General features: G+C 38.7%; 4 protein-coding genes across 5 annotated transcripts; 1 reads left to right on the top strand and 3 right to left on the bottom strand.

The window, feature by feature from the left end:
* Positions 1–34,916: 34,916 nt before the first annotated feature.
* Positions 34,917–88,254, top strand: IFNE (interferon epsilon). 2 transcript variants are annotated; one of them, XM_023588119.3, is made up of 3 exons: positions 34,917–35,659; positions 49,256–49,358; positions 63,128–66,436. In XM_023588119.3, exon 1 carries the CDS (start codon positions 35,039–35,041, stop codon positions 35,591–35,593), a length of 555 nt encoding a protein of 184 aa, XP_023443887.1. In that variant the 5' UTR covers positions 34,917–35,038; the 3' UTR covers positions 35,594–35,659; positions 49,256–49,358; positions 63,128–66,436. The 2 variants fall into 2 exon arrangements, with proteins under 2 accessions (XP_023443887.1, XP_023443889.1); XM_023588121.3 differs by lacking the exon at positions 63,128–66,436 and adding an exon at positions 82,815–88,254 and having other exon boundaries at positions 34,970–35,659.
* LOC101421493 (interferon omega-2-like) lies at positions 82,715–87,695 on the bottom strand. Its single transcript, XM_071216765.1, is given in 2 exon segments — positions 82,715–82,753; positions 82,755–87,695. Coding segments are annotated over 2 exon segments (558 nt in total). The 5' UTR covers positions 83,274–87,695.
* Positions 88,255–107,500: 19,246 nt separating the features above from the next.
* On the bottom strand, positions 107,501–108,037 carry LOC101431357 (interferon alpha-2). Its single transcript, XM_004456081.2, has one exon. It carries the CDS (start codon positions 108,035–108,037, stop codon positions 107,525–107,527), a length of 513 nt encoding a protein of 170 aa, XP_004456138.1. The 3' UTR covers positions 107,501–107,524.
* Positions 108,038–116,195: 8,158 nt separating this feature from the next.
* Positions 116,196–121,323, bottom strand: KLHL9 (kelch like family member 9). Its single transcript, XM_004456070.4, has one exon. It carries the CDS (start codon positions 120,720–120,722, stop codon positions 118,869–118,871), a length of 1,854 nt encoding a protein of 617 aa, XP_004456127.1. The 5' UTR covers positions 120,723–121,323; the 3' UTR covers positions 116,196–118,868.
* Positions 121,324–144,179: the final 22,856 nt, after the last annotated feature.

Here is a 144,179-nt window from a genome sequence, read left to right as displayed (position 1 = left end):
GGGAGAGAAATAAATAAAAAATCTTAAAAAAAAAGAGTGGTAATTTAGAAAAATAATTTAAAGTCACATTCCAAATCAGTCTCTAGGGAATCAAATATGGAACATGTAGATTTTAATGACTGTCTCTGGTAGGCAGTTAGCACATATTTGTTAAAATGGCTGACAGAATTTTCATTTTTTTAAGTACAAGTTTATGGTTATTTCAGCCATCGCTTTCTAGATTTGAAAGGAGTGATAAGTACTTAAAAGTAAAGTTGTGTTTTTTGTAGGTTTTAAAGAGTAATTTATGGTAGCACTGCCTTCCAAAAAATCCTCAAAGTTAAATATGTATTACTCTGTGGAACTTCATCCTTTGAAAACTACCAAAGGTACCCACATGGCCTTACGCAGTGCCCTTATTTTCTCCAGACCTCATCTGGCACCCTCATTTTTGTTTGAAGCCCAGGTAAAGCACACCTAGATTGCTTTCTCCTTATTTCACAGCTTAAAATTGCCTATCTGCCAATAGACCTATTGTTAGTCTATTGTTTTCTAATTTCTTTACCAGAAAAAACATCTGGTAGTCCGAGGGATTTCAATAGGACACCATGTATTATTGCTATGACAAAATTAATTACCTATTATGGACAAATCAGGTATGGACCACTTTATCTAAGAAACTAAGGTAAACCAGCACTAACGGTTTAAGATAAATTTATGAGGAAATGCTTGCATTTTAACATTAAGTATTTTGTTTATGAATTGGGAAATGCCTGCTATTATTTAATTTTAGCAGTGTATCATCTAGTTTCAAACTTCCGAAATCCTTTGTTCCATTGTGTTTGAGAACCAGTGGTCTTAATTATTTACCTCCTGATAACTTACGGAAAATGACAAATTCAGTCTAATATAAAGCCCTTATTTTTTTAAATAGAGAAGTTGTAGAGAAGTTGTGAGTTTACAGAATGCTCATACATAGCATATAGGATTCCCATATACCACTCAGCACCAACACCTTGTATTGGTGTGGTACATGTGTTACAATTGATGGTAGCACTGTTTTTTTAATATAATTGTACTACTTTTTTTTAGCAGTAGTTACCTTTGTTACAATTGATGAAAATTATTTAAATAGTTCTATCGTCAATTTTTTTACAATAGGTGTTTAATTTTTACACTTTCAGAAAATTTATAGAGTGCACATGGCTGTATTTGAATCCTGATAAATTATAAAATACACTGTACCTATTCCCCCTCTTTTAATGCCCTCTACTTCCTACCTCTCCCCACCCTATCACCATTCCCTCTCCTCCCTCCACCATACACATTAGTGTGATTTTCTTTTTTGTTTTGTTTTGTATTTTGAGGTACCTGGGTCAAGGATTGAACCTGGGACCTCGTATGTGGGAAGCCAGTGCTGAACCACTGAACCACATTGGCTCTCCTGAGTTGATTTATTCATTTGTTTGCTTGTTGTTTGTTTGTTTGTTTTTAGGAGGCACTGGGGACCGAACCCAGGACCTCCCATGTGGAAAGCAGGTGCTCAATCACTTAAGCCACATCTTCTCCTGGATTTTCTAATATGGCCAAATATGTTAGCTAAGAAGATAGACATGAATTAGAGATGGAAAAGTTCAGTTTTGCTAAAATCTAAAAATAAGCACTACAGTGTTTAGGTTCATACTTCCTTTAAAAAAGCAATCACTCACCTTACACTCCCTGGGAAGGTAATGTGAAAGTTCAAAAGATGTGGCCATGAATTATGATTCAAAATTACATGTTTTAAAGGTCCAGGTGATTAATATAAAGTGGTGGATATTCTTGGCCTCTGGAATTCTAACAAACTACCTCAAAGTCTTACACTATAATATTTTGTATCTCAGCACTCAATCCCAAATTACAGCTGACTGGCAACCATTTCATAGTGTGTATTTTCCCCTTTATATAATATCTTGTCTTCTTTAAAAATACTATTTTCTGCTTTGTACATAAAAATTATACATACTAAAGGTTTAAAAGAAAACCAATCCAAGGGACTCAGAAAAGAATATGACCAAACCATTTTGAAGCACCACCAGTCAAAGAAGTCAGTGCATTTCAGGGTGATTGTAATCTTGTTCTGGCCTTCAGGGTGGGTGAGAAGAGTAGGAAAAGCCTCAGTTTATATTACCAAGGCAAATGAATGACTTCATTATATGACTGACTGTATCAACTGGGTAGTCACAATGACAAAGAGAACATTTGTTTCTGAGTGTAAAGATTTTTTTTTTAAAACCTTTATTCCTTCCTAAAAGAGGAGAAATGTCACCTCACAGGATGCTAATCAAAGACATTGACATCTTTCCAGCTTGCTCCACCCATGCCCCAGTTGCTGCCTATTGTTGGGTGTGTGTTACCATTTCCACGCCATCTGCTCACATTTCAAGAGGGGCCACACAAGGCAGCAGTCTCCCAGTTTCACAACTTTAGAATGACCTCCTTCATCTTGTATTCACATGTGACTCAAGGCAGCCAAGACTGGATTTCAGGGCTTCCTGGGTTAGTCTGGGCAAAGTTTGCCACTGATAGATGGGGTCAAACTAGCATGCCCTCAGGAAGCTGGTCGTGAAGATAAATTGACCCAATGTTAATAAGTGTAGTTAAGCCCAGAAAAATAATTGAAATTGAATTTAAGTAAATCTGTTAATGCTCTTTCCTCTTCAAACTCCCGACCCAGTTTTCAGACTTTATAAAGAACTTTCCAGATCTAGTACTGCACATTTAATTAAGATTTTTTAAAAGCAGCAAAATCTTGTGCTAGGTTTTAGTTGATTTTATTCATTTATTTTTTAGTATACTTTATTTGAAACAACTCTTATCTTAGCCCACAAAAATATTTTTATGTGACATTCAGATGAACTGGGGTTCTTGCCTGGTACTCTATAGGTCATTCTGGATACTCTCCCATATCTCTGGTCTTTTGGGAGCACTTACACCAATCTGAACATTTCCTGTAACATATACCCATAGCCTCCACGCTAGTCATCCCTCCAGTCCTGGCTGCTGACTGTGCCAAAGGAAAGGTGTGACCAGGTACGCTGCTCGCAAACTCATTAATCTCTGCACCAGGTTAGGCACTAGTCTTCATATCTGATTTCTGGTAAGCAGTATTGATTTTAGGCAACTCTGTCATTTGGCAATTGTGTAAAGCCTTGAAAAATGTAGGCTGGATTAAGAAGGCAAAGGGCAAAGGTTTCAGCTCTTTAATATGTTATAGTCTTCTGGTTTATTTATTTTTTCTTTGCTCACACACCAAGGAACAAAGTCAACAAAGTTCTTTCTTAAAACTCAGAGATTAATGAATCCCAAATGTGACAAAACCCTGTGAGGTTACAGAGACTTCTCTGGTGTTTGTCTATTTTAGTCCCTCAAGAATTTGCCCCTCTATTTCTTCAAGAAATGAAGAAGTGACAGGTCTAAACTGAGGGAATTGTCTTCACATGCCCAGGGATATGAGGTCTTAGTTCAGTTCCCATATAAGGAGAAGTTCATACTATCAAGCAATAATGCAAAATTTTTAAAAATTAAGAAAAATATAAATAAAAGTTATTTATAATAAATTATATGTTTATGTAGTTCTATAATATACTGTTGTGGGAGAAATACATTCTTTTTACTTTTGCTCAATGGCTTTAAAGGTGGCTACACAGCTATGTACAGTGGGGGAAGCACAGAGAAATTGAAGAGATGAAGAATTTTCTTGTTTGTTTCTTTGTTTTTTTAATTATTAATACTGAAAGAATGAAAATGCTCTAATGATGATTGAAGTGATGAATGCACAACTATGTGATTATAGCTAATTCCATTGATTGTACACCTTGGAGGAATTGTATGCTTTATTAATATGTATCAGTAAAATTGATTTTTTTAAAAAAAGTGGCTAGGAACTTGGCACAATTGTCTTTTTGGCATCCAGGACCACTACCCACCTCCCCACCCCACCCCACACACATGCCACAGCTTTTCCTAAGCCTGGTTCAAGCCTTCCAATCAATGGTATTTATTTACTTTCTTGAGTCCAGGTAAGAATTTAAGGGTTCTCTTCTATCAGCTTTTGAATAAAGGTTTATGTGTCAGGCAGGGCAATAAATCTTTTCTTACTTGTTATCTTGGTTATTGCTATGAGTATAGCAAAAATTCTGTCCTTGTTTTACAGATGAAGCAGTGAACTCTGAGTTTCCAGATAAGTTATAAAGCTAGAATTTGAGCCTGTGTCTGTCTTGAGTCTAAAACATGCTCTTCCTTGTGTCATGTTCACATTTGTCCCTCCCCTCAGGGTCCCTCTGCTTGGATAATATTTCTGTTTTTGTTATTAGCTGTGGCTTTTTAGAGAGCAGTATAAAATGAGAAGCAACATGGGAAAATGGTGACAATACAAGCCTTAAAGTCACAAACAGATGGGTATCTTTATTGTGTTTGGCTGTTAGTCTCATCTAGTGATATTTTCACATTCTGTATTCATCAAATCTTTCATTTATCTTTGGTACTTTTTTTGGTTTTCATTTCTTTCCTCATTATGTTCCTGTTTGTTTTCCTCTATGTACTTGTATATGGAGTATATTTGTTTTTTTTTAAATAAATCAATTTTAATGATACATATTAATAAAGCATACAGTTCATCCAAAGTATACAATCAGTGGTATTTGGTATAATCACATAGTTGTGCATTCATCACATCAGTCATTATTAAAGCATTCTCATTATTTCAGTAATAATATTAAACAACAGACAAACAAGAAAATTCTTCACCTCTCAGTCTCTCTATGCTTCCCCTATTGTCCATAGCTACTATTTCTACTATTCTTCCACAATTTTTTTTTTCTAGTCAGTCTTATTGAGATATATTCATACCATACAATCTATCCAAAGTGTATAACAAATGACTTTTAGTATAATCACAATGTTGGGCATTAATCACCACAAAAAAATTTTAGAACAATTTCATTATTCCAGAAAGAAAAACTCCACACCCCTTAGCAGTCACTTTTCAACCCCTCTATCCTTCCCCAGCCTTATATAACCACTAATCTAACTTCATCTTTATAAGTTGATTTATATTTATACTTTACATAAATGGAATCATAAAATATGTAGTACTTTGTGTCTGGTTTCTTTCACTTATCATAATGGGTTTTTTTGGCTGATATTAACATCTTATATTATTAACATATATTAGTTCAATTTCAAAGAAAAATGGTCTTATATATGCAGTTTTACCCTTATTCATATTCCACATGTGGTTTTACTGTGCTATATAGTCCCATGTTACATTTTTTAGCTTTCCTTTTAGTAATATACATAACCTTAGACTTTCCCTTTGAACCACTGTCATACCCATGTAATACTACTGCTAGTTACTAACATTATGTATATTAGCTGTTTTAATATCTTTGTTGGCTAATTTTCTATTAACTCATTTTTTTCTGGTTATGTGCCACATTTTCCTATTTCCTCATATGTCTAGTAATTTTTATTGGATACCATACATTGTAATATGTTTTCGTGTGCTGACTTTTGTTGTATTTCTTTAGAGTGCTTAAATTTGTTCTGGCACGCAGTTATGTTAGTTGTACATTTTGTTTGATAATTTTCCCAGTCTTCTTATTAAGACCTAGAGTCATCTTTACTCTAGAACTAATTTGACCCCAAATTTAAAATGTAGCCTTTTTGGTGTCTTTATGCGTTATGTATTCAACAAGGTTTCTTCCATATGTCTGGTAGGAGTTTTAATGGTTCCCAGCCCTGAATGGACTCTCAAATTATTTGTCTTCCAGCTCCCTTTTAAATCACTCTTTTCTCTGGAGACTGTATTTTCTGGGCCTAGTGGGGCCTTACCCAACGTGGGTAAGTAAGTATTCGGCCAAAGACTCAAGAGGACCGACCCCTATGGGTAGCTCCCTCTTTTTCATACTCTGACCTGAAAATTTTATCTGCTTTGGTATCCCTAGACTTTGATCTCTATCTCTTCAACTCAGGGATTTTGTCCATGGAGATTTCTCCTCTAGAATTTGCCTCCAGGCAGAAAGCCTCATTCCCCACCCCACCCGCCCATCTTTCAGGGGTCACAATCTTGCACTGCTTATTATCCCAGGTCTGAAAATAGTTGTTTACTATGTTTTGTCTAATTTTTTAGTTTTTGACAATGAGAGGGTAATTCTTGACCCTGTGGCTCCCTCATAACCAAAACATGAAGTCCCTGTTGACTGTGTTTGGAAATATTATTTAGCTTCCATAATCACAATTGTTTTGTTCTATTTTGTTTTTTCATTGTTAAAGTGGGGATAATAAGACCTACATCTCAACAATATTATAAAGATTAGAAATAGCATTATGTATATTCTCTTAGTAATGTATACATTTGATATTATATGTCTGTGTCAGTTTCCTTATTTGTACAAAGGGAATAAAAATAGTGTTTACTTCATAGGGTAGTTGTACAGATTAAATGAATTAATATTTGTAATTCATTTAGTGCCTAGCACATACTAAGAGCTCTAAGTATTAAATAAACATATTTGGACTGGTGTGGGCGTGTTGTCTACTACCAGAAAGAAAACAATATTATCACTAGTCAATACTGAACATATCTCGGGTAGAGAACATGCAAACCACTTTTGAACTTTTCCCATTAAGATATTTTTCAGTCCACCGAGACTCCATCTTGAATAGCTGTCCAAGGTCCCTTCTCTCTCTTCTCCCCCCACCTCATATTCCATCTTTTTATTTTTTATTTATTTTTATTTATTTAATTCCCCTCCCTCCCTCGGTTGTCTGTTCTCTGTGTCTACTTGCTGCATCTTGTTTCTTTGTCCGCTTCTTTTGTCGTCAGCCGCATGGGAAGTGTGGGCGGTGCCATTCCTGGGCAGGCTGCACTTTCTTTCGCGCTGGGCGGCTCTCCTTACGGGGCGCACTCCTTGCACGTGGGGCTTCCCTACGTGGGGGACACCCCTGCATGGCAGGGCACTCCTTGCGCGCATCAGCACTGCGCATGGGCCAGCTCCACACGGGTCAAGGAGGCCCGGGGTTTGAACCGCGGACCTCCCATGTGGTAGACGGACGCCCTAACCACTGGCCCAAGTCCGTTTCCCTCATATTCCATCTTAACCTTTCTTCCATTCCTTGTGCAAGTTCCTGGTTCACACTTGGCCATGTGATGAAATAGTCTGAGGATCATAGTTGTCATACTTGCCTACATCTTTGAAGAATTTCAGTGTACCTTTACCAGGCATCTTAGAAAAGTTTAGGTCTTTTTATTTTGTCAGATTGGAGCATCTACAGGACAGGCCTTTGGATATCTTAGAAAATTTATAAAATAACTTTGATGAATTATTATGCTAATAGTGTATCTGTTGCCAAAGAATCGTGCCAAGGCTTGGGAGGGAAAGTAAAGAAGGAGGTGGTTGAGACCAAATGTATAAAGTTCTTTGAGAATTGTCTCTTACATGTATATATTCCATAAGTATTTTGATGTCACTATTTGAGTGGGTACACAAGTGGCATTGTTATCATTGTACAGAGTTTCTATAGATAGTCTTGATGGTAGCACAATATTGTGAACATAATTAATAGCACTGAATTATATATTTGATTTTGTTTAAAAGGGGTAATTTTAGTTTTTATATACATTACTAGAATAAAATTTATTTTAAAAAGTCTATAGATCTATACAATACAAACAGTGAATCCTAAGGTGAACAGTTAATAGCACAATTTTTAAAAATTGCATTCATCAATTGTAGTAAATGTACCACATTAATACAAAGGGTTAAAAATAGGGTATATATGGGAACCCTGTACTTTTATGCACTTTTTCTGTAAAACTGTAACTTCTCTAATAAAAAAAGAAGAGAAGGGAAAGCAGGAAGTCACCTGTGAAGTATGATCAGAGGTGTTTAGGAGGACTGCATTGTCCCTGAACTTGACTATTTAGATATAATTCAAATCCATGTTATAGATTTCCAGGTTCCAATATTTCTGCTTTCTTACTAATATCCTAGAACACCTTATTTCATTGTCATTCAGTTGAATCTCACCTGGCAAAGTAAATCCTAAATGATCTGTGGACCTTTTCTGCTTATGCTAAAAAAAGAAAAAAGGAAAAAAAAAGCGCAGATTGGTGTCATTATTAATTTACGGTCACCAATCTACCTAACAAGATCTTAAATATTGCTCCCCTATCCAATCAGTCAATGCTTCTTCCCATTCTTTTCTATCACAACCCTAAATCTTGTCCCTTCCCTTCTGACCTAATATACCTCTCCTATCTCTATTGAATAAGTTCATTTACTAAACCAGCATTTGTTGAGTATTTATTGAATACCTACTATATTCCGGACTAGAAATAAAGTGTGCTAGGCTATGTGGTTAAAATGTGAGCAAAACTTGGTTAGTGCCTGTCTCATAGTTGTGATTATCTTATAGTTAGGGATTATTTCATCTATCCTTTAGACAATCTAGACTCCTGCTTCACAAGGAAAATAGACATGATCAGAACAAAACTCTGGACTTCCTCTTCGAAACCTGCATTCTAACCTGCATAGAACCTCTTCTCTCCTCCTTCCTTCCTACTGAAGACCAAGCCTGCCATGAGTGCTGTTTCCATCTCTTCCTACCTCTCTACTGGCTTCTTCCTGTCCACATTTACATATGCTTATGTCTTTCTCTCCATAAACATGAAACAAAATCAAAAGCAAACAAAACCTTCCAAGATTTAACCTCCCCCTCCTGCTTCTACTTATTTTTCTCCATGTAGTGATCAAACTTCTGTTAGTGTTTTCTACATTGCTTTTTTTTTTTTTTACCATTTTCTAAATTTATTGAAGTATATCACTCATACATAAACATACATAAACAATAAGTGTATGGTAATACTTGTGAACTTACAAAACAAACATGTATAACATCATACAGGACTCTCATACCTCATCCCACCACCAATACCTTGTACTGTTGTTGAACATTTTTAACTAATGATTAAAGAGCATCCTCAATATATTACTACTGACTAAAGTATTTTCCGCCAACCCACCTATTATTATTATCTTTATATCATTTGTATATGAACATATATAAACAATACGTGTATAGCAAAAGTTCTGAACTTACAAAGCAACGTGCATAACATCATACAGGGGTCCAAAAACTTTGCATTGTCATGAGACATTTGTTACAAATTATGAAAGAATATTGTCAAAATCTAACTACTAATTATATTCCTTATCTTACATTTGGTATATTTTCCCCCCAACCCACCCTATTATTATTTTTAAAATATATTGTATGACAGAAGTTCTAAACTTACAAAACAATCATGAACATATGCAGAATTCCCAAAACACCCCGCTCTCACTGTGAAGGAACTTTGTTACAGATTATACGATAATATCATCCAATTGTTACCACATCCATAGTGTACATTTGGCACACATTTTACTGCCCCATTATCAACACAGTACATCTTTGGCATAGATGCAAGAATATTACATTATTGATGCAAGAATATTACATTATTACTCGTACCACAGTCCATAGGTCACTCCAGTTGTATTTTTCCCATGCTTCTCCACATTCCCACCACCCACAGTAGTGATGTACATTTGCTCTAGCTCACAAAGGACACTCTTGCATCCACACTATCAACCACAATTTCCATTCACCTTTTGGTTATTGTGCTATTTAGTTCCTAGATTATTCTCTAGCATTCTGTCATTTGGCATTTACATACCTAGACTACCATTTTCAGCCACATCCTCATTTATGAACTAGCTGTTACTCACTGTGTGCTGCCATTCACTCTACATTTCCACACTTTCACAGTAAAGCTAATTACAATACATTAAACATCAGTAGACCATCTCAGTCCTCCTCTTAGCTACTTTAAGAATCCACCACCTACCGTCAGGTCTTGAAGATACTTTCCTATATTTTCTTCTAGAGGCTTTATGGTTCTTGCTTTTATATTTAGGTTTTTGATCCATTTTTAGTTGATTTTTGGATAAGGTGTGAGATAGGGGTCTTCATTCCTTCTTTTGGCTATGGATTCTCTCAACACCATTTGTTGAATGGACTCTTTTGCCCAAGCTGTGTGGCTTTGACAGGCTATTCAAAAATCACTTGACCATACATGTGAGGGTCTGTTTCTGAGCCATCATATTGGTTCACTTGGTCTATGTGTCTGTCTATATGCCAGTACTATGCTGTTTTTACCACTGTAGCTAGGTAATATTATTTAAAGTCCGGAGATAAGAGTCCACCAACTTCAGTTTTACTTTTTAAAATGTTTCTGGCTATTCAGGTCTCCTTACCCTTCCAAAAAGATTTGATAATTGTGTTTTCAAATTATTTTTAAAATGCTGGTGAAATTTTTTTGGGATTGCATTGAATCTGTGTATCAATTTGAGTAGAATTAGCATCTTAATGATATTTAGTCTTCCAATCCATGAGCATGGAATGTTCTTCCAATTATTTAGGCCTTTTTTTTCCTTTTATTTCTTTTAATATTGAGTTGTAGTTTTCTGAATACAAGTGCTTTACATTGTTGGTTTATTCCTGAATATTTGAGTTTTGATGTCATATTTTATTTTTACCACTCTTGTGACACTTTTAGTTACTTTTATTGATATAATCTTCATTTCTATACTCTCTTCCAGGCCTCTCTCTCCTGTCTTTTCTTTTCAGGCTCTAGCACACCCTTTAGTATTTCCTGTATATCAGGTCTCTTGCTTAGAAATTCTCTGTTTCTGTTTATCTGTGGATATTCTAAACTCGCCCTCATTTTTGAAAAATAATCTTGCCAGATATATGATTCTTGGCTGGAAGTTTTTCTCTTATAGTATCTTAAATATATCATACCACTGTCTTCTTGCCTCCATGGTTTCTGTGAGAAATCAGCACTTAGTCTTATTGGGTATCACTTATATGTTATGCATTGCTTTTCTCTTGCTGTTCTCAGAATTCTCTCTTTGTCTTTGCATTCGACATTCTGATTAGTATGTATCTTGGAGTTGGTCTATTCAGATTTTTTCAGATGAGAGTACATTGTGCTTCTTGGACATGGATGTCTATGTCCTTCAGTAGGGTTGGGAAATTTTCTACTGTTATTTCTTCAAATATTCCTTCTGCTCCTTTTCCCTTCTCTTCTTCTGGGACACCCATGACATGTACATTTGCATACCTTTTGCTGTTATTTAGTTCCTTGAGAACTAAATTGAGACCTTGTTCAATTTTCTGAATTCTTTTCTTCATCTGTTCTTTTGTATGTTTGCTTTCAGAAGCCATTTCTTCAAGTTTACCAATCCTTTCTTCTGCTTCCTGAAATCTGCTATAATTATATGATTCCAATGTCTTTTTAATTTCATTTATTGTGCCTTTTATTCCCATAAGATCTGCTATTTCTCTATGTATGCTTTCAAATTCTTCTTTGTGCTCATACTATGTTTTCTTGATATCCTTATCTCTTTAGCCATCTTATTGAACTGATTAAGGAGAATTGTTTGAACATTCATGATTAGTTGTCTCAACTCCTTTATGTCATCAGGAGACTCATCTTCCTCCTTTAAATGGGTCATATCTTCCTGTTTCTTGCTGTAGATTGTAATTTTTGTCTTGGCATCTGGCTTACTAGAGTATTTATACTAGGTGTAGTTTTTCTCTTTAGTTTAGGGCTTCCTACCCTTTCTACCTTGCTGGTTGTGCACCACCAAGGATGTAGGTGGTGCTATAAGCTGTGGAGGCTCAAGCTGCCCTCATTGCCCCAGAAACCAATGAAGCTTCTTCCAACTTTCTCCTTTGCCAGGGGTAGAGGCAGAGTCACAGGTGTGTGAAATAATCTAAGATGTGCAGGTTTAGACTGTAATTGCCCAGAGAAATGGCTGAAGCTTCAAGTGCCTTTCTCCTCTGGTGCAGGGATGGAGCTGCAGATATGGGCAGCAATCTACACAGTGCGGGTCCAAGATGACCACAATTGCCCCAGTAGACTTCCAATTATATAGTATGTGCCAGCTAAATGTATCTGCAGTTACTTGGATAGGCTGGTACAGGGCCCACCAGCCTCCTCCCTGCCAGAGGTGGGACTGAAGCCTAACCTAAGGCTGCAGGCCAATCTGGGTGAAAGAAACAGTTCCCTACTGTTGCTGTGATTTTCAGTCAACCTGGCTTCCCCTCATGCTGGGGACAGAGTCAAAACGGTGGCTACCGGCCTCTTTCTGACTTGGACAGGTTCAAACTTTAGCTGTTCTTAGGGTTATACTTTAGCCAACCAAATTTACTAATCAGTAGCTGAAATTGGTGGCCAACTGTCTCTTCCTCTCCTGTTTTCGGGAAATGGAGCTTCCAGTTCCAGCCACAGAATAGCTCCTGGGTTGGCTTGTGCAGCCAGTAGGATGATGACTGGCTTCTGCGGTGTGGCTTCGCCTACATTGCTTTTTAAAATATTTCTTCTTAAAAGAATTGGAATCTGGCTTCCACCCATACTACTCTATTGAAAATGCTATTTATCAAAGCCACTAATGACTCCCATGTCATTACCTCCAATTTGTGTTTTCAAGCACTTGGCTTATCCACTCAGCAGTGTTTTACACTGTTGGATTGTCCTTTCTTCTTGAAAACTGGTTTTCCTCCACTGATCTAGACACTCTGTTTTCTCTTTCGTGATGTTCTCTCCTACTCATTCCTTAAATACTCATGTTCCTCAAAGGCTGATCATGGACCCTTTGTTCTTCTCACTCTTTATTTTGCCTGGATGATCTCTATTACCCTAGGAGTTTCAATCATCATCTGTAAGCTGATAGCTCTCAAATATATATCTCCAACCAGCATCATTTTCCTAAGCCTCTGGCCCATATATGTAATTACCTACCCAAGTCCCTTTGAGTGAAACTTAGGTACATAAAACTTGATATGTCCAGAATTAAATCCAATATCTTTGCCCTCTCCCCACTTACACACACACAAACACTCATTTTTTTTCTGCTATCCTCTCAAATAACGAAAATTGCAAACTGAAGAGTCAGTATCGATTCCAGTGAATCACCAAGTCATATCCACTCATATGTCTAAGTATCTTTTAATTTTATTTATGTCTTTTTAGCCACACAGCAAACATCCACTAACCACCATTTACCAGATAATTGCAACAAGCTCCTAAATGGTCTTCCAGTCTTCTTTTCCATAGTCCAATACAGTCGAGGCTAAAAATAAATAAATAAATAAATAAAGCTCAGGACAGAGTATGAGTCCATTTCTGTAAATAAAAATGTATTAAAGTGTATAACTGCTTTTTATTTAAATGTGAATATGCATTATGAACTTCTAGAAGCTTTAACAAGAAACCCTCAAAATGGGTAAGGGAGATTTAATTTTTCTCAATTTATGCCTTTATGCTTAGATTTTTAAACTGCATTCATAAGTTTTATTTTTCAGAAGTTAAATTTTAAAATTCATTAAAAAATCTGTAAAATGAACTCGATTGATTTCACTCACTATACTTTGGCTCCTTAAAGAGAGTAACTGTTTTGTTCACTTTTGATTCTACAGTTCCAAACATGGCACTTGTGAAAGTTGCTGTCCATAAATACTTACCCAATAAAACATGAACAGTGGGAAGAATTTGTCCGTATTTGTAGCATAAATAGGAACCATTGCCTATTCTATTTCTATTAGACTTCAAGAAATAAGCCTTAGGTTTGTTTTTTAATATTAATTTTTAGCAAGGTAGTATAAATTCACGTTAGCTATTAATTTGAATAACAGGATAAAACAGGCCTTAATAGAACCTTAATAAATCATAAGCGTTTCTTCTTTCCTGTATAAGGCTCTCAAGATGAGATACAATATACGTCACAAAATTATTTTGATTGATTTAGAGATGCAGCTTTAACAGTACTGGGGCAGGAAGAGTGAGGAAAGCAAGGTATGGAGTCAAGGCAGTTTTCATAAGAGGAGGAGATATAAGGGAAAACAGTTTACCAGGCTGGAAAGCATCCAGAACAAGAGCATACCCAAAAGCATGGAAGATTGACTTGTCCTGGGAACCTCATGCAATTCAGTAATACTGGAGTAAAGGATAAAAGTGGAAAGCAGTGGGATATGCAGCTAAAAAACTCATTTGTTCGTCAGGTTATCTATTACGCTGTGTGGGTTAGATGGCCTCTTCTTGCAACGTTCTGATACAATGGTGAAAGATCTAGATTTGAGGTTAGGAGATCTGTGTTCTAGATTCAGTTAATTTTGACCTTGGGTAATAAAGTTCACCTCTCAGGGACTCTGTTTCCTCATGTATGAAAGGTAAATGTAGGTTGAAGTGATTTCTAAGGCTTTTTTCTGGTTGATCTTCTATATGGAAAAAAAGCTGTATTTCACTGGCTTGGATTTTTATTGAACACCCATGAAGTGCCAGGCACTGAGCTCGATACTGGGGACCTAGGAGCAAGACTCAGTCCTTGTCCTCCAAGAAGCACCATGAAAGCACACTGAAGAGATATAGTTAAGGGTCACTATATTCCATAGAAACATTAAGTTTTATAGCCAGTGCCCAGCAAAAGCAAGTCATGCAGCAAGCTGATGATGCAACAAAAGAGAGACAAGGGGAGAGTCAAGGTGAAGTGCAGCAGAAACCAGGAACTGAGGTAGTGCGATTTGACAGGGAAAATCTCTCCCCATCAGAGGTCTCCAGGATCGAATCCTGGTGAATCCTAGAGGAGAGAAAATGAAAAGAGAAGACAACAAATACATCATGGTGGGAGGAGGGGAAGGGGGAGGAATAAAAAAATTTTCTTATACTTTGCTGTTTTCCCCTTCCAGTCCCCCCAATTTCATTAGACTCATTCTAGGGATCTTTATCTCTGGTTCACTGGCCAAGCCTAGAATATAATAAATAGTCCATAGACATTTGTTGAATGAAGTAATATCATGAGGATCAATACATGTGGGGTGAGTGCCTCTGGAGCATGCACCTACTTGGTCCTTTTTTCTTTGGATTAATTTTCTGACATTTACTAAAAAAGCCATTGGTGGGAAATAGGTTTCATCTTACTTCAACCTGCTGTTGATTAATGGATTGCTTAGTAGAAAAGAGTGCTATGATATATTAATACTATCTTGACTAATACAAATAATGTGACAATAATATCATTTTTGAGGATGTACCATGTTCCATGCACTGTGCTAAACAAATTAAATTAATTACCTCACTTCCGTCTCACAACTGCTTCGTTTTTACACTGATGTAACTGAGACACAGAGAAGTCAATAGCTTGCCCAAGACCAAATGGTAGCATTGGGATTTAAACCTAATCTGTCATACTTTAGAGCCCATCTTCTTACACCTCATGTTATACTCTTAATGATGGAAAGTGGGGACAATTTCAACTCTGTTTTTACATTCTTGATCAAAGTTAGACTATGAAGAGAGTAAAAGAGAACAGGACAGGTGATGATAATGTGCACAGAGAAGGGCACCCTGACCTATGAGACCTCAGTTAATACATCTCAAAAATGGGTTATATAATTATTTATACACACATGCACTTTTTTCCCCTCTGGAAATACTAACAAAAGTTGCAAATACAAGAGAAAGAACACCTTTTGTCTGAAATTTTCTGTATTTTCTTCAAACAGGGATGTTCTCCCACATAACAATACAATCATCAAAATCAAGACACAAACATGATTACAGTAATACAATATAATACTCAGCCTTCATATTTAGGTTCATCTACCAATATCCTTAATAGAAAATGGGGGAAGCGGACTTGGCCCAATGGATAGGGCATCCACCTACCACATGGGAGATCAGCAGTTCAAACCCCAGGCCTCCTTGACCCATGTAGAGCTTGCCCATGCCCAGTACTGATGCGCTCAAGGAGTGCCGTGCCACACGGGGGTGTCCCCCGCATAGGGGAGCCCCACATGCAAGGAGTGCACCCTGTAAGGAGAGCGGCCCAGTGTGAAAAGAAAGTGCAGCCTTCCCAGGACTGGTGCAGCACACGCGGAGAGCTGACACTACAAGATGATGCAAGAAAAAGAAACACAGATTCCCAGTGCCACTGATAAGGATGGAAGTGGTCACTGAAGAATGCACAGCAAATGGACACAGAGAGCAGACAACTGGGAGGAGGGAGGGAAGGAGAGAGAAATAGTAAAAAATAAATCTTAAAAAAAAAGAAAATGAATCCAGTGCAGAATTATGAAATGCATTTAGTTGTCATGTCCTTTTTTTGTCTTTATTTATTTATTTAATGTTACATTAAAAAAATATGAGGTCCCCATACCCCACACCCTCCTTCACCCCACTCCTCCCCCCATAATAACAACTTCCTGCATCATCATGAGACATTCATTGCACTTGGTGAATACATCTCTGCACTGCTGCACCTCATGGTCAATGGTCCACACCATAGCCCACACTCTCCCACAGTCCACCCAGTGGACCATGGGAGGACATACAATGTCCGGTAACAGTCCCTGCAACACCACCCAGGACAATTCTAACCCCTGAAAATGCCCCCACATAACATCTCTTCCTCCCACTCCCTACCCCCAGCAGCCACCATGGTCACTTTCTCCACACCAAGGCCACATTTTCTTTGATTACTAATCACAATAGATCATGAATAGAATATCAGTAAGTCCACTCTAATCCATACTATATTCTTCCATCCTGTGGACCTTAGAATGGTTGTGTCCACTCCACATCTATACCAAGAGGGGGCTTAGATTCCACATGGATGCTGGATGCAATCCTCCTGCTTTCAGTTGGCTCCCTGGTGTGGTGGTTGACCTTCTTCACCTCCATGTTAGCTGAGTGGGGTAAGTTCAATAAACCAGAGTGTAGGAGCTGAAGTCTCTTGAGGCTCAGGGCCTGGCTATCACATGGTCAGTCCAGAGATTCAGGTTCCCTGGGTACACACTAAACCCCAGCACCAACTACAGATCCAGTAAAAGTAACAGGAGAGGCTTGTGAACAAGGATCACATCTGAGTCCAGCTCCATCACACAGAAACACAAACTCCAAAGTAGGGCCAACTGACATGGCACTGAACTCCATCTGCCATGACCATAGAACCTGTGGGTCTCTATAGCCCTCAGAAGAACCAATACCCGGGGTTGTATCTACTTTATCTGTCTCTGGGCCTCTGCTGAGGTGTGCATAAGGGCGACCCCTCTGATAACCTCCCAGCTCTTTTTGGAGACTCATAGCCATATAAACTCATTTGTTCTTTCCATTTCCCCCTTTTATTCATGTCAAAAAGCATTTTTTACTCCTGGTATTATATGTAGACTGAGATATTCTGCTGATCTGAGTTGATCCTTTTATTCAAGGTCATTTTCTAGTTACATCATCGCTGGTAGTTGGTAGTAATCCCTCGGCACCAGGAAGCTCATCCCTGGGAGTTATGGGGGAGGCAACACATTTACATGCTGAGTTTGGCTTCAAGAATGGCCACATTTGAACAACATGGAGGCTCTCAGGAGGTAACTCTTAGGTACCCTGCAGCTCTAGGCCTTGTTTTATTTCAGGTGCACAGGCTCACAAGCATAGTCATTATTATCAAGGGCTCATTCTTTTTTGGTCTTTGCCATTGCACTTGGGGGATTGTTGCTGTTCCTTTAGGGACTGTGATAGAGCTCCCCTGGCTAGGAACTCAGCACTCCCTCAATTGTTGTTTTTAATTGTAACCACTATGAAAATATCCAAACATTTTTATGTACCCTGGATATATGCCCTGTAGAACTCCCTACCAACCATGTGTCCCCTGTCAATAACATCCCACACCAGTATTCCTTCCCTGCCATTGTTGAACCTCTCTGTGATCCAAAACTTCTTTAAAAGTGAAGCCCAATGTATTGCCAGGTTCCATTAATAGTAAAATGGAATGTAGTGATGAGTTTAAAGGTTAGATATAGACTACATATTAATTTAGAAAAATTAAGGTAAAAATAAATAGGATATCAAAAAATTTAAAAATGCAAAAGCTTTGTTTTTGGTGTTTTGCCTTCCATCAATGTAATAAGTATTGCCCTGTATGCAAATTGGTAAGGCAACTACTTCCATCTTTTCCTCAGTGTCTACGTCCTGTCTTTTTCTTTTCTTTTTTTCCTAATTATTAAGCTTATCTTCACAAAAGTTTTACATCATAGTAATTCATATATACAATATACAGTACTCCCACATATCCAACATAAAACCCTTTTCCCTTCCACAGCAATAATCTTTTTACATATTCATACTATATTTACTGAAACTCATGTACAGATATTGAGACAATAGCTTTCAAGCAAGGTAACATTTGGGTTTACATTGTGGTTTATATTTTAGACTATAAAATTTTCTAAATTTTTAGTTATCTTATGTTTTACATTATGATTTACATTTTAGCCTATCAGCCCCTATACATTTTTGGTGTAATTTAACATATCTTTTATCAATCCTTGAGTAATCTTGTGGAACACTTCTATTGCCCTCACAGTTACATTGATTCCATCTATTCAATACCTCTTTCCCCTCCCCTCAGGACCCACAGTGACAGTCAGTCTTCATTACTTGAAGGGCCATGTTCAGAGATACTTGCAACAGTGTTGAGGGCTTGACATGCTCAACTGCCCTAACGCATTGGGAGCCATTGGTGTATCACCAATAGAGGTACAATTCCCTCTATTTGAGAATATCAGTCCTCCCCAGCATGTGGGTATACCTTCACTCTCATTATATGGGTCTATATCCAATGATATAACCCACTATGACAAAATGAGCACTCACACACTCCCTAGAAGTCTGTCCTGCATCAGATTATCCCCTTTACGCTTCTTAAACAGGTAGCCTTCCTTTTTATATTTTTGAAAAAGTTTTCTCAGCATTATACTCTCAACCCCATACCTGACAAACTCCTTCGTTCATATGTTCCCCCACCATCACCCCAATTTCTTGGGCAATATTACCCATCCTCCCATCCCTAGCCCCCCTCAAGCATGCAAAGCCCCACCCAAAGGTAACCTTATGCCCCCATTTTATCCCTTCCTTGTACAAATGCTTACCTCCAGCTTATCATAGATTTCACCCATGTAGATGTCACCTTGCATCCTTCCTCTACCCCCCAATTTCCTTTAAACCTATCATCCAGTCTCTAGCTCTCTGAGGCGGCTTGGTTTACTTATTTCATATCATTGAGGTCATGTAGTATTTGTCCTTCAACGCCTTTGTTGCGTCACGCAACATAAGGTTCTCAAGATTCATCCATGTTATCACATGTGTTTGTAGTGTATTCGTTCTTAAAGCTGAGTAGTATTCCATGTATGTATATGCCACATTTTATTTATCCATTCATCTGTTGATGGGCATTTGGGTTGATTCCAACTTTTGGCAATAGTGAACAATGCTGCTATGAACATTGGTGTGCATATATCAGTTTGTGTCCTTGTTTTCAGTTCTACTGGGCATATACCCAGCAGTGGAATTGCTGGGTCATTTGGCAAATCTATAGCTAGTTTTTTGAGAAACCACCAAACTGTCCTCCAGAATGGCTGGATCCTTCTGCATTCCCACCAGCAGTGGATGAGTGTTCCCTTTCCTCCACATCCTCTCCAGCATTTGTAGTCTTCTGTTGTTTTTTTTTTAAAGATTTATTTATTGATTGATTTCTCTCCGCTTCCCCCCACCCCACCCCGGTTGTCTGTTTTCTGTGTCTATTTCCTGCGTCTTCTTTGTCTGCTTCTGTTGTCAGCAGCACAGGAATCTGTGTTTCTTTTTGCTGCGTCATCTTGTTATGTCATTTCTCCGTGTGAGCGGTGCCATTCTTAGGCAGGCTGCACTTTCTTTGGTGCTAGGCATCTCTCCTTATGGGGCACACTCCTTGTGCATGGGGCTCTCTATGCAGAGACACCCTGCGTGGCACGGCATTCCTTGCGCACATCAGCACTGGGCATGGCCCAGCTCCACACAGGTCAAGGAAGCCTGGGGTTTGAACCACGGACCTCCCATATGGTAGCCTGTCGCCCTAACCACTGGGCCAAGTCCACCGCCCCTCTTCTGTTTTTTTCATAGCTGCCAGTCTAACGAGAGTAAGTTGGTATCTCATTGTAGTTTTGATTTGCATTTCCCTAATAGCTAGAGATTTGGAGCATTTTTTCATGTGCTTTTTGGCCATTTGTATTTCTTCTTGGAGAAGTGTCTGTTTAAATCTTTTTCCCATTTTTTAAATGGGTTGTCTTTTTATTTTTTGAGTTATAGGAGTTCTTTATATATGCAGGTTATAAGTCTCCTATCAGATATATGGTTACCAAATATTTTCTCCCATGTTGTAGGCTCTCTTTTCACTTTCTTGACAAACTCCTTTGAGGTGCAGAAGGCTTCAATTTTGAGGAAGTCCCATATATCTATTCTTTTGCTGCTTGTGCTTTTGGTGTGAAGTTCATGAAGTCATTTCCTATTACAAGGTCCTGTAGAAGCTTCCGTACACCACTTTCCAAAGTCTTTATGGTCTTGGCTCTTATATTTAGGTCTTTGATCCATCTTGAGTTGATTTTTGTGTAAGGTGTGAGTTGGTAATCCTCTTTCATTCTTTTACATATGGATGTCCAGTTCTCCAGGCACCATTTGTTGACTAGGTCATTCTCTCTCAGTTGAGAGGGTTTGGTGGCTTTATTGAATATGACTATATATATGAGGATCTATTAGAACTCTCAATTCAGTTCCATTGGTCTGTGTGCCTCTCCTTGTGCCAATACCATGCTCTTTTCACTACTGTAGCTTTGTAGTATGTTTTGAAGTCAGGTAGTGTGATTCCTCCAATTTTGTTTTTCTTTTTCAATATGTCTTTGGCTATTCAAGGCCTCTTTCCTTTCCAAATAAATTTCATAGCTAGTTTTTCTAGTTCATTAAAGAATGGTGTGTTGATTTTTATTGCGACTGCATTGAATGTGTAGATCAGTTTTAGTAGGATAGACATCTTAATAATATTTAGCCTTCCTATCCATGAACAGAGAATATTCTTCCATTTATTTAGGTCTTCTTTGATTTCCTTGAACAGTGTTGTGTAGTTCTCTGTGTATAAGTTTTTTACATCTTTAGTTAAATTTATTCCTAGGTATTTGATTTTTTAATTTATTGTAAATGGTATTTGTTTCTTGATTTCCTCCTGAGCGTGCTCATTATTGGTGACAGAAATGCTACTTATGACCTGCGACTTTACTAAACTCATTTATGAGTTCTAGAAGCTTTGTTATAGACTTCTCAGGGTTTTCTATGTATAGGATCATGTCACCTGCAAATAACGAAATTTCGACTTCTTCCTTTCCAATTTGAATGCCTTTAATATCTGGTTCTTGCCTCAGTGCTTGAGCAAGTACTTCTAAGACAATGTTAAATAGAAGAGGTGATAGTGGGCATCCTTGTCTTGTTCCTGATCTTAGAGGGAAAGATTCTAGGATTTCACCATTGTAAACGATGTTGGCTGTGGGTTTTACATATGTACTCTTTATCATGTTCAGAAAATTTCCTTGTATTCCAATCTTTTGCAGTGTTTTTATCAAGAAAGGTTGCTTTATTTTGTCACATGCTTTTTCTGCATCTATAGATATAATCTTGTGATTTTTTTCCTTCAATCTGTTTATATGGTGTATTACATTGATTGATTTTCTTATGTTGAACTATCCTTGCATACCCAGAATGAATCCCACTTGGTCATGGTTATAATTTGTTTAGTATGTTGTTGAATACAGTTAGCAAGTATTTTGTTGAGGATTTTTGTGTCTAGGTTCATTAGAGAAATTGGTCTGTAATTTTCCTTTCTTGTGGTGTCTTTGTTTGGCTTTGGTACTAGGGTAATGTAGACATCATAGAATGAATTAGGTAATGTTCCTTCTGTTTCGATTTTTGGAAGAGCTTCAGCAAGATTGGCATTAGTTCTTTCCAGAATGTTTCGTAAAATTCACCTGTGAAGCCGTCTGGCCCGGGGCTCTTCTTAGTTGGGAGGTTTTTAATGATCGATTCTATCTCTTTACTTGTGATTGGTTTGTTGAGATCATCAGTTTCTTCTTTCGTCAGTATAGGCTGCTTATGTGTTTCTAGGAATTTGTCCATTTCCTCTGAATTGTCATTTTTGTTGGAATATAGTTTTTCAAAGTATCCTCTTATGATAGCCTTTTATTTCTGTGGGGTCAGTGGTGATATTTCCTTTCTCATTTCTTGTTTTGTGTATTTGCATCTTCTCTCTTTTTTTCTTTGTTAGTCTAGCTAAGGGTTTGTCAATTTTATTCATCTTCTCACAGAACCAGCTCTTGGTTTTGTTTATCTTTTCAAGTGCTTTCTTATTTTCTATTTCATTTAGTTCTGCTCTTATCTCTGTTATTTATTTATTTCTTCTTCCTGTGGGGTTACTTTGTTGTTTTTTTACTAATTCCTCCAAATGTGCAGTTAGTTCTTCAATTTTTGCTCTTTCTTCTTTTTTGATGTATGAATTTATGGCTTTTGCTGCATCCTATAAGTTTTGGTATGTTGTGTTATCATTTCATTAGTTTCAAGGTAGTTATTAATTTCTTTTGAGATTTCCTCTTTGACCCACTGTTTTTCTAAGAGTGTGCTGTTTAATTTCCACATCTTGGTGTGAAACCTGGGCCTCTGGCCCTTGCAGATTTCCAGCTTCACTCCACTGTGGTCAGAGATATTATTTAGTATGATTTCAATCTTTCTGAATTCATTGAGCCTTTCTTTGTGGCCTAGCATATGGTCTATCTTGGAGAATGATCCGTATGCACTTGCGAAAAATGTATATCCTGCTGTATTCGGGTGTAATGATCTGTATATGTCTGTTAGGCCCAGCTCCTCTAATATACTGTTCAAAGTTTTTGTTTCTTTATTGATTCTCTTTAGAGATGTTCTGTCCAAAGTTGATAGTGATGTATTAAAGTCCCCCACTATAATTGTAGAGGCATCTATTCTTTCACTTAGTTTTTCCAATGTTTGCCTCACGTATTTGGAGGTGCCCTTGTTAGGAGCATAAATATTTATGATTGTTCCTTCTTCTTGAAATATTATCCCTTTCACTAATATGTAGTATCCATCTTTGTCTCTCACAGTTGTTTTGCCTTTAAAGTCTGTTTTGTCTGATATTAATATAGCTACTCCTGCCTTTTTTTGGTTATTGTTTGCTTGTAAGATTGTTTTCCAGCCATTCACTTTCAACCTTCTTGAATCCCTGGGTCTAAGATGTGTTTCTTGTAGACAGCATATAGATGGCTTATATTCCTTATCCAATCTTCCAGTGTGACTCTTTTGATAGGTGAGTTTAATCCATTGACATTCAGTGTTATTACTTTCAAGAATTATTTATGTTAGCCATATTTTGTTTGTTTATTTCCTTCTCTTTTTGTCTTTTTTGTTGCTCTTACACTCTCCTCCAACTCTGCCTCTCCTGTTTTTTTCTTTCTTCCTGCAGAACTCCCTTTAGTATTTCTTGAAGGGCAGGGTTCTTGTTGGTATACTTTTTTAATTTCTGTTTATCTGTGACTATTTTGAACTCTCCATCATTTTTAAATGCTAATTTAGCTGGGTAATGTATTCTTGGTTGGAAATTTTTTTCTTTTAGTACCTTGACTATATCATACCACTGCCTTCTTGCCTCCATTGTTTCAGATGAGAGATCAGCACTTAATCTGATGGAGCCTCCCTTGTATGTGATGGTTCTCTTTTCTCTTGCTGCTTTTAGAATTTTCTCTTTGTCTTGAGCATTGGATAATTTGACAACTATATGTCTTGGGGTAGGCCCTGTTGGGATTTACGGTGTTTGGGGTGCATTGTGCTTCCTGGACATGTACATCCATCTCTCTCAGTAGATTTGGGAATTTTTCAGCCATTATTTCCTCCAACACTCCTTCTGTCCCCTTTCCCTTCTCTTCTCCTTCTGGGATGCCTATAATATGTATGTTTGTGTGTTTTGCATTGTCATTCAGGTCCCTAAGTCCCAGATTGATTTTGTCTGTCTTTTTATTGATGAGTTCTATTATCTGTTTGGTTTCCGATGTACCTTCTTCCATGCCACTAATTCTCTCCTCTGCCTCTTCTAATCTGCCGCTATTTGCTGAGTGTATTTTTTATTTCTTGAACTGTGGTGTTCATTACCATCATATCTGTTATCTTTTTGTGTATGTCTGCAATTTCTTCTGTATTCTTTTCAAGTGTTTTCTTCATATTGTTAATGTCTTCCTTTACTTCATTAGTTTGGTCTCTAATATATGTTTTGAGATCTTTAATTACTTGTCTGATGTTCTGCTCCTCTTCCTGGTTTTTAGTTTGTTCATTGGATTCGGCCTTGTTTTTCTGATTATTGGTTTGGTTTTTAGTTTTTTTGTTGCTGTCTGGTCATCATTTTATCTTGATGGGTTTAATCTGTTCCTTAGCTTCTTTGTCTAGTCTTGGGGATTAATTAGTTGTCGTTCATGTGTAAGTGTTATGTCTTCTCTTTGTCACTTTGTTCTTCTTACTCTATTTTCTTTTTGCTAGCTAAGTTCACTTGAAGGAAAATATTAGGGCCAGGGGAAGCAAAATGAGTAAGAAAAGAAAATGTATAAAGTAGTATTGGTAGTAAATGTTAACCAAGAAACAATGTGAGATCTAGGAGAATGGATATTAGACTCATGTAAGTCGTGTAGAGTTATAGCAGTAAGTAGAGTACCTGTAATGAGACAGTCAACTGAATATGGGGAGGAATATAGTATGAATTAAAAGGCCAGTGTTTTCATGAGAGAGAGAAAGAGAAAAGAAGGACAATAATATCAAAAGTGGATAAAAGACAGAAAACAGAACAAAGGTATTAGAAATAAAAAGTCAGACAATTTGGGGGCCAAAGAAAGGGAGGTGGAATGTAAGAGAAACAGTAGATGATGGAGGATAGAAAGATGTAGGGGAAAAGAAATAGTGTAGGTGGCCAAAATCAATACACACAGAAAAAAGGAAATGGAGGATGAGAAAACACAGCAAATGTGAAGTGCTCCCTGCAGCACCTATTATATAAAGAAAATAAAAAAGAAGGAAAAGGAAAAAAAAAGAGAAAATAAAAAGGGGGACAAAGAAAAGGGGGGAAACAAGGAAGAGAAAGAAAAAGAGAAAGAAACTAAATAAATGAAAAAGGACCTTGGGGGATAAAACGGGAGACACGACCAGGAGACAATGCAATAGTAGCAACCACAACCAAAAAAAAAAAAAAAAGAAACAACGTTTCAAGCTAGGAATCCTCTTTGCAGTTAAATAAAATGCTTAGGGATCTGACCTTCTTCCTTTCTCCCTTCCTCACTTCTCTCTCTCCCAGGGCAGCAGGAAAGCTTCGTGAGAAGTCTGGTAGGAGATTCAAGTGGGCCCTTGTTGAACCAACTCAACACAGAAGACTATGACTCTTTATTTCCAGTGTGAGAGCACCTACACCTCACCAGAAACCCCAAATATGCTATTGGAAGCTCGGATAACACGTCCTCCAGTCCCTCCCCCTTAGGTGTGCTAGGGGAGATCTAATTGATTTTCTTACTCCACCTTCTCCCAGACCAAATTTCCTATCCCAGGATGTTTAGGTAAATTGGGCTTCTTCAGCAGATTTGCCTTTCCTTTCTTCCCAGACTCTCCCCAGTTCAGCTGGTATACTCCTTCAAGCTCAAGGAGAAAAAAAAACAAAAACAAAAACCGTGTAGGGCTAGGGTAATCAAGGACCTCAGATGGACTTCAGGGCGCGGTGGATTCGGGAATGGGAAGTCCGTGATATTGCAGACTCAAGGTGTGTGAGTCTCTGGAGCATGAGCTACCAGGGTTTAGGGGATACAGACCTGGGAACCACGCATCCGGTTAACACAGGGTTTGGGAACACTGCAGCACAACAAAGATTTCAGGGATCGCTGCAGCCGGACCGCCAGCCCTAGGAGGAGGGGTTCTGCCCACAACTTCTGACCTCCATGTAAGAAACCGAAAATTCTACCTCTTGCAAGAGTTAGAATCTCTTCTGTCACTGTCTCACCAAATCAATGTCCAGACACCTCCTGCCCTGCAAGCACCCAAAACAGTAGAACTCTGACCTACTCAGCCGCTTCTTTGCAGGAGAGATTATGAGATGCACTCACTCAGACGCCTGCCCCCAATCCTCGTCATGTCCTTTTAATCTGGAACCATTCCTTGATTTTCCTTTGACTTTTATACCCTTAAGGATTACAGAGCAGTTGTTTTGCAGAATGTTCCTCAGTTTGGATTTGAGTGTTTTTTCCTCATGATTAGATTCAAGTTAAGAACAGTTGGCAGGAATAGCAGAAAAAGGATGCTGTGTTTTTCAAGTTGCATGCTATCAGGTGGTGTGTGATTTCAGTTTGCCCCATGACTGATGAAGTTCACATTGAGCCCTTGATTAAGCTTGTGGCTACCAGCCCTTTTCTCGTTTTTTAAAATTTAAAATGAGCAAGTCTTTAGGGCAATACCTTGAAACTGTCTGCGGGAATGCCCTCCTTAGCCACCTGAGGCTGTGCATCCCCATAGACACTCTGCACCTGTGCTGGGTTATCTCTGCACATGGACACTTTCCTCACCCTATTTGGGCTCTGGCCTACCACTAAGGACCACCATGGATCCCTGCTTATCCTGTTCTGCCCCACTGCTGGCTTTAGGACTGAAATTTTCAGGAAGAGAAAGGGAAGCAGAAGAGAATAGGTGTTATTTAAGATCACTTCCAAACCCAGCGTTTCATGATAGATTAATTTGGTTAAATATTTGCAAGTTTATGCTCAGAAAATGGGGTAGAAATGAGATCTCTAGGACAAATGTCTGTGCTTGAAATAATCACTAAGACCAGGCTCAAGTGTGGTACTGAGTAGCTTGGACTAGGGCTACATGTACCACACTGGGGAGTCTGGCCAGAAGCACAAGATCAGAAGGTGGGCAGAGAAGTCAGGGGATGCTTACCCACAGACCCCAGAAAAGGGAGGGTGATGATAATGCATGGCCAGAAGGCATGCCCATTGGAGGAGTCAGGGTAAAAACGGCAAGTACATAACAACTAACCAGTCAATGTCTTAGTGTAAGTTAGGGAGATTAGTGATCTTCCATATTTTGGAAATAATTCATTTCGTCTAAGTAATGTGCTGCTGACCCAGGAATGGATGTTATGCTGTTATGCTGCCATCCACTGGTTAAATTTTAAATCCTTGCTTATTAACTAAAATGATTGTATTTTGGTATATTTTCAACATGCAGAGGGCATCAGGATTTTAATTATAGCATTACACATCTTAGATTTTCAATAATGGCAAAATATTTATAAAAAAGTGAAAAAATAAGCCTCATTATTTATAGTAAATTTAAAATTCTCTGACAAAGCCCATTCTAGCTAATGATAGATACCACCATTTGTCATTCATTCCATTTTTTTAAAAGACTTTGTACTACTCAGTGATGCTTAAGACTTAGCTTTTTATTTTCATCTTCCTGATATTGTTCCATTGTTTTCCTCTAAAGTGATGGCAGCATGAAGTAAATGCCCTTAAATTTGACAAGAGGAAGCCTTGCTCTTTCAAGGGCCTCAAATATCATAAATTCCCTCCACCCCCACGCGCACACACACACATACACATTTGCATGCACAGCTTTTTTAAAGAACACTCAATACCCTTATCACTTAGGATCTAGTACCGCTCACACATGAACTGATAACTTTAAATATCTACTCACATTAGTAACTCCATTCAGGCTATGAGAAGATACTTCTCCACATATATCACTTTATATCCTCAAAACAAAAAGTGACTGTGCCTTAATGATATGAAGGAAACATTGCTTGGAATAAGAGGGGTTTGAGCTACAGAAGTACTTAGGGAAGAGCAAAGACAAATTTAACTGACTTATAAATCCTTTCTCAAGAATAACACAAATGCATTCTTCTACTAAGATAATGAAGTACCATTTCTCAATAATACCAGGTATCCAGTCTCTTGCTTTCTGTTGTGTGATGGTTTGAAGCTATATGGATCCCAGAGAAGTATGTTCTTAAAGTTAATCCATTGCTATGGGTGTGGACCTATTGTAAGTAAGATCTTTGGGTGAGTAAGATCTTAAGATATGGTCCACCTCATTCAGAGTAGGTCATAATCCTCTTAGAGGAGTCTTTTATAAGAATGAAATTCATGCAAAGAGAGAGAAAGCCACAGAAGCAAGAAGCTGGAAGCAAGGAAACCCAGAGGAGAAGGGAGAGACCACCATGTGCCTTGCCTTGCAACAGAGGAGTCCAGAATTACCATCAGCCTGTCTTTGGGGAGAAAGCAGTGCCTGATAATGCCTTTGATTGGTATATTTTTCTCAGCCTCAAAACTAAGTTTGTAAGTTAATAAACTCCCATTATTAAAAGCTGACCCATTTCACCGTATCTGCATGTCAGCAGCCTAACAATCCAGAACATTTTGCATAACAATTAGTGACTCAGGAGATAGTTACAAATTAAGACAATATTCCCAATAGTTGCACATGGAGGCTGAGAAATATTTTGCAACATTAAGCAATTTATTTTACACTTAAATTTATATTTATGTAGTTCTAGTCATAACATGATTAAAGTGTGATAAAAATTCTTTATATTGGTACACAGGTGGTCCTTGAAAGACAGAATTGTTTATCATTTTATTTATATGAACAAATTTTAATAATGTTCAATAATAAGTAATATTTCCAAATTAAAATTTTTTCATGTAATCTTTATTTAAATATTTTTGTTTAAAATTTCGTATTCACTAATTATATTAATAATATACATTTTCTCTTTCAAGTTTGGTAGATAATTTGGACTATTTTATTATTTCAAAACTAATTTTAAATTTTTAACATTTACATTTTTTGGTAAAAATATATTCAAAATGTCTATGCTTTGAATATAATTATATCTTATTTTTAATCTTTTAGATCGGGGTCAGCAAGCTTTTTTCTTGTAAAGGACCATATAGTAAATATTTAAGGCTTTGCAGACCATATAGAATCTATCACAACCAATCAAATCTGCGTGAAAGTGCCATAAATAATAATTAAATAAATGAGCATAGTTGTGCTCTAATAAACCTCCCTTTACAAAAATACTTTAGGGAAGGGGATGTGGCTCAAGTGATTGGGCTCCCATCTACCTTAGAGAAGGTCCAGGTTTCGATTCCCAGGGCCTCCTGGTGAAGGCAAACTGGCCCACATGGCGAGCTGGCCCATGTGGAGTGCTAGTCCATGCGGACCTGTGGAGCATGCTGGACTGCGCAGGAGTGCTGACATGCATGTAGTGCTTGGCCCACATGGAGAGCTGGCTCAGCAAGATGATGCAACAAAAAGAGACACAGAGCAGAGACAATAAGAGATGCTACGGACCAGGGAATGTGGCAGCGCAAGAGATTAAACACCTCTATCCCACTCTGGAAGGTCCCAGGATTGGTTCCCAGTGCTGCCAAAAGAGAAGAACAGCAGACACCAAAGAACACACAGCGAATAGACACAGAAATCAGTCAGCAAGCCCAAAAACAATGGGGAAGTGGTAGTAAATATATAAATCTTTTTAAAGAAAAAGAAAACATTTTAGCTCATTAATGTTGAGAACACTTTTACTTCCAGCCATAATGGACAACCAGACTTATCCTCCCACTTTAAACAATGAGAAAACTGAGCAAAATTAATTGAACAATAGTTTTCAGACATTGGACAAGAAGAGAGACAAATAAAGTGAGTCCTATAATTGTCCCAGTTTGTTGCTTTTAGATCTTTTGTTAGGATCAAGTCCAATTGCCCCAGTTTACTGTGTGGAGAGAGTTCCCAGGATTCAGCACAAGGAGGAGGAACCCAAACAGAAACCAATGGTCTCACTGAGTTGGTAAGTCAGAGTTTGGAGTTTAGGGAGGCTGCAGAAGGTAGTTATTGCAGAGCAATATTAGAGAAGAGAAAGTTGCACAGAAAGAGAGGGAGTTACAGAGATCTGGAGAAGGATCTTCTGGGCTATTTAGCTGATTAGTGATCTGAGTGTGCATGTAAAAGAATTACCCAAGATTGGGAAAAAAAACAACAAAAAGGGGCAGGCAGAACTTTCCTCAGGGCTGACACAGGGCTGGGAATATTTTATGTTTGCATTCACCAGAGTGAAAAGACCTCCTAATAAAGGGAGCATTGAGTCAAGTCTCCCAAGGTGTCTAACTATAAGATATTTATGTGAAACCCACTTTAATTACAAAGACATGGATAGATTTAAAGGATGCAAAAAGATATGCCATGCAAACATTAATGAAAAGAAAGCATACATGACTATAATGTCAGATAGTATCTTTATTGCCAGCGATAACAAGATACATTTCATAATAAAGGGGTCAGTTCATAAACAGGAATTAATAATCCTAATGTGGTGTACCTAATAAAAGATTTTCAAAATACATGAAGCAAAAAGTGATAGATTTGAAAGGGGAGATAGACAAATCTAAAAACATTGCTTGAGATTTCAGCACTCCTCTCTTGAAAATTGATAGAATAAATAGTAAATCTGAAAATGCATAGAGAATGGCAACAACTCTATTGACCAACTTGACCTAATTGACGTTTATGGAATGTCCAATCAGCAAAAGACAGAATTCACATTCTTTTTTACTTTACATAGAACATTCTTGAAGTTAAACCACATTCTGAGCCATAAAATAAGTCTCAATAAATTTAAAAGGTTTGAAATTAGGGAAGCGGATGTGACTCAAGTGATAAGGCCTCCGCCTACCATATGGGAGGAACTGTGTTCGATCCCTGGGGCTTCCTGGTGAAAAAGAAGAAGAGAAAGTGTGTCTGTGCAGCAAGCCAGTGCCCGCATGGCAAGCCAAGTGCTTGCATGGTGAGCCAAGTGCCCACACAGCAAATTGAGTGCCCACGTGGTGAGCCAAGGGCCCATGTGGGTGCCTGCGTGACAAGCCGAGTGCCTACATGGTGAACTGAGTGCCCACACAAGTGCCCGCATGGTGAGTCGAGTGCCCACACAGTGAGCTGAGTGCCCACATACATGCCCATGTGGTGAGCCAGTGCCGCTGTGGTGAGGCAGTGCCCATGTGGTGAGCCAAGTGCCTGCATGAGTGCCCACATGCCTAGCCAAGTGCCCATACAGCAAGCCTAGCTAGCCTGGGTGGTGAGCCAGTGCCCACGCAAGTGTCACGCAGCAAGATGATGACACAATAAAAGAGAGACAAAGAGGAGAGTCAAGTTGAAGCGCAGCAGAGACAAGGAACTGAGGTGGTGCAATTGACAGGGAACCTCTCTCCACATCATAGGTCCCCAGGATTGAATCCTGGTGAATCCTAGAGGAGAAAGATGAGAAGAAAATACGAAAAGAAATAGATACAGAAGATAACGCAGCAAATGGACACACAGTAAAAACAAAAGGGCGGTGGGGGGAGGGGGAAAAGTAAATGAATTTTTTAAAAAAGGATTAAAATTATACAAAACATATTCTTTTACCAAAGCAGATTTAAGTTAGAGATTTTTTTTTTAAGATTTATTTATTTATTTATTTAATTCCCCCCCCACCCTGGTTGTCTGTTTTCTGTGTCTATTTGCTGCGTCTTGTTTCTTTGTCCGCTTCTGTTGTCGTCAGCGGCACGGGAAGTGTGGGCGGCGCTATTCCTGGGCAGGCTGCACTTTCTTTGCCCTGGGCGGCTCTCCTCACGGGCGCACTCCTTGCGGGTGGGGCTCCCCTACGCGGGGGACACCCCTGCGTGGCAGGGCACTCCTTGCGCGCATCAGCACTGTGCATGGGCCAGCCCCACACGGGTCAAGGAGGCCCAGGGTTTGAACCGCGGACCTCCCATATGGTAGACGGACGCCCTAACCACTGGGCCAAAGTCCGTTTCCCCAAGTTAGAGATTTTAATAACAGAAAGCTATCTGGAAAATCCCCAAATATTTGGATATTAAACAACACACTTTCACAACATTATTGTCAATAGAATGAAAATTATGTGAAAGTCTTGATTGTAGGTCAGAGATCATTCTTATTCAATATAATCACTTCAGATATTCTGAATTTATTCTAATATTTCTGAAGCTTGAAATTAAGAATGTATAGATTTATCTTGAGACCAGGTTGAGATTCTGTTGTCCAGATTGATTAAGCAGAATATTATTGAAACAAGTGTACTCCTTTTGTATATTGTAAATTACCACATGTCTTTCTAGGCACTTGCCAATTACTCTCAATTTCTCTCTCTTAATATCTCTCTCTCAATATCTCTTTTCTCTCTCTCACACACAAACACAACCATCATCATCTCTATCCTCCTTCTTCCTCCTTTTTGTAAAATCCACATTTCTCAATTATGATATTTAAAACAGTATCCTTGCAGTGCCATGCAGGTCATAGGATATTTCAAAAATATTATTGGAGTTGCTGCCACTATAAAAATTATTCAGATATAAAGAGCCCATGCCATTCCAGAACCCCAGAGAAACTCATCCTCAAAAGAGTCACAAGTAGATAAACTTGTCCAAGTTTTAATTCACATCTTTCAATTATACCTGTAAAAATATTAAAAATATTTTACTCTATCTATGAATCCTCAGGAAGAATGTGGCTGATTTTGCTAGTCATTTGTTAAATGAAAGAGAGCTAATATATTTTAGTTTTTTACCACATTTTAGGCACACATTAGATTTTCATTTATAATATTTTTATCTGCTAACCCTCGAACATGGTTTATGAGTTAGATTTTAGAGATGAACAAACTGAGGAGAGAGATGAAGTAAGTAACTTGCTCAAAGCCACATAACCAGTAAGTGGTAGAGAGAAGATTTCACACCCAGTCTGTGTGACACCAGAATCCAGATTCTAAAATTTGGATTACAGAATACAACATATTTTCTTCTTTTCTCTGTCCCTTGGTTAAGCACTTGGCTTTTCCTCCAGCCAGCTACAGAGAAGAGTTTCCTTTAGTGACTAGGGCATTTGGCGAGTACTGGTTCCCTTACATAGTTTAAAAAAGTGAATTGAAGTATCCAGACATTTGTCTGCCAGCCATACTCTGTGGCCTCCGTAGAGGAATGCTGTGTGCAGGTAGATATTAAATAACTAGCAACTCTGATGAAATTTTTAGGAAATTTTTGAGCAATTTAAGTCTTATGATTTTTCAAATAGAATATGCTTTGCACATCAATATCTAGTGCAAACTACATGTAGTTTAGATGTTAAGTTTGTAGTCATGGACACAAGGTTTAACATGATAAATTCTATCACCTTTGAACAAGAATTGTCTGTCTTATCACTAGGTGTGAGGTTATCTTTTCTTCCCAACTCCCACTCCTTGACAATGCCTTACAGTGTGTTTACCTTGTTAGCTCAGGTAAGAGATTTCTGTAGTTTCTAAGTCTAATTGAAAGTGCAAATTATACAACACTCATAATATTAGAGACTTCTGATGAATGCAATTGAACTTAGCAAAGGAAGAGAACTCTCCAGTTAGCATGCCATTTCAGTTTATTTCAACTTACTAATACCAAACTAACAGACTGATGCCAACATAGAGCTCTGAGCTATATATGATGAAATTGTACATGTTTACAAAATGTCTGTTTTCAACACTTAGGATTTTACTAGCCAACTGCCTGAAGAGAAATGGTAAAAGATAAGATTCAAAATCTTGTATTACTTCTGGTCAAGCTTACTAATTCACTCCAAGTTAACAAATGTTTATTAAGCATCTACTATACTTACATAGACAATAAAAAGATGAGTGTTTATTCTACACCGTGAAGAGGCTTTTAATATTGGGTAGTTGTGAGACAGGTAAATAAATAGCCAAATATTTGGCAGAACATGAAAGGTGTCTTAAAGAAGGTACAAAGAATTGTAGGGATCCAGAGGAGAGGTTATATATAGGTCCTTGGGGGAGATTTGGACTGGAAGGGCAAGTAATCCTTGTTCAGACAGGTACTGGGGGGAGGGAGACAACAGATAAAGTATCATCAATAACACACACACACACATACACACTAGCTGTATTAAAGGAATAGTGAACCATTTACTTCATCTGGAGTTCAGATGCCCTTATACCAGCTTTAGAGCAACAGTGGAGATAAGAATGGGAAGGTGGATTTGGGGCCATATTCTGGAACACTTAGAATGTAGAACTGGTTATTTGTTATTCAAAAGGCATTATTGATGTAAAGATACTCAACATTGGTTTACCATAGTTATTGGTTATCCTCGAGAATGTGGACCAACTGCCCCTACTCTCTTCACTCTTCTACATATAATTTTATCATTTATAATTGTATAGCATTCATTATATGGATGCATCAATATTAATCAAACCATTCTCCTATTGTTGGACCTATAGGTTGTTTCTAATGTTTTACCATAGCAATAATGTTATAACAAATTTCTTTTGCTATTTTTTTCTGTTTCAAATTACAATAGGCAAGGATCCCTTATTTCACTCCTTGGATAATATATAACAATTTAAGTTTGTTGATACATATTTAAAAATTAATTTGCTCAACATTTATGCCAAACTACATTTCAACTTGCCCTTAAAGTTTTAAATTTGTAAACTTTTATGGATTGTATTCTTTGCCTCTTATTGGTACTGCTTAACCTCTGATAAATATTATTCCATAAGACACTTGTTTTTCAAAGCTTAATCTCAATAAAAAACACTTTAATATGCTTGACTAAATATTTAGAAAGCCCATTGTGTTGAGTGAGACTTTGTGTGTAATAAATAGAGTAATAGAAATCGTTTTGGATGACTGCTCTATAATTGTCTCAAGGGAAACATACAGTGAAACAAATTCATTTAGTTAGTTCCTCAAACAGCTAACACAATGAAAAGTGGACAAAATGTCCCATGATCAACATGAAAAGTTTAAAACAGAAAAGGTTAAAGTGTAAAGTTGGAGAAGCGACAGCATTAGAAAACAAAAACAACAAAAGAGAACACCTTTCAGAATAACCTACGAGTTCACCAAAGTTGGAGTTCTGTTTACAAAATCCGAACAAAGAGAAGTAGCGTATTGGACCTTTACCATGATTAATAAGCACTTCTTTGAAATTGTGTTGGTGCTGCTGGCCTCTTCCACCCTCTTCTCCCTGGAACTGAAATTGGTTCTCTTTCAGCAAAGACAAGTGAATAGAGAGAGTTTAAAACTCTTGAATAAATTGCACACTTCAATTCAGCAGTGTCTACCACACAGGAAAAACTTTCTGCTTCCCCAGGAGTCTATGAATCCTTACCAGTACCAGAAGGGACACGCAGTGGCCATTCTTCATGAGATGCTTCAGCAGATCTTCAACCTCTTCAGGGAAAAGTTGTCTTTAGCCATTTGGGAGGAAAGCCAGGTGGAGAAGTTCCTCATTGAGCTTCATCAACAGTTGGAACACCTAGAGGCACTCATAAGACAGGAACCAGAGCTGAAAAGTGACACCTTGGATAGTGAGACTTTCAGATTGCAGGTTAAAACATACTTTCGAAGGATCCGTGACTACCTGGAAAACCAAGAATACAGCAGCTGTGCCTGGACCATTGTCCACGTAGAAATCAACCGGTGCCTGTTTTTGTTTACAGACTCACAGGAAAGCTGAGCCAACAAGGAATGGACTCTTGAAGGAGGGAAAGCAAGAGCTGACTGCTGGCTCTTAAAGTATAGGGTAGGTGGAGGGGTGAGAGAGCTTCTCCAGACTCTATTGTTTCTTTTTGACGTAAGATAATAGTATTGCTTTTGTTATGTGTATGTATATTTATCTGTGTTTGAAGATTATGCATAGTGACCATAATTATTTTTGTTTTATAATGTCACTTTATGTTTTCTATTTTAAGTTGTATATGAGTTAAAATTGATTCATTAATATTTCATAATTGGTTCTTCAAAAGGGTATATTTTCATATGCTAGCCAGGTAGATATAGTGAAATATATCTCAAGTGTAAATACTACTTTCCTTAACATGGAGCACTCATTCCAGTGATTTTCCTCCTTGCCAGTTTTTGGTAGAAACAAAGAAAAATGCTAGCAATAATTTGCTTTCCAAAATATCATTACTTTAACTATTTTAGTCATAGGTGACGCGATAGAACTATGACCAAAGGACATGAACTGTTTTCAAGGGGAAAAAAAAATACCTGAAAAGGGAATCAACCTCACTTATAATAATAAAAATATAAATTAAAACTAAAAAAGATGCCATTTATAACCTATCAGATAGGTAAAAGCCATAAGTATAATTAAAAACAAAAAACAAAAAGAAAACATCAACCCTTGTCAAGGCTTTGAGGAGGGATGCTTTTATAATTTTCCAGAGCACTGAAAACTGATACAATCACTGTGGAGGTAATTTGATGATATCTCTCAAAATTACATATGCATGTAGCTTTGCTCCATCAGTTCTAGGTCTGAAATTGTATCCTATAGAAATACTTGCATGTGTATGAAATGACTTTTGTGCAGTGTTATTCTCGCAGCATTATTTATAATATCAAAAGATAGGAAACTACCAAATTTCTAATTAGAGTACAGTTAGTATATATTCAAAGAAACGCTATTCACTGAAGAAAGGAAGGAGAGCAGTCCTCTTCCTGTACTGAAAAAAAAAGTAAAAAGAGGCAAGATGCAGAACAGTGTGTATAAAATGCTATATTTGGGGGGAAATGTGAAAAAAATATATTTATGCTTGCTTGTATATTAATAAATAAGAAATATATAAGAACTGATTACAAAAAGTAATCTATATTTGGTGGGAGGGGTGACTGAGGGATGAGGACAGGGTTGGGAAAGATTTTACTGCATATTTTTATATGTTAATTTTTGAATCATGTATATGTTACAAATTGAAATAATAAATTAAATGTATTTAAACAGTCTCTGTTTTCAGAAATATTAGTAAGGGAGTCTTGCTGGTGAAAGGAGATGTTGGGTGGAAGTTATAAGAACCTCTGATAAATATTCCATAAGACACTTGGTGGGGATGACTGATGGGTCAAGGGTTGAAAGAAAAGTGTCTATGCCAGGAATGCAGGTCCCTGCTTCTGGAAGATGTTGGCAATACAGGTGTTTCAGCTCTTCCAGCCAGGAGCTCTCAGAAATCACCATGGGACAAAATGCTGACCAGCAGAATTGAAGTTCACTGAGTGACTTTCCCACATTTGCCCAGCGATGGCATAGGAGAGCCATTGCCCAAAGTCTGGTTCTAGTTCTATGACTTTATGTCATGTGCTGCTTCAATTCATCCTATACTTCAAGCTGAAAGTGATTTTTTTTAATGTAGAAGTTTGCTGAGGAATAAAATAAATTCCAGTTCAGTTTAATTAGTGTGTCAGCCAGTGCTTCCGGATTTGGTTTAAAAGGGAGGAGTAGAAGCAGCAAGTGAAGCAGGATCACCTGGGAGAGTGAAAGGGGACATGGTAGCAGAGGGCTGGCAGTCAAAAGGAAGTCGGCCAACACTCTGCAGAATTCACAAGGAGGTAGTAAAATGGAGGGAGAAGAAATATTTGCCACACTCAACCACGAATATGAGTCTGCTTTTCGTGGTCTGTATAATTTTTCGTTTGTTCTTCCTTAAATCAGGAACTGTTCAGAAACAAAACCTTTGTATAACACATTATTCAATTATCAAGTCAACCTAGCAAGATAGTTTCTATATTACCTCCTTTGCCAGGTGAGGAAAACAAGGTTTTAAATATGAAGTAACTTGTACAAAGAGACGCAGCAAGCCACAGAACTAGCAAATGCCAGAGTAGAGATTCCATCCTTAGTCTACATGCCTTGATAGCCTGAATGCCACAAACAAACAATAGCATGTAGCATCCCTGCAAAATAATAATCATAATGATAACGATTATAAAAGTAAGGTGGGTGGGAGGCAGGGAGGAGAATTTTGCTTCTGGTTTCCTTACTCAAATTCACAACATTCTCTGCCGTCCTGAATTAAGGAAAAGGCATTTTTCTCCTCTGGACATTTCTAAGAACTGAGAGGAATAGAATAGAGGAGCTGTCAAGTGAAAACATAGCAGGTAAACATCCATATTTAGAGGCTAAAACCAATTCTTCATATGCTAATATTTTCCCAAACATTTAGCTTCATTGAGTTGACGTTCTGCATGTGCCTAGCAAAAAGTAAATGTTGTTTAGTTTTAAATATATTTGCCTTTATAACTTTAAAACTGGAATTCTAAACTAGAATCAGTAAACCAAACCAAAAGAGAAATAGACTCTAATACTTGCTGCTTATGTGCTATAGGTCAACATTTGAAAAAAAAGTACATTATTATGCCAAGGATGGTCTTGTCAGTACATGGGGGATAAAATGAGACCTTCCACAAATCATTAAAAATGGAAGTAAAAAAGAAAATCTTCAGGAGAATTGAACCATAAAATAAACACTGACTTAATCAGAGCAAAACTATGCAAAATCTGTATCACTTTTTTTTTTTAAAAGATTTATTTATTTATTTAATTTCCCCCCCTCCCCTGGTTGTCTGTTCTTGGTGTCTATTTGCTGCGTCTTGTTTCTTTGTCCGCTTCTGTTGTCGTCAGCGGCGCGGGAAGTGTGGGCGGCGCCATTCCTGGGCAGGCTGCTCTTTCTTTTCACGCTGGGCGGCTTTCCTCACGGGCACACTCCTTGTGCGTGGGGCTCCCCCACGCGGGGGACACCTTTGCGTGGCACGGCACTCCTTGCGGGCATCAGCACTGCGCATGGCCAGCTCCACACGGGTCAAGGAGGCCCGGGGTTTGAACCGCGGACCTCCCATGTGGTAGACGGACGCCCTAACCACTGGGCCAAAGTCCGTTTCCCTGTATCACTTTTTTAAAAGAGTTACTTCCAGTCTAGCAAAATTTTATTATAACTAATTATCCATAGACACATGGAAAACAAGGCTCATAGATAAGCAGCATATGGCCACACACTATCCAAAGGAGAGAACTGTATAGCCAGTGGATTTCTAACACCCTGGCCCTTGTGACAGTCACATTTCTCATTGGATTCTGGTTGGACTTTAGTCCCTGGGAGTGGGATTGCTCTCTCTTTCTCTGAGGGACAGATGTTCTCTTCAAGCATGGACCAAGTCTGCAAGAGGAGGGACTAGTTCCCAGGCCGAGGTGAGGAAGCTTGTTCTTTCTACGCAAGCAGTGTTCCTCCCAGTCTGCCCACCCACTGTTACGCATTCCATCGAGAAAGTGTGGGTCTAAATTTATTTGGTGACTGTTTTTCAGCCTTAATCTCTTATTCCCTGCTATCTACACTGCAAAATCTGCTTTTCTCTTAAATTCAAACAATAGAAAATTCAGAGCTTCAGTATAACATAGCTATGAAGTTACTCCCCCAATATGGATAAGACAGCATGCATTTGAGGATTCACTACGAGATAATTCCTTTTTTCCACAATATTGATGTTGCCCAAGGCTTAGTCCCCAGCTTTCTTCTTATTTGATACATTTTCCACAGACAATCTTATACACCTATGACATCAACTCCCACAAATGCAAAGATGACACCAATATTTATGTAACTAGTACAAGCTTGCCACTTGAACCTGACAAAAGAAAAACTTTTCATGCAATTTAGGATCTCACAGCTTTATTGAGTGATTCATGAATTGGGCAGCATCCCATTCAGAAAGTAGAAGGGAGCTCCACTGAGGGTGTGGACTGCAGAACTTCGTATAGGGCGAATGCGGAAGTGAGTGAGGAAATGTTCCGATTGGCTGACATTAAGTTTCCGTTTTACTTAGGGAGTCTTACAAAATGGGGAACAGGTGGTTATGAATGAAGAAGTTAGTTGGCAGAGGAATGGGAAATTTAGCTGGTGATGATAAAGATCTGCCTCTATTTTAAATTTGGTCCTCTGGCATTTGCAGGAAATGGAAACTTGCTGAAGTTATTTTGCTTTGCTGTTGTGGGGTTTAGCCTGGGTGTCTTCATATTGAATTTTTAAATATATTTTTATTAGAGAAGTTGTGAACTTATAAAACAGTCATGCACATGTGTGGAATTCCCATACAACACCCCTTCACCAACACACTACATTATTATGGAACATTTCTCACAGATTATGAGCCACATTCACTTCCCTAGGTCTTTTTAAAATTTCTTTTAGCAATACATTTTAGTTTTCTGAATACAAGTGCTTTATGTCCTTGGTTAAGTTTATTCCTAAATATCTGATTCTTTCAGTTGGTATTATAAATGGGATTTTTCCCTGACTTCCTCCTCAGATTGTGCATTACTAATGTATAAAAACACTACTGATTTTTGCATATTAGTCTTGAATCCTGCCACTCTGCTGAAATCGTTTATTCATTCTAGCAGCTTTGGTGTAGATTATTGAGGACTTTCTAGGTATAAGATTACATCTGTGAATAGTGAAAGTTTTACCTCTTCTTTTCTGTTTTAGATGCCTTTTATTTCTTTTTCTTGCCTGATTGCTCTAGCTAGAACCTCTAGCAATATAATGAATAACAGAGATAGTGGGCATCCTTGTCTTGTTCCTGATCTCAACAGGAAAGTTTTCAGTCTTTCACCATGGAGGTATGATGTTAGCAGTGAGTTTTTCATATATGGCCTTTATCATGTTGAGAAAGTTCCCTTTGATTCCTATCTTTTATAGTATTTTTTATCAAGAAAGGATGCTGTATTTTGTCAAATGCCTCTTCTGTGTCAATTGATAAGATCATATGATTTTTATTCTTTGATTTATTGATGTAGTATATTACACTGATTGATTTTCTTGTGTCGAACCACCCTTGCATGCCTGGTATAAAAACCATTTGATCATGATGAATAATTCTTTTAACGAGTTGTTGGATTTAATTAGCAAGAATTTTGTTGAGGATTTTTGCATCCATAATAATTAGGGAAATGAGTCTGTAATTTTCTTTTTTCATAATATCTTTATCTGGCTGTGGTATTAGTGTAATATTGGCTTCATAGAATGAATTTGGTAGTATTCCTTCTTGTTCAATTTTTTTGAAGAATTTGAGTAAGATTGATATTATTTTTTTAAGATTTATTTATTTATTTATTTCTCTCCCCTCCGCCCCCCTCAGTTGTCTGCTCTCTGTGTCCATTCACTGTGCGTTCTTCTGTGACCGCTTCTATCCTTATCAGTGGCACCAGGAATCTGTGTTTCTTTTTGTTGCGTCGTGTTGTGTCAGCCTTCCATGTGTGTGGTGCCATTTGTGGGCAGGCTGCACTTTCTTGTGCTGGGTGGCTGTCCTTATGGGGCACACTCCTTGCATGTGGGGCTCCCCTACATGGGGGACACCCCTGTGTGGCATGGCACTCCTTACACGCATCAGCACTGCTTATGGGCCAGCTCCACACGGGTCAAGGAGACCCGGGGTTTGAACCACAGACCTCCCATGTGATAGGCAGAGGCTCTATCCATTGGGCCAAGTCCACTTCCCAAGACTGATATTAAATCTTTGAATGCTTGGTAGAACTCACCTGTGAAACCATTTGGTCCTGTGCTTTTCATTTTGGGTTGTTGTTTATTTTAATATTTTTACTTGTGGGGTCTTCTATTTCTTCTAGGATAAGTATATGTTGATCCTATGTTGCTAGGAATTTTTCCATGTCATCTACATTGTTTACTTTGTTGACATGCAGTTGTTCATAATATCCTCTTATGTTCACGGTTATTTCCATGGGGTAGGTAGTAATGTCCCCATTTTCATTTTCTATATTATTTATTTGCATCTGTCTTTTTCCTTTGTCAGTCTGGCTAAGATTTGTCAATTTTGTTAATCTTCTCCAAGAAACAGCTTTTGATTTTGTTAATTTTCTCTATTGTTTTTTGTTCTCAATCTCATTTATTTCTGCTCTGATCTTTCTTATTTCATGCCCTCTGCTTGATTTGGGAATAGTTTATTGTTCTTTTTCTAGTTCCTCCAGCTGGGTAGTTAGGTTATTGATTTTTGCTCTTTCTTCTTTTTTAATATAAGCATTGAGAGTTATAAATTCCCTCTTAGCATCACTTTCACAATATCCTGTTTTCAGTTATCTCAAGGTATTTATTCAGTTTTTACAGCAATTTCTTCTGTCCCACAGGTTATTTATGAGTGTGCTGTTTAATTTCCATATATTTATGAATTTTCCCTTTTTCTGCCTATTGTTGATTTCCAGCTTTATTCCACTATGATCAAAGAAAGTGTTTTGTATAATTTTGATCCTGTTGAATTGATTGAGATCTGATTTGTGATCCAACATATGGTCTATCCTGGAGAAAACCCATGAGCATTTGACAAAAAATGTATCCTGCTATTTGGGGGTACAATATTCTGTATATATCTATTAAGTTTAGTGCGTTTATCATATTATTCAAGCTGTTTCCTTATTTATCCTCTGCCCAGATGTTCTATCCAGTGCTGAGAGTGGTATTTTGAAGTCTCCAACTATTATTGTAGAGACATCTGTTTCACACTTCAGTTTTGCCAGTGTTTGCTTCATGTAATTTGGAACCTCCCGGTTAGGTGCATATACACTTATGATTGTTATTTCTTCCTGGTGAATTGCCCCTTTAATTAATATATACTGTCCTTGTCTCTTATAACAGTTTTGATTTTAAAGTCTATTTCATCTGATATAACAGCTACTCTGGCTTTTTTGTTTTGTTTTGTTTTGTTTTTGCTACTGCTTGCATAGAATATCTTTTTCTAGTCTTTCACTTTCTATCTATTGGTATCCCTGGGTCTAAGGTGAGTCCCTTGTAGACAGCATATAGATGGCTCATATTATCTTATTCATTCAGCCAGTCTGTCTTTTGGTTGGGGAGTTTAATGCATTAACATGCAATGTTATTATTGTAAAGACAGTTCTTACCTCACCAATTTTGACCTTTGGGTTTTATTTGTCATATTTTATTTTCACCATCTTTTTATGCCTTTGTTACTTTTACTTGATATAATCTTCATTTCTAGACTCTCTTCCAAGCCTCTCCTGTCTTTTCTTTTCAGGCTGTAGCACTCTCTTTGGTATTTCCTGCAAAGCCAATCTCTTGGTTAGAAACTCTCTCAGTACCTGCTTATATGTGGATATTCTAAATTCACCTTCATTTTTGAAAGATTGTCTTGCTAGATATAAGATATTTGGCTGGCAATTTTTCTCTTGCACTATCTTAAATATATCATACCACAGCCTTCTTGCCTCCATAGTTTCAGATGTGAATTTAGCACTTAATCTTATTGGGTATGCCTTGTATGTGATGCATCACTTTTCTCTTGCTGCTTTCAGAATTCTGTCTTTGTCTTTGGCATTTGATATTTTGATTAGTATTTTTCTCAAAGTAGGTTTATTCAGATGGAAGTATGTTGTGCTTCTTGGACATGGATGTCTATGTCCTTCAATAGGATTGGGAAATTTTCAACCATTATTTCTTCAAATATTCCTTTTGCCCCTTTTGTCTTCTCCTCTCCTTCTGGGACACCCATAACCCATATGTTTGTATATCTCTTGCCATCATTTAATTCCTTGAGACACTGTTCAATTTTTCCATTATTTTCTTTATTTGTTCTTTTTATATTTGCTTTCAGAGGCCATGTCTTCAGGCTCACTGACCCTTTCTTCTGTCTCCTCTTATCTACTGTTATATGCCTCCAGTATATATTTTTATTTCATTTATCATGTCTTTCATTCCCATAAGATCTGCTGTTTTTGCTTTCAAATTGTTCTTTTTGCTACCCAGTGTCTTCTTAATATCCTTAGTCTCTTTAGCCATCTCATTGAATTTTTTAAGGAGATTTGTTTGAACATCTATGATTAGTTGTTTTAACTCCTTTACATCATCTGGGGGCTTATCTTGTTCCTTTGACTGGGCCATATCTTCCTGTTTCTTGGCATGGGTTGTAATTTTTGTTGACGTCTTGGCACCTAGTGTATTAGTCAGTCAAAGGGGTACTGATGCAAAAGTAATTACATAAACCTCTTGTGCCACTAAGGCATTGAGTCCCCACCCTGGCAAAGGACAGAGCTGGGGGATTTTTATGTTGGAATTTTGATGTTGGATTTTGATGCTGAAGTCTTAAGCTGGAGTCCTGGGAAAAGAGACAGAGCCATTTGCCTGATAGTCTACAGCTGACCTTGTGGAGAGAGGCAAAGCCTAGAGAGCCTCATAGTCTACAGCTGACCTTGTGGAGAAAATAGATGAGCTGATCCCAGAGGAACCCAGGAAGCCTGAACCCTTGCAGACATTGGCAGACATCTTGCTCCAACACGTAAAAGTAGACTTTGGTAAGGGAAGTAACTTATGCTTTATGGCCTGGTATCTGTAAGCTCCTACCCCAGATAAATACCTTTATAAAAACCAACCAATTTCTGTTATTTTGCATCAGCACCCCTTTGGAATAGCTCCCAAGGTAACTTGCACTGCCAGTAAAGGATAAGCACTGGCCTCCATGGTGTGGAGTGCTCTACTCCTGAATCTTCACTGCAGATAGGCAGGCTCCTCCTTCCATTCTTTCAAGGATGTTGCAGATGCTCTCTGGTCTCCTAGCCCTGGGTATTACTAACTTCCCTGTAGGATAAGCTGACTCTTGGAGTTCCTTACTCTGCCACCATCTTGTCCCTGCTCTCCATATTGGATTTTATTTATCAAACCTGACACTCATATCAAATTGAATTTCCTCTCAACATCTCCTCTGGATGTTGTATAGATATCCCAGACTCAGTATATACAAAATTGAGTTCATCATCATCTAACCAAGAGCTAAATCTGATTTACCTCCTTTATTCTCTGTTTCTGTGATTGGTACCAAGATTCACCCAGTCACAAAAGCCAGAAACTTTTGTTCATTGCAGAGTTCTCTTGTCTTCATATTCCTTATTTTCTTTTGGATTTTACCTTCACTAATCACGAAGACATATTCTAATTTATAAATGATGTTCAAGAAATAGAAGCTCTATCAAAGCAATACTTGAAAAGAGAAGGAAATTTTGGGGAAATTATACATCCCCAAAAAACTCCACATAAACATACCCATGTCCCTGAATATAGCAAAATCAAGGAAAAAAAAAATGAATAATGAATGGGATTCACTCTACCAGATATGAAAACACAGAACTAAAGTTTCCTGGTAGGAGGGACCACATCTGCTAACTCAATGAATATCCCCCACACCTAGGATTGCAGGGAAGGAAGGCCAGGAACCAGCATGTTAATAGGTGTCTTGCTCAGATTTTCACCTCAGTGAAGTGCCACAGCATTCTGCCCTTCAATGCTGACATCTGACTGCCAATTTCATTCTTAGCCTCAGGGATGTATTGGATTCTGGATTCCATTACTGATACTGGGTTTACACTACAGAGGCCAGCAAGGGGTTCCAGCAAATATCGGTTGTGTACCGAAGACTGTGTCTGGTTTCCCATTCTCATCAGATGGCAGGGAGTAAGGGATTGCATTCAGGAATGCAGTAATCTGGCCTGAGGAATTTTGAAGATTTTGGGGAGGAAAAATACTTTACAAAATGGGGACTCCTGCTACTAGAGCTTGGTTGGGCTCAGAGTAAAGGTAAATTCCCTTTTACTCACAGGCTAGTGTCATCTGAATCATCCATGTTATGTCTACACGCACTGAGCTAAATAGATTATTAAGTCAAAAAGCAAGTTGCAAAATAAGAATAGTGCCATCATATTTTATACAAATAAAATGTTCATTAAAATGATTGAAAAGAGTGTAGGTCAGTGGTTGAGCACCTCCTTCACAGGTATGAGGTCCTGGATTCAATCCTCAGTACTATCTGGGTGATAGAATTTTGATTCTCTTATGGTTTGGGGTTAAATATTTCTACTGTGAATTTGGGTTCATTTTAGAACCAAAGGAAAAAACGTATAAAATTATTTTATTTTGAAATTAAAAACAACAACAAATATGGCCACCCCTTGCAGAGATTTGTCTCAGGATACTTTTACCTATTGTAAATGAAGTCCCCTCTCTCACCTGAATACCCTTGTATTCAGTTGTGATTTTGCGTCAAAATCCCCTGGAGGTCTTTTTAAAACACTTTTTGCATTCCCTCCCCCCTATCCGCCCTCCCCACCCCCACCCCAGTTGGTCAAGTTCCCAAGAGACACTGCTGATGTTGGTCTTGGAACTACACTTTGTTAACTACTACCATACTTCTTGATAGCCTTGGTAGACTTTAACATATGGTCTCACTGAGGTTACTGATCTCACACTTTCCTGTGATTCTGGAGAGAAGTGAGCATCCCACATAGGAAATAGTTGGTGAGGATAGATTTATTTTTCTTTTTTCTAATTTTTCAATTAGAGAAGTTGTAGGTTTACAGAAAAATCATGCATAAAATACAGGGTTCCCATAAACCACCCTATTATTAACCCTTGGATTAGTGTAGTACAGTAACAATTCATGAGAGAACATTTTTATGATTGTACCATTAACTATAATCCATCATTTACAATAGAGTTCATTGTGTTGTACAGTCCTATGCTTTTCCAAGGTTTATTCTAGTAACATATATACAACCTAAAATTTCCCCTTTTGATTTTTTTTAACACTACCTTTTCATATTAGCAGATTATATGATCATTTTCCGCCTTGAAGAAGTTCTATGTGTAGAGTTTAAAATCCCTCTTGCCATCCGTGACAATAACTGTCTTTTAAGAAAAATAGTCCACACCAAGTTTTTTTTTTTTCTATAAGGATTTCTGGTGCTCATGCCTTGGGGTTGAGCAGCTGATGGGACAATTTCTGTGCACACAAACCTCTGAAAGATAGAGGACTCCCAAGTGAAAGATGGCAAACTGATCCAGTAATGTCTACTTCTGAGAAGTAGAAATGTTTGGTAAATAATGAGATAATGGGGTCATTTTAGCTCAAAGGTATCATTAACTTTACTTAGCTCTTGCTCTGTTTGCTCATGGAATCTGCTGTCCTTCCCAGCCTTAGATATTGTGAAACCCAGAGGAATTCTAAAAATGAAGAGGCCTTCATGTGAAGTTGGCTGTGACACTGAGCTGGGTGAGGTAAAGAGGGTTTTACCTTCACTCAGTGCATGTTTAATATGTAATAATTCACTTAATGTTTTGGCCTGCTGTCTTTTGGGATATAAATCATTTTCCTTTCAAAGGCAAGGGTTTAGGGGATATAGTATTTGCAGATTTTGAGCAAAAGTGTAAAGAAAAGCTGACTTCCTCATAGTGAAACCAAAACTTCAGGAAGCATACTTTTCACCGGGGCCTATAGCTGTGTTCAAATTTTGGATTAATTGTTGGAATATAGGGATCCCAACAATGAGAATGGTAGTTCAGTGATGATAAGAGATCAGGGGTCTTCTTCACATTTGAGTACTCAGAATTAATTCCCACTCTCATAACACCCCCCAAAGACTTTCTAGGAATGTGACAGCCTGCACCAATATAGGGTACAAAGTAATTATTGCAAGAATTCTATGTTATCTCATAGAATCCTGATTTAGCCTCAGAAAAGGTGAGAACTAGGTACATTCTGGAAACATCAAAACATTCTCAATAATGTGACTTAGCACCTAATTCTAAGTTTCTGTGGTTTTTTTTAAGGTTTATTTAATTTATTTCTCCCCACCCCTCGTTTGCACTTACTATCTGCTCTCTGTGCCTGTTTGTTGTATGCTCTCTGTGTCTGCTTGTCTTCTTTTTAGAAGGCACCAGGAACTGAACTTGGGTCCTCCCATGTAGTAGGTGGACACTGAACTGCTTGAGCCGCATCTGCTTGCCTCAGCGTTTCTGGAGTCAAATTCTTAGGAGTGTTTTCTTATGGACTAATGCTGGTTTTGTCAGCCATGGGCAGAAGCAACATGGCTTGTAGGTCTTTTTGTAATGACTGGAGGGCTGTTCTTATAGTAGAGGGTGTTCTATTACATCCAAACTCTCTGTTTAAAAATGTGCTCCAATTATCCCATCTACGTCTCAGTGCTTCAATTGGGAACAACAAATATCATGCTCATAAATTGCATCTAATAAACATCATGGGGCCTCAGTTCTCAGAATGTTCTGTGTCCTAGGTATGTCCATAACAATCCTTTTGCAACTTACAGGGCAAGTGTACAATTGTGTTTGGTGAAACTCAAATATACAAGAAGGAAGAGGGAGAGAGAAAAAATAACTTTTTTGAAAAATGAAAAATTTAAAATATAAATAAACAGTCAATGTTGTACCCTCCATGGAAATGGAAACTGTAGAACTGATTTCTGTAGCTGATTATGAAGCAGTGACCAGCAGGATATTCTTCCTTCACTACCTATCACTTTCCTATCCATGCTTTCTCAGCTCCTCATTTGGCCATGGTTCTCCTCGCAATCTTATCCTTAAAAATGTTCCCAGCTGCTGAGAGTGCTGATGGCTGACCACCTTTGAGTGTCAGCCCTGTTTTGGAATTGCCCATGACTGCAGAGTCATTTATCCCAAGTATTTTCCCCCTCACGGTGGCTGCCTACATCAAATGACTGTTGATGTGGGGCGTAAAGGTTTGATCCCTTCGCTCCACTTCAGCAGGATCACCCCAGACTCAGAGCTTTCTCTGTGATTAGCTAAGGCCATTTTGGAACTGCACTGCAGCTCAACCCCCTCCTCTGCTCAAGGTTCCTGCCTTTTCTTCCCACAAGTGTTGATCCCTTGGCACTCCTCAGTAAACTTTTTGTCATGCTAATCTTTGTCTTAGATAAAAATACTATGCATGCTTTCTCATATATCTGAACCCCAGTAGCATGGCGTATAGAACTCCCTTTGGGGGCACAGAAAACCCAAGCTCACCTGTCATTTTTTTCGCCAGGTTCATACTTTCTTCCTAACATGTATTATGTATGTATTAATAACATAATGTATGTTACGTGTGATGTTAATATGTATTAATATCGCCTTTGGTACTTCATGACTCATTTCAAATTGTCCCTGTCACACAAAGTCCTTGTAGTCTGATTTGTCTGAACCTGTTTGCCTACTAGAGCACAACTTCTTTCCATTTCACCAACTACACTGTATTGTAATGGATTAACTTTTTTTTTCCAAGTAGAGTACTACCTACTTCATGGTAGGTACATGGTTTTTTATCTTTTTGCATGGCATGGTTATTGACACATAACAGGGACAATTTAGGTCTTGACTGAATAAAGAAATTTAAAATGCAGTGACAAAGGAAAGGAGGAATAAATCAGTACCATGTTGTCATGATCAATTAGGCATATAAAGAAAATCTCTGCCTAGAGATGAGGAAGTGTTACATGTATCTGCTAAGAGATTAAGTTCTTGTTTTTGTTTTCTAGGCTCTCCACCCCTCATGGATTGACCTTTGGATCATCTACTTCTGGAGTCAGACATGAAGTATCTATCTTTCTTTGATGAAAAGTTGGTTTATGCAATTGTATGGTAAGGACACAATAAAATAAAGACCTAGAATGTAGGACAGTAGTCCAGGTAGGGGTTTTTCTTCTAACTGATTCTTCTGGTCTATTTAGGCGTCCTTTCCTGACCTGGGATCATGTGCCTTGGGTCACAATCAGTCTGGTGATGGTTGGTCAATATAGAAACCACTGGAACTAATTTGAGTGGTTCCAATGGATCTATCTTGGGCCCAAATTTTTAAACACTTAATATTTCAGAAAAATGGGGAAGTAATATACAACAATGGTGTAAATGGCTCAATTTTATAGTTTTACAATGCACATCAGTCTTCCACTGTTCTATTCAAAAGACCATTTGTCTTGTTATTAACCAACATAGGACACCACTGGACTTCCTCTCTTCCAGTTAGTAGCGAGATTTGGTGGCAATTTTCCTTATGTCTTTGGATTGTATACTTGAAGCATAATGTGTAGGCAGAAAGCAACCAGCATATAGCAAGCCTTTAGAGTTAGAGCATCTGAAGATTTTTACATAGTCACATAGCAAATATATAGGGAAGGAACTATAACACAGAAACATTCCCAGGGATTTCCCTTCAATTTAAAAAGAAACTACTTTCTTTTCTTAATCAATTGTATTGATACATATTCATAAAACATACAGTCCATCCAAAGTGCACATCAGTGGTATTTGGTATATTTATAGAGTTGTTCATTCATCACTTCAATCAATATTAGGATGTTTTCCCTAATATTGATTGAATAATAATATATTATTCCAGTATAATAATAACAATAATAAGCAAAAAACAAAAAACTCTGCCCCTTAATGATCACCTCTCTATATCTCTATCCTTCCCCTGCCATACATAGCTGCTATTCTGTTTCCATCTCTTTAAATTATTTGCATTTATATTTTGTATAGATGGAGTCAAATAATATGAAGTATATTTTGTCTAGTATACTGCTTTTTTATGCTTAATGAAAGATTAATATATTATTAATATATTAATAATATGGTAAGTAATATATTACTTACCATAATTTGCTTTGATTGTATTTTTGCCAGATATTAACATCTTGTAACATTAACACATATTCGTTCTGTTACAAAGAAAAACATTTTTATATATGCAATATTACCTATATTCATATTTCACAGGCAGTTTCGTTATTCTATATAGTCCAATGTTTCATTTTTTTAGCTTTCCTTCTAATAATATATAGGACCTTCGCCATTCCTTTTCAACCAATATCATACCCAAATATTAGCACTGCTAGTTTACAAATGCTATGATGTGCCTTCATCATTTCTATTCATTTCCAAAGATTTATGAACAACTTTTTTACCAGTTCTGCACAGATTAATCCTCAGCTTTCCATTCTCTAACCTTTTATTTTCTGGTGACCTATATTCTAGTTTTTAAGTCCATGAGTTTACTCTATATATTTAATTCATAATAGTGCAATCAACAGGATTTGTTCTTTTGTGTCTGGCTTGCTTTACTCAATATAATGTCTTTTAGATTTCATCCATGTTGTCATATGTTTCACAACTTCATTTCTTCTTACAGATGAATAATATTCCTTTGTATGTGTATAACACAATTTGTTTATCCATCCGTTGGTTGATAGACACCTGTGTTGTTTCCTTCTTTTGGCAATTGTGAATAATGCCGCTTTGAACATCAGTGTGCAGATATCTGTTTACGTCACTGCTCTCAATTCTTCTGGGTATTTACCTAGTAGTAGTATTGCCAGGTCACATGACAAATCCATATTCACCTTCCTTAGGAACTGCCAAACAGTCCTTCACAGTGGCTGTAGCATTCTACATTCCCACCAATACTGAATAAGTGTTCCTATCTCTCCACTTCCTCTTCAACACTTGTTTTCTGTCTTTTTAATAGTGGCCATTCAAAGGTGTGAAATGACATTTCATTGTAGCTTTGATTTGCATTTCCCTAATTTCTCATAATGCTGAATATTTTTTCATGTGTTTTTTGCCACTTCTAATTTTCCTTTGGACAAATGTCTATGTCTTTTGCCCATTTTTTAATTGAATCATTTGTCATTTAATTGTTGAGTTGTAGATTCTCTTTATATATCATGGATATTAAACCTTTATTGGATATGCAATTTTCAAATATTTTCTCCTATTGAATCAGTTGCCTTTTCACCCTTTTGACTGAGTCCTTTAAGGTGCAGAAGTGTTTCATTTTGAGGAAGTCCCATTTATCTATTTTTCTTTCATTGTCCAAGCTTTGGGTGTAAGGTTTAAGAGACCCCCACCTACCACAAGATCTTGTAGATATTTCCCTACGTTATCTTCTAGAGATTTTATGTTCCTGGCTTTTATATTTACATCTTTAATCCATTTTGAATTGATTCTTATACAGGGAGGGAGATATGGGTCCTCTTTCATTCTTTTGGTTATAGATAAAAAGTTCTCCCAGCACTGTTTGTTGGAGACACTGTTTTTTCCCAGTAAAGTGGACTTCCTAGGCTTGTCAAAAAACAGTTTTCTGTAGAGGTGAGGATCTATTTCTGGATTCTTAATTCTGTTCCCTTGATTAATATGTCTCTCTTTATGCCAATACAATATGGTTTCAACCATGGTAGTTTTGTAATATGTTTCAAGGTCAGGCAGGGACAGTCCTCCTACTCACTCTTCTTTGTTAGGAGGTTTTTTTTCTATTCAGGTCCCCTTTCCCTTCCAAATGAATTTGGTAATTGCCTTTTCTATTTCTGTAAAGTTTGTGGTTAGGATTTTGATTGGTGTTGCACTGAATCAATAGATAAGTTTGGGTAGGATTGACATCTTTACGGTATTTAGTCTTTCTATCCATAAACACAGACTGCCTTTCCATTTGTTTAGATCTTCTTTTTAGCAGTGTTTTGTAGTTTTCTGGATACAGGTCCCTTACATCATTGGTTAAATTGATTCCTAGGTATTTGAGTCTTTTCATTTCTATTAAAAATGGATATTTTTTCCTGATTGCCTTCTCAGATTGTTCAATACTATTGTGTAGAAACATTACTGATTCTAACATGTTCATCTTGTATCCTGCCACTCTGATGAACTTTTTTTTAGCTTAAGTAACTTTGTTGTAGATATTTCTGAATTTTCTAAATTATAGGATCATGCCATCTGGGAATAGTGAGAGTTTTACTTCCTTTTTTCCTGTTTGGATTTCTTTTCTTCTTGTCTAATTGTTCTAACTAGAACATCTAGCACAATGTTGAATAACAGTGGCAACAATGACATCCATGTCTTGTTCTCAGTCTTAGAGGGAAAGTGTTCTACCTTTACCACTGGGTATCATGTTGGCTGTAGGCTTTTCATATATGCCCTTTATCATATTTAGGAACTTTCCTTCTACTCCTGTCTTTCAAAGTGTTTTATCAAGAAAAGATGCTGTATTTTGTTGAATGCCTTTTCTGTGTTGATCGAGATGATCATGTAGTTTTTCATTCAATTTGTTAATGTGGTACATCACATTAATTGATTTTCTTGTGTTGAACCACTGTTGCATACTGGGAATAAATTTCACTTGATCGTGGTGTATAATTCTTTTAATATGCTTTTTGCAAGTATTTTGTTGAGAATTTTTGTATCTATATTCATTAGAGAGATTTGTCAGTAATTTTCTTGTAGTATCTTAATCTGGCTTTGGTATTAGGGTGATTTTAGCTTCATAAAAAGTATGGGGCAATTTTCCCTCTTAAATTTTTTTGGAAGAGTTTAAACAGGATTAGTGTTAATTCGTTTTGAAATGATTGATAGAATTCACTTGTGAAGACATCTGGTCCTAAACTTTTCTTTGTTGGGAGATTTTTTTATGACTAATTCAATCTCTTTAAGTGTGATTGGTCTGTTGAATTACTGTATTTCTCATAGAGTCAGTGTAAGCTGTTTGTATGTTTCTAGCAATTTGTCTATTTCATCTAGGTTGTCTAATTTGTTGGCAGATAGTTTCTCGTAATATTTTCTTATTATCTTCTTTATTTCTGTGGGGTCAGTCATAACATTCTCCCTTTCATTTCTGATTATATTTGCATCTTCTCTCTTTTTTCCTTTTTTAGTCTAGCTAAGGGTTTGTCTATTTTACTGTTCTTCTCAAAGAACCAGCTTTTGATTTTGTTGATTTTCTCTATTCGTTTTTGTTGTTGTTGTTTGAAATTCATTTATTTCTGCTCTAATCTTTATTATTTCTTTCCTTCTGCTGCTTTGGGATTGGTTTGCTATTCTTTTTCTAGTTCCTCGAGATGTTCAGTCAGGTCTTTTATTTCAGTGGTTTTTCCTTTTTAGTGTAGGCATTTAGGGCTACCTCTCAGTAGTGTCTTCATTGTATCCTATAAGTTTTGATAAGTTGTGTTCTCATTTTCATTCATCTCGAGATATCTACTAATTTCTCTTAGAGTTTCTTCTTTGAATCACTGATTTTTTAGGCATGTGCTGTTTAGCCTCCACACATTTGTGCATTTTTCCTCTTCTCACCTGTTATTGATTTCCAGCTTCATTCCATTATAATCTGTGTATAATTTCAATCTTTTTATATTTATTGAGCCCTCCTTTGTGACCCAACATGTAGTCTATATGGAGAAAGATCCATGAGCACTTGAGAAGAATGTATAACACACTGATTTAGGATGCAACATTCTATGTATGTCTGTTAGGTCTAGTTCATTTATCATATTGGTTAAGTTCTCTGTTTCCTTGTTGATCTTCTGTCTCATTGTTCTACCTATTGATGTTTGTGGTATGTTGAAGTCTCCAGCTGTTGTTGTAGAGACATCTGTTTCTCCCTTAAGTTTTGCCAGAGTTTGCTTCATATATTTGGAGCACCCTGATAAGGTATATAGATGTTTATGACTATTACTCCTTCCTGGTGAATTGTCCATTTTATTAATATATTATGGCCTTCTCCATCTCTTATAACTTCTTTGCATTTAAAGTCTGTTTGGTCCAATATTAGTATAGCTACCCTTGCTTTCTTTTGGTTGCTATTTGTGTGAAATATCTTTTTCCATCCTTTCACTTTCAGCTGATTTGTATCCCTAGATCTATGGTGAGTTTCTTAGACAGTATATAGATGGCTCATGTTTTTTAATCCATTTTGTCAGCCTATATCTTTTGATTGGGGAGTTTAGTCCATTCATGTTCAATGATATTACTATAAATGCATTATTTACTTCCACCAGTTTATTCTTTGCTTTTCATATGTCATATCTTATTTTCATCTGTCACCTTTGGTTATTTTTTTCTGATAGTCTTCCCTTCTTCACTCTCCTCAAGCTTCTCTCTCCTGTCTTTTCCTTTCAAGCTGTCAGGCTTCTTTTTGTGTTTCCTGCAGAGCCAGATTTCTTTTTATGAACTCTCTTAGTTTATGTTTATTTGTGAATGTTTTAAACTCACTTTCATATTTGAAGGACAGTTTTACTGGATAAAGAATTCTCAACTGGCAATTTTTCTCTTTCAGAATCCTAATTATGTCATACCACTCTCTTCTGCCCTCCATGGTTTCTGATGAGAAATCTGCACTAAGTATTACTGGGCATCCTTTCTACCTGATAGTTTGCTTCTCCATTGCTGCTTTCAGAATTTTCTCTATATTTAGTATTTGACATTTTGAGTATTATGTGTCTTGGAATAGGTCTATTCAGATTTATTCTAATTGGACTAGACTGCATTTCTTAGACATGCAAATTCATTTTGTTCCTGAGAGTTGGGAAATTTTCAGCCCTTATTTCCTCAAATACTCTTTCTGCCCCCCTTCCTTTCTCTTCTTCTCCTTCTGGATCTGCCATGATACATATGTTGTTGCACTTTGTGTTACCATTCAACTCTCTGATCCCCTGCTCATTTTTTTCCTATTATTTTCTCCCTCTGTCTCTCTTTTCAGTTTCAGCTGTTCTGTCTTCTGTATCACTTATTCTTTCTTCTATGATTTAGAGTCTTCTCTTGTATGTCTCTAATGTGTTTTTAACCTCACCTATTATGTCTTTCATTCCCATAAGCTTTGTTATTTTTCTCTTCAGATTTTCAAATTCTATTTTGTGTGCACCCATTATCTTCTTGGTGTCCTTTATCTCTTTAGCTATAATTGTCTTTCAACTCATTGATTTGATTTAGGAGATTTGTATGAACCTCATTGATTTGCTGTCTCAAATCTTGTTTCTTATCTGGGCCTTTGTTTTGTTCCTTTGCTTGAGACATATCTTCCTTTTCCTTAGTATGGCTTGTAATTTTTTGCAATCAGATGTCTAGGCACCTGATTATGATGGTGAGTTTACTCTGATACTCACTTTCTATCTGTTGCTTAGGGATTTAGTGGTGGGAGGCTGTGTGTTACTGCTGTTTGATTCTTGTTTCAACCTGTTCTAGCTCTTTATAATTGTCCCTGTCTAGTTCCACAAATCCAGGCCATGAACCCAGTAATAGGTCCAGACCAGCTTCCAAAGACCTTGGGGGAGGGAGACTGTAAAGGCCCAAAAAAGCCTCTTTTATTTATTTATTTTCCTTGCATGCACTTCATTTGTCTGCCAGCAGATGGCTCTGGTCAGCAGACCCTTCAGCTCAAACCATGGTTGGAATGTGTTTGCTGTAACACTGACTGGGAAAATTGTGACAGAGGATCCTGCCTCAGGGCCATTCATAGTCTCTCAAATCAGATTTTCTCAGAAGTGGTTCTCTTTCCTTTGACAGCAGCCCCCTCCCTTTTCCCAGGTGGGGACTAATTCCATTCTTCTCTGCATCTTCAGCAACCAGTCCTTATGAGTAGGGAGAGTGTTTGATAGGGCTGGATCTCTTTAGTCCTCTGCTAGCTCCCAGGGCAAAGAATAGTGTGGCCCCACCTGACCTGGAAGAGGTCATGGGACACAGCAGACCAAAATTGTTGGCCAAAAGCTGAATCAGTTTTAGGCTGTGTCCCTCTCTTTCTCCTTTCCTGGGGAAAGGGACCCTTAAGCCCCCATTCTCTGTAGCCACTGACCAGGCAGAGGGCTCAATGCTGTCTGCTCTGAGGGTGGGGGGAAGGGTGCTGGCAGCTGAAGCTGCAGCTTTTACTCACAGAGTTTTCCCATAGTCTTTTTCTTTTTCCTTCTCTCTTGGTGGTTTCTAGCCTTCCCCTGGTGTTCTATGCCCTAGAACGTTTTTCTAGGCAGTTTCTGCTTGTTTTCTAGCAGTTTTTCTGGGAGAGAAGTAAGTCTTGCATCTCTCTAATCTTCCATTTCCTGGAAGTCAAGAAGCCACTTTCTTGATGAGGGGTATGAAAAACGTGTGTTCAGCCAGACTGTAGGCAATGAAGCTAGGTATGTGGACATGTTGGAAGGGTATAGCAATGTTTGTGTAGAACAAAGAGCAGGGTAACATTTGTCTTAGATAAGAGTGCTAAGTAAGAGTGCATTATTTTAGTGAAAATTATTCCAAGTTAAGTTTCAATATAAACTTTATACTAAGTAAGGTAGGCCTCCCTGGGGAAATTTAGGTATTCTAAATAACAGATATTTATTTGGATTCATGTCAGATAAACAAAGTGGCTGTCAATCTGGGTAAAAATATAAGGGATCAAAATGGAGTTACTTTTAGGGCATTGAGAATTGAATTCTGGTATGCTATTCTGGTATGTTAACAGATTAACACTTTTTTATGTGACAGTTACTAATTTATTCTCACTCCTTGTGAGGGAGGGATGAGAAGAGGAGAAAGAGGCTGGATAGAATTAGGAAGGAAATAAGCATGTTTCCAGAACAAGTGGTTTATTTACAGGAGAAATACCTTGAGGAGCCCATATTTTATTCAGTGGGAAAGAGACAACAGAAAATACACTCTCTGTGGGTAAGGTAGGGATTGGGGCTTGAAATAAAATAATTAAAATGTCCCCAAATGCCTCTGGATAAGCACATTTCTACTACACATTGAAATAAGAAGGGCAAAGGATTGGAGCTTATAATTTCAGGCTTTCTGCTGTAGTTCCCTGCAAGGAAATTATCTCAGAAGGTACTGGAGCAAGTATGCCATGCAGAAAAGGTGTTAGAGCTCCTCCTAGTGGGCTCATACTGTAAGTTCTAGGCACTATGTTTACTTGGTGCACTTGGGCCCAATATACGAGGGCTTGGAGACCAAAAAGTCACAGTCACGTGTGGCATGGCACACCATGGGAGTAGAGTACAATAATGGAGAGGAAAGAATTCTTCCCTAAAAAAAAAAAAACAGTAACAATAATAACAAAAATTCTAATTGACCACCTCTTTTTCAGAGGTTGAGCCTGAGAATAATCCTGGATACATACAGTATGGTTTATCAAAATTGACTTTCTGCCCCCAGGTAGGGGGTATTGTGGTTGGACCAGGTTGTGGGTACTACTCTTTCTTGGTCCTTTGAGTAGATTCTTTCTTAGGATGTCCTTTGTCATATGCAAATGAATCCCTGGTGAGCCATTTGAAAATCCTTAGCACAAGTCCAGGCAGGGAGGAATCCTAGGGCAGCACAGTTTAGGCTGATGCTAAGGATCTTCAGTACATAAAATAAGTGTATAATATAATACTTTATATGAATGTGTTTAGTCAGTTCATATGATAATATCAGGTCCTAGATATAAATCCAATACACTATAAAACCCATATCTAACTAAAGCATGTTTTTGAAGAAATAGAGATCCCCCTGACACACACACACCCTGGATCCCAACTGCTCCACCCTACTTGCTCCCAGGCTAGGCTCTGACTCAGGGTTGTAGTCTGGGCAATATGGAGATCTTCAAGCTTCTATGCTAAATGAGAGTTTTGCTTCTGTCATGCCCAGAGGACAGGAAAGTTTTTGGATTCCCTCAGGACCAGTGGAAGTTAGTCAGCACTAGAAAAGATCAGGCCACTGTTGTCCTCCAGGTGTGGCACCAACAGATCTTCACCTTTCAGCTCAGCAGAGGGGGCTTGCACTATTTGGGATGAGACCCTAATGGAGAAATTCCTAACTTGGCCTTTTGGAGGATGGAACAGTAGGAGATGTACTAGTAGTAAAGAAACAAGAGGAAAAGTGTGGAAAACGAAGGCACGGTGGCGCTGTTTCCATGGTTACGCTGTTAACACCGGAATGCAAAAAGTAAACAGGACCGAAGCTGTCTGGGGCTGGGAGAAATAGGAGAAAACACACTTTGTAGTCTGAGAGAGCACTATGACCTTGTACTCTGAGATAAGATTTTAGTCCTGCAGCTTGTGAGAATTTTTAGTGTGCAGCTGCATGCTATCGCTTGTGCTTACAGTAGCTTGAGTATATATAATGCTACTTGGAAATAATAAAGTTGTCTGATGAGCTTGAGGATTCAATGCTCTCAGAACCCCTGATCCCAATCTCTCTTTGTCTTTCATTCCCGATACCCTTCAGGCTGACACATTCCAACAGAGAAGTAAGGAACTAAAACGGACAGTTTAAGGGGGTCTTCCAAGGAGTAAGTGTTTACCTAAAAGCAAAACTATACAGCTACTGTGCATGGGAGGATATCAAGGTAGAAATCTGGGTGTGATTTCTCTCCATTAAAAACTTGCTAAAGTCTTAGGGAAACAAGGAAGGAGAGTCAGGGTCTCTCCCTGTGGGGGTGAATGTTGACATTCCCTGAGACCCAAAAAACAATATCGTTTGGCAGTTCCAGGCTTATCAAGGGGTCTTACAGTTGCTGAACAATTAGGAATAATCCTCAGGGGATCTGCTATCAAGGTTAGAGATCAAGGCACAGAAACTTGAGCCTAGGCCCTGACCTCTGGGAAGAAAGCAATCAGCATCCTACCCGCCAGGACAACTGCCAGAGTTACCTCGAGCACCTTGGGCAGTGTTTTTCAGTAACAACTGTGAGTTAGAATCATTGGAAGACCTATATCCAAAGTGCTGAAAGAAACAAATTGCCACCCAAGAATTCTGTATCTAGCAAAATCATCTTTCAAAGCTGATAAACAAAAGTTGAGGGACGTCATCACTACTATTCTGGCCCAACGAGAAATGCTAAAGGGAGAAAAGGCGAAAGGAAAGGACCTTAGACAGATCAAATAAAGATCTTCAATAAAAGAAATAAAGATCTTCAATAAAAGCAATGACATGGGTAAATATAAATGCCAGTAATATTGCATTTTTAGTTTGCAACCCCCACATTTTACTTTGTACAGGATCTAAAATGCATGTGGATAAAAAGTAATAATAGATCAATCATTTTAGACTTATAATGTATAAATATGTAGTTTATGACAATTGCATAAAGGTGGGGTATAGAGGTTTATAAGAACATGGTATGTGTATGCTTTTTTGAAATTAAGTTCTAGGGTTATTCTAGGGTTCTACCAAGCATACGAAGATCACAGGGGGAGCTCAATCCCCAGGGACCAGCTGTTTGCACTGAGGACAAGAGCCTGTACATGGTCATGAAGAGTGATTGGAAAGGACAAGATCACTTACTCAAAGAAACGACAGGCCCAGCTTGAAAACATTCCTGCAGATACTGTCTTTGTGTTCAAAGACAAGCCCCCAACACAAGCCTCCATCTTCTGTGGAGATGGCTCCAGTGTTCCTGTTGCTCCACATCCTCATCAGCATTTGATGTTGCCAGTGTTGTGGATTTTAGCCATTCTAACAGATGTATAGTGGTATCTCATTTTTATTTGAAATTCCCTAATGATATATGATGTTGAGCATCTTTTCATATGCTTATTTGACATCTGTTTTTCTTCTTTGGTGATATCTTTTACCATCTTTTAAATTGGGTTGTTTCTTAATATTGAGTTTTAAAAGTTCTTTGAATTTTTAAATACAAATCCTTTATTAGATATGTGATTTGCAAGTATTTTCTCCGAGTCTGTGGCTTTTCTTTTCATTCTCTCAACAGTCTCCACTGCAGAGCATAAGTTTTTATTTTAATGAAGTCCCGCTTATCATTTTTTTTCTTCCATAGATTATGCTTTTGGTGTTGTATCTAAAAAGTCATTGCCAAACCAAAGGTATCTAGTTTTTTCCTTGTTGTCTTCTACTAGTTGTACATTTTTGTGTTTTATATTTAGGACTGTGATCCATTTTGAGTGTTTTTGTGAGAGGTGTAAGGTCTGTGTCTGCATTCATTTTTTTGTATGTAGATGTCCAATTATTCCAGTACCATTTGTTGAAAAAACAATCCAATCTTTTCTCCATTGAATTGTCTTTGTTCCTTTGAAAGAGATCAGTTGACCCTATTTGATTGGGTCTACTTTTGGGCTCTTTATTCTGTTCCATTGATCCATGTCTGTTCTTTCAATAATCTTTCAAGCTATTTTTCTTTTATTGATTTCCAGATTAAATCCATGTTAATGTAGAAACATACTTTCTATAATTTTTATTTTAAACTTGTTAAGATGTGTTTTATGGCCTGGAATGTCTTAGTGAATGTTCCATGTGAGCTTGAGAAGAATATGGATTCTGCTGGCGTTGGAAAAAGAATTCTAAAAATGTCATTAGATCCATTTAATTCATGGTGCTGTTCAGTTTAACTATATTCTTCCTGCTGACTTTATCATTTACTGAAAGTGAAGTGTTGAAATCTCCAACTATAGTAATGGATTTTGTCTATTCATTCTTGCAGTTGTTTCAATTTTTTGCCTCACATTTTGATGTTCTGTTTTTAGGTGCATATATATTTAAGATTGTTAGGTCTTCTGAGAGAATTAACAATTTAAAATTATGTGATGCCCCTATTTATCCCTAATAATTTTCTATTTTGAAGTATTATTAATCTGAGATTAATAAAGCTACTCCATCTCTCTTTCAGTTAGTGATCAATAGCTTAGATATGTGACATTTTACATTTTGTCAAAAGCTAGAGAAATTTATGGAATGAAGAAAGAATCGTAAAGTATACAAATTTAAAAATAAAAACACATTTAAGAGGTCATGGACCCCAAGATGTAATACAGATTGTTATAAGAAAATCTTTCTCTCACTTTCTCTCTCTACATATATATGTCATATATGTATATCTATGACAACCTAATGAAGGGATGGAGGGAAAAGGTGCTGTAAGACTATAAGACTATAGACAAAGGGTACTGCCTAATATGACAAGGAAGAGTTACTGGTTTAGGGTTGAGGGGGCATTTGGGACAGGGCACACCTGGGGCAGTCTTCTAGAAAATGTGCAAATGATCATTTTGTCATAGTATGTTGTATCGGTGGGTGGAGAACTACATAACGAGAGGAAAGGAGTTGGACCCCCATCCTGGGGAGGCCTGATATGTTCTCAAACAGATGGGTGGGCCTAATATGGGAGGACAGACCAGTGTGTCATGCCCTCAGTGGTGTTGCAAGTAACTATGAGTCTTGTGCTTCAAGGAGTGAAGCCTGATGGTTGATGTGGGCCCTGACAAGAGGGAGAGGGAGGAATAGAGTAGATAGAAGAGGGGGTAGTTAGGGGGCAATGGAAGTGTTCTGCATTGTCTTGCAATGATGGATACAGGCCATGTTGAATTTCATCAAAAATTTATAAAAATGTATGGTCTAGGGCATAGACCATAATGTAAGCCATTGATCATGGTCAGTGGCTATGTTTCAATATTTGTATATCAGTTGTAACAAATGTACCATCCACATATAAAAAAGCTATTGAAACAGGAAGGGGAAACAGGGACGATGTTGGGTATATGGGACTTTCCGGTGTATGTGACTTTACTGTGACCTAAAACTTCTTTGAAGAAAAAAGAAAAAAGTAAGACCCTGGGGAAGAAATGGAAGAAAATGCCCCTGTACATACAGAACAACAGATATTACAGTGACGAAAGGCAAAACATCAAAAAAATTTTTTTTAGTATTTTTCATTATTTTTTCAATATCCTAATTTTTAAATTTTATTTTAGTTTTGGAGTTTCTAAATTATCATTTATTTTATTTCTTATGCTTAAATCTATCATTATTTCATTTTCCTATTAATTTTATTTGGTGATATTCTTGGCCTCATTTTTGAAGAAGTTTTGGATCACAGAAGTGTTAGAACTATGCAGGGGAGGATCATTGGTGTGGGATATCAGTGATGAGGGATACATGGGGGGAAGCTCACCTGGGCATACATCTAGGGTATATAAATGTGTTCAAATGTTCATGGGGCATTGAATTCCCATCTTGGAGAGCTCTGCCACATTCTCTAATGGAACAGCACCAATCCCGCAAGTGCAAGGCAATGATTAGTGAAGAAGGATGGTCCATTGGTGGGCCCTTGATATTGATGGCTATGCTTATGAGCCTTTGCTCTTGAAATTACAACTTAGTCTAGTGTTGTGGGGTGCCTAAGAGTTACCTTCTGAGAGCCTCCATGTTGCTCAAAAGTGGCCTCTCTCTAAGCCAAACTCAGCATATAAATGTATTACCTTCCCCCCAGCATGGGACATGACTCCCAGGGCTGAGCCAGGACTCCCTCGGGGCTGAGCCTCCCTGGCACTGAGGGATTACTACCAAGCACCAACTAGAAATGCAACTGGAAAAATACTTTGACTAAAATGGGGGAAAGATAAAGACAAATGATTTGATACGGCTAAGAGACTTCAAAGTGTGTCAGGAGGTCATCCTAGAGGCTAACAGTTAAGCACATTTCAGCAGGATCTCATAGACTGCCAAAGTAGATACTACCCAAATAGTGAGGCTCCTGAGGGCTCTGGAGACACCCAGGTCCTATAGTCATAGCAGTTATCCAGTGGACCCTTTGGAGTTTGTGCTCCCGAATATGACAGCATTGGACTCAGTTGTGACTTCTCTACACATGCCTCTTCTGCCCCTTCTATTTGAACCTATAGTTGGTGCTGGAGTTGGTAGGCGTACATCCAAGAGACCTGAATCTTTGGCCTGTCCATGTGCCAGCTGGACCCTGAGCCTCAGTGGAGTTGCAGCACCTACTTTCTGGTTCATTGGACTCACCTAGGACAACGAACAAGGAAGTAAGGATGGACAACCATCATACCAAGGAACCAAGAGAGTCTACAACTGCAAGCAAGAGAGTCTTATCCATCAGCTGTATGGGATCAAGGCCCCCTCTCAGTTAGAGGTGGAGTGGGCATCACCATCCCAGAATCCTCAGGACTGGGGAATAAAATATGGACTAGAGTAGATTTCCTGATATTCTATTATAGACTTATTGTGATTCCAACAATGGAAGAAATTATATCATTGGTATGGAGACAATGGCCACTGGAGGTGCTGAAAGAAGGGAGAGGGGAAAAAGAGGTATAACAGGGAGGCATTTTCAGGACTTGGAATTGTCCTAAATGACATTGCACCAACAGATACAGGCCATTATATATCTTGTTATAATTTACAAAATTGTGTGGGAGAGAATATAAACTACAATGTAAACTATAATCCATGCTTAGTGGCAATGCTTCAAAAGTGTTCATCAGTTGCACTGAATGTACCTCATTAATGAAGGATGTTGTTAATGTGGGGGAGGGTGGGAGGTGTGGGGAGTGGGGCATTTGGGAATCCCTTATATTTTTTAGCATAGCGTTTTCTGTAATCTAAGTATCTTTTAAAAAATTAAAAATATGTTTTAAAAAAAAAGGTACTGCCTATATTCTAATTGACCAAGTTGTTTCTGGTTGGCATAAGAATTAACAATTCTGATACTACTATGCATGTGTACTAGAGGGAACAATTAAGTAAATGGATGGTGGGTGGTGGGAGCCACTACAGCCAGGCAAGAGGAGGAGAATGATGCACATGGTAATGGATTTGAGTTGGATACTTCAGTATTATCCCATGCTAATCATAATATAGACATAGATGATAATATATAGAAATATTTCTAGATATCAGTGTAAACATGAGTTTGTATACATAAATGTATTTCTTTGCCCTGTCAGTTGAGAAAGTCTAAAAGAAACAACATTCCAGTAGCAACAAGCTACTTGGTTTCTAATACTAATACCATTCTTCAGTAAAGGAACCAGGGCTTTTGGAGATATGACTAATTCTAGGATTGGGGTAGGACATATACAATATGAGCCCAGAGAATCTTGTTGTGTCAGAAAGTGTGCGTGATGGGGTATGTCAAAGGGACACAGGAACCAACTGAAAGAGCTCCCAAGGACCAAATCTGAAAAGAAATTAACTCAAACTCTAAAATAAATATCTCATGAATCCATACTGATTTAAATACATTATTAAATAAATTAATAAACAGAGAAAAAACAAGTTTCCCGTGCAGAACAATTCTAACTAATCTATGTAGATATTATGCCACTCTTTAGATGTGATCCATGTATAGTGACTTCCTTCCAAAGACTACAGTATCAAAATAGCTCAAAAAATAAGGAAGAGGGTAATTTTACACTTTAGAAATATGACAGATACTGTCTAGATGATCATGTCTACATCAGCATTCATAAATCATATTGAAAGTACATACCCTTGTTGTGAAATGCCACTTTCTCTCTGTGGTCTTCTCAAAAATCCAAAACCCTATAATAGTCATGAGAACAACATCAGAACAAGTGAGGGACATTCTTCAAAACACTGGATTAGTATTCCTCAAAACTGTCAAGGTTATCAAAAACAAGGACTTTCAACAAACTATTACAGCCAAGAGGCAACTAAGGAGATATGTCAGCTAAAGGGAATGTGTATCCTGGGTGAGAACCTGAAACAGAAAAAGGGCCTTAGGTAAAAACTGAAAATATCTGTATAAAATAGAGATTATAGTTAATTGTCATTAATTGTGATAAATGTTTCCTACTAAATGCAAGATGGGAAACTGGATGCACATAATATAAAAACTCTATTATTTTTGTAATTTTTCTGTAAATCTAAAACTATTCTAAAATTAGTTGTCTGAGGAATATTTCAGTTTTTTATCAAAAAATACATCATTTAATAATTAAAAGGCAAATCACAATTTGGAAGAAAATACTTATTACACATATATCTAGCAAAGGATTTTTTCCATAATATATGAAGGCCACCTATGAATTAATTAAAAAGATAACCCATGAATAGTTAATAAAGACATGAAAATGTTCTTAACATCATTGGTCACTAGGGAAATGCAAATTAAAATCACAATTAAATACCACATGACACCAACCAGGATGCCTAAATTAAAGACTGTCTATACTAAGTATTAGCAAGGATTGGAGAAATAGGACCTCTTACACATTATTGGTGAGAATATAAAAAGTTATAACCTCTTTGGAAAATCATTTCTTATAAAGAACATACATATTGTACCTCAGAAATTCTACTTTTTTGGCATTTATCAGAAATGAAAACATGGCTAAAAAAAGATCTTATACAAGAATGTTCATGGCTCCCTTGTTCATAAAAGCTGGACAGTGTCAAAACCCAAGAGTTAATCAGTAAAAGAATGTAGAAATGCATTATATATTATTCACTCAATGGAATGCTATTTCTCAATAACAAATTAACTCCTGATACATGTAACAACAAAGATGACTCTCAAAAACATTTTAAGCTAAAAATATCAGATTCAAAAAGGTACAGTCCATTTATGTGAGGTTCCAGAAGAAATAAAACAAATTCAGTTTACCTGTGTTTACCTGTCCACACTGGGGACTGACTGGAAGAAGGAAAGAGGAAATTTCTGGGGTGATGCTTAATTTTAAAACTTGATTACAGTGATGATGATTATATGGTGACTCTATTAAAACTTATCAAATTGTATGTTTAAGACCTGTTCATTTCATTGTATGTAAACAATGTAACTACAAGTAAGCAAAAATTATCTTTGCTTCCTCACTTCTTCTCTCTGAGGGCAAGCACACAAATTAGTGTATAGATTTTTGAGTATGTATTACTTTAAATGAGTGAATAAAGGAATTGTGTCATATAATCTTCATTTTATGCCATAAAAATCAAGATACATTGGTTTTTATGACAAATGTACAAAAGAAAATTTTGTTTATAGTAAAACTTAACAAATGACAAGAGAACTAATTACCAAAATATTAACATGAATGTATTGCTACATTTAGCACACTGTGCAGATGAATGTGTTATTTTATTGACATTTTAAATATTATAAATATGACAATATGATTGGATTAAGAAACAATAAATGTGTAAGTAAATAAATGTGGCATACTTGTTACTAAGCAATTGTCCCTATAATCCTGAAAATATTTCACATAGTTGTCTTGTGATGTTTAAAAACTATCTGTCAAATTTAAGCCAATATATTTCATACCAAAAGCAGAGGAAGTGAACATTTCTTTTTGATGAAAGTCCTGACCTCTTTCCATACCTGCTTTTTTTTTTTTTTTTAATCAAGATGAACAAGCTGGCTCTGGATTTCCACTCTAACAATATCCTAGGCATATTTACTATATTCCTTCTTTTTCAGGTAAAGACAAATTCCTTAGCAGCACCGCTTCACTACCAGTAGGAAGTACTCACTTGCCTTAATTATTTTTCCTGATCTAAACAGGTCTCCAGGCCTTCCAGCTTATTCTGAACCTCAAGTCCAGCGAGGAGCTTCTCCAGAGGTCTCATTCAAAGCAACAGAGGAGGCAGACAGTCTCAGGAATTTTGCACCCTATCAGTGGGCCTGAAGTTGGAGTATATCTTCCCCAATGTAACAGAGTTAGACTCATTTATAATTTCCTTACACATGGCTCTTCTGCCCCTTTTATTTGAACCTGTAATTAGCACTATACTGTTTAAATATATGTCCCAGAGACCTCAGTCTTCGTCTGTTCATGTGCCAACTGGCCCTGGATCTCAGCAGAGTTGCAACACTTACTCTACAGTTCATCAGATGCACCCAGGATGACTAACAAAATGATGGTGATGGACAACCCCCATCCCAAAGGACAGGAATATCTACAACAGCAATCAAGAAGTTCCATCCATCCACCCCATGGGATCTAAGACCCCTCTCAATCGGAAACAGAGTGGGCATCAACATCCTCAAATCCTGCCTATCGAGGAATGAACAAACATGGGGGAAATGAAACTGTGGACTAAAATAGACTTATTATTACCCTAGCAGTGGAAGATTTTGTAATACTGATATAAAGGCAGTGGCCACCAGAATTTAAAGGGAGGAAGAGGGAAGAATAGGTGTAATATGGGGCATTTGGGGGATGCTGGGCTTGTTCTGAATGACACTGCAATGATGGATACAGGCCATTATACATTTTGTCAAAACCTGTAAAAATGTGCTGTGCAAATTGTAAATTATAATGGAAACTATTGACCATGGTTAGTAGCAATGCTTCAATATGTGTCCATCAATTGTAACAAAGGTACCACACTAATGAAAGATGTTAATAGGGAAAAGTAGGGGAGGGGAAAAGGGTGGGGTGTATGGGACTCTCCCTATATTTTTGAAGTATCACTTATGGAATCTAAACTTCTTCAACAATAAAAAAATTTTTAAAAAAACAATTAAAAAGAACAAACAAAGTAGCAGAAGAGCCCTTTGTGTTGAAGAGGTTGGAGATTTCCTTCAGCATCTCAAGGAGGCCAGCAGTGGCCTGAGTCTTCTGGAACTGGCTACAGTCCAGCTGTCCCCAGGGAAACCTGAAGTCATTACTGATCATAAGGAAAGGGATTGTCTCATTTGTCTCAGAAGCATGACGGTTCCCCTCATAATGCGACCTTGGCCCCGAGGTTCATCACAGCTCTGAAAGCCAATGGAGATGCCAAGGAGCATCAGCAGGGCCATCAGTATGGAGATGGAGAGGGCCTTGGAAAAATCCTGTGGGTGCTGCTGGCCTGGCTGAGGGGTGCGGTTGTGTTAGTCTTGGCCCCTGAGTTCTCCAAAGATCTTGAACCATGTGTGTTTTTTAAATTGGGAACACAGCAGCTTTGCTCTCAAGATGCCCTGGACCTTGGACATGTGGCCAGGATTGTAATCGACGTCGGCTTCTCTTTCCACTATTTTCTAACCAGATGTCAATAATGAATCTTTGGGTTCTTGCCAAGAAGGTAAGCACAAATTCTAGTTATTTTTGTAGGGATTCAAATCCCCTAGACTGACATTATTTTCATCCTTTTCGAAACCTCATCTCATCTCACAAGGAATGATCACATCTCTAGTAACCCCCTCTGGACTGGAGTAACAGTGTGACTTGATCAGTATGTACAAGGCTGAACTCTAATGCTCCCTGAATCACTCTCATTGTGCAAGGCATAGGTTATCTTAAAATAGCCATATAGGATATGATATTACATTATTGGGTGGTTGTAGGTGTTCCCAAAATAATCCCAGCTTTGCTCCTTGCCTAAGCACTAACCAAGTTCGCCAAATATAAGTGTGAATATTTAAGAATTGAGAGTTAAACTTGTCTCCTCCTGACCCAGGTATCAAATAGTTTGTGATCCTTCAGAAGGCACAAGTAAATAGTTATCTTTCCTATCTAAGGGGAGAAATTATCCATAGTATACATTTTTGCTTTAAATAACCAAATGAATTTTGTTTCCCAAGTGGTCTCTGCCTTATTCATTTTATTTCATGAAATTGTTGAACATTTATGAGAATATTTTCTATACTGTTTGTGAATATTTTTTCACCTTTTCCTCTCATATTTTTCTGGGTAAAGCAAAAAAGTTGATCTTGTTTATCCAAGATTGCTTTTTATATCATGAAAATGGAAAAGCAAAGAAAAGGTTACAATTTTCCTTTAGTAGTCATAACATCAGGTTTTTATTTCCTTTCTCAATTCAAAATTGTAAGATAGAAAATGTTGTCCATCCCTGTGTCTGCATGACTGGGAACAAAGGAAAACAAATGCAAGTCTGAATATGTTGAAAGTGAGAAAAAGCATCTGACTCCTCAGGCAACAATGTGACACAATATAATTTAGCTAAATTCAATGCAACCAAAATGAGGACTGAGGTCAATGGCAAAGGGGAATGATGAAGGGCACAAAGGATGAAGGAAGAAGTGGAAGTAAAGCAAGGGCTGCAGGCTGGCTGTTGCTGGCAAGGGGCCAGAGGAGAGTAGTTCTTGTCTAATGGCCTTCAGTCTGAAACACCAGCCACATGGTTATTCTTTCATTTTTTCCCCCACATGTAATCAGTTTAGGGATGAGCGTGGGGAATTTATCGACCAACTCACGAGACCCACTGAAAAGAAGAATATTAATTTATTAAATTCCTGATGTTATCTGACAGGATAATGGATATTCATTTTGGCGGATTCAGTCTGGTACCTCAGCTTGGACGTGTTCTTATTCTTGGTCGGCGTTCTGCTGCATGTGAACCCACTGTACGTAAGATGTCTTGAAGAGGATTCTTTAATTAAGGTGTGGCCCAACTAAATCAGGTTGGGTGTTAATCTGGGTTACTGGAATCCTTTATAACAGGAGTTCTTTACCTTTTTTGTTCCATGGATCCCTTTGCCAGTCAGGTAAAATGAGTACTGCTATAATAGGTTTATTGCATACATTCATAAGTGAAGGAAATGCTAGATTTAAGTTAGAGGTCAGAGAAAATAAAGTTGATTTTTTTTTTCAAACTCATGGACCCCCTTAAATCTTTCCACAGTCCCACTGGGGTCCGTGGACCCCTGGTTAAGAACCCTTCCTTTATAAGGGGAATGAAATTCAAACAGAGAGTAAAGCAGCAACAGGAAGAAGCTGGAAGTCAGCGATACCTGGAGGAGAAAGGAGAAGATATTGCCGCGAGCACTGGCATTTGACAAAAACCACGGAGCTAGGATGGCCAGCAGCCAGCCCAGAACATCACATCCTCAGGGAGAAAGCACCGCCTTGCTGACACCTTGAATTTGGACTCCTCCTAGCCTCAAAACCTTGACCCAATAAATGCACTTAGTTTAAGTCACCCCATTATGTGGTATTTATTATAACAGCCAGGATAGTAATACTTCAGTATTCTTCCCTGAGCACTTCAGACACTTGAATAATCTCATAGAATATGACATTCAGGATAAGAGAGCTGGATAATTTATGTGACAATGTTAACAAGGATGATATTACTGAGCATCTAATGGGGACTAGGTACTGTTCTAAGGGACTTAATACTTCTATGAGTCTACATTAATTTATAGAATAGGTACGTCTTGAGCACCTTTGTGTGTCAGTCCTTGATCTAGTCACTTTGGTAAATATCCATAAATAGAACAGAGAGAGAATCTCTCATCATCCCCACTGTGCAGAGGTCATCGGCTGTGAGCTCAAGCACAGGTGGCGCTGCAGCTCCGCTTCTCCAGCGTCTGCCCTGCGGGTGGGCCGTGCCGCCTCCGCAGCTGCTCTGCTCACGCCCTCGCCCTGGAGCGCTTCTGCCTTCGTCTTCTCTCCCCGCCGACCACCGGGGGACCGTGGCCCGCGGCCCCCGTGCAGCAGCGGCTCAGCGCTCCAGCCTGCAGCTCTGCCGCCGCCGCCGCCGCCGCGCGGTTCCCCAGGACTTTCTCACCTACAAGAGCTTAACTTCTCGACACTAAACAGGATATAGCCACAGAGACTGTCAAGGCAAAGTGGTAGAACAGAGCCACCTAGAAGAATGTTTTCCTGCTAAATAATATAACAATAGAACAAAGCGAGGAAAAAGTAAGGTTATGTATATAAATATAAAATGCCAGTATCATGGCAGAATGGGGAGATCAACAGCAAATCCTGAGGTATGGATGATTCCTTAAATTTCATATTATAGATTTCTGTTAATATTTTTTTAAATGTGAATTTACTTCATCCTTAAACTCCCTTTTGCTCCCAGGTGTTCTGCTTTTGTATGTAGCTAATGTACTTTTTCCTGAACATTACTAAATTAATAATTATACTCTATCTTTGGTTTGAAAAAGAAAAAAACACCCTCTGATCAAATATTGGTAATAAAAAGAATGTGGCAATGGAGAAAGTTCAGTAGTTATGTTAATAAATTGAATTATTTCAGAAGAGTTGAATTATCAGTAGTAATTAGATTTTTTATAAAGATTTATCTGCTATTAATATGAAAGGAAGGAAAATTTCACTTAAAAGTTCTAGAATTGCCTGGAACTCTAACAGACATGAATTTAGATTTTCATATTATACTAAAATAACTTCTAATGGAATATAGAATTGATTGTGAAAACAGATTAACCAGAGAGGCAACTGAATATGTGTAAAATCAAAAGAGCAAAGTGACTAGGTTAGAGGCTTGGTTCTCCAGCACATGGAGAAATATAGAAGGAACAGTCCAGTTCTTTGTACACAGTGTCCATCAAAAGAATATGGTTACAATTTGTTTAAAAATTTAACATGAACAATTGGAAATTATGAAACCATAAACAAGTGAAGTAAATGGTCAAAAAAAAGCTAGAATAAATAAGCAAATAGGGTAAAAGGAAACTTGATTGTAAAACTTATTTAAAAATCCCTGAAATTAATGAGCCAATGGGTTAATATTGAAGTTCACTACAAAATAATGTTAATGAGAACCATGATAAATTGCTATTTTATCCAAATAAAAAGGAATAATTTAAAATAAATCAAACATTTAGATTTTTTATATGGTTTCTGACAATTCTTTGAAAATGATTCTCAGCAAACACGTTACAAAAATATGAAAAAATATGCATGACATATTCACTGACAGTCCTCCAGGAATCACTTTATTTCATTTCTCCTTTCACAAACAAGATTCCCAAAATAATTTTATATACATAATGTATCTACTTCCTCTTCTTGTGTTTACTCTTCATCCCACTCCCATCTGGTTTCTGCCCCATTAATTCTACTAAACCAGGTCCTACTGGGGTCACCAGTGGCATCTTTTCAGATCCTCTGGATGGAGCAGTACACCCCAGCCCTGAAAGCATCACTCTGTCTTTAAGACTCGTCTGCTCTTCCTTCATCTCTCACCCCCGTTCTTCCCTGTTTGTCCTTCTCACTGCACCACCCGCTCCACCTCCATGACCTTGCAGACTGTCCTTCTCTTTCCAACCTTGCAGTGTTGAGGGTCTTCAGGATGACGTGTGAGTGACCACATCTATTCCAATGCCCTCACTACCAGATACACAGTAAAGACCCCTAAAGTAGTAGCTCTCCCCCAGCACGGTTTAAGATATAGATCCACATACCTAACAGCCAGTAAGACTTCTGCACTGACACCTCTCCCAGGGACCTTAGATAGGGCATCTACAAGGTTTTTTCTCTCCCAGAATCGTTCATTCCTAAAGTGAGAACATCATTTCCTTCACTTATCTTTGTGGTGTTTAATACCATTGCAATTAAGTAAACTTCAGTATGCCTTTAGGTTTCTTTCACTGTTAAGACTGAAAGTTACAACAAAGCAAGAACTGTGTTTTATTCTCCTTAGTTTTCTGATGACAATTACACCATCTGTCACTTGGATATGTAATTTAGACATATAACATGAATAGAATGAATGTGTTAATATTTCACCATCCTTTTATCAATGTACCGTACAACGGCATATGAATTTTGTTTGTAGAATGAACAAATTCAAGAAGTTTTAAAAATAACAATTTAATGAAAAAAAAATAAATTTAAATTTAATAAAAGGAAATGTGAACATGTATTGTAATTTTTAATACATTGGAAAGGTGAACATGTTATTATGTGAAAATGTAAATATCACAAGTATACTAAGTCAGAATGAATCAAAAATAAATAGATGATATTAAATAAATAAACAAATAAATAAATAACAATATACTGACATCAGGGCAGTAATCACTTAAGAGGCCAGGCCCCTTGCACTGAAGATTTTTATGCACTTACATAATTCTGAAAAAGTGTTTACTGTTTAGAGTTCAGTAAATTATATGACAGTCAGAAATAAGAGCTTTTTGAAAAACAAAAGGCAACCATGTATATAAAATGGCATATTAGTCAATGAGAATCATTTCAGAATGAGTCCAGACGTCCATCCTCACTTCTGTTCCTCAGGGTATGATTTTATTAGATTCAGCTGAGATGTCTTTGATTAAATTATGGTAAGATTAGGGCTTTGATTCAACCCCATCAGGAGGGTGTAACTCAGGGTTGAGTCCCCACCCCTTGGTGGGCTATATAAATAGACACTCACACAGAAATACAGAAGGCATGGAAAAAAGAGAGGTCCATAAACACAGATGAGAGAACTTGGTCATTTTGGTCCTGCCATGGGGCAGAAAGGAGAAGGCTGAAATAGCTAAAGCCCAGGGAGAGCTAAGCCATTTGCTTGAAAGTTTGCAGCTGAAGAAACCAGAGCCCTGAGCAGCTGAGAAGGCCCAGGAAGAAATGAGCCCTCCAGCCTACAGCTCAGATTGGAAGAAGCTGGACCAAGGAGCCTTAAGAAGAAGAAGGAAAGGGACCAGGAGAGGTCGCCCACCATCTCGCTTCAACATGTGGCAACAGAGTTTGGTGAGGAACTAACCTTGCGTTGGACTCTTTTGGGCCTTGCAACTCTAAGCTTCTTCCCTAAAAAATACCCTTTGTAAGACAACAGATTTCTGGTCCTTTGCATCAACCCCCCTTTGGCTGACTTATACACTCCCCAATCAAAAGATATATGCTGACAAAATGGGTAAAATGCTTACAATAGATTCACGTTACACCCAGGGATATAAACCAGCTGAAAGCAAAATGTTGGAAAAAGATACTCCATGCAAAGAGTAACCAAAAAAGAGTGGGTGTTCCTATACTAATATTAGACAAGAGAGAATTGAAATGCAAAATAATTATAAGTGATACAGAGGCCATTATATATTTATAAATTTATTAATATATATTAATAAAAGGGACAATCCACCAGGAAGAAATAACAGTCATAAATATCCACGGACCTAACCTATATAAGACAAACTCTGGCAAAACTGAAGGAGAAATAGGCATCTCTACACTAAAAGTTGGAGAGTACAACACACCACTCACATCATTAGAGAGAACAATTAGATAAAATAGGAAATAAAAGGGGTGAAGTTATGACTTAACCCACAGAAATGAAAAGGATCATAAGAAGATATTATGAGAAACTGTGTGCCAACAGACTAGGCAACCTAGATGAAATGGACAAATTCCTAGAAATGAACAAACAATCTACACTGATGCTACAAGAAATACAAGTAATAAATAAACAAATCACATTTAAAGAGACTGAATCCATCATTAAAATTCTCCCCAAAAAGAAAAGTTCAGGGCAAGATGGCTTCACAGGTGAATTCTACCAAGCATTTTGAGAAGAATTAGCACCAATACTGTTTAAATTCTTCCAAAAAACTGAAGAGGAGGGAAAATTACCCAACACATTTTATGAAGCCAACATCATCCTAATACCAAAGCCAGATAAAGATGCTACAAGAAAAGAAAATTACAGACCAATCTCTCTAATGAACTCAGATGCAAAAATTCCCAAAACAAAATACTTGCAAATTGAATCCAACAGCATATCAAAGACTTATGTATCATGATTAAGTTGGATTTATTACTGGTATTAAATATATATTATATAATACACCACGTTAACAAACTGAGGGGGAAAAAGTACAAGATCATCTAAATCAATGCAGAAAAGGCATTTAATCAAATCCAGCATCATTTATTGATAAAAACATTTCAAAAGATAGGAATAGAAGGAAGCTTCTCAATATGATAAAGGCATATATTAAAAACCCACAGTCGACATCGTGCTCAGTGGGGAAAAGTTGAAAGCTTTCCATGTAAGATCAGGAACCAGACAAGGATGCCCACTGCCACCATTGTTATTCAAAATTGTACTAGAAGTTCTAGCTAGAGCAATTAGACGAGGGAAAAAAAAAAAAAGGTGTCTGTATTAGTCAGTCAAAGGGGAGCTGATGCAAAATACCAGAAATTGGTTGGTTTTTATAAAGGGTATTTATTTCAGATAGGCTTGCAAATTCCACGCCATAAAGCATAAGTTACTTCCCTCACCAAAGTCTATTTTCACATGTTGGAGCTAGGTGGCTGCCGAAGTCTGTGAGGGTTCAGGCTTCCTGGATTCCTCCCTTCCAGGCTCTTGCTTCTCTCTGGATTCAAGGTTCCTCTCTTCCTAGGGCTTGTTCATCTCCAGGCTCAAGGTTTCTGTCTTCCAGGGGCTTGCTTCTCTTTTCTCTGTGTGCTTACTACTTGGGTCTCCAGCTTCTTTAGTTTCCAGCATCAAACTCCAACATCAAAACTCCAACATCAGAAACTCTCAAATCTGTCCTTTGCCATGCCTTTTATCTATGAGTCCACTCCCAACAAAGGATGGGAACTCAACGCCCTAATGATGTGGCCGAATCAAACCCCTAATAGTAACTTAATCATGCCCAGGTACAGACCAGATTACAAACATAATTCAATATCTATTTTTGGAATTCATAACCATATCAAACTGCTACATCATCCAAATAGGAAAAGAGAAAGTGAAACTCTCATTATTTGTGGATGACATGATCCAATTTTTAGAGTATTCTGAAATGTTTATGAAAAAGCTACCTGAGCTAATAAATGAGTTCAGCAAATTGGAAGGATACAAGATCAACACACAAAAATCAGTGATGTGGGAATCGGCTGTGGCTCAATCAGATGAGCTCCCATCTACCCTATGGGAGGCCCTCGGTTCACATCCCAAGGCCTCCTTGTGAAGGCAGGCTTGCCCGCAGGCTGCAGAGTGCTGCCCGGCCCACAGATGCCACAGAGCACCACCTGGCCCGCAGATGGCTGTGGACAGCCAACTCAGCAAGGTGATGCAACAAAAAGAAGGGAGACAAATGAGAACACAGAAGAACCTGCAGCAAATGGACACAAGAGAGCAGACAACAAGCAAGCCGCAAGGGGGGGAGGGAAATAAATAAATACAGACACAGAAGAATGTACAGTGAATGGACACAGAGAGCAAACAGCACACAAAATCCACAAGAGGGAGGGGATAGTAAATTTTAAAAATCAGTGATGTTTCTGTATATTACTATTGAACAATCTGAGGAAAAAATCAGGGAAAAAATTCATTTACAATAACAACAAAGACTCAAATACTTAAGTATTAATTTAACCAAATAAGCACAGGGCCTATGTGCAGAAAACTACGAAATGATGCTAAAAGGAATCAATGAAGACCTAAATGAATGGAAAGACATTCCGTGTTCATGGATTGGAAGACTAAATATCGTGAAGATGTCAATCTCACCCAAACTAATTTATAGATTCAATGCAACATCAATCAAAATTCCAACAGCCTACTTCACAGAAATAGAAAAGCAATTACCAAATTCATTTGGAAGGGAAAGTGCAACGGACTAGCCAGAAGCATTCCAAAAAGAAAAGCGACATGGGAGGATTTTTACTGTCTGACCTTGAAACATATCACAAAGCTACAGTGGTCAAAACAGCATGTTACTGTCAAAAAGACAGGCTCATTGATCAGTGGAATAGAATTGAGAATCCAGAAATAAACCCTCACTTTATGGACAACTAGTTTTTGGCAAACCTACCACTTCCATGTGGATGGGACAAAATATCTCTTCAACAACTAGTGCTGGGAGAATTGGATATCCATAAGCAAAAGAATGAAAGAGAACCCCTATCTCACTCCCTGAGCTGATACAAGTATCAACTCAAAATGGATCAAAGCACTAACTAAAAGCCAGGAGCATAAAACTACTAGAAAAAAATGTAGGGAAATATCTTAAAGACCTTGTGGTAGGTGAGAGTTTCTTAGATCTTCATCCAAAGCATGTACAACAAAAGAAAAAAATAGATAAATGGGACCTCCTCAGAATTAAATACTTTGCACCTCAAAGCGCTTTGTCAAAAGGGTGAAAAGGCAGATGACTCAATGGGAGAAAATATTTGGAAAATAAATTTAATATCCATGATATATAATTGGTAAAAAGGATGTGTGTTAATCTTTGGAAATGAATAGAAAAGGTGAAAATTCATCATAATGTTTGTAACTAGCAGTACTATTATGTAAGTATGAAAGTAGTTTAAAGGAAAAGTCTAAGGATATATACATTACTAAAAGGAAAGCTAAAAAAAATGTAACATGGAATTGTATAGATAAGTAAAACCACATGTGAAATATGAATATGGGTAAATTGGGATATATAAGACCTCTTAGAAGCTGAACAAATGTATGCTAATACTACAATATGTTAATATCAGATGAAAAAACCATTATGGTAACTGAAGGAAACCAGACATAAAGTACTACATATTGTATGATTCCATGTATATAAAATGTAAATATAAATCAATTTATAAAGATGAAATTAGATTTGTAGTTATGTAGAGTCAGGGAAGGAATGTTAAGGGGTATGGAGTTTTTCTGCACCCCTTGTTCTAAAATTTTTTTGTCATGATGAATTCAAAATATTGTGATTATAATAAAGCCATTGATTATAAACTTTGCATAGATTGTATGGTATATGAATATGTCTCAATAAAACTGCTTAATTAATAAATAAATAATTGTGCAAGAATAGCCAGAAATAGCAGCTAAGTACAGCAAGGGAAGCAAAGAGAGATTGAGAGGTGAAGAATTATTTTCTTGTTTGTCTGTCTATTTTTATTTTTATTATTGAAATACTGAAAATACTCTAACAATGATTGAAGTGATGAATTCACACCTATGTGATCATACCAAATACCATTGATTGTACACTTCGGAGCAATTGTTTGCTTTATTAATATGTATCAATACCATTGATTTATTTAAAAAAAAAACAAACAAATGGAAACTTACCTTAGACCCAGGGATACAAACAGGTTGCAAGTGAAAGGCTGGAAAATTATATTACAGGCAAACAGTAACCAAATAAAAAAGGGTGGTTGACAGGAGTAGCTATTCTAATATCAGACAAAATAGACTTTAAATGCAAAACAATTGTAAAAAACAAAGAAGGGCACTATATATTAATAAAATGGGTAGTCTACCAAGAAGAAAGAACAATCATAAATATTCTCATGACCAATCAGTCCCAAAGTACTGAACAAAATACTAGCAAAACTAAGAGGAAAATAGGCACTTCTGCAATATTAGTGGGGTCTTCAATACACTATTATCACCAATAGACAGAATATTTCAACAGAGGCTGAACAAAGAAACAGAGATCTTGAATAATACATTAGAGAAACTAGATGTAATGGCTTATAAGGAACATTATACACAAAAGCAGCAAGATACAAATTTTTCTCAAGTGCTCATGAACCATTCTCCAGGATAGACCACATACTAGGTTGTAGAACAAGTCTCAACAAATTTAGAAAGATTGAAATTATACAAAGCAATTAATCTGACCACAATGGAATGAAGCTAGAAATCAATAAAGGAGAAAGAACTGGAATAAGCATTATGGAATTTAAACAACACACTCTTAGACGATCAGTTGGTCAAGGAGGAAATTGCCAGAAAAATCAACTACCTCAAAGCTATATAAATGGGAACACAGCATTTCAAAACCTATGGGAGGCAGCTAAATCAGTGCCAGGAGGGAAATTTATAGCCCTAAATGCCTACATTAAAAAGAAGAAAGAACTAAAATCAAAGACCTAACTACACACCTGGAGGAACTCAAAAAAGAACAAAAAACGAATCCCAAAGCAAGCAGAAGGAAGGAAATAAAGATTAGTGCAGAATTGAATGAAACTGAGTATAAAAAATATTTGAATTTTCTATGTGGGCTAGAGAAGTTTTTGTTTCTCTGTCCAGACAAGAATTTTTAAAGGTCCTTAATCTTTGTCTCTCAGGAATAAAATGTTACCCAGCTTCATAAAAGGCTGGTCCTTTGTAGAGAACAAGCCAGCTGCAGGGAGAGAAAGAGTTCACATTGAGCACTCCACAGACCAGAGCTCCCCAGCGACCTAACCTAAGGCGTTACACAGACTTTCAGTACATGGGTGGCTTCTGCCAGTATGAGGGTAGGACCACAATTGTGGTTGGAGAAAAAGAGCCTCCAAGGAGTGCTTTAGATGCCGCTGTCAATAGTCCTATTTCTGGTTTCACAAATTCATTCTCCCAAAACAGACTGTGTATTTTTTTTTTCATTAGTAAGATACATGCATTGTCACCAAAAAAAATTTTCAGGACCTCTGTTTCTGGAAGTAATAAGGGACCTTCATGCTTCACAATAAACAGTTGCCAGATACAATATGACATTTAAGGCATCACTTATCTAACTATCCCTGAGAGCTAAATTAGTGATTCTTTAAAAGGAATGCCCAGAAGCTGAAGCCAGATGAGCCCACCAGTCTGAGCTTGGGGCAGTGAGAGTCAGAGATGCTCAGTCCACGGGTGAGAGGGGCTCTGCTTGGATCAGCAGGCAGGGCAGGGGCAGGGTGGTGGTGGGCAGAGGACAGATCACTATAGCAGTGGAAAACCAGTGAGCAAGGGGATCTGAGTCTGGAATTTCTGTTCAGACCCAAACCCTAAAAATCAGCTGCTCTCAAACTTTTGGGACTCAAGGCCCCTTTACATGTTTAAACAGTATTGAGGATCCCAAAGTACTTTGTTTATGTGGGTTGTATCATTGCTGTGTAATATATATTAAAACTGAGAAATCCTGAAATGTTCAAGTTCCTTTACTTTGCTCTTTTCTTTGCAATAAAGAGTAGAATCCACTTAGCAAGAAGCATTTGAGACCATTTTCATTGTCTGTTTCAACTCCTTGTTCACTACTCCACCCAGGGAGAGAGGTGTCCCATTTCCATTCTCTCTTGCAATCCCACTGTTCTCTCTGGAAATGTATTTATTTCTTTCCTAATTCCAACAAGCCCCTTTCTCCTGTACCCTCCCTGTCTTATAAGCAGTAAGAGTAGATTAGAATCTGTTATTTTATAAAACGTCCGTCACAATGTTCTTTCATAATCTGTAACAAATGTTCCACAACAGTGCAAGGTAAGGGGGGAGAGGTGATATATGAGTATTCCGCATGTTACACATGATTGTTTTATAAGCTCAAAACTTCTCTTATATATCTAAATCTGTATACATACACACATGCACACACATATATATATATATATATAATTTTTTTTAGGTACCATGGCCAGGAATTGAACCCAGGACCTCATATGTGAGAAGCCAGCACTCAACCGCTGAGCTCATCAGCTCTCCTGAGTTGGTTTTCTTCATTTGTTTGCTTGTTGTTTGTTTTCTCTTTTTAGGAGGTACTGGGAACCGAATCTGCACCTCCCATGTGGGAAGTAGTTCTCAACCACTTGAGTCACATCCATGCTCCAAAAATAATATATATATATTTTTGTTTTGTTTTGTCTTACATTTTGCAAATACTTTCTTTCCACATTTATCTTATTTATTGCTAGAAACAAATTCGATAGTTTCTTCAGTGTTCAGAAAGATATATAAATGAGCAGATATTGGTTAAATGTTATGACCATTTCTCTCTTTTTTTCTGTTTTTCATTTTTAAAGATACTTATATTATACAAATGTCACATGAAAAATATATAGGGTTTGTATTTGACACTCTCCCCACAGATACCCCATTTTCCCACATTAACATCCATCATTAGTGAGGTACATTCATTGAAATTGATTAACACGTTTGGAGCATTGCCACTAACCCTGGATTAAAGTTTACATTGTATTTACTAGAAGGGGGACTGGTGAATGTTACAACCTTGACTAAAACCCCCAGAAATCCTGATGATATTGAAACTAGCTTTGATTCAGTGAGGGGGCGGGGGGGCAACAGCAACCTTAAATTGCACAGATTTTACCGGTAATTCTCATAAGCATTATGTTAGAAATAAGGAAAAGACAAATGACTATACTACATGATTCTATTTTTATGAAGTCAAGAAGAAGAAAACTGATTTTTGGTGATAAAATTCAGAATAGTGGTTTCCTATGGTGGGGCGTGAGTATATTGGCTTGAAAGTGGCATGAGGAAATATCTGGTGTGCTGGAAATGTTCCATATCATGATCTGTGCATTCGTTATATAGGTGGATACTCTGTAAAATTCATCAATCAGTACCTTAATTCAGTGCACTTTAGGAACATTACAGCATTACTATATCTGTAAAAAGTAAAATAAAATAATTTTTAGAAAATCAAATATTTTGATTGTTCATATGCTTTGTACCATTTCATTTATTCTTTAAAAATTATTATCACAAAGCATACTCAAAAATATGAAAAAATAAGTGTAACATTTTCACCCACATGTTATGGGTAAATAGTCTCAAGAATCACTTTATTTCACTACTCCTTTCACAAACAAGATTCCCAAAATAATTTTCTATACAGTGTTCCTAATTCCTCTTCTTGTGTTGACTCTTCATCCGACTCCCATCTGGTTTCTGCCCCATTGATCCTACCAAGCCAGGTCCTACTGAGGTCACCAGTGACGTCTTTTCATATCCATGGGATAGATCAGTACACACCATCCCTGAAAGCCTCACTCTGTCTTTAAGACTCATCTCTCAACCCCATTCTCCACCCACTCCACCTCCTTGCCCTTGCAGACTATTCTCTTCCCAAACTCTCAATGTTGAGGGACTTCAGGATGAAGTGTAGGTCCCTCGTTGCTGTGCACGCTATTCATACGTGACCACATCTATGCCAATGTGCTCATTACCTGATATACGATAAAGAACCCTAAAGTAATAGCTCTCCTCTTGGAACTTGTTAACTCTAGATTCATATATGCAACCTCTGCACTTACCTGTTTCCTAACACTATAGAAACTACATCTGTGTTTTTTTTCTCCTTTGCAGCAGCTTCATTTGTACCTAGAACTTCTAGTGTGCAAACACCATTTTACTTTGCTTCCCTTTGTGGCTCTTAATATAATTGAAATTAAGTAAAGAGCAGCTGCCTTTTTTGTGGCTCTATCCTTTTGAAAAGGAACGTTCCGATTCAGCAATGATTGTGTTTGCTTTCTTCACCTTTATTCCTAGATGGCAATTAAATGATCTGTGACTTAGATACTCAATTTATATATAACATGAATTGAATGAAAAAATGAGTAAATAAATTTTACTTTCCAATTTTCAGTTTGATTTACAAAACCAGGATTTTGATTTTGATTGTAAAATAAACAACTTGAAGAAGTTTTATTTGATAAGAATTTATTTTTAAAAAGAATATAAAATATTAATGAAATGAAAGGAGCATATTTTAAACATCTTAACACAATGTAAATGTCTACATGTTATAGATGAAAAATATAAATATGATAAAATAAGAAAAGTAATTAACATAAATAAATTCACAAATAAATAAATAGATAACATTAAGGCATCCAGTTCTTAGTGAATAGTGCCCAGGATGCTGAATAGTTTTAATATATTCTTGATAACGCTACTGATACTGTGTTTCTTGTATTTGATTCTATAATGTCTGTGATTGAAGCACAAATAACTGCCTTTTGAAATGACAAAGGCATTTGTGGAAGTCTGAAATGTCATATTAGTCAACGAGAATCATTTCAGGATGAGCCCAGACCACCATCCTCATTTCATAATCTCTCTTGCAAGTTGGGTGATGAAGAGAAGGCATCTCCTGAGTTCCATTCTGACAACCTCCCAGGCACAGTCACTGTGTTTCTTCTCTTGCAGATAGAGACGGATTCCCTGGAAGTATCTCCTCATGGCCAACGCAGGGCCCTCCACTCCCAAGAGAGATTCTTCCTCTCCCATCTCCTGCAGCAAACAGGCCTCCAGGTCCTCCAGCTGTCGATGAAGAGTCGAGAGCAATTGGTCCACGAGGGTCGTGTTCCAGGCTGCAGTGGAGCCCTCTGGGTGGAAGAGGTTGAAGATCTGCTGGAACGTCTCATGGAGGACGAACTTGGCCTGGATCTTCTGGACCTGGCTGCCATTCACCATCTCCCGGGGGAATCTGAAGTCAGTCCTGTCCTTCAGGCAGGAAAAAGGGAAGATTCTCCCCATTTGTCCCAGAAGCACAGAGGTCTTTCTGCAAACGAGGACATGGCTCTGAGGCAGGTCACAGCTGAGAGATGGAACAGGGCCACAGCTGAACACCACCAGGGCCATCAGCAGAGAGAGCTGGAGGGCCATTGTGGAAACTGAGGATGCTGCTGGCCTTGCTGAGCTGGACGTCTGTGTGAGCCTTGGACCCTAGGAGCTCTGAAGATGCTCTTCCTAGGCATGGCTTTTAAAGAGGGAACTCAAAGGCTTTCATTTTCTCAATGTTTCTCCACACTTTTACTTCCATTTTTTGTTTTCATTTACATGTTCTTCACTTCTCCTGAGAAGATGTCATTAATCTATACACTTAATTTTCCAAAAGAAGTTTAGTTTTCCCAGTAAACTTCAAATGGTCCAATCTTAATGAATACTTATTGATCAAATGTGAAATGTCTTCTTCCTAAAGTCAGAGTATATCTATGCATTTAAATGCACAAACATACATTTTTAAACGTATACATATTGCTCTTTCCATAGTAGGAATTAATTTTTGGTCATCATCTTGGGTCCATTTTTATCCTGCTTAAGAAGTTAGTCTCCTTTGGCCCTAAGGGTTCTGTATTAGGGATTTACCAGGACATCTGTGGCAAATAAGCTCTTCAAAATCAAGGACTCAGTATTGCTCACTTTTTATTCACAGCATAGGCTGATGATTATTTGACAATAAGTTTCTCCTACACTTTTTCTACCTATAGAATACATCCTTGTAGTCCATGTGGTTATGTTTCACTGGGGCATTAATTTCAGGATTATAATAGTGCACTTTCTTTCCATCATTTTCTTACTGGATGTCGTCAGTGCCTCTCAGGCTATGCCAATACTCCTTGCAGGAATCCTAGTTTTACTCAGGTGCATATGGGTGTGGAGATGCTAATTCCAAGGCAATTTTATTTGGAGCCTTTTCTTAGCACCACCTCACTCACCAGCCATTTTCACATCCAGTAACACCCTCTTCTCTACATGACAGAGGGACCTCAACTGGAACTCTCCTGGACTCTGAGGACCTGCTCACCACATCCACATTACATGAGAACTCCTTTAATGGGGAGGGGTTAGCTTTTTGTTGCCAAAATAATCTACCCTCCAGGATCCTCACTTTGCTCAGAGTATGTGTGTGTGAAGGACCCTGATTTTCAGTGCTCACTCCTCTTCTGACCCATGTCCCGGCATCAAACATGTCACCTGCCTTCAGATACTGACAGTAAAATGTTTTCTTGTCTATGTAGGTGGAGGAGTTAACCAGTTGTAATCATTTTACCTTTAGTAGTTACAGATTTTTTTAAGATTATATTTCTATTTATTTCTCTCCCTTCCTCTCCCCACAGTTGTCTGTTATCTGTGTCCATTTTGCTGCGTGTTCTTTGTCTACTTCTGTTGTTGTCAGCGGCACCAGGAATCTGTGTTTATTTTGTTGCTTCATCTTGTTGTGTCAGCTCTCCGTGTGTGCAGCACCATTCCTGGGCAGGGTGAGCTGTGCTTCCCGCTGGGCGGCTCTCCTTATGGGGTTCACTCATTGTGTGTGGGGCTCCTCTACATGGGGGGCACCCCTGAGTGACACGGCACACCTTGCAAGCATCAGCACTGCACATGGGCCAGCCCCACACATGTCAAGGAGGCCCGGGGTTTGAACCGCCGACCTCCCATGTAGTAGGCAGATGCCCTATCCATTGGGTCAAGTCCACTTCCCAGATTTTTTTTTTTTTGCCATTCTTATTGACACTTCTGAACACTTGTTATGCTCAGAGTTCCTTAGCTGCTTACAGGGGATTATATGATAACATTGGCTGCCAGTAAAATCTTATATTCCAGAAGCTAGTGACCTTCTGTTGTTCAGCCAGGCAGCATGAATCTGTTGGACTTCTTGTTCCTCTGTCTCTGCCTCAGTCTGAGAAAGCAAGTCCAATAGGTCTAGGCTATTATGTAAAGATTAGAACTTTCTTTTACTCATTTGTCATTTTTCATATTTAATTTTTGTAATTTCTTTTTCATGTTGTGGTTTACTGGGCAAGGTTTGTGTGCTGCTCTTGAATTACTTTCTATTAATATTTCATCCTAAGGTTAATGCAATCAATGGAAAGTAAAAGAAAGGCAAAGAGCATACCATTTTCCTCTACACTATTCAAAACAGAGTTTTTTGTTTCTCATCTCAACTTTCCTAGAAAGCAAAACGTGATGTTATATATGGGAAAAAGAATACAAATGTAAGTCTGAACGTCATAAAAGTGAAAGAAGGGAAGTAACTTCTGCTGACAAAATGACACCGTATAAGCCAGCAAAATTCACCACAGCCTAATGAATTGAGGTTTTGGCAGAGTAGAGGAATGAAGGCCAATAATGAAGTAACCAAACACTGGAAAAGTACTGCTTCTGCCAGAGGGCCAAAGAGGAACAACTCTTGGGGCACTAACAGCCTTCAGCTTTGCAAGAGCAGCTGCTGATTCTTCTTTCATTTACTGCCTTTGTGATCTGCTCTTGGTGAGAAAGGAGTCGTCAAACCACTAACTCACTAGAGACAAAATGACAAACTGTAGTTGCTGTAGTTGCTAGAACACTGATCCTCTCTACAGTGTAATGGATACGAGTCCTTTTCTGAGTTCTCTTAATGATAAATAGAAGTAGTTTCACTTTGTGGACCAGCAGCCACTGTCTGAGAGGTTCCCAGAGGAAAATGGAAGTGATTTTTACTTTTAAATGAGGGCTGAACTTAGCTCTGTGAACTCTGATGGCATGTTTATTATCTATACAGTGAATTAAAGACTGATGAAGGGTAATGATTTTTAAAGGAAATGAAAACACTAGCATTGACCTTCCTTCTACCTTGTCCAGACCGCATTAATTTTGGGCACAATTAAGAGCCAGGAGTGAGTTGTTTTAGTATTATCAAATATTGCATCAAAATAGATGCTTTACCATCATGTTTGCCACTCTGTGTTCTGGGTTTCTTAGGGGCAAGCTTTAAAATGATGTCATTTTGGTTTTGCAAACATTCATCCAAGCCTGAAATTAAACCCGTGTCATGGCTCAGACACCAGCCTACCTATCTGTGCTCCCAACAGAAACAACCAGGCAGACACAGGGACACACGGGATTTCTAGCCTGGAACCCACAGGCATAGTCCATGCTTGGCAAAAGCCCTCGTTCTTGGACAGTTGCCAAGCCCCTCAGGGCTCTGGTCGTCTGTCTGGCAGGCTGGTTTGGTGCCCCCTAGTGTGGGGATTGCAGTACGGGGTTAGCTTGCAGGGAATCCACAATGCAGAGCTCACCTTGACCTTTTTTTCAACAGGTTTCTTGGGTGTTTCCTTTAATAAGGCGAGAAATGATTTATTTTCAATGTTTTTTGATTTTTAAAGTCTCCCTCATCCACCAGCTTCTTTATTAACAATCACAGGCTGTGCTATAATAGTCCTTCAACTACTCACGTTAATGGCCCATTGTTTGGTTTTGTTATTTTTATAGGTTTGCTGTCCCTTGTTTTTTGGACCCAAATCAAAACACCTTTTTCAGGAAGGGTTCCAAACTCTAACTTAGAATGTAACCTCTCAAAGTTGTATGCACCAGCATTGAGAAAGATAGAGAACTAATCCACCAGGGTGCTGTTTTCAACTAAATTTTCACAAAGGTTTTTGGTGGCATTAGAAACTGTGATTTTCCAACATGCACAGAATATTTGTTATGCTGCAAAGACTCTGCACCACTTGTTGCTAAGCATACTCAAATGCCTTTCTCTGGCCCCTCTGTTTAAGTTTTGTTTCATTTGTTTTGTTTTTAAAATGAGGCTGTATCATGACCAGAATTTGAGATAATTGGTGGGTTACATTGGCCACATGAATGATTCTCCCTGGGCCGTGATGACTTCTGGGTTCTAGGAAGTAAACAGAAGCTTGCTGCTCTCACTGGGATAGACTGTTGTGGGATCAGCATGACCAACGTGGGGACACTGATATTGTCCCTGACTCAGTAGGAGAACTCTGTGCTTTCAGCCTTCACCTCTGTCTTCTCTTCCTCTGACTCAGAATGATCTGAAGAAATAGTTGGCTCAGTGCTGCAGTTTTGTTTTGTTCCATTTCCTGAGGACCTGCAGCTTTTCCTGTCGTGTCAGTTCTATGGGATACTATGAGCTACTGTGCCTCAAGGATGGGGAGCCAAACTCCCACTCTTGAGCTGTGAACTGTATAGTGACTTCCTTCTAAATTGTACTCTATCGAAATGGGATTTTATTTATTTTTTAAGATTTTATTTTTTATTTATTTCTCTCCCCTTCCCTCCCCCCTCTGCCCCCTTTGTCTGCTTTCTGTGTCCATTTGCTGTGTGTTCTTCTGTGTCCACTTGTATTCTTGTCAGTGGCATCAGGAATCTGTGTCTTTTTTGTTGCATCATCTTGCTGCATCAGCTCTTGGTTTTTGCGACACCACTCCTGGGCAGGCTGCACTTTTTCCACACTGGGCAGCTCCCCTCACAGAGTGCACTCCTTGTGTGTGGGGCTCCCCTACACAGGGGATACCCCTGCGTGGCACGGCACTCCTTGCACACATCAGCACTGTGCGTGGGCCAGCTCATCACACAAGTCAGGAGGCCCTGGGTTTGAACCCTGGACCTCCCATGTGGTAGGCAGACGCTCTATCTGTTGAACCAAATCTGCTTCCCCAAAACGGGATTTTCTCAAAAGCTGGGGAGTTGTTACTTTATGCTTTAGAAACATGACAAACACTAGCCAATGATCATATCTATATCAACATTTATAAACTGTATTAATAATATGTCTCACTAATGTGTGAAATGCCACTGTATCTCTGTGGGCTTCTCAGAAACACAAAACTGTAGTAAGAGTCTGGTGTGAGAAAAACATCAGACAAATCCCAGCTGAGGAACTTTTCTCAAATAATCTGGTCAGTATTCTTCAAACCTATCAAGTTTACCAAAAACAAGGATTTTTGAGAAACTATTACATACAGATGCAAGTAAGGAGGCATGTTTGCTAAATGTAATGTGGTATTTTGGATGAGATCCAGGAACAGAAAAGGACATGAAGTAATTACTAAGAATATCTGAATAAAGCATAGGTTATAGTTAATTATGTATCAGTTTGGTTCATTTATTGTGACAAATGTCTCTAATGAAATGCAAGATTGAAAACTGGCTACACATTATATGAAAACTCTTGTATGTTTACAACGTTTCCATAAATCTAAAATGATTCTAAAATTAAATGCTTAAAAATTAAATTAAATGATTATTAAATGATTAAAACTTTTTCATCAAGAAAACACATCACTTAATAATTAAAGGCAAACCTCAATTTGGAAGAAAATTTTTACAATTCATATACCAGGCAAAGAACATTTTCATAAAATACATGAAGGGAAGCGGACATGGCTCAATTGATGGAGCATTCGCCTACCATATGGAGGGTCCAGGGTTTGATGCCCAGGGCCACCTGACCAGTGTGGTAAGCTGGCCCATTGCAGGGCTGCCACGCGCAAGAAGTGCCGTGCCACACAGGGGTGCCCCCATGTAGGGGTTCCTCACAAGCAAGGAGCAAGCCCCACAAGAAGAGCCACCCTGTGTGAAAAAAAGGGCAGTCCACCCAGGAGTGGCACAGCACACATGGAGAGCTGATGCAGCAAGATGATGCAACAACAAAAAAAGAGAAGCTGTTTCCCGGTGCTACCTGGCAATGCAAGCAGAATCAGAAGAGCACACAGGGAATGGACACAGACAGTAGACAATGGGGGAGAGGGCAGGTAGGGGAGAGAAATAAATAAAATAAATCTTTAAAAAATAAAAACATAAAATAACGTATATAAAGGGCACTTACACATTAATCTAAAAGACAAACAACACATGAACACTTACTGAAGGCATGAAAATATTCTTATCATTGGTCACTAGGGAAATGCAAATTAAAATCATAATTAAATCTCACATGACACCAACCAGAATGCCAAATTTAAGAGTGGCAAACCTAGGCAATACCAAGGGATGGAGAAATGGGACCTCTCACACAATACTAGTGGAAATATAAGAATATATAAACAGTTTAGAAAATTGTTCCTTATAAAGAACACATACAGGGAAGCAGATGTGGCTCAAATGATAGAGTGTCCACCTACCATATTGGAGGTCCAGGGTTCAAACCCAGGACCTCCTGGCCCGTGTGGTGAGCTGGCCCATGTGCAGTGCTGATGCACGCAAGGAGTGCCACACCACTCTGGGGTGTCCCCTGCGTAGGTGAGACCCACACGCAAGGAGTGTGCCCTGCAAGGAGAGCCGACCCATGCAAAAAAAGCACAGCCCACCCAGGAGTGGCACCACACACATGGAGAGCTGATGCAGCAAAATGACACAAGAAAATAAGACACGGAATCCTGGTGCCATCGAGAATGAAAGTGGACACAGAAGAACTCACAGCAAATGGACACAAGAGAGCAGACAATGGGGGTAGGGGAGTGGGGAAGGGGAGAAAAATAAATAAAAATAAATCTTTAAAAAGGAAGGGAGGGAGGGAGGGAGGGAGGGAGGGAGGGAGGAAGGAAGGAAGGAAGGAAGGAAGGAAGGAAGGAAGGAAGGAAGGAAGGAGGGAAGGAAGACATACACCTCAGAAATTTCACTTTTTGGCATTTACCTGTGAGAAAAGAAGACATATTCTAAAGAAGATCTTGTACAAGAATGTTCATGGCTTCCTTAATCATAAAAGCCATAAATTCCAAAATTCAAGAGTTCATCAATAAGAGGATGCAGAAATATGTTGTATATTATTCCCTCAATGGAATACTATTTAGCAACATGAATTCCTGATATATGTAACAACAAAGATGAATCTCAAAAGCATGTTGAACAAAAGAAGGCAGAATCAAAAAGGGTATATTTCTTTTTCATGAGGTTCCAGAAGAGATAAAGCAAATACTTGATGATGGAAATCAGAGAAGTGCTTGCCTGTCAACATTTGGGACTGACTGGAGAAGGGAAGCAAGGAAATTTGGGGGGAGTGATGCCGGTGTTTACACCTTGAATATGTTGATTATTAGGTTGCAAAAGTCACCAAACTGAGCATTTAAGACTGTTCATTTTTTTGTATACAAATTTTATCTAAATATATAAACTACAAGAAAGCAGGAATTATCTTTGCTACCTGACTTCTTTTTTCTGAGAGCGAGCACACAACCGGGGATATAGATTCTGGAATTTATATTACTTTAAAGTAAATGAATAAAAGGATTATGTCATCTAATTTTCATTTTATGCCATAAAAATCAGGACAGGTTGCTTTTTCATGTCAAATGTACAAAAGAAAATTTTGTTTCCAGTAAAATTTACCCCATACGAGAGAATTTCCAAAATATTAAGATGAATGTATTGCTTCATTTAACATACTCTGCAGGTGAATGTGTTATTTTATTGACATCTAAATACTATAGACATGACAATATGAATGCATTAGGAAACAATAAATGCATAAGTAAATAAGTGTAGCATGCTTATTGCAAAGCAATCATTCTTGTAATCTGGTAATTGTTTTCATAAGTAGTAATTTGTAATGCTTAAAAACTCATTTGATATTAAATGTCAAATTTCAGCCATATATTTCATACCAAATGCAGAGATACGTATTTAAAGAGAGTGAACATTTCTTTTTTGATGAAAGCCCTGGCCTCTTTCTGTACCTACTATTTTTTTTTTAACAAGATGGAGAAGCCATCTCGTGATTTCCACTCTGATGCCTTCCTAGGCACATTCACTGTACTCCTTTTCGGGTAGAGACGAATTCCTTAGCAGTACCTCTTCCCTACAGTGGGACATACTCACTGGTCTCAGGAATTACTTTTGATTGTTTTTCCTGATCTAAACAGGTCCCCAGCCCTTCCAGCCTATTGTGAACCAAGTCGAGTGAGGACTTTCTCCTGGAGTCTCATTCAAAACAGCAGAGGAGCCCTTTGTGTTGAAGAGGTTGGAGATTTGTTTCAGCATCTCAAGGAGGCCAGCAGTGGCCTGGGTCTTCTGGAAGTGGCTACTATCCAGTGCCCCTGAGCAAACCTGAAGACATTCCTGATCATAAGGAAAGGGATAGTGTCCACATTTGTCTCAGAAGCGTGACAGTTCCCCTCAAAATCTGACCTCGACTCTGAGGCAGTTCACAGCCCTGAAAGTCAATGGAGATGCCAAGGAGCAGCTGCAGGGCCATCAGAATGGAGATGGAGAGGGCCTTGGAAAAATCCTGTGGGTGCTGCTGGCCTGGCTGAGGGTGCAGTTGTGTTAGTCTTGGCCTCCGGGTTCTCCGAAGATCTTGTACCATGAGTGCTTTTAAAATTGGGAACACAGCGGCTTTGCTCTCAAGACCCCCTGCACCTTGGACATGTGCCCAGGACTGCAATCGACGTCGGCTTCTCTTTCCGCTCTTTTCTGACTGGGTGTCAATAATGAGCCTCTGGGTTATTGTCACTAATCTTAGCACAGATTCTAGTTACTCTTGGTGCAGTAAGTGTGGGGAGTTAAATTCCAAGGCCAACATTACTTTCACCTCATAAGTAATTACCACATCTCTTGGGACCCCCTCCAGACTGGAGTGACACTGTAACTTGATCATCATGTACAGAGCAATGTGTCCTGACTCGAGCTCTTCCTGACTCCCTCTCATTGTACAAGGCATAGTTAACCTTGCCACAGCCAGATAGGGTACGATATTACATTATTGGGTGGTTGGAAGTGTGCCTAAAATAATTCCCCAGCTCTCTGCTCCTTGCCTAAGCACTAACCAAGTTTGCTGAGTAAGAGTGTGAATAATTTTTAAGGTAAGATGTGACCTCCTCTCCTCCTGATCCAGGTATCAAATAGTTAGAGAGCCTTCAGATGGCACAAGTAAGTAGTCATCTTCCCTATCAATGGAGAGGAATTGTCCATGGCATACATTTTTTGCTTGAAATAGCTAAATGATTTCTGTTTTCCCAAATGTTCTTTGCATTATTCATTTTATTTCATTAAGTTGTTGAACATTTATGAGAATATTTTCTGTACTCTTTTGCGAACATTAATTCTTTTTACCTTTTCCTCTCCTATTTGTCTGGGCAAAGCAAAAAAGTTGATCTTCCTTATCGAAGATTGCTTTTTGTATCATGAAAAGGAAAGGCAAAGAAAATGTGACAATTTTCCCTTTCGTAATCATAGTATCAGGTTTTTAATTTCCTTTCTCAATTCAACATTGCACGATGTTCTATCAACATTGAAGACAGAAAATGTTGCCCATCCCTGTGTCTGCATGACTTGGAACAAAGGAAAACAAATGCAAGTCTGAATGCGTTGAAAGTGAGAGAAAGAATGTAACAATGTGTCACAATATAACTTAGTTAAATTCAATGCAACCAAAATGAGGACTGAGGTCAGTGGCAAAGGGAAATGATGAAGGATACAAAGGATGAAGGATGAAGTGGAAGCAAAGCACAGGTAGCAGGCTGGCTGTTGCTTGCAGGTGGCCAGAGGAGAGTAGTTCTTTTCCAATGGCCTTCAGTCTGAAACACCAGCCATGCGGTTATTCTTTCCTTTTTTTTTTTGTAGGTGTAATGACTTTGGGGACCAATTTGGGGAATCTACCAACCAACTCACAAAGGCTCACTGTAGAGGACACTAATTTATTAAATTCCTAATGTTATCTAACAGGATAATTGATATTCGTTTCAGTGAATTCAATTTGGTATTCCAGTTTGGACATTTTTTTATTCTTGGTCGGCATTCTTGTGCATGTGGACCCACTGTACACAGGATCTCTTCAATATGTTACTTTTCTTAAAATGTGACCCATCTGAATCAGGTTAGTCTTAGTCTGGATTACTGGAATCCTGAATAAGCAAAACAAAATTCAAACAGAGAATAAGCCATGCGCAGAACCTGGAAGTCAGCAGTATCAGGAGGAGAAAGGAGAAGACATTGCCAGGAGCACTGGCATTTGACAAAAGCCTCGGAGCTAGGATGGCCAGCAGCCAGCCCAGAACATCACATCCTCAGGGAGAAAGCACCGCCTTGCTGACACCTTGAATTTGGACTCCTCCTAGGCTCAAAACCTTGACCCAAAAATGCACTTAGTTTAAGTCAACCCATTATGTGGTATTTATTATAACAGCCAGGATAGTAATACATCGGTCATCTTCCCTGAGCACTTTAGACACTTGACTAATCTCATAGACTATGACACTCAGCATAAGAGCTGGATAATTAATGTGACAATGGTAACAACAAGGATGATATTACTGAGCATCTAATGGGGACCAGGTACTAGTCTAAGGGACTTAACACTTTGAGTCTACATTAATTTATAGAATAGGGACTTCTTGAGCACCTTTGTGTGTCAGTCCTTGATCTAGTCACTTTGGTAAATATCCATAAATAAAACATAGAGAGAATCTCTCATCATCCCCACTGTGCAGAGGTCATCGGCTGTGAGCTCAAGCACAGGTGGCGCTGCAGCTCCGCTTCTCCAGCGTCTGCCCTGCGGGTGGGCCGTGCGGCCCCCGCCGCTGCTGTGCTCACGCCCTCGCCCTGGAGCGCTTCTGCCTTCGTCTTCTCTCCTCGCCGACCACCGGGGGACCGTGGCCCGCGGCCCCCGTGCAGCAGCGGCTCAGCGCTCCAGCCTGCAGCTCTGCCGCCGCCGCCGCTCGGTTCCCCAGGACTTTCTCACCTACAAGAGCTTAACTTCTCGACACTAAACAGGATATAGCCACAGAGACTGTCAAGGCAAAGTTGTAGGACAGAGTCACCTAAGAGAATGTTTTCCTGCTAAATAATATAACAATAGAACAAAGGGAGGAGAATGTAAGATGATGTATACAAATATAAAACACCAGTATCATGGCAGAATGGGGAGATCAACAGCAAATCCTATATTATGAGGTGTGGATGATTCCTTATATTTCGTATTATGGATTTCTGTCAACATTTTTTAAAGTCTGAATTTTTTAATCCTAAACTCTCTTTTGCTCCCTGGTTTTCCGTTTTGTGTGTGTGGCTACTGTACTATTTTCAGAACATTACTTAATAATCGTCCTTTGCATTTGATTTTCCAAAAGAAAAGTCTCTCTGGAAATACAAATGGCCAAAAAGCACATGAAAAAATGTTCACTATCGATAGCTGTTAGGGAAATGCAAATCAAAACGACAATGAGATATCATCTCATACATCATGGAATGGCCATTATTAAAAATTTTTAAAAACACAGAAAACAGTGCTGGAGAGGATGTAGAGAAATAGGAACACTCCTTCACTGTTGGTGGGATTGTAAAATGGTGCAGCCTCTGTGGAAGATCGTTTGGCGTTTCCTAAGGGAGCTAAATATAGAACTGCTGTATTATCCAGCAATTCCTCCACTAGAAATATATCTAGAAGAACTGAAATCTGTGGCACGAACAGACATCTGCACACCGATGTTCATAGTGATGTTATTCACAATTGCCAAAAGATGGAAACTACAACCCAAGTGTCCATCAATAATGAATGGATAAACAAAATGTGGTATATACATACAATGGAATACAATGCTGCTGTAAGAAGAAATGAAATTGGGGCACATCATAACATGGACGAATCTTGAAGACATTGTGCTAAGTGAAGTAAGTCAGACACAAAAGGACCAATATTACAGGGTCTCACAGTATGAACTAAGTTTGAAGAATAAATGCATGGAGTTAAAACCTAGAGTATAGGTTATTAGGAGATGAGAGGAGAGCTGAGAAAGACTAGTAATGCTTAATGTATGTAGAAGTTGTCATTAACTTGACTGTAAAAGTATGGGAATGGATAGAGTTGATGGTAACTCTTTATAGTGAGTAACAGCTGGTTTATGAATGGGTTTGTGGCTGAAAAGTGCAGTCTAGGGATGTAAATGTCAATTGAAAGGAGGATAGAGAATAATCTAGGGACTGAATAGCACAGTGAATCCAGAGGTTGATGAGAATTATGGTTAATAGAGCAAATGCAAGAATGTCCTTTTGTGAACCAGAACAAATGTACATCACTATTACAGGTGGTGGGAATGTGAAGAAGCATGGAAAAATAAAATTAAGGGAACCTCTAGAGGAGTATAGTTAACAGCAATACTTAACATTCTTGCATCAATGCCAAAGATGTACATAAAAGGAGAGGTATGCAAAATATATCATAGGAACACTATGAACTATAGTTAGTGACAATAGTCTGATGATATTATCTCACAATCTGTAACAATTTTTCCACAATGGTGTGGTATGCCTGCGAAGGGTGAGTATGGAAATTCTACACAGGGCGAGTATGGAAATTCTACACATGTGCATGATCGTTTTGTAAGTTCACAACTTCTGTAATAGAAATATATCTTTTTAAAGAGCCTCTCTGATTTACTCATTCACTTTTATCTTGTTCATTCACTTTTATATATAGGAACTAATTCTTTCATATACATTATAATTTTCCATTTTGAGATCCAGAAAGGTTTATAATTTTCATGAAACCAATATTCTCTTTTTAAGGACAATTCTAAATTTAACAGTAAATATTTCATGCAACAATATTAAATAATAGAAAAGGAGTTCCTGACCTTAGCAAAGTAAACCAAAAGAATTAAGTGAGTTTTAAAATAGCAGTAATAAAAAGAATGTAGCAATGAGGAAAGTTTCAGAATTGTATTAATAAGTCAAATACTATCAAAAAGTTGTATTATCAGTAGCAATTAGAGTTATGGTAAAGATTTATCTGTTATTATTATGGGAGGAAAGAAAATTTCCCTTGGTGACAGACTTTGCCCAGTGGTTAGGGCATCCGTCTACCACATGGGAGGTCCGTGGTTCAAACTCCGGGCCTCCTTGACCCATGTGGAGTTGTCCCATGCGCAGTGCTAATGTGTACAAGGAGTGCCCTGCCACACAGGGGTGTCCCCTGTGTAGGGGAGCCCCACGCACAAGGAGTGCGCCCTGTAAGGAGAGCCACCCAGCGCCAAAAAAGGTGCAGCCTGTCCAGGAATTGCGCCACACACAAGGAGAGCTGACACAAAAAGATGACGCAACAAGAAGAAACACAGATTCCTGTGCTGCTGACAACAACAGAAGCGGACAAAGAAGACCACGCAGCAAATAGACACAGAGAACAGACAACCGGGGTGGGGGGTGGGGAGGGGAGAGAAATAAATAAATAAATCTTTAAAAAAAAAAAAGAAAATTTCCCTTAAAAGTTATAGAATTGAATGGAACTCTGACATGAATTTAGATTCTCAAATTTATAGACTGAAACAATTTCCAATGGAATATAGAATTGATTGTAAAAACACATTGACCAGAGAGGGAACTTAATACGTGCAAAAATCAAAGAGGAAAATGACTAGATAGAGGCTTGGTTCTCCAGAACATGGAGAAATATAGAAGGAATTGTCCAGCTCTTTGTACACAGTGTCCATCAAAAGAATATGGCTATGGAAGCAGACGTGGCTCAACTGATAGAGTGTCCACCTACCATATAGGAGGTCCAGGATTTGAGCTGGCCCACATGCAGTGCTGCTGCAGGCAAGGAGTACCATGCCATGTGGGTGTGCTCCCTGTGTAGGGATGCTCCACTCGCAAGGAGTCGCCCTGCAAGGAGAGCCTCCCTGCGCGAAAAATGCAGCCTGCCTAGGAGTGGCGCCACACACATGGAAAGCTGACACAGCAAGATGACACAACAAAAAAAGACACATATTCCTGGTGCTGCCCAACAAGAATGCAAGTGGGCACAGAAGAACACAGTGAATGGATCCAGAGAGCAGACAATGTGGGGGAGGGGAGAGAAATAAATAAAATAATCTCTAAAATAAAAAGAATATGACTATAATTTACAGAAAAATTTCACATGAACATTTAGAAATTATACAATCATAAATAATTTATTTAAATGACCAAAAAAAAAGCTAGAATGAACAAAGGAGTAGAGTAAAAGGGAAATTGACTATAAACTTGTTCAAAAAATAAATGAAATTAGCAATCAAATGGGTTAATATTGAAGTTCACTACAAAATAATATCTATGAGAACCATGATAAACTGAAATTTTATCCAAATAAAAAAATTAAAATAAATCAAATATTTAAATTGTTCTTACGTGTTCAGCAAATTCTTTGAAAACAATTCTCAGAAAACTTATTACGGAAATATGAAAAAAATGCATGACATTTTCACCCACATTTGCCTCCAGAAATCATTTTATTTCACTCCTCCTTTCACAAACAAGGTTCCCAAATAATTTTCTATATATAATGTATCTACTTCCTCTTCCTGTGTTTACTCTTCATCCTACTCCCATCTAGTTTCTGCTCCATTAATTCTACTAAACCAGGTCCTACTGAGGTCACCCGTGGCATATTTTCAGATCCACTGGACAGAGCAGTACACCCCACCCCTGAAAGCATCACTGTCTATAAGACTCATCTTCATTCATCTCTCACCAGCATTCTTCCCTATTTGTCTTTCTCACTGCACCACCCACTCCACCTCTGTGCCCTTGCAGACTGTCCTTCTCTTTCCAACCTTGCCGTGTTGAGGGTCTTCAGGGTGAAGTGCAGGTGACCACATCTATTCCAATGCCCTCATTACCAGATATATAGTAAAGACCCCTAAAGTAATAGCTCTCCTCTGGCATGGTTGTAAGATATAGACTCACATACCCAACAGCCTCTGAGACTTTTGCACTTACATGTCTCCCATGGACCTTAGGTGGGGCACCTACAAGCTTTTCTCTTTCCCAGCATCACTCATACCTTAAAGCTTCTAGTGTAAGAACATCATTCCTTTCCTTCTCTTTGTGGTGTTTAATACCATTGAAATTAAGTAAATGTCAGTACTGTCTTCAGGTTTCTTTCACTGCTAAGATAGAACGTTCCAACAATGCAGGAACTGTGTATCCTTTATTCACCTTTATTTCCTGATGACATACACAATCTGCTGCCTAGGTACTCAATTTTCATATATAATGTGAAAGGAATGAATGAATAAATGGATTTTACTATCCATTCATGAAGGTAATTTACCACACCAGGGTTTGAATTTTGTCTGTAGAATGAACAAATAGAAGAAATTAAAAATAACTATTGAATAAATAAAATGAACATGATTTTAATAAAATAAAAATGTGAACATGTTTTGCAAGATTTAATACAATATAAAAGTGAACGTGAAAAATGCAAATATTACAAGTGAACTAAGCCAGAATGAATCAATAAACATAAATAAATAATAAATAAATAATCAAACAATAAACTGACATCACACAATAATCATTTAGGGGCTGCTGCCACTCATACTGAAGATTTTTAACACACACTTGCTACATAATACTGAAAAATTGTTTGCTGCATGTAGTTCAACAAATTTTGTGACAAACAGAAATGAGACTTTTTGAAAAATGAATGCAAGTGTGAAATGGCATATGGTCAACTAGAATCATTTCAGGATGAGCCCACACCTGCATCCTCATTTCATAATCTTTCTTTCAAGTTGGGTGATGAAGAGAAGGCATCTCCTGAGTTCCATTCTGACAACCTCCCAGGCACAGTCACTGTGTTTCTTCTCTTGCAGATAGAGACGGATTCCCTGGAAGTATCTCCTCATGGCCAACACTGGGCCCTCGATTCCCAGGAGAGTTTCTTCCTCTCCCATCTCCTGCAGCAAACAGGCCTCCAGGTCCTCCAGCTGTTCATGAAGAGTGGAGAGAAGTTGGTCGAGGAGGGTCATGTTCCAAGCAGCAGAGGATCCCTCTGTGTGGTAGAGGTTGAAGATCTGCTGGAACATCTCGTGGAGGACAAACTTGGCCTGGCTCTTCTGGACTTGGCTACCGTCCACCATCTCCTGGGGAAATCTGAAATCAGCTCTGTCCTTCAGGCAGGAGAAAGGGGAGATTCTCCCCATTTGTCCCAGAAGCACGAAGGTCTTTCTGTCAACCAGGACTTGGCTCTGAGGCAGGTCACAGCTGAGAGATGGAACAGGGCCACAGCTGAACACCACCAGGGCCATCAGCAGAGAGAGCTGGAGGGCCATTGTGGAACTGAGGATGCTGCTGGCCTTGCTGAGCTGGAAGTCTGTATAAGACTTAGACCCTAGGATCTCTGAAGCTGTTCTGCCTAGGCATGGCTTTTAAAGAGGGAACTCAAAGGTTTTCATTTTCTCAACGTTTCTCTATACTTTTACTTCCATTTTTTATTTTCATTTACATATTCTCCATATCTCCTGAGAAAATGTCATCAATCTATACATTTTCCAAAGGAGGGTGAACTTTTTCAATAACTTCAAATGCTCCAATTACAATGGATGCTTTTTGACAAATGGAAAACATTATCCTAAAGTCAAAAGTATATGTATGCATGTATATATGTAAATATACACATGCATTTTTGTATATAAATATTGCTCTTCACTGTGTAAGAAACAAATTTTTATTTTGCCTCCTGAGCTCCTTTTCAGCCTCCTTTACATAGGAAGACAGGCTCCCTGGGACCTATGGGTTCTGTACTGGATTAGGGATTCATCAGTCTACCTGTGGCAAAATGAGGCAGATTCAAGGACTGGGTGCTGATCACTATTTTATTCACAACAGAGGCTGATGGCGATTGGTCAATTAGTTTCTCTGACATTTTCCTTCCTTCTAGAATACATCTATGTAGAGCCATGTGATTATGCATCACTGGACCACGAGTAAGGATTATAATATTAGTAGACAGTGCCCTTTCTTTCCATCATTTTCTTACTGGATGTCCAGAGTGCCCCTCATGCTGTGCCAATCCCTAGCAGAAATCCTTGTTCTTTTCAAGTGCATAAGGGTGTGAAGATGCTACTTCCAAGGCAATTTTATCTGCAGCCTTTCCCAGTGCCCCCTCACTCACCAGGCAGTTTTTATCACGTCTAGCAGCACCCTCTCCTCTATATGGCAGTATCCTCACCTCGAATTCTCCTGGACTCTCTCAGAGGGCCAGCTCAACGCATCCAGATGACAGCAGAACTCCTTTACTGGGGAGAGACTAACTTTTGTTGCCAAAATAATCAATCCTCCAGGATCCTTTCCTTGCTCCTACACCTACAGTGTTTGGGGAAGGAGCCTGATTTTCAGTGCTGGCTCCTCTCTGACCCACGTCTTTCCATCAAACATGTCACCTGCTTTCAGATACTGACAGCAAAAGGTTTTCTTGTCTATGTAGGTGCAGGAGTTATCCAATTGCAATAATTTTACCTTTAGCATCCAAATACTTTTTATTTTTCCAAACACTTTTAGTATTCAGCACTTTATTTGAACTAGTGCATACTTTTTATGCTCAAGGTGTCCTCGGTTGGCAAAGGAGAGTGACGAGTTTCTTCCCAGTTAAAGGTCATGGTCCAGAAGCTGAAGATAGTTGCTCATCTGGCCAGAGTGACACTGCTGGGCCTCTTTGTTCCTCCCTCCCTATTGACTCTGCGAAAGCAGGGCCATAGGACCCAGGCCATTACGTAAAACATAAATATCCTTTCTTTGCTCATTTGTGATCTTTCATTTGAAATTTTTAACTTCCTTTTCATGTTATGCTTTACTGGGCTTAGATTGTTTTGCCTTCCCGCATTACTTTCCATCATCCTGAGGTTAATGCAAACAATGGGAAGTAAAAGAAAGGCAAAGGGGCATAACATTTTTCCCTACAATGTTCAAGACATCAAATTTTTTGCTTCTCATTTCACCTTTACTAGAAAGCAAAACTTGACAGATGTTGGTGGGAAAAAAGAAAATAAATTAAGTCTGAATGTCATAAAAGTGAAAGAAAGAAAGTGACTCTTCTGCCGGCAAAATGGCAAAGGATAAGTTAGCAAAATTCAAAGCAACAAAATTGGAAACTAGCAGCTATTGCAGAGGGAATGAATGAATTCCAATATTGAAGTAAATAAGGACAGAAAATGGCTCCATCTGACCGAGTGTTAAAAAAGAACAACCGCTGGTGCAATGGACAGCCTTCAGCTTTGCAAGAGCAGCCACTGATTTTTCTGTCACTTAATACAAAGGGGCTCTGTTCTGGGGAGAGAAAGAAGGTGTCACACCAACAACTCTCCAGAGACTATATTATGACCCAGAAGTCCCGTTGCTGGAACACTAATCCCCTCTGGTGGGATAATGGATTTTAGTCCTTGCCTGAGTTGTCTTCCTTGTTAATATACCCACTCAGGCAATGAAAAGATTGTTTTGAGAAACCTCGAATAAAAAGAAAGGGAATTGGATGATCCCCAAAGAGTCTGCTCTTTATGTACATAATACAAATGATACTGATTTTTTAAACGATAACACTGAATTTTATTGCATGCTACCTATGCATTTTAGATCTTTAAAAATATTAATTCAACCCTTTCAACAACCCCATTGTGTTACACTCATTTATAAAACTGTTTGGAGAGAAAAATAAACGGAGAGATGAACTATGCCAAATGTATGCTTGGACCAAGGTCACACTTAGGAAGAGTTGAGACAATGGCTTGTCTAGAAAGGCCCATTAAGGAAAGTAAAGAGTAGAAATGGACATGGGATTTTGGAACAAAGCATTTAATCAGCCGAGCAGATAGATGACAAAGGATTCTGAGCACCACCCAAATGCCAAAGGGCTGCTGTCCACAGTTTTGTAGGCAAATGGGGTGTGGTATGAGTGAATTTAACTGACTAACTTTAAGTACTAAAGAGTAGTAGACAAAATACCTTTGAACAGTTATAGGGGAATAGATTTTTGTGCCATTTGAAAAGTCTAGAATTAATAATTTTTTCAGTGAAATATATTAAAATAACTTTATTACCCTACCAACTTCATATTTCTGGAATCCTATTAATTTTTCACACTTCAGTTTTCTTATGAGTTTAAGAATAAACAATTTCCACTCTAATCAATTGCCACTCAAATGATAGCCCAGGCACATGAGCTCTGACTGTTTCCTTCAGGTCTCATTCACTCCATTCCTATATTGGTTCATACAGCATTACAAATCTGTCTTTTTCACTATTTTGCTCTTTCACCTCTAAATTTCTAGATGTCTTGACCAAAGAACAGGAAGATTATCAGTTGGCAATTATTCTTTTAATTATCCAAGATAACTAATTAATCAAGAGAGTTAGTCATTATAACAATTGTAAAAATATCTATGTCTAATATGATCCTGATGTTATGTGTCTATTGTTCAGGTAATTCTCACTACAACTTTAGGAGGTAGAAGACTGGTGGAATGCAAAGAGTGACTTGAGACCCCTGCCCTGGAGTGTCAATTAATCAAAAACATTTAAATACTCCTCTTACAAAGCACAGAGCTGCTTTCTGTCAGGGTGTAGAAGGAAAGGGCAAATCCTTAGGCTACCATCTCACATGAACATGAAAAATCATTGGAATAGTATAGAATGACATATATTAATTTGTGAAATGTGATAGACCCAAACAAAGGAACTTGGATTTGAGCTGGGCCCAAGTGATGCGCAGTACTTGGACAGGAACTAAAGGGCACAGTGTGATGGTGAATTTCAGGAGTCAACTTGGCTACATTGGCCTAGTAGTTATTATGAGGGTAATTCACAGACAGTTTTAAATCACTAGTCACTTGGTTGCATCTATGGTTGTTTATATGTACAACCAATGAAGGAGTCTGCCTTTAGCAATGAGAGGAACCTCCTGTTCCAACCAGTTGGAGACCTTAAATGGAGAATTGAGCACTTCAGCAGTCAGAAAGAAACATTTCTATCTCTCCTTCAGAGAACCAGCTTCTCCTGGGGAATTCATCATCACCTTCATGGAGTTTCCAATTTGTGACCTGCCCTACTGAATTCTGGCTTGATAATCCTCAAGGTCATGTGAGCCAATTCCTTAAACCCAAATAGAACCTTGGTTGAAAGCTATGTTTCAATATCTGTACATCAGCTACAGCAAACATAATATGAACATGTAAAAAGATCATTGCTGGGGAAGGGACAAAGTGTTTGATGTTGGATATGTGGGAGTACCCTATATTGTATATGTGAATTACTATGATCTAAAATTTTTGTGAAGACAAACTTGATAATTTGAAAGAAAAAAAAAAGAAAGTATGTAGACACTGAGGAAGAAATGAAAGGAATTGCCTTGCCACTGTACATACAGGGCAACACCTATTGCAGTGATGAAAGGCAAAATGTCAAAAACAAAGCTGTTCATTTTTTCATTTTTTGACACCCCAATTTATTTTTGCTTTATTTAATTTTTCTAAATTAGTGTGTATTCTATATCTAACCTTTAAACCCATCACTATGTTCATTTTACTATTAATGGAACTTGGCAATATATTAGGCTTCATTTTTTAAGAAGTTTTGGATCACAGAGAGGTTCAACTATGTCAGGGGAGGAACACTGGTGTGGGGTGTTATTGATGGGGGGCATTGGTTGGGAGTGAGTTCTCCAGGGCATGTATACAGGGGACTTTAAAATGTTTGGATATTTTCATAGTAGTTACAGTTAAAAATGACAACTGAGGGGGTGCTGAGTTCCTAGCCACGGGAGCTCTATCACATTCCCTGATGGAACAGCAACAATTCCTCAAGTGCAATGGCAAAGAACAATAAAGAACGATGGTCCAACAATGAGCCCTTGATATTGGTGACTACACTTATGAGCCTGTGCACCTGAAATATGAACTAGGCCTAGAGCTGCAGGGTGCCTAAGAGTTACCTCCTGAGAGCCTCCATGTTGCTCAAATGTGGCCACTCTCTAAGCCAAACTCAGCATATAACTGCATTACCTTCCCCCCAGCATGGGACATGATTCCCCGGGATGAGCCCCCCTGGCACTGAGGGATTACTACCAAACACCAGCTGATGATGTAATTAGAAAACAACCTTGAATAAAAGGTTCAGCTCAGGCCAGCAGAATATCTCAGCCTACCTGTAATATAAGGTGTTAGAAACTGCTTTTTTGACCTTGAATAAAAGGGGGAGATGGAAAGGACAAATGAGCTTATATGGCTATGAGTCTCCAAAAAAGATTCAGGAGGTCATCAGAGGGGTTGCACTTATGCATGCCTCAGCTGGGTCCCAGAGACAGCCAAAGTAGATACAACCCCAGGTACTGATTCTCCTGAGGGCTACAGAGACCCACAGTTTCTATCGTCATAGCAAATGGCTCTGTAAGTTCAGTGCCATGTAAGTTGGCCCTACTTTGGAGTTTGTGTTCCTGAGTGTGATAGAGTTGGACTCAGATATGACTTTTCTACACATTCCTCTTCTGTCACTTTTACTGGACCTGTGGTTGGTGCTGGGGCTGGTATATGTTCAGGAGACATGAATCTCTGGACTGTCCATGTGACAGCCAGGCCCTGAGCCTCAGCAGACTTGCAACTCCTACCCACTGGTATATTGGACTTACCCCAGCCAGCTAACGGGGAGGTGAAGAAGGTCAACCACCACACCAGGGAGCCAAGAGTGCCTACAACTGCAAGCAGGAGAATTACATCCATCATCCATGTGAAATCTAAGCCCCCTCTCAGTATAGAGGTGGAGTGGACATAACCATCCCAGGGTCCACAGGATAGAGGAATAGAGTATGGACTAGAGTGGAATTATTGATATTCTACTATGGAACTATTGTGATTAGTAATGGAAGAAATTGCAGCATTGATGTGGAGAAGTGCCACGGTAGCTGCTGAGGGTAGGGAGAGGGAAGAAGCGATGTGATGTGGGGGCATTTTCAGGACTTTGAGTTGTCCTGGGCGGTACTGCAGCGACAGATGCTGGACATTGTACCTCCTGCCATGGCCCACTGGGTGGACTGAGGGAGAGTGTAAACTACAATGTAAACCATTATCCATATGGGGCAGCAGTGCTCAAAAATGTATTCATCAAATGCAATGAATGTCCAATGATGATGAAAGAGGTTGTTGATGTGGGAGGAGTGGGATGAGGGGGGTGGGGGTTATATGAGGACCGCTTATATTTTTTAATGTAACATTTTTTAAAAATAGAAAAAAAAATTATTACAAACATAAATCCTGTTCGTTCAGTTGCTCTGGAAAACCCCAACTCATAAAGTGGAAATGGGGGGGCGGGGATATATTTGTAAAGGAGGAAAGTAATATAGCAAATTATTTTTAACCTTCCATTACTTAGGTGGATCTTGACCAAGCACTGAGGAGACAATTATCTACCTTTAACCTGTGATTCTTTGGGGCCCTTCCCAATTGACTAATGACACATTGTTTCCTGTTATCTCCATTCCTTTCCATGGGATATTGAGTTTGCTGTCTGTTTGATAATCCAAAAGTTGGTGTTTAATAAGTATAGCCAAACTTGGGGTTGAAAATCAAGAGGCTGGATTCTGAGTCTTTAGCCAATGTTTTTGCATGTCAATGTGCTCACTTTTCTTTAGGTGGTAAACCTGACTATATTCTCTCTTCTAGCTAGCAAGGATATAGCCTTTGATGATTTTCTCTTTAAAATATTTCCCCAGGACTCTGTAAGTTTACTGTGAGCAGAGAAATTGCTTAATCTATACTTGACTTTAGGCATTTTGTCTAATCCCTACAATTTCAGGGCTCAATAAATATTCATAAGAAAATAATCATGATAATATAAAATAATACCAATTTTTTATTAAGTAGATGAAAACTAAGAAGACAATCAATCTAAAAATACTTTGTTGGGAAGCGGATTTGGCTCAAATGATAGAGTATCTGTCTACCATATGGGAGATCCAGGGTTCAACCCCAAGGCCTCCTGACCCATGTAGTGAGCTGGTCCACGTGCAGTGCTGATTCGTTTAAGGAGTGCCATGCCACACAGGGGTGTCCCCCACGTAGGGGAGCCCCAAACACAAGGAATGTGCCCTGCAAGGAGAGCTGCCCCACATGTAAAAAGTGCAGCCTGCCCAGGAGTAGTTCCACACACCACTGACACAACAAGATGACGCAACAGAAAGAGACACAGATTCCTGGTATGACTAACAAGAATGCAAGCAGACACAGAAGAACACTCAGCAAATGGACACAGAGAGCAGACAACATGGGGAAGGGGGGAAATAAAAAATAAATCTTTTAAAAATAAATAAATAAAATAAAGACACTTTGAATTGTTCATGACACTATAGGGGAAGTTACAATTGAAAATTTGTGGAGTATCAAAAAGAAGAAGCAGTAACAATTTGATCACAGGAATGTTTTCTTTAAAGTTGTATTTGCAATACATGGTTATGTATGGAAGACTCATTCTCTGCATTTATTTCTGTCTTCTCAGTGATGATAAAGTGGATCTACCTAATTATATTTCTCCTTGTCTCCCTCAAGTAATAAGGAAATAACTTGAACTTTACAATGTGTTTCAAGTCCTTGTCCTCATTTTCCAACCTGGCCTATGTCACTGGGAATCAATATGAATGCCTGTTTTGAAAGGTCGATGATGCTCTGAAACCTAACGAATGGTGTCTATGGCATCTTCCCTGGTTTAAATTATAGAATCAGACTTTGAGTCACATTTTTTTTGCATGTAAATTATGTGCAAGCGAGAATTTTGGTTGTTTTTATCCCCAGTAAACAAGATTAGTTCAGATAGTATAAACATGAACAGTGAGTGGTCTTATTCACTGTTCTTGTCTCCTCTTCCCACTAGTCACCTAAATAGACTCCCTTTCCCATCTTCTTTGCACTTAGATGTCTGACAAGAATAAAGCCATGTCAGTTAAATGAGTGTAGAGTTGATGTTCACCGTACAGGCCTGGCAACTGAACTTACCTCCATGTGATCCACCACACTTGTAGCCCTTTTCAGCTGATTAAAGGAGAACCAAGCAACACAGGTGCATTTGGAGCCACTGGTTGAAGATAGGTAGAAGACCCCAAAAATAGAAGGCACCTGGATCCCTGAATCAGTGTTAGTAGAAGAGCCAACCAGAAGAGCCGTCTGATCAAGACTTCGCACATGGTGAAAAAAAGGCAATTTTTATTATAATCAAAATACTGATAGTTTTCTGTTTACTTTACAATAGCTAGCATTAACTTAACTGGCAAATGTCTCTAACATAATATTATCCTGAAGAGTTTTTTGATGAAAAAAAATTAAATATCGAGCTGGGGAATAGAAAGTACTCCCCAAGAATTTAATCAGATAAATAAAAACTGTAAATTAAAAAAAAAAAATTGTTTAGGAAAAATAGATCATGATCTCTCTACACACTGTTTTTGTAAATTCATGATTACATATATTTTTAGAATAGTCCCATGATTTTTGATATCAGATATATCTCAGCTGGTGCATAAATATGAGTCAATACTGCTTCTTTGGGCTAGCAAAGGATAATAGAATAGACTAGAGAGTCACAAATATAAGTTTCTTCGTTCTTTGTGGATTCTTCTTTGAGGATTGTTAAATGAGAGGAAAGCACATTTCAGGTTCCCCTCTGACAACCTCCCAGGCACAGCTGCTGTATTTCTTTTCATTCAGATAGCCATCAGTTCCTTGTAAGTAATCGCGGACAAGAGTTCCCAAATCGGCACAAGGCAGATTTTCTACTTTCATCTGCTCCACTTGTTCCAGATTGTGATCTAGTCTAGAGAGTAATTCATCCAGGAGGCTATTATCCCAAGCAGCACGGGAGTTCTCTTTTTGGAAGAGGTTGAAGATCTGTTGGAACATTTCATAGCTGAAACAAGTGGCTTGTGTCTTTGGGATTTGGGTGACAGTCTCTGCTTTCCAAGGATATTTGAAGTCGACTCTGTCATTCAGACAAGAATGAGAGGGGATCCTATTCATCTGTCTCAACAGCGTAAATATTTCCTTGCTTTCTAGGCCTTGGCTCCGAGGCAAAGGGCAACCAAGAGAGCAGTCAAGGCTGGAGCAGAGCATCAGCCCTGCCAGTAGCAAATACATGTGGTCCATCGAGGATTGCAGTGCTTACCAGACGACCGGAAGGGGGCGCGCGGCCCCCTCCAAACAGTGAGCTCTAAGCTTCCTTTACTGTGACTACTGTGACTATGGCAGAGGTACCCAAGTCGCCTTTTTCGACCCGTTTTACAGAAACGCAGGCTTTGGCTTAGCCGTCCTGGTTTCCGTTTATCTGCAGGTCCCACCCGCTGACAGAGGCACCGCGGTGCTTCTCGTAGCAATTTGGTGCTGCTTAAAGAGTGCCCAGTGCTGGGCGATCTTTTCCGCAGCCTTGATTGCAGGAGTGAGCTTTGCCGCGGCTTGGCCTGAGACATTTTTCCTTGCCAGCGAGCACAGAACCTTTCATTTACTGAACTTTCCCCATGTTCTTGTGCTTTACTTCTTCGTATGGTACTTTACCAAGAGTTAGTTGAACAAAAGTACCCAATTTGACAGCTGAAAAAAATTTATTTTTCAGATTCAGAATTGTCTCTAGGGAGAATACCCAACACGAATGTAGAGAAAGGGGAAATTAGGATGCCGGAAAGCGACGTATTGGAACTTCGAGCTGAAGTGCGCAGGTAAGACTTCAGAGCAGCCGAGGCAAACGGGACAATGTCCGCCCTGAGCTCGTATTTTATTATATTTTAGTGGATAATTTTTCCTACAAGAGTAATGGAAAAAACTGAAAAGGTGGGGTATTAAAAGCCACAGCCTTATTTTAAATTTAAATATTTTATTTACACCTAAAAGCAGAATTTTGATGTACATTTACTTATCTGGCATTAATAAAAACAAACTCATCAATACTATTTTTTAAGTATTAAACTAGTTCTTTTGCTTTCTTGTTTTCCATTGAGAGAATTGCCAAATTTCCAGGTATGAGTAGCAATCTTAAAATGTTTTTATTATGTTTCTGGCTTCTGAAACTCCTATCCCAGGACCCCCACCTTGACTAGTAATTTTTTTTTTTAAATAAGCAGGTTTGTGTGCAAGGAGTGCAGGGCGTTTTGCAAGTCAGATCTTTTCATTTTCTTTGGTAAGAATTTTACAGAGAGTTCCAAATTTGCCAAACTTTAATTGGCATGGTGTCAAAGCACTTCCACCCAACCCCCCTTGTAAAACTGTCAGTGACTTGGAAGTCAAGGTCAGAACCGGCCCTTACTAAAATTCTGATTTTGTGGCCTTTTGATTCTTTAATGTTAAATTATGCTACATATTTGATTACTTAGACTTGGTACTTCCTTAAATTTTGTGCTTGAGAGTACTGACTCACCTCACCCAAATTCCAGGCTTGGGTTGGTTTTTGAATAATGGCATTGTGATTGATTGGTGGAAATCTGGGCTAGAAACCAGGGAACATCTTAATTTCCTATCAGTTCCTACCTCATACCCCAAACTCTTGGTTTTGGTTTTGGGGTAGAATGTGAGTGTGTGTGTGTGTGTGTGTGTGTGTGTGTGTGTGTGCGCGCGCGCGCGCGCGTGCACGCATATATTTTCCATTTCATTGTTTTGTACTCTTTTTTTTTTTAACAACTTCTGAAAAAAACTATCACTGAAGGTGAAGATGAGAGAAGGGATTATTTACCCCATTTATTTAGACTATTCACAGAACAGCCATTTTGTGTCAGACAACAGTGGTGATTCCCCAGAAAGGGCCTCAAGTGTGCTCTGAGATTGCTCTTTTCTATGCCAGCGCTGCTTTAACAATGTAAACCTGGGCTCCTGCAGACAATCCCTTTCCTAGAGTTCCCATTTAGGGAGTACCAGTGTGCCAGACCCTGAAAATTGTGGTCAGGGGAGCTACAACCAAAGCTTCTTTTGGCTTGTGTTGGTTGAACATAGCCTATACAGACTATTACTAATGTTATCATAATAATAAAGGCAGCCAGTAACTTGCAAACTTTATTTTATTTAATACTTACAATTTTCTATTTAAAGTTGTCCCAACTTTTGAGAAGAGGAAGTGAAAATTCTGATCTCACTGAACTTCACAGGAGCCACTTGTGTCAGAAGTGGAGCTTTCCAAAGGCTCCAGTCCCCTCTTCATTAGCACCAAGGGCTTCCTTTCAGCTGCACTGGACATGCTAGATTTACACAATCCTTTGTTTGTGTCTGTCTTGCTGCTGCCTGGATGGTAGTCACCATTCCTGTCTCATCCATCCCTGAATCCACATTGCCAAGCACAGTGACTCTAGCAGGCAGGCCATGCCATTTTGGGTGACAGGATGAAGAGACCTGTTTGCATTAACCCTTGCTGTTCCAGGTTTATGCCACTATTACTTGTAGACTATGTCAGAAAAAGTGAGCTGTGACTCCTGTAAAGAAATTTGGAAGAAATCAAACCTGGTGTGTAGCAATCCTGCAAGGGAAATGCAGGGAGTGAGGCAAGTTGTATTCCAGTACAATTTCAGAAGTATAAAAGTGCAGTACAGAATCCAAACTTTTAAAATGATTTGTAGAATTATAAGAGAGAGAGATTGATACTCAGGTTTTTTTTTTTTTGAACATTAGATCTCGTTTACATGACTGCATCCTCTTGATTATGACTTCTATCATTTTCTTGCTGTTTAATTTCAATTGTAGTTGCAAAAGAAGTGTTGAAAGTCACCATGTTTCTGATGGGCTTGTTTATATAGAGAAAGCACTTTTGATTTTCACTTCTTAATTTCTAGACTGGCAAAGTTCCAGGCCAGCAGCTGCATTCTTCCTTTCTAAATAGTCTGCTTCCTTGAAAACACCTCTTCACATCCAGTTTGGAGTTAAAGCTCAGAGAGTCTTTTTCACACTGATCTCCAACTGCAGATCAAATCCAACAAGGAATTTCAGCCCTTCGTGCTGAAGACGTTGAAGATCTGCTGGGTCATTTCATAGAAAACAGGTAGCTTACCCGACATTGTATGTCCTCCCATGGCCCACTGGGTGGAATGTGGGAGAGTGTGGCTATGATGTGGACCACTGACCATGAGGTGCAGTGGTGCTCAGAGATGTATTCACCAAGTGCAATGAATGTCTCATGATGATGGAGGAGATTGTTGTTATGGGGGGAGGAGTGGGGTGATGGTGGTGGGGGGTATATGGGGACCTCATATTTTTTGAATGTAATATTAAAAAAATAAAGACAAAAAATTAAAAAAACAAAACAGGTAGCCTTAGCCTTTAGGAACTGGCTGCCATCCAGCTGCTCCTGGGGGAATATGAAACATTCCTGTCCTCCAGACATGAAAGAAAGGAGAGCTTCCCCATCTGGCCCAGGAGAGCAAAGGGCTGCTTTTGAAGGCCCCAGCTCCAAGTCAAGTCACAGCCAAAGGAGTAGACTGAGCTGGAGAACATCATCATCAGTGTCCTCAGTGAGAAGGTTGGCAGGGCCACTGGTCAGCTTGGTGATGATGCAGGCTGTCTGGCTATGAAACTCTTTAACCAGGTTCTTTGAGAACCTTGCATGTGAGATTCTTAAATAGTGAGGCCAGGATTTCATTTCCTGTATTTATTCCAATTCTCCTTCCACTTTCTTTTGCTGCTCCTGCCCCAGTAAGAACTGAAAGGAACCACTGTAGAATGTTATTTCTTTGCCAGAAAACTGGCCTTGTGCCCATAAGAGATCAGCACCTAAGCCAGCAAACTTGGAACCCACCCCTCCATAGCGCCCCTACCCGCAAAGCTTCTTATTGTCATTGCTCACTTTAGGATCAAAGTTGCACAGAGCTGCTTCACATTGGCAGTCTTGTTCAAGTGCCTGTGTCCTATCTGAATTTGTTGATTGTGAGCATAATCAGTCATAGATGCTGTAGCAATTTGATATGGTTATGAATTCCAAAAATAAATATTTGGTTATGTTTGTAATCTGATCTGTACCTGGGCGTGATTAAGTTATGACTAGGGCTTTGATTGGGCCACGTCATTACGGCTTTTAAGTCCCCACCCTTTGGTGGATGGGGACTTACAGATAAAAGGCATGGCAAAGGACAGAGTTGAGGGATTTTGACATTGGAGTTTTGATATTGGAGTTTGATGCTGAAGCCTTAAGCTGGAGCCCTGGGAAGTAGGCTCACAGAGGAAACAGAAGCAATCCCCAGGAAGACAGGAACCCTGAGCCCAGGAAGATGCAAGCCCTAGGAAGAGAAGAACCCTGAACCCAGAGAGAAGCAAGACCCTGGAAGAGAGGAACCCAGGAAACTTAAATCCTCACAGACGTCGGCAGCCATTTTGCTCCAACATGTGAAAATAGACTTTGGTGAGGGACGTAAGTTATGCTTTATGGCCTGGTACCTATAAGCTCCTACCCCAAATAAATACCCTTTATAAAAACCAACCAATTTCTGGTATTTTGCATCAGCACCCCTTTGGCTGACTAATACAGATGCAATCAACTAATGACTGAAATCCAGGAAATACCCTCACAGTAACAATCAGGCCAGTGCTTGCTTGACAAAACAAATGTTCACCATAACATGGCCAAGTTGACACATGAATGTAACCGTCACATTTACTATTGTATTTTTTCTGCTCCTTGTGTTAGTTGACTCTGAGCATGGGGTATGTTAGAGTAAATAATCCAGTTTTACAAATGATCCCAAAATTGCATAGCTTAAAACAAACTTCTTTATTCTCATAGATTCCGTGGGTTAAACATGTGAACAGAGCCGTGTGGGCATGGCTTGTCTCTTCCACGGTGTTTGAGATTTCATCTGGGAAGACTGAATGGCTTGGGGTAATTTGGTATTTGGGGGCTGGAATAATCTGGATTTTCTTCCCTCAGATGTGCTGTGGCTGTAGCTGTCTGTCGGCTGGGACCTTACCTGGTGCTATGGGCTGGGGAACGTCCCCAAGGCCTCTTCGTGGGGTGCAGGAGTCTTCACAGCATGACAGCCCCATGGCGATTGCACTTCTCATTTCAGGGTTCAGCAAGCAAGGTGGAAGCTGCTCACCTTTTATGACCTAACCTCAGAGGTCACAGTGTGTTTTCTGCACTTCTGTTTGTTACAAGCAAGTCACTAGCAAGGAGAGAGTAACTAAATGATATTTCTTGATGGAGCACTGTCTTGGTAGGAAATACTGTTGCTGACATCTTTGGAAAATACTGCCTGCTACAACCCACTGTGTTCACAAAAGCATCATGTCCCTTTGACATGGAAAATACACTCACCACCCCCCAGACCTCCCAATGTGACACCTCCTTATGGCATTTAGCAAAGATCTAAATCCAGGGTTTTGCCATCTAAATCCAATCAAGGTGTGATTTGGGCTTCTCAGATGGAGGTCCTCTGGCTCTGTCACTGAGTACTGTTCTTCTCAGTGTGAACACCTGTAATCAATACCGACCAGTTATTTGTTCCTTTACTCCCAGTATACAATTCTAGAGACAGGCATTAAAAAAACAATAAACAGTATCCATCAACATGGGAGAACGCAGGAGACAGACACACAGTAAACACTGTTCCATTGCAATTATATTAATTTCAGCAGGTATTGTTCGTTTTCTGTCAACGATGGCTCATGAAGAAATGAAAAAATCAAATTCCGAGAGATCACCTTTGTACCAATCTCGGTTTCTTTGAGCCCCACGCTGGGCACCACTTGTTGCGACTCACGCAGCTGAACTGGTTCCTGAGGTGGGAGGAGTGTGAGGCTGAGAAATGAAAGATGCATAGAGACAAAGACAAGATTAGAGGGGGCCAGCTGGGCCAGGGCTCACTGATGGCAAAGCCAAGGCCCCGAGCCGGCACCACAAGCTTTATTTAAAGTGGTTAACTAGGTCATTGTTCTCAGAGCAGGGGCTATCATGCATGAAGTTCTCTGAGGAGGGTTTGCTTAGAATTTCTTCATATCAGGTCAGCTCCTTTCTGCTTACTAGCAGGTACAGACATGTTTGACCACACCCTAACCACTCTGCACACATTGATCCTCCCTAGCAACGTGGCTTGAGCCTAGCACATTACTTCGGGGACCCCTTCATTTTCAATTACTGCTCAGACCTGCTTTCTGTGAGTTATTTTCCTTGGTTGACTTTTCTGCTCTCTGTCCTCTTGGTTCTGTCTTCTGAGTCATCCTTCCTTGTCCACAAGAAGTGATCCATATTTTTAACTATATACATTTCTTAGCTTAATTCCTTTCTGAAAATATTTGTGGCTTCAAAGAGCTCTTTATTTTGTATGCTATCTGTTACTTCCAGTCTAAACTGATTCTATTACTTTAAACACTTTGTGGGTTTCCTGCATATCAGCTTCTAGGGAATGCCATTAGACAGTAGACATACCTACAAAACTCTTCAACTAAGCGCTTTTTTGAGCCCTGTTGTTCAATGGAGGTGTCTGAGAGGTACTCCCTTGGATCGTTGGAAGTCCTTTTTGTATTTTAAATCGTCTATGAGGCACCAAGTTAAATCTTTCTGAAGTCTTAACAAAGGATATTTATAGTCCCACACTCAGTTTTGTTTTTTGGGGGGTTTATTATTTTTCATAGCACCTGCCTCCCAATACCAGATTTCTGTCCCCACTACTATAGCTGTGAAACAAATTACTCCAAAGTTTATCACTCTAAATAAAAGTTTCCTTCTTCCTTCTTGAGTTAGGGCACAGCAGGCATGGTTTGTCTCTGCTTCACAGTCTCTAGGGTCTTAGCTGGGAATTCACCCCATTGGACAGCTGAAGGTGGCTTGACAACTGTAGGCAAATTCTCTTAGATGATTGATGCTGTCTGTCAGCTGAGTCTCACCTCCCTATGACCTGTCCTGTGGCCCAGTTTTTCTGACAGCTTGGTGGATTCAGGGTAGTTGCACCTTTTACATGGTGACCCAGGGCTCAGAATTGAGTGGCCCAGTGAGTGACCTGTATTATTAAAAAAAAATAAACTTGAGATATATATTCAAAGGGAAAAAACAGGAAATTGCTAGCTGAAAATAGAGTAGAATAAGGATTAATAATATAAAAGGAAATTTTATAAATTTTAATCAGAAAAAAAAAACCTATTTGAACAGAAGACAAACAGGTGAATGCCATCTTAGCATGTCAAGAATTAGCAGTGACAAAGTAATAGAACCAGGGATACAGAATACACCAGTATTTTGTGAAAAAACTAAAAAAAAAAGTAAACAACTCAAATGCCAAAATGTAAAAACGATGGACATATTTGCATTAAACTTAATTGTCCCCATAAAAATGCAATGAAAAAAACTTTTTGCAGCACCTAGGTTAAAGCAAAGAAAGAAGTATGAGTCATATGAAAAATACAGATGCTCAATAAACAAAATTTCAGTGTTACCATTAAAGAAATGTAAATCCAAACAGTAAGAAAACATTAATAGAACTGCATTCATTTCCTCTGAATTAGTCACTGACAACAGGTCTGCTGGAAATGCATACTAACATTCCTGAAAATATTTTTTCAAAAGCCTAAAACTCACATTTTTGACTCAGATTTTCTTTTTAGAATTTAGCACAGGGTAATAGACATGGACAAAATTATATATAAGCACATTAAATCTTGCTTTATTTAGAAGTGAAAATTTAGCAACATTTTAAATATCTACCCATGGGGAAGTAAAAAAAAAATGGCACATTCACAAAATTAAGTATTGTAGACACTCAAAAATTAAGATACAATACCATGCCAATTTTATTAGTAAAAACTATCATTTACTGAAAGCAGCTCTGTGCGTGTCTGACGCTAATCAGTTTGTAACATCTCTTTACAACAATTCTGATGTAAAATTAACTACCTCTCTCATTCCCATAGAAAAATTAGGAAACTGAAGCTTTAAGAGGTTCAGTAACTTACCCCAAGGTCTGTCAGCAGTTGAATAATTGGTTGAGCTGCAGACCAGAACTCAGAACAATCTGAATGGGTGATGAAACAATGGTTTTAATTCTCTTTATGTTATTTCTGTATTTTTGAAATGTTCCATAGGAGCATATTTTGTCCTTATAATCAGAACAAAATAATTTTAATTAAGAACCTATAAAAATTTGAACAGGATCAAATGTGTTTGCCTTGCAGGTAAACTACAGAAAAACTACTGTGATTGAGTGGGAAAAAAATTAAGTCTGGGTTTGTCTGGGAAAAAATGGGTGTTTTTCTTAATGCAACTGTATTTATAATTAGGAAAAAACAACAAATATTATTTCCTTATATATGTATTTTTTTAAACTGAAAAAAACACAATGATAGCAGTGTATTTTGAAGTTCAAGTTCTTTCTTTTAATTCAGCATTTTGCTTAGTGTCTTTAGCATATGTGAAAAGCATTTGACAAATATCTGTACATATGTAGGTGCATAATATACCCACTATCAACAGAATTTATTTTTGACATATGGAATCATTGATAATTTAATCTTATTTTGGTTACTTTTATTTTCCCATACTTTCTACAATAGGAAAAAAATTTCCATAATCCAAAAAGCTAACAAATGTTATTATTCACATGCTTTGAAGAAAAACTAAAACAAGAAATAAAATGCTAACAATGTTTTATGTGCTTGCAGTTTTTATCCCCTTATAAATATTTTTCTATATAACCTAAATTTTCTTTAAACAAACTATCAGCTTATGAAAATAAATCTCTTTCCCAAAACCATTTTAAAGCCACAAAATTTCCATATGTAAAAGAATGAATTCCAGACTAAATTAATAGTATTAGCATAGCATCAGCCAGATATTTGTATGATTGTTTAAGAGAGCTGTCAACTGCAGAAGACTGGAAAGTTAAGAGGATGAGAAGGTAGGCGTGTGAGGTTGCAGGGAGGGTATGCAGGTGGAGCTTAGCTGACTAAACAATACTTAATTACAAAGTGACAGTGCCAAATATAATAGAAGGCAAATCAGCTATGGAAAGAGAAAAGCTATTTATACAGAAGAGAAGACAAGCAGGGAAATATTACTTTGGCATGTCAGAAATGAGGAAATAAAAAGTCATTTATCAGTATATAAAACTTAAAGGAACTATGTCATAGAAAATTAATTCTCGAAAGGCCAAAATGCAAAAAGATGGACAAATTTGATCTAAAAATTAACAGCTAATAAAACTGTTAACAGGCTGGAAAAAAAATGCAAACAAATGCCAGTTAAATTATATTTATTATATAAAGAGATCCAATAACTTGTATGAAAAACAAAGCAATTCCAATAAGTAATCACATAGACAAAGGACATGAAGTTGTTCAAAGAGGAAACAACCACACAAGTTAAACAAATGTTCATTAACAGTCAGGGAAACGACTGGGGTGCCATTTCTTGAGCAATTTCTACTTTTTCTATTTTCTAAATGTACTGAAATGTGCTATTTTTAGTCATAAAAAGCTGAGTCATAAAAAAAATCCATAGAGTATGAAAATTTCTGCCAATGCAGAAATAAAAAGCATTAAAATAAATCAAACTTGTATGGGCAGTAAGGGTCAGATTCCTAGAAGCCAATTCCTCTGCCTTGGTTCCTGAGTTTTATTATGGGATGGTCAACAAAAAGAAAGTTGTTCCTGATTTACACTCTGACAATCATCCAGGTAGAGAGATATATCTATACATACATACATTCAATATGCAAATATATGTATGTATGTTATATATTTTTTTCCTTCAGGTAGACAATTATTCCAGGCAAGTACTGCTTCAGAATCACATACTACAGAGGACTCCTATGATTTCAATCTGCTGATACGGTCCCTTAAGATCTCCCCATAGGGTTCCCAAGCAGTAAAGAAGCCCTAAGTATTGAAGAGGCTGAAAATCTGCTCTCATACCACATTCAAGACAGCAGTGTCCTAGGCTTTCTGTAGCTGGCTTCTTAGGAAATCTGAAGTTGGTCCTGCCAGTTAGACACAGCTGAACTTTTTTTTTTTTAAATTGTATGCAGAAGAAAGTGCAGTCTCCTGCTTGCTCATACCATAGCCTTGAAAAAGACCATACAGAGCTCAGGATGCACATGGACTGGAGGAGCACCAGGGCAATCATCCCAAATCACAAAACAGTTATGCTAAACTAGCTAGATTGGGAAGCTGAACTTCAAATTCTATACCTTTGTTCAGCAAACTGCTTTCTTTGCTTTTTACATTTCCTAAGTTTTACTGAACAAAAAGGTGAGGAATAGTGAAGTCTAAATTTACTGAGCAAAAGCAATTCTCTGAAACTTGAACTTTGTTAATTAACTTGTATCAAAGCAACTCTACAGAAAACAATATATACAAGTTACTTCAACAGCAAAGTAGAAAAAGTAATGTTAGTTTCGTCTAAAGTAACAATTTAGTCAAATGACAAATTTGGTTCTCAATTTAATATTTTATAGCCCTTATTTACCTTCTCTCTTTTTAGGGCTATACTGTTTTTTTAGTTTTTTCTTGTTTTGCTTTTTTCAATTTATTGTTTCTCCTGTCTGCCTAAGAAACTTCATAATCTGAATGTGTCCAACAATCTGGTCTATTGACAGGTATGTCAAAAACTTTGAAAAAAGGGAGGTAGCTAATACTTGGCAACCTTTTGTTTATTATATTTGGTTGCAGCAGTCTGTCTCCCTTTGATGTTCTGCAATCAAAGATGAAAACAAAACTTTTAATTTTAATGCATAATGAACATAATTATACACTTACTACAATAACCTCCAATTAGACATACTACACAACTAAAAGGCTCTAAACATTTCCACACATCTCTTTTTCATTTGTTAAAACAGTTCAATGCATTGAATATATTTTTGGAATGCATTTGTTAATAATTTGCTAAACACACTAAGCAAACAAAACAAATAACATCAGTTACCTTTTTATCTAATAACCGTACCGATCACTGTAAGAAGACATCCAAATGAAGGACAAATATGAGATCACCCATGAGGCATCACAAAAGTATTACACCTTAGTCCTAGGAATGATCTGTAGGTGCAGAAAGAGGTGATTCTCTAGAGGGTGACCCAGGATTTTCTTCAGGTGGAAAAACTGTGAGGGTACAAGCTCGAATGCCACCGAGTGACTCTGGAAGGTCAAAAACTTTGTGCCACTCATCTTTTTCAGGGTCATATTTTTGGACAATTTCTACCATACATCGATTATTCCAGGAATATCCACCAACAACATAGATTTTATTTTCAAAGACAGCAACTCCAACATCACTCTGACCTCTCAACATAGCAGCAATTGGTGTCCACTGGTCAAGGGTTGGTGAATAGTATTCACAGCTTAGTACATCATCATAATCACTTGTTCCTCTGAAGTGATTGCCACCAATGACATAGAGCTTGTCTCCAACTGTACACATACAATGCAGACCTCTGACTGTAGTCATTGGAGCCTTCTGTGTCCATTTGTCTGTATCTGGGTCAAAACACATGAGTTCATTCTGGAAAGTATCATGAGTAATTCCTCCTGAAATATACATTAAGCCTCCATACACTGTTCCAGCATGGCCATAGTGAGGTTCACTCATTTTTGCAACATAGCTCCACTCATTCATTCTTGGGTTATAACATTCTACTGTAGCCAGTTCACCAGCTGCACTGCGCCCACCAACTGCATACAAATGTCCTTTGAGGGCACTCAAGTGGAAGAATGTGCGCTTTTCATTTAACGATGCAACTTGCATCCATTTATTATACCGAGGATCAAATCTGAAAACTGTATCAACAGCAGTTTTTCCTTTCGTATCATAATTGCTTTGACCACCGACTACATAAAGAAAGTTTCCAATGACAGCAATGCCATGCTGGTAACGAGGAGCATCCATGGGAGCTAAAGATCTCCACTCTTGTGCCCTTTCATCATACATTCGTAATTCTTTACTGACAACCAGCTGCTGCCTCAAAACTCCTCCTAATGTTACCAAGTGAGTCGAATCGGATCGAATGGCAGTTCTGTCTGACTGCATCACTGGCTGCATATATGGCATCATTTGGTAATTGCTGGCTTCCAAAAGCAAATTCACACAGGTATTGTCTGTCCTCATGAAATCTACTGTCTGCACGTAATTGATGAGGTCCTGTGGTGTCATCAGTGGAAATCGGATGTTCTTCATTAATTTTGCAGCATAATCCATCCGAGGGTCTTCCAACCTTAGCCAGCGGCAAGCTGCCTTGAAGAGTTCAAGTTCAGTACAGTGCTTAAGACTATTACTGGAAAGCACAAAGGAAAGTCGTTCGAATGGAAGTTTTAGGAACTCTCCAGTACTCAATAATGCTGGAAAATTCTTAAGGATAAAGTTATTAACATATTTATCGACTTCTATAAGATTGTAGGTGTTAGCAATTCGTCCAACCTCAACACAGTTATCTAAAGAGACCCCTGATATAAGAAATACTTTGCAGAAGTCCAAAACAGGTAAAATTTGTAAAAAGCTGGCAGCTTCAAGTGTGTCCTGAAGATTGTCCATATTAAGAGAAAGTTTTGCAGTATAAATAAAATCGATGATTTTCTTCAGGCCAACCTTGTTCACCCCATGAAGCTTAATGCACATTAAATCTTGTTCTTTCATTCCACCTGTGAACATAGCCTTGAAATAATCACTGGCAGACGCCATCATAGCTCTGTGAACAGGAAAGATTTCGTCTCCATCACCTGGTATCAGGGTCACATCACAAAGCAATCCTTCTATTCTAAGTTGATCAAAACCTTGCAGTACCACCGAACTGTGGGTATTGCTGGTAAAGAAACGAGTGGTTCCTGCCTTGCAAGGCTGCAAATGGGCAGAGACGCCCATTTCGCCGTTACCAAGAGACACTTTCATGTGAAAACCGCCTTCTGGCACAAAGAACTGTGTGCCGGAAAGAGGCTGAAACCTCAACGTTTTAAAGGAAACGAGAATATCCAAAAAGCAAGCGCGCTTCCTTTCCTAGTCAAGGGAAAGCAGTCACTGGCGCCCCTCAGGACACTCCCGTCAGTCAACCACCGAAAACTGTTCCGCAGCTCGACCACAAAGGGCTGTGGACCTCAAATCCGATTATTATGCTGATGATTCATCACCTGAGGGAAGTTAAATGACCCGGTTCACCTCGTCCGGCCTTCGCAGCCGCTCCTTTCGCAGTTCCGATCCGGGCCCGGGGGGAGGCGCCGCCACGTCCCGAGGCTCCGCGGCAGGCTCCGCGGCGCGGCTGGGCACTTCGGCGGGCTGCGCCCTCGGCCGTCACCGGAGCGTCGTCGCGCCCACGGGGCTGTCTCCGAGCCAGGGCCTGGAACACCCGCCTGGGCCTGGGCTTGGAATACGGGCCTAGCCCGGCACACAGAGCCAGTCCTTCCGTAAAATCCAGATCCCAGGATCCCCCGGGCTAGGAGCGGCCGCGGCAGCCACTGCGGCTGCGCTGTCGTCTGAGCTCATCGAGGGGCGGGCGTGGGGCGCAGCGCAGGGGAAGTGCGTGGGCCCGCGGCCGTGCGGGGGGCGTGGGCAGGCCTCCTGCGGTCACAATTCCCTCCTTTTGTGGGACTAATAGATTAGGCTGCATTCGGTAGACATTATTCCCCGGGATCCAAGGTGTCGTCCCAAGTTCATGCCTTCTCTTTAGGTTTACACTTCCTGGCTTTTGCCGTTTTAATTACAATGAAGCATCGCTGTCCTGTAAACTGAAAGAAAACCTGGCCGAGGAGGGGATGAGGAAGCTTAAAATGTTTTCTCTGTAAAATACTTTGTAATTCTTATCCCAAAAATTTAAGAGCCACTTTAATTATGATTTTAGTTCATGTTTTCTGTTTTACATCATTTAAAACACAGGTAATTTGTCTCTCTGATTACTAAGTTATCATGATACTATATAAATACTATATCCTGAATTTTTCACTCACAATTCCATCATAAAAAATTTTTCATGTTTTTGTTTTCCATTCTCAGCTTCTTTAATGGCTACACAATTTTCCAACAGTTATATATGCTGTAGTTTCCTTTGCCCATTATTTTATTTCTAAAAATATACATTCTTGTTCATTGTGTAGAGTCTGTGATAAATTTACAGAATCTGGGTTCAAAAGTTTCCCCTAGTTTTGGATAAATCCTAAGAGTAGAATATTGATTGAAAGCAAAATGAATATTTCTTTCCAAATTATTGCCACCAGCATTGTTTACGTGTGGATTTCTCCCTACTGATTTTTCCCTTTATGGTATTTTATTAATTTGCATTTCATTATGTACCTGTAGGTTTTAAATTTTAGCATGCAACTAACTGTAAGCTTTGATCCAGTTCTTCCAACATTTTGTACACTTTGAAGTTACTCACTGGATGTCAGTAAACAAGTGGCTAATAAATGTATTTTGAAAAATCAATTTAATTAGCAACTAAAGATAAAATATTTTGAAGAGATTTTCAGTTATAAAACATTCAAAGAGAAACATTCAGAGCTTATTAACTCCAGGCACTTTAGGTGTTTTACATATTCTCACAATCAACTTTACAGCGTAGATAGAATTATTATTTCCATTTTACAAATGAGAAAATTGAGGAACAAAGAAAATGAATTTCCCGAAGATCATACAACTATGAAAGGTAAAACTGGGATCCAAACTCAGATAGTCTGACTCTAGAACCTCTGCTCTTTACCATTATGCTACAGTGCTTTCATGGATTAAAACAATGCTCATTATTGAAGAGCCTGAAACTGATGTTGGGTTTATAAATCAACATTATGTATAGATGAACTGTTTATTCCTCAAGGTACAGTAATTCTAACTTTTTGTTAAAAACCACTGTCTTTTTTTTTTTTTCTCCTCCCCGCCCCCGGTTGTCTGTTCTCTGTGTCCATTTGCTGCGTGTTCTTTGTCTGCTTCTGTTGGTGTCAGCAGCACAGGAATCTGTGTTTCTTTTTGTTGTGTCATCTTGCTGCGTCAGCTCTCCGTATGTGTGGCACCATTCCTGGGCAGGCTGCACTTTCTTTCGCGCTGGGCGGCTCTCCTTATGAGGCGCACTCCTTGCGCATGGGGCTCCCCTACACGGGGGACACCCCTGTGTGGCTTGGCACTCCTTGCGCGCATCAGCACCGCGCATGGGCCAGCTCCACACGGGTCAAGGAGGCCCGGGGTTTGAACTGCGGACCTCCCATGTGGTAGACGGACACCCTAACCACTGGGCCAAGTCCGCTTCCCCACTGTGTCTTTTTTAATTCTAACTTTAGAAACCTGTTTTGATACAATAATTGCAACTATAGGACAATATTCTATTGAATTAAAATATGTAAAATTTTTCAAAAACATGTCTATCCTTACATAACCTATTTTTAATACTAGGAAATTAAAAATAATCTAAATAGTCAGTATGGAGTAACTATTAAGCTATACATTCATTTGATACATTATGTTTGCAAACTGCCTGCAAACTGTTCTTAATGTCTTAAGAAAACATATGATAAGAATATAATGTGCAAAATTGTGTAATATGATCTCAAATATATAGTTTGTTTGCAAAATTAATTCATGCTGTCACTTTATTATACAAGGATAAAGAAATCCTTTTATTTTGCTCTAATTAAACTGTTCCTTCTTCAGAATCCATAGCCTAGGCTTGTTGTTGGTGGCGGGGAGGGGGAATTAACTAAATGTCTGATTTTATTTTTAATTTCTAAACATATATAATTTCTTTATTATCATTATTATTTATGTCCCCATGAGTAAAGGTGGGTAGAAAACTAAAAAGAAAGTAAGTGTAAGAGGCAAAAGGCCCGATTTTACAAAAAAATTAAAAATAGGTCAGAGTCCAGGTTTACACAAAAACTTCACTTCTGACTAGTTTAATACATTCAGTGGAAATTGAAGTTAACTGGTACTTTGGACACTCAAAGCAATCAAATAATCAGATGTACCTCTCAAGAGCTAAGGTTAGAGTCTTAGGTCCTGTTTTTTCTTCCTTTTTTTTTTTTAATTAAAGAAGCTTTACATTATATAAATGTTACATTGAAAATATAGGGGATTCCCATATATCCCTCCCTCCTCCTCCCACATTTTCCCCCATTGACAACATCTTTCATTAATGTGATGCATTTGTCACAGTCGATGAACACATACTGGAGCACTGCTACTAACCATGGTCTATAGTTTACATTACAGTTTATACTTTGCACCGCATCATTTTACAGGTTTTGACAAAATGTATAATGGCCTGTATCCATCATTATAATGTCATGCAGAACAATTCCAGTGTCCCAAAAATTCCCCATGTTACACTTACTCTTCCCTCTCCCTCCCCTCAGAACCTCTGGTGACCACTGCCTTTATGTCAGTGTTATACGTTCTTCCATTACTGTGATAATAATAAGTCTACTTTTGTCCATAATTGCATTCCCCCTTATGTTTGTTCATTCCTCAATCTTAAGGATTTTGGGGGGTGATACCCACTCTGCTTCCAAATGAGAGGAGGTTTAGATCCCACTGGGCAGATGGATGGAATGGTCTTGCTTGCAGTCGAAGATACTCTCTGTTTTTTGGGATGGTTGTTGTCCATCACAATCCTTTTGCTAGTTATCCTGGATGAGTCCAATGAACTGGAAAGTAGGTATTGGCTGCACCTCTGCTAAGATTCAGGGCTCAACCAGCATATAAACAGCTGGAAGAGTTCCATTTCTGGGACACATATTTAATGGGTATAGTGCTAATAAAAGGGGCATAAGAGTCAAGTGTAGGAAAATAATATATCAATCAAATTCCAATACATCATGGGCATAGGTAAGGCCCACTGACAGGGAATTTTTTTTTTTCCCAGCAAATTTTTTATTGTCTTTTTTTAAAAAGATATATAGATCACACAAAATGTTACATTAAAAAATATAAGCGGTTCTCATATACCCCACTCCCAACCCCCCCATTCCCCCCACATCAACGACCTCTTTCATCAGTGTGGCACATTCATTGCATTTGGTGAATACCTTTTGGAACCCTGCTACACAGCATGGATTATCGTTTACTATAATTTATTTTTAATGCTGGTGAATTCAGTGATTATGGGTATACAATAAATTTTAGGGAAAGCTGGACTGAGTGAAGGATTATCTTCCTAATTAAAGTGAAGGAAAACAAGCATCTCCACTCTGTCAAAATCAAAACGGTAAAGAGTTCAGGTCTGGGTTAGTGAGTGGTTGACTCTCTTGGCAATTCCTCCCACAAGTATTTACTATGCCCCTATCACATGTCGGGCACCAGGCTATGTGGATTAGAGGCAATAATGCAATCCCTGCTATGAGAAGATAACGGGCTAATGGCTTGGGAAACCAGGCAAGTAACAGAATCACAGACATGCTCCACTCTGCAAATATTTCCTTGGGTTCTTCATGTAGTCCCACATCCTCTTTCCACCTCATTTTCAACCAACTCAGAGTATACCTGCTATTTATATTTTAAAATGTCTTTCTTGAGGAATAGCTGAGGTTTAGATAAGTCTTTGTAACTGAAAAAGCCCACAATCCTTTAGTTCTAACTTTTTGAGGAGTCTGAACCAGAAGTGCATGAATTTATAACAGTAGATAGAATGTTTAAATAAAGCACAACCACTTGCCAATGTATTTTAAAAACCAGTAAAAAGCTACATCATATATGTGAAGTATCTATGTAAATATAAATAGATATGTATATATATTAAATATTTTAAATGAGTATATAAAGACACACAAACATACATGTGATTGAAAGTACCAAAATGAATATAGTTTGGGAAGCGGACTTGGCCCAGTGGTTAGGGCGTCCGTCTACCACATGGGAGGTCCACGGTTCAAACCCCGGGCCTCCTTGACCCATGTGGAGCTGGCCCATGCGCAGTGCTGATGTGCAAGGAGTGCCGTGCCACACAGGGGTGTCCCCCGTGTAGGGGAGCCCCACGCACAAGGAGTGCGCCCCGTAAGGAGAGCCACCCTAGCCCTAAAGAAAGTGCAGCCTGCCTAAGAATGGCGCCACCCACGCAGAGAGCTGACACAACAAGATGACGCAGCAAAAAGAGACACAGATTCCTGTGCCGCTGACAACAGAAGCGGACAAAGAAACAAGACACAAACAGACACAGAGAACAGACAACTGGGGTTGGGGGGGGAGGGGAGAGAAATAAATAAATCTTTTAAAAAAATGAATATAGTTTGAATTATGATTGAATACTATCTAAAAAAAATCGTCTGTTTTTCATTTCAGTTGTGAACTTAGAAGTTCAAATATTTATCATGAATTTTCAGTGTCAAGAAGCTAATTCCTATCAGATATAATCTATCTCAAAGTTTAAATATTTATAGGAAAATAATTTGTTCTAAATATTGTCACTATGAACACTTACAAAAGAAACAAAAGCAAATGATTGAGACTCAATTCATCAATAAAAATAAGAAAATATACTTGAACACAGAATTATTCCACATATTCAAGAAGGAATCAACAATATCAAGTGTAGTATATTCATTCATTTGTTCATTCACTTCGAGAGATTAAGAAATCTAATGATATAATGAACCCAATACAATATTTAAATAACCAGCATATGTTCATTTCAATAGCTACTTTTTAATATAACAAATATCATATTCTAAAAAAACAAAAATTCTTTTAAGAGTGAAATGCTTGAGTGAAATATATTATCATTTAATGTTGTTATGAAAGTTCTAGCAGATTCAGAAATAATATTTGACTGTGAGAAAGCAAAAATTATATGTAAATTTTTAATAATATAATTACATGCTTAAAATATCCCAATGAGTTAAATTAAAATTAGAGTTCAGTAAAAGTAAATTCTAAGGTAATGAAAGAGTATATTGTTTTATGCAGTTAAAATTGAGTTGGGGTATATGGGAACCTCTTATATTTTTTAATGTAACATTTTGCATGATCTATTAAATCTTCAAAAAAAAAGATTAAAAAATTTTTTTAAAGATAAAAAACAAAGCCTCAAAATAACCAAATACAAATAATAAGAAAATCAAATAATAATGATATTCTTAAAAATAACTAATAAAATGCAAATTTAAAAAAATTGGAATAATACAAATATATAAAACTAAATAAATTTTTGACATAAAAAAAAAGTGAGTTGGGGGATATGGATGTGACTCAAGCAATTAAGCACCTGCTCCCCACATGGAAGGTCCTAGGTTCAGTTCCCAGTGCCTCCTGAAAAAAACAAAAAACAAACAAAAAGCAAAACAAACAAAAAAACAACTCAGGGGAGCCATGTGGTTCAGTGGTTGAGTGCCTGCTTCCCATATACGAGGTTCTGGGTTCAATCTATGGCCCCTGGTACCTCAAAAAAAAAAAAAGTGAGTTGGAAAATATAATGGAATGTGATTTATATTCCAACACATATAGATCGTCTGGGTAAAAACTTTGTGGAAAATACTCATGACCTATATTAAGAGAATAAACAAATTTAAAGTATATATGGACAAAGTCTAAATATTTGGAAAGACAACTACTTTATTAAATGGAGAAACTAATATTATTCTCCCCAAATTACATAAAAGACTTAATTATATTTGAATAAAATACAAGTAGAATTTTATTGTTTGATAATATGCTTATAATTTGTTAAGCCATAAGAGGGGGAACGGATAGGAAACAGAATGTGAAAGTCTACTTTGGGGTGAGGGATAAAAGGATACCAAGAAGTCAAGGGTGTAGAGGAATGTGACCTCTGCCAACTTGCCAGGTGTGCCTGTCCCCATTCTGCTCCTGGATGCACTTTACACATCCTGTCTCCTGAGGGAACCTACATAGATCCCTGTTGGGGTACCTTTCCAGAGCAGTTGGAAGATCCGTGCTCAGAAGGAGTGACAGAGCAATCGTGGAAGCAGACATTCTATGTGTGGGAACCTGGGGAAGATTCTGCTCTGTCACCTTTGGGATACATTGAGTAATCACTCATTCTGGCTTCCTTATTTTAGGCTCCTCCACCCACTGGGCCATGCCACTGCCACTTTTCATTTTATCATCACCACTAATGGGTGCTGCTCTGCCTCCAGATTCATTTTTATTGCTGTCCTAGACTGTTCATGGAACATGTTCTTCCTCACCCCCCACCACCACTTACCTTTTACTTTATACCCCCAGCAGATGCTCAGAAAATGGGACCTGTTCTCCATCCACACCTGCTTTGTCTTTCAACACCACCTCCTCACCTGAACCATACTTCCAAAGTCCATCTCTCCCTCTTCAGTTACCCATATTTCAAGGGCTGACTCCATAGCCAACATTCAAAACTCCTTGGAAGAAACCCTCAAGCAGGCCAGGGAGAAGAGGTGGTCACAGCCTAAATAGCTCTTTCCCTGAACCCCCACCTGTGGGTGAAGAACACCAGATGGCCACAAGATGGTCCCCTATAATTCTGCTCTTAGGCTTGCAGAGGTCTCTCAGACTGGGAAGGCTAGTAAACATGACAAGAATCATCATCTACTACAGAGGACCCCAAGAGACTCTTAGAAGCAGAGCATCAAAGAGGGGATGCAGGATTCAGGCCCTCCCACCTTAGAGAGCTGAATCCCTTTGCCTAAGAGAGGGGATTCTCAGAGACCCCTGGGAACAAGACACCCTGTTTCTGCCACAGGTTCTACCAAAAAGTAACTTAAACTGGATGAGGTGAATGCTTCAGAGACTTCATCTATGGAAAATAGGGAAGGTATTGGAAGATCTCAGCACAAATCTGTGACAGTGTCGATCTCTGTGCACAGCCCAAACCCACTAGAAATCAGAGCTGACTTTGTGGGAAATGGGGATAGTGAAACTCTGAAGAACAAGTCTTATATCGGCAAGGTCCTAAAGAAGAAATTGGGGCACATGCATGAAGTTAAGGCAAAGAAAGATATTCTGCCCATAGGGGAACTCAAGGGCTAAGCAGAGTCTAAAGACAGAAAATCCTGCAATTACAGGGATCCCTCCTTCCCTGTAAAGGAAAGGGCTAGACCCCATCCTGCAGACTTCAAGCAGGCTGTGAGGGCCTGAGTATTCATGTCACATCCCAGAGTCAGACAATTTAAGGAAACAGATTCCAGAATCAACAATTGTGTTGCAGGCAACCCACTTCATGAAGTCTAGGGAGGCTATGATCCCAGCCAGTTCCAGCAACCGCAGGCCAAGGATGGCAGGTCCATCAAGCTGCACTTACCCTGCTCTAGGATTTGTCTCTAGGGGTGAGACTTCCAGTGAGCCTGAAAGTCCTCTGCTATGACCTCCTTGGAGGAAAATTTCTCAGAATTTGTGTCTTTATTAGAATTAGAGAGTAGCAATTCGTTCTTATGATACCAAATCCTTAAAAAGGATGCTCTCCGATTCACATAACCAAGGATATTTATTCTCCCCAAATATGGTAGTTTCTTCTAAAAGGAGAGTGGTGTCTCCTCTCTCTACTATGTTTTTTCATAAGTATGTTCCAGGTCTCCAAGAACACCTTCAGGTTTAGTGATTTGCTAGAAGGACTCAGAGAACCCTGAAAAGCTGTTACATTCATAGTTATGGTTTACTACAGAGAAGAATACAAATTAAATTTAGCAATGGAAAAGGTGCATGGGGCAGGGCCCAGGAGACTCCAAGTCCCAGCTTCTAGTTGTCCTCTCTCAATGGAGTCATGGAAGACAGAATTCAATTCTTCCAGCACTCAAAAACCTGAGACATGGGGAAGCAGACTTGGCCCAATGGATAGGGTGTCCGCCTACCACATGGGAGATCTGTGGGTCAAACCCCGGGCCTCCTTGACCTGGATGGAGCTGGCCCATGCGCAGTGCTGATTCACGCAAGGAGTGCCCTGCCACGCAGGGGTGTCCCTGCATGGGAGAGCCCCACGCGCAAGAAGTGCACCCTGTAAGGAGAGCCACCCAGCGTGAAAGAAAGTGCAGCCTGCCTAAGAATCACGCCACACACACACAGAACTGACACAACAAGATGACGCAACAAAAAGAAATACTGATTCTGGTTGCTGCTGACACAAGCGGACACAGAAGAACACAAAGTGAATGGACCCAGAGAGCAGAAACTGGGGGGGGGGGGGGGGGGGGGAGGGAGGGAAGGGGAGAGAAATAAAAAATAAATCTTTAAAAAAAAGAGAGAAGTTAAGAAACAAACAAAAACCCTGAGATATGTTCTTTTGAGAGGAAATCTTTCCTCTTGCTTTGTATTCTACCCAGTGTGTGCACTATGACTCAAAGTTTTTGGTCTCCAAGGTTTCAGAGCCCAAATTTTCCAAGGAAACTTTGTACTTGAATCTACACCATGAATCCACCAGCAGAATCTCTAACATCTTTTCTGCATGGCACCCTCACTCCTATACCTTGTGAGACAATTAACAGGCAGGATACTACAAATAAATATGGAAATGTTTAAGCTCCTCTCTTTTAACTTTTTAATAGAACAAACAGTAGAAACCCACTTAGATCCATTTTGTGGATATTTTGATTGTTTCATTTTATTTCATTCTTTAATCCCTACTACACTGATAGAGTCATCCCCGTCCTATCCAATGGTATAAAGCACCCTGAATCAGAGTAAGAGAAGAGACTTCATTTTTCACTCCAATCAGTAAGTGACCCAAATGAGCCATTCAGGAAGAATGGCAAGGCTAAGAAATAAAAATAAGAACTTAGCCCCTTAGCAGACACTTACACACAGGGCTCCTTTGTTTTGAATGTCTTGGCACCATAAAAAAGAACCAGACTTCATCATCTCTAGACTGAGAATGTCTCACATATGTAATAGACCATGGCAATGTATTACACAGCACCAACACATCCCCAGAAGAATAATGTTTTTTTTTTTAATTTTCAATTCAAGGTCACAGACAGCTGAAATATTTTCATAGACCCCTATATAAGAACCCCTGTTCTAGAGCCTCCAGAATAAACACCAATTCACATGCTCTTACTCAAACATTTGAATTCAGAGCAGATGCCTTCTTCCTCTACTTCCTCCTTAGGGTCACTCAGTCTAAGCCCAAAACTCATAAAAATCCCCTTCCCACTCTCCCCTGCTGCGTCTCTCATGGTTCTTCATGGTGAGTGCTCTCTCTTGCTGCATCAAGTTAAGAAACCTAACTTGGATTAACTATAGATCTGTTCCTGGTATTCTGTATCTGATGGGTTTCATTACAATTCGAGGAAAGGAGCTGGTATAACAGTACCCAGGGAATAGTAGCACAACTTTCCAAGGCCAGGTATTGTGTTAGTGGTCAGAAAAGAAGGGAATGTAGTGCTAAGTTTTTCTTCTTTTAGGGTACAGGTTCTTAACAAGAGGTCCACGGACCCTAATCCATGGACCATGGTTTTCACCTGACTTGGCAAAGGGGTCCATGGGATGAAAAAGGTTTTAGCGTGAGGAGGCTTGCATATGCCTCTTTTACTTTATACACATATTTAATATTTTTAATTGTTTAAAAAATATCTAAAAGAAGATGTTTGGAAAAGCAAGTTCTACTTCCAACACCAAAAACTAGTGGCAGGAAAAAAAAAGATGGAAGATTTGTCCACAACACTCTCATACCCACAGTAGAGATTTTAAAAATTAAAACTTGAAAGGAGAAGGGCACCATCAGTACCATAGATTTTGAAGACATTCTGGAAGATCAAAAGCAAACTCAATAGGCTTGGCTTATAATAAGAGCAGAAAATATACAACCTGAAACATGAGTATGACAAAATCTCTGCAAAGTAAGAGAAATCACTCTGCAACCGTTTGTATCTTCCAAAGATGGCTGCAGCACCACCCATCCCATATGTTTGGAGGCATATGTCGAAGCTTGACATTTCTTCGTTAAAAAATTAAATAGAATTCACCTCCTCTTTAATATGGGAAGGATTGTGAATTGCTTGTAAAAAGCATCTGGAGGAAATGATGTGTGACTTCCTGAAGCAAATTTAGGGTTTGTCAGCCTTGGCACTATTGACCGTTGTGGCCAGATGATTCTCACTGTGGGGGCTACCCTGTGCACTGCAGAATATTTAACAGTACCCCCCGCCTCTATCCACTAGAGAGCAGGAGCATTGGATGCTTAAGTTTTGTTTTTTTTTATTTCTCTTCCCCTCCCCCCCCCCCACCCGCCCACCCCAGTTGTCTGTTCTCCATGTCCATTTTTGCTGTGTGTTCTTCTTTCCATCCACTTCTGTTGTTATCAGCGGCACGGGAATCTTTGTCTCTTTGTTGTTGTGTCATCTTGTTGTGTCAGCTCTCCATGTGTGCAGCACCATTCCTGGGCAGGCTACACTTTCTTTTGCTCTGAGCAGCTCTCCTTACAGGGCACACTCCTTGTGCATGGGGCTCCTCTACGCAGGGGACACCCCTGCATGGCAGGGCACTCCTTGCACACATCAGCACTGTGCATGGGCCAGCTCCACACGGGCCAAAGAGGCCTGGGGTTTGAACCGTGGACCTCCCATGTGGTAGACGGACACCCTAACCACTGGGCCAAGTCTGCTTCCCCTGGACACTTTAGTTTTGACAACCAAAAACATCACCAGCATTACCAAATACTTCCTGGGGAACAAATTTGCCCCTGGTTGAAAATAATTGGTTATAAAAGCTGATACAGGTTGCTCCTGGGCCACTCACTTCTGAGCCCCGGGTCACCATGTAAAAGTTGCAACTACTGAGTCCACCATGCTGTCAGAAGAACTGGGCCTCAAGGAGAGGTCCAGTTCCTGTACTGATTCCCAAGTGAGGTCCCCGCTGACAGACTGCATCAATCAACTAAGAGAATTTGTCTACAGTTGTCAAGCCACCTTTAGCTGCCTAATGGGATGCATTCCCAGCTGCAACTCTAGATATTGTGAATCAGAGACAAACAATTCCTGCTATGCCCTGACTCAATATCTGTGGGAAGAAGAAAAATTGTGGGAAGAAGAAAAATTGTGGGAAGAAGAGAAATTTGTTTCAAAAGTATAGTAATGGGGACAGAAATTTGGTATTAGGAGAAAGGTGCTATGAAAAATAAGCCCAAAAGACCAAATTGAGTGTTGGACTATAAAATCCTCTGTTAAGACTTCAAAAAAGATTTAGGTTGGTGCCTCATAAACCATTTTAAATGAACAAAAGGACTTCTAATGATCTGAAGGAAGTGTCTCTAAGATCCTCTCCATTAAACAAAAGGGCATTAAAAAAGGGCTTATTTGAAGAGATTTGTAGGTATGTCTACTGAGTAATGGCATTCCACAGAAGTTAATATGTAGGAAATCCACAAAGTGTTTAAGTAATAGCATCAGTTTAGGCTGAAAGTAACAGAGAGCATACAAAATAAAGAGGTCTTTGAACCCACAAACTTTTCCAGAAAGGAATAAGGGTAAGAAACATATATAATTGAAAACATGGGTCACTTCTTGTGGACAAGGAAGGGAGACTCAGAAGTAACAACTAAGAGTAAAGAGCAGAAAAGTCAGCCAAGGAAAATAACTCACCACAGATAGCAGGTCTCAGCAGTAACTGAAAAACCTGCAGTAATTGCAATACCTGCAAAAATTAATATTAATATCATAATTGCAATGGGACAGTGAATCCTGTGTGTCTCCTGCTTTTTTCCATGTTGATGGATACTGTTTATCATTGTTTTTTTATGCCTGTCTCTAAAATTGTATACTGGGAGTAAAGGGACAAACAGCTGGTCGGTACTGATTATAGGTGTTCACATTGAGAAGAACAATACTCAGTGAGAGAGCCAGAGGACCTGCATCTGCGAAGCCCAATTCACACCTTGATCGGATTTAGATGGTGAAACCATGGACGTGGATATTTGCTAAATGCCATAAGGAGGTGTCACATTGGGAGGTCTGGGGGGTGGTGAGTGTATTTTCCATGTCAAAGGGATATGATGCTTTTGTGGTCACAGTGGGTTGTAGCAGGCTGTATTTTCCAAAGATGTCAGCAATAGTATCTCCCACCAAAAAAGTGCTCCATCAAGAAATACCACTTAATTACTCTCTCCTTGCTAGTGACTTGCTCATAACAAACAGAAGTGGCAGAAACTACACTGTGACCTCTGAGGTTAGGTCATAAAAGGTGAGCAGCTTTCACCTTGCCTGAAATGAGAAGTGCAATCGCCATGGGGCTGTCATGCTGTGAAGACTCCTGCACCCCACGAAGAGGCCTTGGGGACGTTCCCCAGCCCACAGCACCAGGTAAGGTCCCAGCCGACAGACAGCTACAGCCACAGCACATCTGAGGGAAGAAAATCCAGATTATTCCAGCCCCCAAATACCAAATTACCCCAAGCCATTCAGTCTTCCCAGATGAAATTTCAAACACCGTGGAACAGACAAGCCATGCCCACATGGCTCTGTTCACATGTTTAACCCACAGAATCTATGAGAATAAAGATTTGTTTCAAGCTATGCAATTTTGGGATCACTTGTAAAATTGCAATATTTACTCTAACATACTGCATGTTCAGTCAACTAACAAAGGAGCAGAAAAAATACAATAGTAAATGTGACGGTTACATTCATGTGTCAACTTGGCCAGGTTATGGTGAACATTTGTTTTTGTCAAGCAACACTGGCCTGATTGTTACTGTGAGGGTATTTCCTGGATTTAATCATTAGCTAGTTGATTGCATCTAAGACTGATCATAATCACAATCAACAAATTCAGACAGGACACAGGCACTTGAACAAGACTGCCAATGTGAAGCAGCTCTGTGCAACTTTGATCCTAAAGTGAGCAATGACAATAAGAAGCTTTGGGGGTAGGGGCGCTGTGGAGGGGTGGGTTCCAAGTTTGCTGGCTTATTAGGTAGTGATCTCTCATGGGCACAAGGCCAGTTTTCTGACAAAGAAATAACATTGTATGGCGGTTCCTTTCAGTTTTTACTGGGGCAGGAGCATCAAAAGAAAGTGGAAGGAGAACTGGAATAAATACAGGAAATGAAATCCTGGCCTCACTATTTAAGAACCTCACATGCAAGGTTCTCAAAGAACCTGGTTAAAGAGTTTCACAGTCAGACAGCCTGCATCATCACCAAGCTGACCAGTGGCCCTGCCAACCTTCTCACTGAGGACACTGATGACGATGTTCTCCAGCTCAGTTTACTCCTATAGCTGTGACTTGACTCAGAGCTGGGGCCTTAAAAAGCAGACCTTCGCTCTCCTGGGCTAGACGGGGAAGCTCTCCTTTCTTTCATGTCTGGAGGACAGGAATATTTCAGATTCCCCCAGGAGCAGCTGGATGGCAGCCAGTTCCTAAAGGCTAAGGCTACCTGGTTTTTTTTTGGGTTTTTTTTTGTCTTTATTTTTTTAATATTACATTCAAAAAATATGAGGTCCCCATATACCCCCCCACCACCCTCACCCCACTCTTCCCCCCATAACAACAATCTCCTCCATCATCATGAGACATTCATTGCATTTGGTGAATACATCTCTGAGCACCACTGCACCTCATGGTCAGTGGTCCACATCATAGCCACACTCTCCCACATTCCACCCAGTGGGCCCTGGGAGGACATACAATGTCGGGTAAGCTACCTGTTTTCTATGAAATGACCCAGCAGATCTTCATCCTCTTCAGCACAAAGGGCTGAAATTCCTTGTTGGGTTTGATCTGCAGTTGGAGATCAGTGTGAAAGAGACTCCTCTGAGCTTTAACTCCAGACTGGATAGGAAGAGGTATTTTCAAGGAAGCAGACTATCTAAAAAGGAAGAATGCAGCTGCTGGCCTGGAACTTTGCCAGTCTAGAAATTAAGAAGTGAAAATCAAAAGTGCTTTCTCTATATAAACAAGCCCATCAGAAACATGGTGACTTTCAACACTTCTTTTGCAACTACAATTGAAATTAAACAGCAAGAAAATGATAGAAGTCATAATCAAGAGGATGCAGTCATGTAAACGAGATCTAATGTTCAAAAAAAAAAAACCTGAGTATCAATCTCTCTCTCTTATAATTCTACAAATCATTTTAAAAGTTTGGATTCTGTACTGCACTTTTATACTTCTGAAATTGTACTGGAATACAACTTGCCTCACTCCCTGCATTTCCCTTGCAGGATTGCTACACACCAGGTTTGATTTCTTCCACATTTCTGTATAGGAGGCACAGTTCACTTTTTCTGACATAGTCTACAAGTAATAGTGGTATAAACCTGGAACAGCAAGGGTTAATGAAAACAGGTCTCTTCATCCTGTTACCCCAAAATGGCATGGCCTGCCTGCTAGAGTCACTGTGCTTGGCAATGTGGATTCAGGGATGGATGAGACAGGAATGGTGACTGCCCTCCAGGCAGCAGCAAGACAGACACAAAGGACTGTGTAAATTCTAGCATGTCCAGTGCAACTGAAAGGAAGCCCTTGGTGCTAATGAAGAGGGGACTGGAGCCTTTGGAAAGCTCCACTTCTGATACAAGTGGCTCCTGTGAAGTTCAGTGAGATCAGAATTTTCACTTCCTCTTCTCAAAAGTTGGGACAACTTTAAATAGAAAATTGTAAGTATTAAATAAAATAAAGTTTGCAAGTTACTGGCTAAGAACTCGAACGGAGTAATGAAAGCTGCCTTTAGTATTATGATAACATTAGTAATAATCTGTATAGTCTATGTTCAACCAACACAAGCCAAAAGAAGCTTTGGTTGTAGCTCCCCTGACAGTCTCAGAGTCTGACACATTGGCAACCCCTAAATGGGAACTCTAGTCAAGGGATTGTCTGCAGGAGCCCAGGTTCACATTGTTAAAGCAGCGCTGACACAGAAAAAAGGAATCTCAGAGCACACTTGAGGCCCATTCTGGGGAATCACCACTGTTGTCTGACACAAAATGGCTTTTCTGTGAATAGTCTAAATAAATGGAGTAAATAATCCCTTCTCTCATCTTCACCTCCAGTGATATTTTTTTTCCAGCAGTTGTTAAAAAAGTACAGAACAATGAAATGCAAAACATATGCCCACACACATACATATACACACAACTAAAACCAAAACAAATGATTTGGGGTAAAAGGTGGGAACTGATAGTAAATAAGATGTTCCCAGGTTTCTAGCCCAGATTTCCACCTATGAGAAATCACAAAGCCATTATTCAAAAGCCAACCCAAGGTTGGAATTTGGGTGAGGTGAGTCAGTACTCTCCTCAAGCACAAAATTTAAGGAGGTACCAAGTCTAAGTAATCAAATAAGTAACATTATAATTTAACATTAAAAAATCAAAATTAATGCTACAATATCAAAACTTCAAATAAGGGTAGGTTCTGACCTTGACTTCCAAGTCACTGACAGTTTTACAAGGGGCGTTGGATGGATGTGCGTGGATGCCATACAAATTAAAATTTTGCAAATTCTGTACCGTCTATAAAATTCTTACCAAAGTAAATGAAAAGATCTGACCCGCTAAAAGCCCTGCACTCCTTGCACACAAACCTGCTTATTTTTTTTTAAAACATTACTAGTCAAGGTGGGGGTCCTGGGAAAGGAGTTTCAGTAACCAGAAATTTAATAAAAATATTTTAAGATTGCAATTCATGCCTGGAATTGTGGCAATTCTCTCAATGTGTTGCATTGCAAAAGAACTAGTTTAAAACTTAAATAGTATTGATGAATTTGTTTTTATTAATGCCAGGTAAGTAAATGTACATCAAAATTCTGCTTTCAGGTGTAAATAAAATATTTAAATTTAAAATAAGGCTGTGACCTTTAATACCCCACCTTTTCAGTTTTTTTCCACTACTCCTATAGGAAAAATTATCCATTAAAATATAATAAAAGTACGAGCTCAGGGCGTACATTGTCCCGTTTGTCTCGGCTGCTCTGAAGTCTTACCTGCGCACTTCAGCTCGAAGTTCCAATACGTCGCTTTCCGGCATCCTAATTTCTCCTTTCTCTACATTCGTGTGGGGTGTTCTCCCCAGAAACAATTCTGAATCTGAAAAAAAAAAAAAGCTTAAGCCGTCAAACTGAGAACTCTTGTTCAAATAACTCTTGGTAAAGTACCATCCGAAGAAGCAAAGCAACCCAAGGATATGGGGAAAATTCAGAAAATGAAAGGTTCTGTGCTCGCTGGCAAGGAAAAATGTCTCAGGCCAAGCCGCGGCAAAGCTCACTCCTGCAATCCAGGCTGCGGAAAAGATCGCCCAGCACTGGGCACTCTTTAAGCAGCACCAAATTGCTACGAGAAGCACCGCGGTGCCTCTGTCAGCGGGTGGGACCTGCAGATAAACGGAAACCAGGACGGCTAAGCCAAAGCCTGCGTTTCTGTAAAACGGGTCGAAAAAGGCGACTTGGGTACCTCTGCCATAGTCACAGTAGTCACAGTAAAGGAAGCTTAGAGCTCACTGTTTGGAGGGGGCCGCGCGCCCCCTTCCGGTCGTCTGGTAAGCACTGCAATCCTCGATGGACCACATGTATTTGCTACTGGCAGGGCTGATGCTCTGCTCCAGCCTTGACTGCTCTCTTGGTTGTCCTTTGCCTCGGAGCCAAGGCCTAGAAAGCAAGGAAATATTTACGCTGTTGAGACAGATGAATAGGATGCCCTCTCATTCTTGTCTGAATGACAGAGTCGACTTCAAATATCCTTGGAAAGCAGAGACTGTCACCCAAATCCCAAAGACACAAGCCACCTATTTCCGCAATGAAATGTTCCAACAGATCTTCAACCTCTTCCAAAATGAGAACTCTCGTGCTGCTTGGGATAATAGCCTCCTGGATGAATTACTCTCTAGACTAGATCACAATCTGGAACAAGTGGAGCAGATAAAGTAGAAAATCTCCTGCCTTGTGCCGATTTGGGAACTCTAGTCCGCGATTACTTCCAAGGAACTGATGGCTATCTGAATGAAAAGAAATACAGCAGCTGTGCCTGGGAGGTTGTCAGAGGAGAAATTGAAATGTGCTTTTCTCTCATTTAACAATCCTCAAAGAAAAATCCACAAAGAAAGAAGAAACTTATATTTGTGACTCTCTAGTCTATTCTATTATCCTTTGCTAGCCCAAAGAAGCAGTATTGACTCATATTTATGCACCAGCTGAGACATATCTGATATCAAAATCATGGGATTATTCTAAAAATATATGTACATCATGATTTACAAAAACAGTATGTAAAGAGATCATGATCTACTTTTCCTAAACAATTTTTTAATTTAGTTTTTATTTATCTGATTAAATTCTTGGGAGAATATTTGCTATTCCCCAAACTCAACATTGAATTTTTTTTTAATCAAAAAGCTCATCAGGATAGTATTATGTTAGAGACATTTGCCAGTTAAGTTAATGCTAGCTATTGTAAAAGTAAACAGAAAACTGTCAGTATTTTGATTATAATAAAATTTACCTTTTTTTCACATAAAAACTCCATGTGTGAATCCTTGATCAGGTGACTCTTCTGGTTGGCCCTTCTACTAACACTGATTCAGGGATCCAGGTGCCTTCTATTTTTGGAGTCTGCTATCCTATCTTCAACCAGTGACTACAAATGCACCTGTGTTGCTTGGTTCTCCTTTACTCAGATGAAAAGGGCTACAAGTGTGGTGGATCACATGGAGGTAAGTTCAGTTGCCAGGCCTGTACGGTGAACATCAGCTCTACCCTCATTTAATTGACATGGCTTTATTCTCGTCAGACATCTAAGTGCAAAGAAGATGGGAAAGGGAGTCTATTTAAGTGACTACTGGGAAGAGGAGACAAGAACAGTGAATAAGACCACTCACTGTTCATGTTTATACTATCTGAACTAATCTTGTTTAGTGGGGATAAAAACAACCAAAATTCTTGCTTACACATAGGTTACATGCAAAAAAAATCTGACTCAAGTTCTGATTCCATAATTAAACCAGGGAAGATGCCATAGACACCATTCGTTAGGTTTCAGAGCATCATCGACCTTTCAGAACAGGCATTCACGTTGATTCCCAGCGACATAGGCCAGGTTGGAAAATGAGGACAAGGACTTGAAACACATTGTAAAGTTCAAGTTATTTCCTTACTAATTGAGGGAAACAAGGAGGAATATAATTAGGTAGATCCACTTTAGGATCACTGAGAAGACTGAAATAAAGGTGGAGAGTGAGTTTCCATATAAAATCATATCTTGCAAATACAACATTGAAGAAAATATCCCTGTGGTCAAATTGTTATTGCTCCTTTTTTTAATGTTTCACAAATTTTCAATTTTAACTTCCCGTATAGTGTCATGACAATTCACAAAGTGTCTTCAGATTGATTGTCTTCTCAAACCTCAACTACTTAATAAATAAAAGTATTGGCATTATTCTTTCTACTTTATTACCATGATTATTTTCTTCATGAATATTTATTGAGTCCTGAAATTGTAGGAATTAGACAAAATGCCTAAATACAAGTATAGATAAGGTAATTTCTCTGCCCACAGCAACGTTACAGACTCCTGGGGAAATATTTTACAGAGAAAATCATCAAAGGCTATATCCTTGCTTGGTAGAAAAGAGAATATATTTAGGTTTAGCACAAAAGAAAAGTGAGCACATTAACATGCAAAAATATTGGCCAAGGACTCTGAATCTGGTCTCTTGATTTTCAACCTCAAGTTCAGGTGTACTTATTAAACGCCAACTTTTGGGTTATCAAACAGCAAACTCAATATCCCATGGAAAGGAATGGTGATAACAGGAAAAAACATATCATTAGTCATTTGGGAAGGGTCCCAAAGAATTACAGTTTAAAAGTAGGTAATTGTCTACTCCGTGTTTGGTCAAGATCCACCTAAGTAATGGAAAGTCAAAGGTAATTTGCTAACTTATTTCCCACCTTTACAAATACATTCTTTCCTCTCAATCCCTGTTTATGAGTCGGGGTTCTCCAGAGAAACCAATTGGACAGGATTTATATTTGTAATGTAATATTTATATATGTTAAGAGATTTATAATAGGAATTGGCTCATATGGCCTTGGGGATTATCAAATCCAAATTCAGTAGGGCAGGCCACAAATTGGAAACTCCATGAAGGTGATGATGAATTCCCCAGGAGAAGCTGGTTCTCTGAAGGAAAGACAGAAATATTTCTTTCTGATTGCTGAAGTGCTCAATTCTGCATTTAAGTTCTCCTACTGATTGGAACAGGAGGTTCCTCTCATTGCTAAAGGCAGACTCCTTCATTGGTTGTGATATAAATAGCCATAGATGCACCAAGTGACTAGTGATTTAAAACTGTCTGTGAATTACCCTCATAATAACTACTAGGCCAATGTAGCCAAGTTGACTCCTGAAATTCACCATCACACTGTGCCCTTAGTTCCTATCGAAGTACTGTGCATCACTTGGGTCCAGCTCAAATCCAAGTTCCTTTGTTTGGGTCTATCACATTTCACGAATTAATATATGTCGTTCTATACTATTCCAATGATTTTTCATATTCATGTAAGATGGTAGCCTAAGGATTTGCCCTTTCCTTCTATACCCTGACAGAAAGCAGCTCTGTGCTTTGTAAAAGGAGTCATTTAAACATTTGGATTGACACTTCAGAGCAGGGGTCACAAGTCACTCTTTGCATTCTACCAGTGTTCTACCTCCTAAAGTTGTAGTGAGAATTACCTGAACAATAGACACATAACATCAGAATCGTATTAGACATAGATATTTTTATCATTGTTATAATGATTAACTCTCTTGATTAATTAGTTATCTTGGATAATTAAAAGAATAATTGCCAACTGATAATCTTCCTGTTCTTTGGTCAAGACATCTAGAAATTTAGAGGTGAAAGACCAAATGTGTGAAAAAGACAGAATTGTAATGCTGTGAACCAATATAGGAATAGATTGAATAAAGCCTGAAGGAAACAGAGCTCATGTGCCTGGGCTATCATTTCAGTGGCACTTGGCTAGAGTGGAAATTGTTTATTCTTAAACTCATAAGAAAACTGAAGTATGAAAAATTAATAGATTCCAGAAATGTGAAGTTAATGGGATAATAAAGTTATTTTAATGTATTTCACTGAAAAAAATCATTAATTTTAGACTTATTTTTCAATTGGCACAAAAATCTACTCCCTTATAACTGTTGAAAGGTGTTTTGTTTACTGCTCTTTAGTACTTAAAGTTAGTCAATTAAATTCACTCATACCACACCCCATTTACCAACAAAACAGTCGACAGCAACCCTTTGGCATTTGGGTGGTGCTCAGAATCCTTTGTCATCTACCTGCTCGGCTGATTAAGTGCCCAGGTCTCTCTGTTCCAAAATCCCATGTCCATTTCTACTCTTTACTTTCCTTAATGGGCCTTTCTAGACAAGCCATTGTCTCAATTCTTCCTAAGTGTGACCTTGGTCCAAGCATACATTTGGGATAGTTCATCTCTCCATTTATTTTTCTCTCCAGTTTCATAAATGAGTACAGCACAATAGGGTTGTTGAAACGGTTGGATTAATATATTTTTAAAGATCCTAAAGGGTGACTGATCCATAGGTAGCATGCAATAAAATTCAGTGTTATCATTTAAAAAATCAGTATCATTTGTATTATGGACATAAAGAGCAGACTCTTCGGGGATCATCCAATTCCCTTTCTTTTTATTCAAGATTTCTCAAAACAATCATTTCATTGCCTGAGTGGGTATATTAACAAGGAAGACGACTCAGGCAAGGACTAAAATTCATTATCCCGCCAGAGGGGATTAGTGTTCCAGCAACGGGACTTCTGGGTCATAATATAGTCTCTGGAGAGTTGTTGCTGTGACACCTTCTTTCTCTCCCCAGAGCAGATCCCCTTTGTATTAAGTGACAGAAAAATCAGTGGCTGCTCTTGCAAAGCTGAAGGCTGTCCATTGCACCAGGGGTTTTTCTTTTTTAACACTGGCAGATGGAGCCATTTTCTGTCCTTATTTACTTCAATATTGGAATTCATTCATTCCCTCTGCAATAGCTGCTAGTTTCCAATTTTGTTGCTTTGAATTTTGCTAACTTATGCTTTTGCTAACTTATGCTTTGTCAGCAGAAGAGTCACTTTCTTTCTTTCACTTTTATGACATTCAGACTTGATTTATTTTCTTTTTTTCCACCAACTTCTGTCAAGTTTTGCTTTCTAGGAAAGGTGGAATGAGAAGCAAAAATTTGATGTCTCAAACATTGTAGGGAAAAACGTTATGCCCCTTTGCCTTTCTTTTACTTCCCATTGTTTGCATTAACCTCAGGATGATGGAAAGTAATGCGGGAAGGCAAAACAATCTAAGCCCAGTAAAGCATAACATGAAAAAGAAGTTAAAAGTTTCAAAAGAGCAAAGAAGGGATATTTATCTTTTATGTAATGGCCTGGGCCCTATGGCCCTGCTTTCGCAGAGTCAATAGGGAGGGAGGAACAAAGAGGCCCAGCAGTGTCACTCTGGCCAGATGAGCAACTATCTTCAGCTTCTGGACCATGACCTTTAACTGGGAGGAAACTCATCGCTCTCCTTTGCCAACCGAGGACACCTTGAGCATAAAAAGTATGCACTAGTTCAAATAAAGTGCTGAATACTAAAAGTGTTTGGAAAAATAAAAATTATTTGGATGCTAAAGGTAAAATTATTGCAAATGGATAACTCCTCCACCTACATAGACAAGAAAACCTTTTGCTGTCAGTATCTGAAAGCAGGTGACTTGTCTGATGCAAGAACATGGGTCAGAGAGGAGCCAGCACTGAAAATCAGGCTCCTTCCCCAAACACTGTAGGTGTAGGGGCAAGGAAAGGATCCTGGAGGATTGATTATTTTGGCAACAAAAAAGCTAGTCTCTCTCCAGTAAAGGAGTTCTGCTGTCATCTGGATGTGTTGAGCTGGCCCTCTGAGAGAGTCCAGGAGAATTCGAGGTGAGGATACTGCCATGTAGAGGAGAAGGTGTTGCTAGACGTGATAAAAACTGCCTGGTGAGTGAGGGAGCACTGGGAAAGGCTGCAGATAAAATTGCCTTGGAAGTAGCATCTTCACACCCTTATGCACTTGAAAAGAACAATGATTTCTGCTAGGTACTGGCAGAGCGTGAAGGGCACTCTGGACATCCAGTAAGAAAATGATGGGAAGAAAGGGCACTGTCTACTAATATTATAATCCTTACCTGTGGTCCAGTGATGCATAATCACATGGCTCTACATAGATGTATTCTAGAAGGAAGGAAAATGTCAGAGAAACTAATTGACCAATCGCCATCAGCCTCTGTTGTGAATAAAATAGTGATCAACACCCAGTCCTTGAATCTGCCTCATTTTGCCACAGGTAGACTGATGAATCCCTAATCTAGTACAGAACCCATAGGTCCCAGGGAGCCTGTCTTCCTATGTAAAGGAGGGTGAAAAGGAACTCAGGAGGCAATATAAAAATTTGTTTCTTACACAGTGAAGAGCAATATT

This window comes from Dasypus novemcinctus, chromosome 8, assembly GCF_030445035.2.
Source record: "Dasypus novemcinctus isolate mDasNov1 chromosome 8, mDasNov1.1.hap2, whole genome shotgun sequence".
Lineage (NCBI taxonomy): Eukaryota > Metazoa > Chordata > Mammalia > Cingulata > Dasypodidae > Dasypus > Dasypus novemcinctus.
The sequence above is the reverse complement of the archived record's forward strand: the minus strand, read 5'-3'. Positions and strand labels throughout refer to the sequence as shown.

What these genes read in the sequence shown, in the direction of transcription:
- KLHL9 (XM_004456070.4), bottom strand. Translation starts at nt 120,722, where the DNA reads ATGAAAGTGTCTCTTGGTAACGGCGAAATGGGCGTCTCTGCCCATTTG.
- LOC101431357 (XM_004456081.2), bottom strand. Translation starts at nt 108,037, where the DNA reads ATGGACCACATGTATTTGCTACTGGCAGGGCTGATGCTCTGCTCCAGC.
- IFNE (XM_023588121.3), top strand. Translation starts at nt 35,039, where the DNA reads ATGATTAATAAGCACTTCTTTGAAATTGTGTTGGTGCTGCTGGCCTCT.